The 114334-nt window shown below is 42.5% G+C and overlaps 3 protein-coding genes, 1 long non-coding RNA gene and 2 pseudogenes across 5 annotated transcripts; 5 read left to right on the top strand and 1 right to left on the bottom strand.

The window, feature by feature from the left end:
• Positions 1-810: 810 nt before the first annotated feature.
• LOC113121950 (NACHT, LRR and PYD domains-containing protein 12-like) lies at positions 811-73044 on the top strand. Its single transcript, XM_026292843.1, has 14 exons — positions 811-838; positions 14095-14149; positions 60345-60551; positions 60913-60981; positions 61295-61420; positions 61520-61615; positions 61780-63631; positions 65713-65886; positions 67427-67483; positions 68765-69113; positions 69610-69675; positions 72031-72080; positions 72508-72681; positions 72987-73044. The coding sequence occupies exons 2-14, from the start codon at positions 14104-14106 to the stop codon at positions 73003-73005; spliced, it is 3285 nt and encodes a 1094-aa protein (XP_026148628.1). The 5' UTR covers positions 811-838; positions 14095-14103; the 3' UTR covers positions 73006-73044.
• LOC113121453 (protein NLRC3-like) lies at positions 41271-51973 on the top strand (annotated as a pseudogene).
• LOC113121472 (ribonuclease inhibitor-like) lies at positions 54454-57085 on the top strand. Its single transcript, XM_026291997.1, has 4 exons — positions 54454-54476; positions 54646-54819; positions 55269-55442; positions 55750-57085. The coding sequence occupies exons 1-4, from the start codon at positions 54469-54471 to the stop codon at positions 55802-55804; spliced, it is 411 nt and encodes a 136-aa protein (XP_026147782.1). The 5' UTR covers positions 54454-54468; the 3' UTR covers positions 55805-57085.
• A 7963-nt stretch (positions 73045-81007) lies between the features above and the next one.
• Positions 81008-86223, bottom strand: LOC113121455 (zinc finger protein OZF-like). 2 transcript variants are annotated; one of them, XM_033325769.1, is made up of 3 exons: positions 85876-86223; positions 81785-82742; positions 81008-81700 (listed from the first exon to the last, which is right to left on the bottom strand). In XM_033325769.1, the coding sequence occupies exons 1-3, from the start codon at positions 86197-86199 to the stop codon at positions 81306-81308; spliced, it is 1677 nt and encodes a 558-aa protein (XP_033181660.1). In that variant the 5' UTR covers positions 86200-86223; the 3' UTR covers positions 81008-81305. The 2 variants fall into 2 exon arrangements, with proteins under 2 accessions (XP_033181660.1, XP_026147756.1); XM_026291971.2 differs by having other exon boundaries at positions 81008-81679; positions 81932-82742.
• Positions 86224-96118: 9895 nt separating this feature from the next.
• On the top strand, positions 96119-98382 carry LOC117152784 (uncharacterized). Its single transcript, XR_004463342.1, has 2 exons — positions 96119-97123; positions 97636-98382. It is a non-coding gene; the product is annotated as an uncharacterized LOC117152784 (long non-coding RNA).
• A 4652-nt stretch (positions 98383-103034) lies between these two features.
• LOC113121451 (protein NLRC3-like) lies at positions 103035-113959 on the top strand (annotated as a pseudogene).
• The last annotated feature ends 375 nt before the right edge of the window (positions 113960-114334 follow it).

The raw sequence follows: 114334 nt of genomic DNA, 5'->3' as shown, positions 1-114334 counted from the left end.
CTGTGAGCTGTAAGGTCTTATATAGACAGGTGTGTGCCTTTCCTAATCAAGTCCAATCAGTTTAATTAAACACAGCTGGACTCCAATGAAGGAGCAGAACCATCTCAAGGAGGATCAGAAGAAATGGACAGCATGTGAGATAAATAGGAATGTCACTGCAAAGGGTCTGAATACTTATGACCATGTGATATTTCAGTTTTTCTTTTTTAATAAATTTCTAAAAATTTATTACATTATTAAATTTCTACATTTCTGTTTTTTTCTGTCAAGATGGGGTGCTGAGTGCACATTAATGAGAAATAAAATGAACTTTTTTGATTTTGACAAATGGCTGCAATGACACAAAGAGTGAAAAATTTAAAGGGGTCTGAATACTTTCCGTACCCACTGTAGATATGTAGACCTGAAGAGCTAATATGGTGGTGGGATAGCAGTTGTTATCAGACCATAACATATGGAATAGAATAAAAATAGGTTTCAATACCAATTAAGTTCAATCAAATTTTATTTCTATATGAAAATATATTATATATCCTCAAATCCAATCCTAAAAATCTATATAAAAATAATCTCTAGAAACTTTCCATATTAAGGTCAAGTATTTAGACCATCATAAAAAAACACTTGATCATGCACTTGGTGACAGTGGAAAGGAAAAACTCCCTTTAACGGAAGAAAACCATGTTTCATGTCAATAAAACCATGTTTGTGTTCACAGAGGTCAGTACCACAGACAGAGACCAGAGTGTCCAGGATCCAGCTGTCTGTGTGTGAAGAGGGACTGGTCCAGACCTGATCCTCCAGCCCCCAGTCCTGATCCTGGATCCTGAGACCCACAGTAAGAGACAGTTCCTACAGTAAACTGAGATGAAGATGAGTCTGTGTTGGACTGGGTTTCCGAATGAGTAGAAGTCCTGGGTGGATCCTTATGGACTCAGCAAAGGAAGAAGTTCTCTTCAAGTGTTTGACTTCTCCATGTGTCCACATATCAGCTCTATCTGTATATATCAATCATCAGGGTAGAACATTTGACAGGGCAGAAGTTACTGTTTCCAGCCTGTTGAACTTGGTTTCTCACAGGAAGTGGATCCTTTTCTTTAGCCGACATAAAGTGGTTGTGGAAGCTGTGCTAAGTGAAGTTGCCTGTGTCGATGTCCGTCTGTAACTGTAGCTTCATTGGATTTCACTGGATTTCATTAGGAATGTGTTTATCTGTGTGTATGAGGAGCCCAGAGTCCATATAGCTGGTGCTGGAAACTGACTAATAATCAGGGCTGGATTAACCAGGGGCCCAGAGCTCAGGGGCACTTGGGCCTGTGTCTTTGTATGAGGGGGCTCATGTTGTGTCTCCATCTAGTGGCTGAAAGCATAAACAACACTTGGTCAGGCTGAAACTGACCTGCTGTAGAAAGCTTTAATAAGGACTGGGATAGTCCTCTGATAGTCCAGAGACATGTTCAACAGTGAGACCACCAGGCCTCGGGAGGGACAGTTTCAAATGTTTTTACAATAGTACATACATAGTAACGTCTGAGTCAATGACTAAGTACCAGACGATGTGGGTCTTCTTAGAAATGTTCATTTAAACAGGAACAATGAGTAGAGAACACTAACCAGGGCTACTGTCTGGCTGTAACCCATGCCTGCTTCCTGCTACTTCTCCAGCGTCCGATTACACAAGACCCCCAGCCCAGAACAGACCAGAACGGCCCCCCTCTGCCATGCACAGCCACTTTTACAAGCCTCAGCGGCCAATCACTGTGTGCATCATACATCATGTCGTAGAGACACAGATCAGCACCATCCAGATGGACTGATAACATGTTGACACTCTGACACCTAAACTAAGGCTCATTCCAATATATTTCATATGTCAGGCCCCAACAATTGCAGAGGAACCAGTCAGAACACAGGATGAGGATTCATTTATGTGACCTCAACCCTAGAGGTCGACTGATCGGTCGATTGTTCCAGCCAGTTTTGACCATTTTTACCATCGTCGCCTTCATGTAGCTGAGCATATTAACAGACAGGCGCGTCTGTGGGCAGCCCAATGTTGTTGTTGTTGTGGGACCTGATAACCCCCTTGTGTCAATTAAACGGCCTTTCTGCCAGACCTCAGTGGATGTAGACAAGTGGAGGCTGACTAACTCCTGGAAGAGTGAGCAGAAGAAGGTCTTGGGATGAAGCAGCAGGGATTCAATTCTTCTTTTCAGAGCTGTATATATTTCATTAGTTAGAGAGGAAATAGGACTTTATCTACCATGCACGTAAAAGCAACGTAGAAGAAGGAGGAGACTTTAATGTGACTAAAGATGTGATTTCATTTCCAAACACCATGAGCTTCCTACAGACAGGACTAGAAACAGTATGAATGAATGTGCTTCACAGCCTGAAATGCCTGGACACATGTTCCCACTCAATCAAATGGGCCATTTCAATATTATTACTAGTGTTCTCAATCCATTAAAAATGTACTGACAAATGTCAAATACTAGGATTTACCTGTAAATGTGTTGAAATAAAGAAATACATGACAAACTAGTTGAAGGAAACCGATCCTCCAGTTTTCTTATGTCAACAATCAACATTTCTATTCTAATCCTATTTTAGAAATGAAATGTCTGCAAAGAGACAAGATGAACAGTCTCTACACTCTTGTTGACGCTGTCTCAGCACTGGCATCTTTGCTAACATCTGCAAAAATGTGTTTGGCCTGAAGATGCTACTTCAAACTTGTGGTGCTTCGGTGAAAGGACAGTTCATCACTACAATAAGTGAACACAACTTTGGTTTTATCCAAACTTCCATCTGGAAGCTCTTTAGAACCAAACTTGCTGTTCAGCAGACCAGGCACCGTGTTTTCTGCCATCATATTAAGTAGTGTAGCCTTCATAGAATTAGAATAGAATAGAATCATATTCTTCATATTGACTGACAAGTTTCTCCAGAACCTTGGCCAGGACAGATAGTTTGGAAATGGGACAGTAGTTGTTGAGCACAGTAGGGTCAGCTCCTTTAAAAAGAGGGAGAACAAAGGCTGATTTAAATATGTTTGGAATTTCACAGGTGGAAAGAGACACATTCAAAATATATGTCAAAGGAGAAGCAATGAAATCAGCTGCTATGTGTAAAAAAATAAGGCTCTAATTTATCAGGACCGGCCCATTTAGAAACATCCAAAAGCCTGATGCAGCTCAGAGACAGTAAAAGGAGGAAAACAAAAAGCAGAATTTGCAGAAGGATAAACATCTGGCTCATCATGAGGGGGGTTTAAAGACTCCACCATGGACCCTGAAGCTATGAAGTGCTCATTAAAACGTTGCAACATTTCCTCTTTATTTGTCATTTGCTGTGTGTCCTTCACAATACGAGGCGGAGACTCTGCCTGATCTCATTTTCAGTCCAAGATTGAACAGTTTTCTAGAGTTTTGAGGGATTATTTCAATTCTTTGATGTTTGAAGGAGGAAATGATCAGCCTCAGCTTTTCTGATTGCAACACTACAAGAATTTCACAACTGCCTGAAATGCAGCCAGTCAGACCCCCTTTGGTTTGCCTGGCTTTGGCCCAAGCAGGATCAGGATCATGAAGCACATCTGATCATTGGGAAGAGAAGCAGGGATTTTTAGGAACTTTGCCAATCAGAGTTCTAAAGATCATGTAACAAACCTTGTTCAGAGAAAAGCTTCGTATCATGTTTGATTCCAATTGATGCTTTGGTTTGTGGAGTCTGAGGATTTCTAACTGTTGCAAAGACACAGTGTTGGTTCTAATCAAACATTTAAACAGAGACTTTCTTTTCTTTGTTCTAGGTTGAGCTCGTGACTATTAGGAGATACAAACTTGTTGCTTATCTCCGGCTGCAGCCCCGAGCCCGCTCAGAACACTTTAATTTATATCTGGAGGTGGTTACATGGGTTCCAGGCACCGTCTCACTTTACACAATAGGGGAGAGTTGAAACATAGGTTAACTTCAAAGTTCATACAGAGTTCACATCCATATATTCACATGTCTTGGTGATTTACACAGAAAAACAGGGAACATCCCCACCTGTGGAATGTCTGATTGCACCCCTTGCATAAATCTGTTCTGCAAAATGACAATTCTCATAACACAGTTAGCGATTTACAATGCCCTTATTCTAACATTTCCCTCCTGTTTGTCATTTTCACCATAGTATCAGAGTTTTCCATCTTCCGTGTAGGATTTTCTGGAAACTCGTCATTATGACTAAACAAGATTTGGAGAAGCAAGGCTCTGCGAGGGGTTGGGCGAAAACCTTCTGTAAAGGAAAAATTCCCAACCGGCCCCCAGGCTCCTGGGCGACCACCTCTGGTCCTCTATCAGAGCACAATCAGTTACACATAATCAGTATTTACAGTCACCTCTGTGCTTGCATAACAGACAATACTTAGTGTCCCTAGACACAGAATCAGCCAATGGAGAGCCATAGCTGGGAGTAAGGATCAGATGGTCTCTTCAGCAGCCAAGGGTTTTGATACCGGCTGACTTCCACCTTACTCGGCTCCTAGCGGCTGTAGTATCTTGCAGTGGCTCTGGTGAATCCACGTAGGTCTCTCCTGAATCTTTACTGCAGTAGGAGTGGTCAGGATCACTGTATAGGGCCCCTCCCACTTGGGAGTGGACCAGGTCTTCCTCTTGATGACCTTTATCAGGACTTGGTCACCAGGTTTGACTCTCTGCACCTGTGGAGACAAAACATCTCTTGGCAGATTATTTACACTCATGACTTCTCTGGTTTGCAACATCTTGCTCATCCATTCAGCTAGAGTGGTTTCTCCTTGAGGTTTTTCACACACATTTTCACAAATGGGAAGTGTAAAAGGTCTTCCATAAAGGATTTCAAACGGGGTCAGGCCTCTGTCTGTTGGCGTGACCCTCATATACATTTTTACCAGGGGGAGGCATTCCACCCATGTCCTTCCCGTTTGCTCCATAGTTTTCCTCAGTCTCATCTTTATAGTGCCATTAGTTCTTTCAACCAGGCCTGCACTTTGGGGATGGTATGAACAGTGGTTTTTCAATTCAAACCCCAGATGTTTAGACATCTGCATAACTACTTCATTTACAAAATGTGGACCATTATCACTGTAGACTCGCTGTGGGATTCCATGATCTGGAATTATACTTTTACACAGCGCTTTGGCCACTGTTAGTGCATCAGCACTTTTGCTGGGCACAATCTCAACCCACTTAGAGTATGCATCTATCAAAACAAGACAATACTTGTATGTCTGACATTGTGACAACTCTATGAAATCCATGTGAATAACTTGGAATGGATAGTCCGGATTGGGGAATCTCCCTCTCTTTGGTCTAAGATTTCCCTGTGGGTTATGCTTACAGCAAGTCAAACAGGATTTACAAAAATTTTTTGAGTAGTTATTAAAACCTGGTGCATGAAAATACTTCTCCACTGCATATACCACCCCTCCTGTTGACACATGGCAAGGCCCATGTGTCAAAATAGCTGCTGTATGATAAAGACTTCTGGGCAAGCAAAGTTTGTCTTTAATTTTAAAAAGGTCTTGCTCTATCATGGCTCCTTCTTTGAGCCAGAGTTGCTGTTCAGCCGGTGGAGCTCTTTTCTGCATGTCTGAAAGTACTTCATGATCTATAGGCTGTTTCACTTCTTCCATAAGGTACAGGTTACATTTTCCAAACTGTCCCTGTGCTGCTGCTTTTGCTACAGTATCCGCTCTATTATTTCCTTTGGACACTGAATCTAATCCCTTCGTATGGGCGGCACATTTACAGACAGCAAGTTGTTTTGGTAACATGACAGCTTGTAATAATTCTTTTAAGAGTAGTGCATGTCTAACTGACTGTCCACCAGCTGTCTTCATTCCTCTGCGAGCCCATTGTGCAGCAAAGAAATGAAGAGTTGAAAAAGCATACTGGCTGTCTGTATAAATTGTAACACTCTTCCCCTCTGCTAGCCTGCATGCTTGCGTTAAGGCTATTATTTCTGCAGCCTGTGCTGAGAAATGTGAAGGAAGTTGCCCTGCTGCACAGACATCCTGTAGTGACACTACTGCGAATCCACACATATTTTCTCCTCTGTCGTTTTTAAAACAGGAACCATCTACAAACCACACCTCCCCTTCAGCTAAGGCTACATCCTTCAAATCACTACGGGGTTTACATGTCTCCTCAGTGTTTGTAATACAACAGTGTGGTGTGCCTACTTCAGCTGTGGGCAATAATGTAGATGGATTGAGTGTAGAGCATCTTTTTATAGTCAAATGTGGCTGGGACATTAGGAGCGCCATGACTGACAGATGTCTGGCTGGTGACAAAAATGACATTTTAGTTTCTGTCAGAAGTAAGTCAACTGAGTGTGGGACCAGCAGTGTAAGTGGATGGAAAAGTATTACTTCTGCCGAGGCCTGTATTGCCATTGCAGCTGCACACACAGCTCTGACACAGGCAGGCAAAGCACAAGCCACAGGATCCAGCCTCTTAGAATAATAGGCTACTGGCTTCTGCTTTCCTCCTGACAACTGAGTTAGCACCGAAGTCATGAACTTCCCTTTACAATCTACAGTTTGAACAAAGGGTTTACTATAATCTGGGAGACTCAAGACAGGTGTGGTCACTAACTGTGCTTTTAACTCACAGAAAACCTTCTCACCCTCTGGAGTCCACTTTATTTCCTGCTTCATGGCCATCGGTGTTTCATAAATCAAGTCTAACAGCGGTTGTGTTACTTGAGCATAATTTGGAATCCACTGTCGACAGTAGTTACACAGCCCTAAGAATTGCATCATCTGTTGCTTAGTGATAGGCTTACAGGCTTGTTGAATAGCTGCTTTCCTGGATTCAGTCAGGGCTCTGCCTTCTGGTGTTAATTTATGACCCAGGAATACAACCTCAGCAGCAGCCCACTGCAGCTTTTTTGGAGATGCTTTGTTGCCTGTTCTTTCCAGATGTTTGAACAGTGCTATCGCCGTGTCTTTGTTGTGCTGCTGAGTGTCTGATGTAATTAAAATATCATCCACATAGGTCAAAATTTGGCTATGTGAGGGCACATGGAATGTAGATAAGCAATTTTCCAATTCTGATGCAAATATAGTGGGGCTATCAACATAACCCTGTGGCAACCTGGTGTAGGTGAGTTTCTTTCCCTCAAAGGTGAACCCAAACCATCCCTGTGAGTCTGGATGTACTGGGATAGAGAAAAAAGCATTACTGAGATCCACAACCGTGAACCACTTCATCTCAGGTTTTATATGGTTCAGCAGAGTGTGAGGATCTGGGACACACGGGGCCCTACTTTCAACTGCTTTATTTACTTCCCTTAAATCTTGGATCATCCTCCAACTCCTCCCATCAGCTTTTTTCACTGGGAATATAGGGGTGTTACACTGAGCCTCTGGTGCTCTCACCAGGAACCCTGCATCAAGCATCTCTTGTACCACCGGCCTGATTCCCTGAAGGGCGTCTGGTTTAAGGGGATACTGCTTTATCCTAGGTCTATAATCAGATTTGGCCTTAATAATAACTTCTGGAGCCGTGGTCATTAGGCCTACATCAGTTTTGCTTCGAGACCAGAAACTGTCAGGCACCTCGGCCAAACACGGATCTAACTCCTCCAGAAGTAACACTCATTCTCGGTCATCCTCCCCCATGTGAGCACGGGGAGTGGCCGTTACAACCCAATTTAAGTTCTTGTAAAAACAGCTTCCCACACTATTACTAAACCAGCCTCCTTCTTCTTCATACCACTCACAAATACTCTCAGCTTTATTCAAAAACTGCTCTAACTCCTCCCAATGCATGTCATTCGTCTTAGACACTGACAAGTGAGGATTAGGTGACCATCCCTTCAAGAGGCGCTTAGCTTCTGAAGGAAGACTAACAGAGCAGACTGCCTTTCCTTTCCTATCAGTATAAAGGGTCTTAAGCGTTATTCTCTGTGGCCCTAACTTCTCAAACTTCCGTACATAGTCAAAATCTGGACCTGGGGTGTGCTTATAATAGAGGGTGACATGCATCTGCTCTGGGGAGAGACTTTCTGAGTGTGGTGGTTGATGGACGGAAGAAACCCACTCAGCAAGGCCTGTTTCAGTTGTTGCTGATAGGGGGAAGCGACAGTGTCAGAGGGGTCCAAACCACTGTTTGCTTTAAACACTTCCTCTAGCCGTCCTCTATAGTCCTGCACATCCTCACCTTCTTTCTGTTTACATTGGGCAATAGCTTGGTAATCAGGAGGTTTAACAAATGCATTTTTTACTCTATCTGTCAGTAATGTAACTTGGTTGTCTAAGACTGGATCTCCGGGGGCCAAAACCTCCCCCCCTGGAGTCCGCCCTGTATATCCTCCCCTCACTCCTCCATATCTGTGTCCTAAAGCTTTCCTGCACACTGAGTCAATCTCCTGCCCGTCCAAATTGTAAGTTTGTCTAAGTTGTTGCAGATTTACAATCCATTGACGAACATTAGCAAAGGGGTCCCCTAGCCCTCTTACTGCATCCTCCAGCTCCTTACAAGACCACGGTCTCCTTACCAGGAGAAGGGGCCTGTTATCATTCCCTACTCCAAAATGAGGGTTTGGCACCTCTATGGCTGGAAAGATGCTGGCTGGGTCAGTCAATGGTGGCCAGGGCGGCGGATCAGGACGGGGCCCCATCCTTGACCCATCGCCCTGGAGGTCCCTAAACGGACTTAATTTTAACATGGCCTCTGCCAGTCCTTGAACCTCATCACTTAAAGGACCATACAGATTTCCTGATCTAGTGTGACTAGGACTGATTAGAGCAGGTCCAGCCGTAGGAGGCGGGGCCGCAGCTGTCCTTGCTGCCCCCGTCACAGGTGCGGCAGCCGCAGCCGCTGCAGCAGCCGTAGCAGCCGCAGCCGCTGCTTCTTCTTGTTGAATTAACGCTTGTGGACGCCCTACAAAATCAGCTGGGTCCTCTTGGAGGGCTGCTATGAGGGATTTTTTATCTCTTCTCTTCTGCCTTCTCTTCTCAGCTTGCTCTTGCCACTTTACTGCCTCAATGAGCTGCAATTTAAATTTATCAATCTTCTTAGGTTCTACTATGGCCATTTCTGCTTTTAACTGAGTTACCAATTTATCGCATGCGCAGGTTTCCAATTTTCCAGGAAACTCATACTTTTTCTTCCATTCTCCTAAATATCTCGCTGATCCGGGAGAATAAGTGTTCATAAATTTAGGATCCCCCATTAATTGGGGTTTACTGTTCCCCTTTCCCATAGTTGCAACTTTGGCACAAGCAAACGATCAGTCACAACAGCGCGGGGATCGTCCACTGTATCAAGCTTCTACAGGTACTAATTACCTGCGGATACAGCCGTCCACCACACTCAACTTTTCAATTTTTACTTGTGCCCAACAAAATACACAGTTTTAATAGGTAGTGACACTGCTCTATTCAGCCGACAATAGTCCGTCAACTACCATCAGTCACACGTTCTCATTCACTCACACGTGTTTCAGTATCCCTGATACTTTCTTTTCGTCCCTGACGAATAGCGCTTTTACTTTTCAAGTGTCCCTGACACTACTATGTCCCTGACATAGGTTTCGTCCCTGACGAACTTACAGCTGCTTTCTAGTGTCCCTGACACTGCTATGTCCCTGACATAGGTTTCGTCCCTGACGAACTCTGCAGCTGCTTTCTAGTGTCCCTGACACTGCTATGTCCCTGACATAGGTTTCGTCCCTGACGAACTTACAGCTGCTTTCTAGTGTCCCTGACACTGCTATGTCCCTGACATAGGTTTCGTCCCTGACGAACTCTGCAGCTGCTTTCTAGTGTCCCTGACACTGCTATGTCCCAGACATAGAAGTCAACGCAGCTCACCTATTTCTGCAGATACGTCTCTTGTCCGGCTTCCGTCAAGCAGCAGAAGTGAAGAGGATCTTTTCAGGCGAGTAGACACCGACCTCCCGTCGAATTCACGAGGGTGGGACCGACTGTGCACAGTTTTCCAGCGTCCTCGTCCTCCTCTTCACCGTTGATGCTGTATTGGAAACCGGGCGGAAACACCAATAAATGTTGGTTCTAATCAAACATTTAAACAGAGACTTTCTTTTCTTTGTTCTAGGTTGAGCTCGTGACTATTAGGAGATACAAACTTGTTGCTTATCTCCGGCTGCAGCCCCGAGCCCGCTCAGAACACTTTAATTTATATCTGGAGGTGGTTACATGGGTTCCAGGCACCGTCTCACTTTACACAATAGGGGAGAGTTGAAACATAGGTTAACTTCAAAGTTCATACAGAGTTCACATCCATATATTCACATGTCTTGGTGATTTACACAGAAAAACAGGGAACATCCCCACCTGTGGAATGTCTGATTGCACCCCTTGCATAAATCTGTTCTGCAAAATGACAATTCTCATAACACAGTTAGCGATTTACAATGCCCTTATTCTAACACACAGTGGTCACTAATATCATTTGCAAATATGAAAGGTGGAGAATATTTCTGAGGAACATTAGTTAGAATGAAATCAATTAAAGGTGGTTTTTCAGGAACCTTCACATTCGGTCTAGTAGGTCAGTCCACAATCTGAAACTAATGGAAAGAGTCCAAGTGCTTTGCAATCAGCAGATACAGGATGGAACCGAGTCCAGTTGAAATCTCCCAGGAATATTAACTCCTTATACTTCAGGTCTGATATCAGCTGCTGTTTTCAGCTGAAAGAGTCCAATAAACACGGACAGCTGTTAAATGGAAAGACTGTGAAACCTCAAGACCCAATGCCAGAGACTCAAACTGCTTCCTCCCTGTCTTAGAGAGCAATATGTTCACATAAAACCTGGTCGGTCCAGTAGACACTGTACCCATCAATATGAACAGCATCATCTAATCCAGACTTTGGTAACATCTGCATTTGTTGTCTGCCCATATACGAATCAGATCGATTTGGCCCAGAGAACTGAGGACGTTCAGATAAAGCCCAGGAATCAGCTGCTGTGTTCAGGTTTGGAAGGGTCTCAGGACCTGGATTTGGCTGCACATTCCCAGAAATCAACAACAATAATGCAATAAGCCACCTCCGTTTCCTGGATTTCCTCAGAAGAGGAACCTTTGAATATTGCACTTCTGTTTCTATTAGTCTCCCTGTTGTTCTTCATGTTACTCAGAGTGATGACAAAGGGACTTTAGCTGAATTTCAAACAAGGCTCCGAAGTGATGAGGACATAGAAAATATTGGAGCCACTGTCTCTGAGGACAATGTGATGAAAGCAAGACGCACAAAATCCGCTTCAGCGGGAACAGCTGATTGTGGGCCGGAAGTCCGGACATGGTTTGTTCCAGGTGTGGACCAAAGGGTCCCAGAGCCAGAGCATGCCAACAGTGTGTCATCACTGGAAAAGGAGCAGCCACCGTGATGCGACCTGCAGACGGAGAAAGCAGCGGGATAATGCACGAAAAGTGTCCAACGAGACGCTGAAAGGACCAGGTTTTTCGGGGCAAGCGACGCTGAAATGCGAGAGCATGATGTCCAGAGGAGAGGCCTAATGGTGGATGCTGCTGCAGCTTGAAGCTTCACACATTATCACGGACATCCACAAGTTTCCGAGGTTTGACAGCAGTTTCCGGCTGATGGCACCAGGTGCAATGGAGTTGCCGAGCATAGAGGAGACGCAGAAGGACGTCCGGTTGACGGCAGAGGATACAGTTTGAAAATAGCACTAAGGAATGTGCTCTACATCCCAACATACCCACAGGACATGTTCTCTGTGAAAGCAGCCACCTCGAACGGAGCTGCAGGATCTTCAGAGAAGGACGTTTTGCAACATAGAGGTGGTACCAAACTTCCCAGACACCTACACAACAAACTGGACTATTTCCACACAATAGACCATGAATGTGCTGACCAATGGAAGAAATGTCCTGATTTGCAGACCTGGCATGAGACATTAGATCATTGCAGTTATTCAATTCAATTCAATTCAATTTTATTTGTATAGCGCCAAATCACAATACAAATCATCTCAAGGCACTTTACAAAAACTGAAACTAAAAACCCAACAATTCCCTTATGAGCAAGCACTTGGCGACAGTGGAGAGGAAAAACTCCCTTTAACGGAAGAAAAAACCTCCAGCAGAACCGGGCTCAGTTTGGGCGGCCATCTGCCTCGACCGGTTGGGGTGAGTGGATAGAGCAGAGAGAAAAGAACAGCAACAATAAACAACAAATAGACACTGCAGGTTGGTGGGACCAGTAACTGCACATCAGTGATATACAGCTCCAGGACCAGGGACACCTGCAGAAGGTACAGAGAGAACAGAGAGAGAGGGAGAGAGCACAAACTAGGGGAGAGAGAGAGCACAAGGTTAGTAAGATTCAATGGTGGAATATACATGAGGTGGGAGGAGAGGAAGAGAGGGGAGGGGAAGGGAGGGGAAGGGAGGGGGGGGGGGGGTTAGGGTAGGGGAGCTCAGTGCACCGATGGTCCTCGGGCAGTTTAGGCCGTTAGCAGCATAACTAAGGGATGGTTCAGGGTTGCCTGAGGCCAGCCCTAACTATATGCTTTGTCAAAGAGGAAGGTTTTAAGTCTAGCCTTAAAAGTACAGAGAGTGTCTGCCTCCTGAACCCAGGCTGGGAGCTGGTTCCACAGGAGAGGAGCTTGATAACAAAAGGCTCTGCGTCCCATTCTGCTTTTGGAAACTATGGGAACCTCAAGTAGACCTGCACTCTGAGAGCGAAGTGGTCTATTGGGATAATATGGTACTATGAGGTCTTTAAGGTATGACGGAACTTGATCATGAAGGGATTTGTATGTGAGGAGAAGGATTTTAAATTCTATTCTGTATTTTGCAGGGAGCCAATGAAGAGAAGCTAATATAGGAGAAATATGATCTCTCTTGCTAGTTCCTGTCTGGACTCTGGCTGCGGCATTCTGGATTAACTGGAGGCTTTTTATGGAGATATTGGTACATCCAGATAGTAATGAGTTACAGTAATCTAGCCTTGAGGTAACAAATGCATGGACTAGTTTTTCTGCATCATTTTGAGACAGGATGTTCCTAATTTTGGAAATGTTGCGCAGGTGAAAGAATGCAGTTCTAGAGATTTGTTTTATGTGTGAGTTAAAGGACATGTCCTGGTCAAAAATTACTCCAAGGTTTTTTACAGTAGTGCTGGAGGCCAGGGCTATGCCATCTAGAGTAGCTATAATTTTAGAAAAGTTATTTCTGAGATTTTTTGGCCCAAATATAATGACTTCTGTTTTCTCTGAGTTCAAAAGTAAAAAGTTACTGGTCATCCAGGCCTTTATGTCAGTTAGACAGGCTTGAAGTCTGGTTAACTGGTTTGTTTTTAACAGGTTTAATAGATAGATACAACTGAGAGTTATGAAGATAGAATCAACTGGAGAATGTTGTTGACGGTCTGGAGCTTAAGAGCAGAGGAGAAAAACCTTTCCCACATTGTGAAATCTGCATGCAAGGAAAGTCTCTTCAGACCAGGAATAGGGGCCAGATGCCAGAGCCAAAGTAGCTGTAGAAATGGTGCCAACAGATTTAGCAGGGCCTGTAGACCCAGTGTCCAGAGACGCTCATAGGTCTGCATTATCTTTCATTATTCCAGTGTGATCTTTGTATATTTTTGAAGAAATAAGAGGGACACAGTGACGGCCACAGAGAAAGTCCTTGCTGACATGGCTCCACATGGAAAGGTTCAATGAATTAGGTCTGACAATGGTACAGAGTCCACAGGAAGAGAGTACCAAGAGTTACTAAGTAAAAGAGGTATTAGTATGAGACCTCGGCACCATACTCACCACACCAAATTAGCAAGGCTGAACCAAACTGGAGAACCTTATTTGACAAGGCTAGGTGTGTGCTAATAGAAAGCGGGTCACCAAAAGCCTTGTGGACCTATGCTATCCAAATACCCGCTGTAATGAGAAGCAGATGTTTCAATAATGGCACTAAACAGACAGCTTGCTTCATGTTCACAGTCAGAAAACCCAACATTTCTAGGATGCAGAAGTTCGGAGGAGCATGTTACGTTTCCAGTAAAAACTCCAACAAATGTAGAAACAATAACACAACTAACTGTTGACACTGGTCTCTGATCTCACCAGGGACTCACAATGGGACCAGAGGACATATTAGATATTCTAGAGGATCTGGGAGAAGATGAATTTAAAAAGTTCAAGTGATATCACATTAGTGATGAAAACATTACACTGGTGCTGTTCTAAGAGAAAATCCTGGTCTTGGCTGGTGTTTCATTTGGAGCAGGAAGACATGCAGTGTTGTCCACCTGAGTCTGAACATGTGGCCATTAAAAATGACACTAAACCAAATCCACATGAACGTAACTATGAAAATGACAGACACCTCCCTTTGTCTCTCACCAGGATCCCTCTGGTCTCAGACGTCTGAGGCTCACCCTCCTCAGGACCCTTCAGCAGCTCCTCACACTAAAGGTAAATCTGCTTGTTTTGAATCAGTGGAAGACACAGATCACATCCCTGGACAGATGGATCAGACATGATAAGGCTGTAATTACAGTCACATAGTAAAAAGAAGCTGCATCCGTAGACATGTGCACTAATGCTTTTATGTTCTTCCCCATCTATGTTTGGCTCAGTTGTGGTGGTTCCAGTACCAGAGCCACAGCCCATCACATACTATCAGGAGATCCCCCTACCCTAACCCCCCACCTTTCCCTTCCCCTCCCCTCTCTTCTCTCCTCCCACCTCATGTATATTCCACCATTGAATCTTACTAACCTTGTGCTCTCTCTCTCCCCTAGTTTGTGCTCTCTCCCTCTCTCTCTGTTCTCTCTGTACCTTCTGCAGGTGTCCCTGGTCCTGGAGCTGTATATCACTGATGTGCAGTTACTGGTCCCACCAACCTGCAATGTCTATTTGTTGTTTATTGTTGCTGTTCTTTTCTCTCTGCTCTATCCACTCACCCCAACCGGTCGAGGCAGATGGCCGCCCAAACTGAGCCTGGTTCTGCTGGAGGTTTTTTCTTCCGTTAAAGGGAGTTTTTCCTCTTCACTGTCGCCAAGTGCTTGCTCATAAGGGAATTGTTGGGTTTTTAGTTTCAGTTTTTGTAAAGTGCCTTGAGATGATTTGTATTGTGATTTGGCGCTATACAAATAAAATTGAATTGAATTGAAATTGAATTGAATTGAATTGAATTGAATAGATGCTCCGGTCAAACCTCAAAGACAGGTTCATGTGTGCAACACAAGGATGGACCCGGATTAAGGATAAGCAGCATCTGGATGAGATCTACACTGAACTGTACATCACAGCTGGAGCCTCCATACACATCAGCAAACAGCACGAGGTCAGGCAGACTGAGATGGCAGGGAAGAAAAACCGATACAGAGAAACCAGTGAAACCCAGTGACATGTTCAAACCTCCTCCTGAACAATACAGACCCATAAAAACAGTGCTGACCAATGGGATCGCAGGAATTGGAAAAACATTCCTTGTGCACAAGCTTGTGTTGGACTGGGCTGAAGGACGAACCAATCAGGATGTGCATCTGCTTTTCCCCCTCACCTTCCGTCACCTGAATCCACTGAAGGGAGACCAGTTCAGTCTGGCAGAGCTCCTGCATGAATGTATGTATGAAACTGTTGGGATCAAGGAGGAGGCTCTGAATTACTTCTTTCAAAAGCTGCAGTCATCAGGAAACACCAACTATGACGAGTGAATTCAGGCTCCTGTTTATTTTGGATGGACTGGATGAGACTTGCCTCCAGCTGGACTGTAGTACCAATAAAACTCAGACTTACATTTAAAGCGACAGAGTCCACCTCAGTGGACGAGCTGCTGACAAACCTCATCAGAGGGAAACTGCTTCCCTCTGCTCGCCTCTGGATAACCACCAGACCTGCAGCAGCCAATCAGGTCCACCCAGGTTTTGTCGACATAGTGACAAAGGTCAGAGGGTTCACAGACCAACAGAAGGAGGAGTACTTCAGGAAGAGGTTCACAGATGAGGAGCGGTCCAATAAAGTCATTTCCCTCATCAAGAGCTCACGAAGCCTCCACATCATGTGTCACATCCCGGTCTTCTGCTGGATCACTGCTACAGTTCTGGAGGATCTGTTGGAAACCAGAGAGCTGGAAGAGCTGCCCAAGACCCTGACTGAGATGTACACAGAGTTCCTGTGGTATCAGATCAAACAGAGGGAAGAGAAATACTGTCCAGAAGGCTCGGAAAAGTGTTTTCAGGACATTAAGTCATTAGCAGCTGGAAGAAGGAAACCTGGTCTTCTATAAGAAAGACTTAAAAGAGAGTGGCATTGATGTCAGTGAAGCCTCAGTGTACTCAGGAGTGTTGAGTGTTCACAGAGCTCTTTAAAGAGGAGAGGGGGAGGAAGAATGAAGCCATGATGTTCAGCTTTGTTCATCTGAGTGTTCAGGAGTTTCTGGCTGCAGTCTACACGGTCCACTGTTCCAAAGTTACAACGACAGGAAGACACAGGTACTGGAGAAGTTCCTGGGTGGAAAGTACACTTTTTTAAGATTAAGATTTTAAAAAAAAAAAAAAACAAATTCTGAAAATATTGATTTAACTGATAATAACATGGACATTGATAATTACCCATCTCTGGATGACTTCCTGTTGGGAGCCATGGACAAATCCCTGCAAAGTAAAAGTGGCCACCTGGACCTGTTTGTCCGCTTCCTTCATGGCCTCTGTCTAGTCTTAGGAGCCCTGCTGGCTCAGACAAAGACCAGTCCAGGAACCATCCAGAGAGCCATCAACAACCTGAAGAAAATGAACAGAGATGATATCTCTCCTGACAGAAGCATCAACATCTTCCACTGTCTGATGGAGCTGAACAACCACTCAGTCCATCACGAGATCCAAGAGTTCCTGAAGTCAGAGAACACATCAGTGAAGAGTCTCTCTGAGATCCAGTGCTCAGCTCTGGCTTACATGCTGCAGATGTCAGAGGAGGTTCTGGACCAGTTGGACCGGAAGAAGTACAATACATCAGACCAGGGACGACTGAGACTGATTCCAGCTGTGAGGAACTGCAGAAAGGCTGAGTAAGTCCAGATGTGATCATCACCATAATGTTCCTCTTGTTTATTGTGATAATGACAGCAGCTGGATTTTGTCCCAGATGTTCTTGAGCTGTTCCAGATGGTGTCACTCCAAAAGCTGCAAATGTTCCTGTTGTTTTTTTCTATCTGTCCAGTGAATGAACACAGTTCTTCTTTTTCTTTCCAATGGTTTTTCCATGGGACACATTTTTCTTCTGTTTCTCTTCACACACTGATGTTTTTCTGCCACATGTGAACAAATGTCCAACATTGAAATAAACGGGGACAGGCCTGTTGTGGAAGTTCCAAAGGAAGTCAGTTTTCTCTGCTTCCTGTCCAAGATGAAAGCAGAACAAAGATGAAGCGTGTGCAGTGTGACAGAGTGAGAAGAATTCTTATTTCATGTCCAACCCACTGAGAGAAGATCAGCTGAACCACTGATGTGAAGACACAACAGAACATGTCCCTGTTTGACATCAAGTGATTCAACTCAATATATTGTCTCTGTCATAATAACAGCTTTTCTAATATATGTGTCCTCACAGACTTGTTAAATGTGGACTCACAGAGACCAGCTGTGAAGTCTGTAGTCCAACCCCTCCCATCTGACAGAACTGGACCTGAGTCTGAACAAGCTGCAGGATCCAGCAGTGCAGCAGCTGTGTGGTGGACTGCAGAGTCCAGACTGTATACTGGAGAGGTCAGACCCCATATTTAGGTTGTGTGCTGAGATGAATGTGATGTGAAAGTTGTGCTGACACTAAACTGCAGACATGAGGCTGATATTAGACTGATCCACACTGAGGATCTTCATGGGAAAGGCTGTTTTCCCTCTCAGAGAAATGTGGCTGCACAACATGAGTTTGTATAGATGGAGCCACAGGTGGAGCTGGCAGAGTTTCAGAGCTGAAGTCACTCCGTCTTTATTGAAGCAGCAGCATGTTGGCATTCATATTAATGACAGCTCTTTGTCCCTTTTTGGATGGGACTGCTTTGAACCTGCGTCCTGTTGGCTTCAGCTGTTTGGAGTTTCCACTGTCTAAACTTCTACTTTCTAAACCTTCTTCAGCTCTGAACACATTCTGAAACATTCAACACTTTCAAGCAGGAACTTTGTTTTCTAACGTCACATCTTTGCTTCTTTATTCAGGTTGAGGAGCTGCAGTTTGTCAGAGACCAGCTGTGGTTATCTGGCCTCAGCTCTGAAGTCCAACCACTCCCATCTGAGACACCTGGACCTGAGAAACAATGACCTGCAGGATCCAGATGTGCAGCAGCTGTGGGATCTTGTCCAGAGTCCAGACTGTAGCCTGCAGACTCTGAGGTCAGTTTCAGTTGGATTGGACTAAACCCAGTCAGTATCAAAGCAAAGATCCAGGATTTCCTGTAAAGCTCCAACCTTCTCAGTGAAACTGTGAGTGGAGAACAGGGACAGGCTTCAGGATTGGACAGAAAGACAGAGAGAGAGACAACAGTCAGCCAATCAGATCAGCCAGAAGCTTGTTGTGATCATGTGTTTGAGTTGATGTGAAGACGACTGTTGCTGATGAAGTGAATCTCTGTGACCTCTGGTTTCTGATAGTCTTCATAAAGCTGGACCTGAGTCTGGATCTGAGGCTAAACCTGAAATCTGGGACTAACCTTTAGTTGCTCACCACAACTGTTCTTGCTACAAATCCTGTTCATGTTGTTCTGAGTGTAATGTAAAGATGATAATTTTAACCTTTGACCCTTTTGAGGCTGAGATTAAAACTAGGAGGGGCTAGAAACTAAATTTAGATCAGACCAGATTATTGATGAGATGGGGCTGGGTTTAGGACTAGAGGGGACTAGATTTAGGACCACAGGGAATCAGGGCTCTGAGTTAAAGTTAAACAAAGACAAAAGTGAAATTTTCCTTCTGGGCCCTGAACTAAAGAGAGAAATGATAAGTAGTAAAATGAGAAATCTGAGTCCAGCAGTAAAAACAGGGGTCTCCAGTCTGGGTGTTATTATAGACTGACTGAAGTTTGGTCTCATAGAAAGAAAACCAGTCAAACAGCTTTTTATCATCTTAGAAATGTCAGCAGAGTGTTTCCCTTTTTATCTCAACGTGACACAGAGAAAGTGGAAACAATCAAAGAGTGTGTCTTAGGGAGGAAGACATGACTGTGGAAAATCTCTGTCGCATCTTTCAGGTAAAGAAAAGTCATTTGAAGTAGAGTCCACAACGCAGCTAGTCCTGCTACTGGGTCCTCATTGGCTATCATCAGCCTTAGTTCAGCTGTGAAGTTAATGGAAGTGCTATTCAGTTTTCTACAGGTTTTATTTGATTATTCATTATTATTATTCTATTATTATTTTTTATTGTTTGGAAAAATGGCGTATTGCTCTGGTCGACAAAAACTAATATTGAAATACAAGCCATTTCTTTTTTTCATGGGTCTAAAGGGAATAAATGAAATTTAACAACTGGTTTGATTTCCTTTCTCTATGTAACAAAACAAAATACACAATAACAAAGAGACAAAAACTGAACAAGGGCTGTATTTCAATTTTTTAACATTTGGATTTTCAAACAAAAATCAAATAACCAGTGTTTTTTATTTTTTTAATATCTGCTGTTGGACAGAAAATCCATCCATCCATCCATCCATTTTCTATACCCGCTTTTTCCTGAATCAGGGTTGGACAGAAAATCCAATGACTAAAAGACAGACCATGTAGTCCACCATCCAAATATTAGGAGTATTATATACTGTATGTGTGGCCTAATAAAGTACTTTTAGTGTAAATATAAGATACTTGGATATTTGTACTTTGTCCAAACTCAGTCACATCAATCATCATCTCCACATATGAATTTGATCAAAGCCTACAAATCAATCAGTAACTGGTCCCAATGAAAACAAGAGGTTGGACTTTTCTCAGCTTGGTGTAACTGTTACTGACCGTCCACACGGTGGCGCCACACACAGCACAAACAGCCACTATAATGTTTTCAATGTGCTAATGAAGCTCCAGATGATTTGTGGAATAAAGGCAGGTGATCAAATCCAGATACACAGGCTAGTCTACATTACATTGGCAGTATATGGCAGTTTGCCTTCAAATGTGAAGCTCTGGTCTCCAGTTGTGCAGCAGGTTCACACAAAACCTTTGCTGCTCTGCTGATTTCCAGAAGAATCAATTGTTTCATGAGCTCTTGAGTCTTTCCATGAAACACAACAACTAAGAAAATCAAATTAAAGCTCCTTCTGCTAAAGCAGCTGTAAACCTGGGCCTCATCTGGAGTTACAACAAGCAAAGAGACACAAAGACACACAAAAGATCAAGAATCACGTTTCTCAGATCTTAAAATCCCATGTGACCCTTCTGTTCATATCACATGTAGACTAGTCTTTTTAAGTCCCTCCCCAGTCACATGGATTTTGAATTCTGTTCTGATAAAAGTAAAGTCTAGTCAACCAACATTAGTTTTCTTCTTACCGGTCTCTGTCTGTCTGTCTGTATCTATCTATCTATCCATCTATATCCAGCCATCATCTCATGTTTTTGGGTCTACCAGACTAGTGCCCTAGATAAACCCTACCCCCTTTTTGCTGCTGCCATCTGCCGGCTTAGTTTGGAGCCAGACCCCCTCATCCATCCACGGCGAACCCGGCCAAGCGTACTATCGAGGTGGTGTGTCGTTTCAGACCGCTGAACAGCTCGGAGGTGGCCCGGGGGGACAAGTACATCCCTAAGTTCCAGGGGGAGGACTGTGGACAGATTGCGGTGAGTGTGTGGCTCAGCAGATAAACTTGTTCCTGTTGTCATTCAGTGAATCCTTCCTGAATGCACTGGACCTTCATTATGTTGATGGATTTGATTTGAAATGTAACGTCCTCTGGTATTAAATCCTCCTTGATAGAGTCGCTGAGGTGGCACAGCAAGAGAACCTGCCTGTGAAGAAGATAAAAACAGGGAAATATTACACTCCCATTGATTCAAGTTTCATCTTTGAGTAGTTTATCTTTGAAATCAGAAAATCTGAGTTTAAACATTTATGTATTGGACTGAAATCTGGAATCAAGATGGGATTAATTAGATGAATCTGATTCCAAAGTGTTATGTTAGAAAACCTGAGCTTTTGGTTAGTAATTGTACCAGTCAACAAAACTCAACATCCCACCTGTCTATTTGAATTGCTCAAATGCAGTGGACTAATGAGGGCTGTGGCCATGTGGACGTTCTTGATGGTGTGTGTTGCTGCACATACTGAGTGTTCCAGTCCAGCACGACTCAGGTGCAGTTCTACAATGCTGTGGCTCAGAAGATTGTCAGAGGTGAGTTATCCAACAGAACAGATGCAGCTTCAGTAGCTCACACATTAAAACTTAGGAAGTATAAGCCCAGGCAGTGTTTGAGAATTTGTAGTTTACTTGAGTAGCATTTTTTGGGGAAACTTATTACTTTTACTCCACTACATTTGAAAGATAAATATTATACTTATTATAATCTATATTTTTGTGTTGTAAAAAATCATAGTAATTGTACAATAGTAATATCATTGTTGGACATTTCCAAAAGCTGAAGTGATGACCTCATTTATTAGTTAGAATATGTGTAACTCCATATATTTCTCCATTTGTAAAAACTGAGTAATAGAACAAAGCCTACTGATTGATTCATTGGTGAAATACAATTAGTCGATTGTTGTAATAATCGTTAGATGAATCGATGATCAAAATAATGGTTTGTTGCAGCCCTAGCAGTGGTATCAGGAGGCTTACCAAGATATTGTATGTCCCCCATTGGAAATCAAATATTGTGTTAACATATGTAGGCTATAAGCTAATTGGTTTCTGATGCATCTATAAATACATAGATATACCTGACTATTGACCACCACAGGAAATAGTTGTATCAGCTGTTAAATGGGTCTGGATGGACTGTTTTTAAAGGTGGTATTTAAGTCCTTGTGCCCACGCTGTGTTATATTTAGGTGTCATACAACAGTTGTTCTTAAAATAAGTCAGTGTTATTTCTTACAATATGTCTATTTCTTACAGCAGCCACTTTAGTCAACTTTGTGGAAAGGTTGGTGACATCAACTCCTACACCATGTCCACCTGCAACGGCTCCCACCATCGCTACATCCTCCAAACAGTCAATAATCACAGGCGTTCCCAGAGAGGACACATTAAAAGCTGAGGTCCTGTGGTGTTTGAACATGATGGAGTCCCTACTCTTTTAATTCCAGTGAAGGGACAGGTTAATGAAATGATGTGAACTTTCACCTATGACATCATATTGAGATTCCCAGGTTCAGTGCAGCAAAGTACCAAATGCCAGAGTTTGATTGACAGTCACAGATCTTTATGCAAAGATTTGTATTTGTATGATTTTATGTGCTTCAAAATGATTTCCCAGTCAAAGGAGGTGCTGAAATCTGACTTTGTGGTGACTGTACTTTTGAAAACACACATAGTCTCACCCTCACAAATAAAAATGTCTTTGATTTCAATCTCTTTCTTTTTTCTTTACTTTTAGCTGTGCTGTTTTCTGCAATGTTCTCCGATTGCAAAGACTTTTGCCTGTGGAGTAACAAAGTCCATGTACATTTGTACGCATGGTTTGGCTCCACATTTCAAACATCTGTGTAAAAAACTCTCCTCTGATAAACTCTGTGACCTGTGACCTTTGACTTTTACACAAATGTCTTCACAGAGAGAAGAACAGTGGAATTTCTGTGGAGGAGCACCAGTCCTGTCAGAGCAGCACTGTCCAAAGTAAGACTGTCCATCTGTCTGCTGATGTCCTGGTCTCTGAAAACATAATGTCTTGTTTCATCCTGAGGTTGTTCTCACACAGCATCAACATTTAAGATGATTAGAAACGTCACAAAAACCTTTTCTGTCCTCAGATTCTTTCTCTAGTCTCAGTGTTTCTTGTCTTCCAGTGGACTCTGGTCTGCAGGAGGTTTTAGATCAACATAAGACCAGTCTGAGGACGAGATGTGAACGTGTGACTGAAGGACCTGATCCAACAGGAAGTGGAACCCTCCTCAACAGGATCTACACCATAGGTCACTAACAGGCGGACTGCGGTCCGGATGCGGACCCAGAAGCCGCCCCATACGGACCCGGACCTACAGCCAAAACAGAAGGTTAAGATTTAAAACTTAACGGGGCGCTTCTATTTCCACCGGCGCAGCTTTTGTAGACTTTACGGTAGTGGAAACGCACAGACCAATTGCATGCGAGTTGAGCCATCCCACGTGATACCACTCAGCCAATCAAGTCTGTGCATCCCATGCGGTAAAAATTACGACTCTACAGTGTAAACAGAGCTAGAGGCAAGTTACACATGAAGAGACGGTACAAAGAAAAAGAAAAAAGGTGATACATGTAGAAAACAAAGGGAGAGAAACAGCCGAGTGAGACGGAGAAAGAGAGAACTTAGTTAATGAGAGAACATTATACATATCTACAGCCATACATATATGTTCATTTGTATGTTACATGACAATAAATATTGTCAAAAAGTTTTTGAATTGTACTGAATTCATTTGATTTGACAGTCAGGTATTGATTACATGCAGATGTTGATAAAACTACTAGGCTACTTAAATACATATCACACTAACTAGTTAGACATTATGATCTTCCGGACCTTTGCTTCAAGAAATTTTCTCTAACTGGACCTCTTTAAATTTTAGTTGAATACCCCTGGGCTAGACAGTGTTCAAGGGGCCGTGAACAGGTTCTTGCAAACTGTTAGTAGACTGAGGAGTGGGAGGCAGGACTTTGTGCAGGCTGAATTTGACTGTTGATGTTGTCCGGCAGTAAGTAGAACAATTGATCTCTTTGGTGAGGCAGGAGAGGCTTTGCCCCGTGTCGTGCAGAGATCACTACAAGGTGCCTTGCAACCACCCCCATGAAGTAACTGTTTTTTAGCCAATGGCCCAAACCCTGTAGCAAATGTTGTCTTACAGAGGTTTTGAGGCAGAAATATAGTCTATTCTTCACTAGACCACATGTGTGAGAGAGAGAAGTGTTATAATTAAACATTCCCCATTCAAATGTGTTTAGCCGCCCGCTAAAAACACTGTGACAACCACCTGATCCATCCTAAAAAATTTAAACGGGCAGCAACAAGACCTTAAGTTTAGATGCACAGACCAATTAGGGTCTTTCTGTTTGTTTGCAGAAGTGCTATTTGTTGGCACCTGGACTTTGCTTGGTGTTTTTGTAGACGTTTCACCTCGTCCGTGAGGCATCTCCAGTTTCAACTGACTGGTGCAGACTCCCAGGTGTTCAGCCTCTGTGGAGCCATAAACACCTTGAGGACCGTGGAGGTCACACGTGGGTCAATATCCCACTTGGCCACCCCGTGTGTCGACAGGGTCACACGAGCAAAGGAGACGGGTTCAGCTGGAGACCTCATGTCTCCAGGTGTGCCAATTTCTTTATATGCAAATACTCCAATCTTTTCATTATTTTTCTCCTTTTTAAGAGAGGGTAACTTTATCTTCTATGTGAATCTGCCATGAAGTAAAAACCAAGAAAGCCACACAAACAGTGAAATGTTCAGGTGTTATTTCATTAATACTAGAAATGTTTGACCCCAGAGGTGATATTATATTATGGACTGTGTAATGTTGTAGCTGCAGAGTATTCTTGTATTACATATGTTATTAGGTTTAGGAACTAGAGCTAAGTGAAGGTTTAGAAACTAAAACTAGTACACTAAAACTTTGTGGTTTTGTTCAGGCACTAAAACTTCAGGAGCAGCTGCGTGAACCGCAGGAAAGTTTCAGCATTAGTCTTTTGCCATGGGTAAATGTAAATTTAATGACAATTGGTTACAAAACCCTAATTTTGCACCGTGGTTAAGTAAAGTTAGTAGCAACGTGTTCGAGGTCCGGTGCAGACTGTGCAAAAAAAAAAGTAAAACTCTGAACAATGGGTATGAAAGCTTTGGGGACCCACATGCGGTGTGAATAAGACAAAGCGGCTGCGGAAACCTGTTGGAAAACACCTGGCATTTTATTTTACTCAATAAATCAAACGGTGTGTAAACAGTTTATATCAATAAACAGTGTGTTATGGGAATTGGTTGTATTGTGTGATGTTTTATTTTATTTCTACAAAACTGGTCTTAAATTTCATTCTGCGTGGTATTAAAAAGGTCTTAAAAAGTCTTAAATCTAGCTCTTAGAAACCTGCAGATACCCTGTTTAAGTACTGCAAGTCAGCAGATTAACCTTAAATGCCACAAAGCAAAGTGGTGTCCCAACATTTGTTGGGTACTGAAAACAAACTGTTACTACACCCTGTGAAGGCTAACCTGGACAATACAGCACAACAGGAAGCAGTAGTGTATACTGCTATCATGGTGAGGAAAAGACATTTAACAAAGGCGGTCAGGATAATGACCCTTCCAGGCTGTGTTAGAAAATGATGGTGGAACAACAGCACAGTCTCCAGATTCTCCAGGTGAAGGGTGAATGCAAAGAAAGCTACAAGTGCAGGTCATTTGTGGGAACCTCTGCAACAGCATTGTCTTTCCCTACAGCATAAGATCTATGTTTAGTTTATGAAAGAGTCAAAATGTTGATTGCATTTATACTTAGATTCTGTGATTTTCTATTATTCCTAAAATGTTTATTTGTGTTATGGTCTCATTTACAGCACAATGAGACATTACACTAAACTACGTCCATGTTTATAACAAAGTTTTTTGACTGGTAGTGTAAGTGACTTCCGTGAAGTTGGCCCCCCACCCAACGCAAAATTTCGCAAAAATAGGCTCAATCGTTTGTGCTCCGTTTGTGCTGGTTTGTGCTCTAAAAATTTTCGTTTGTGCGGTTTTGGTTTTGTAGATATAAAAGATTTATTTAAAGGTCATTCTCCGGTCACTCAGCCCCCCCACATGATCCAAATTTACCACAACTAGTCTCAATCGTTTGTGCTGTAAAAATGTTCGTTTGTGCTGCTTCGGTTTTTAAAATATTAGACATTATATTTTAGGTGATGACGTCATCAGCCCCCCTACATGCTCCGAACTCACCCGAAATAGGCTCAATCGTTTGTGCTGGTTTGTGCTGCTCGAAGCTCCGTTTGTGCGGCTTTTTATTTTGCTTTTATTTAGCATTTTATTTTGGGTTGCTCACTTATTCACTTTCTTACCAAACTGTTTAATTTTAGTGATGTTTTAATAGAACAACTCTTTATCAATATTTTTTGTAGTCGTTGTGGTGTTTATTAAAAGCAGCTCAATGTTCATCTGCTGTCAGACTCTTTTTCTGTCACCGTCTTACTTAAACTAGATTTGTGTGAGAGCGCCATCAAGTCGTAGCTTTATGTAACTTCAGCGCTTTTGTTCCCATCTGATTGACCTTATTTACGAGTATCGTCTGATACCCTTCACTCCCACCACGAGGTGGCACTCTTCAAGATGCTGTTGTGAAAATCAAGTTAGTAGAGGAAAAGTTGATAAAATTACAAACTCAAATTTCTGGCCAATGTAAGTACAATGTTTTAACAGTGTCAGTTTAAACCATGGTGACCATAAATTAGCCATGGTTCTTGCTAACCATAGTTTAACCATGGTATTTGTAGGAAAAATGTTGTACAAATGGTAATGAATATGCCAAATAATAAAAGTTATGATACTTGGTTACTACTCTTACAATACCAAAACAAAGATTAATTTTTGTAAGGGTAACTTCAAGAACAACGGTACAGAATTCAAGTGAGCTAAGATTTCCAATGTTTATTGAACAAAAAACACATTGCTAATACTTATATCACTTATATCACAATTAAATGCTTACAGTTGTACATATGAGCTATGTTAGTTTTAGAATATGTTGCACATTTAGGGATCAACATTACTCTATTGTTAGTTATATAAGATATAACATATTATTACTATATTGTCCTTATATTTGGGACAATGCAGTAATACAGGTTTATACTATACATGACATTTTTGGAGTCAGGATTATTTAAGTGAGTAATTATGTTTTGCTTATGCCAGATGCCCAAGAAACCAGCAGTCAACAGGGATTCCATTTTCACAGTCCTGTGTTCATCAAAAGAGGCCATAGTCAAAAATGGCAACATAGCTACTCCTAATCAAAGCATCTGGACAGAGCTTAGTAAGCAACTAGAGAACAAGATCACTGCAAAGGCTCTATACACTTTTGTTAAATTAAACAGACACAACATCTTGACTGCTTTAGGGTTTACTCTTGAAAGTGATAAAAGTGATGAAACAAGTGGCAGTAGTGATGACACTGATTTTAAGCCAGGGTCCCTTTCCCCCAGACCAAAAGATTGCTGGACTTTTGATCTTGAAGTTCCATTTCAGAAATGGATTGAATTTATGCCTGAAACAGTTCAATACAAAAACAAGATCTCTAAAACACAAAAAAGGGAATACACAATTTTGAAGCCTGGCATCTGGACGCATGTGATAAATCATCACATTTGGCAAGAAGTGAAAAGCCCCTGCACATTTGCCTTTAAAAGAGCCAAGGTCTATCCATCAGCCACAGAGAGATACATAGAAATCAGAGGCAAGTGTAAGGAGTGTCATGGCCACATTCACATAAAATGTGACAGAGAGCCTGAAATGAACAGCCCAATGGTGCTAAAGTGTTTCATGAAAATCACAGATGACTCCCTGCACACTGGCTGTTCCAAGTGTCCGATGTCTGGTAACCTGCGTGAGCAGATATCCAAAGAACTGTGTGAGGGTAGACTGGAACCCCATGTATGGAGGGCATCGGAGGCAACAAAGCTGATGGATTTTGGAGATCCTGAGCCAAGCCATCTACCTAATTTGGCCACCCTGCGCAAAGCAAAGCAAGAGAGAAATGCCTTAGAACTAGGTGACAAAGATCCTATTTTATCACTGCAGATGTTAAAATACAGCGCACCCCACAGTGGTAGCATTAAAGACATTGGACTGGACAAGTTTTTCTGTCACTATTGGAGTCAAACACAAATGTATATGTACAAGTCATTATCAAAGACTTCTACTAACCCCACTGTGAGTTTTGATGCAACTGGCTCAGTAGTGAGGAAACTACAGAGACCAAACAGGATGTCTGGCCATGTCTTCTTATATCAGGGCGTTCTGGCAGGTAATGTGAGCTCAAGTGTCCCAGTCGTGCAAATGTTGTCAGAGGGACATGATGTTAATGCAATAACACATTGGCTGACAGAATGGATACGTGCAGGTGCACCAACTCCAAAAGAGGTTGTGTGTGACTTTTCTTTGGCCTTGCTCGGAGCTTTGGTCAAGGCTTTTACTCCTCATCCTGATCTGAAGATTTACATCAATGTGTGTTGTGGCGTCTCACTTGGTAAGTCTGCAAAAGTGCCACCATGTTTTGTCCGGGTTGATGTTGCACACTGCATCAAGATGATCTGCCAGTGGGACTGCTTGAAGAAAAAAACACATCGCATTAAAGATTTCTTTGTGAGATCAATGGCACAGCTTCTTAAGTCACAATCCATGGACGATGCTAAAGAGCTACTACGCAGCATTACTATTGTGGCTCTCAGTGAAGCAGAGGGCAATGACAGCTCTGGAGTCCCCCTCATATCAGAAAGGTGCAAGAAATATCTGAAAGCCCGAATTGCAGAAGAGTGTATCATCATTCCAGATGTAGAGGGTGAGGACCTGGAAAAAGCAGATCAAACGCAGTGGGTGGGTGACCAAACACAGACAGACCTACGGCAGTGGGTGACAGAAATATGTGAAGAAAGCAGGTCACTTGCCGTGGCTAATGGAGATTGTGATAATATGCACTTCCGAGATCATTCCCAATGTTGAAGCCAGTGTTGAAGCAGAGTTCAGAAACATTAAACGTGGTCTTTTCAAGCATGAAAACTTGCCGATTCAGGTGGATCGATTCGTTGCTTGACATTTGTCCTTCATTGAAGGCAACATGCACATTTGTTATACAAAACAAAAAAGTAAAGAGGAGGGTGAAGAAGATGCAGCTGTTGCAACAGTGATTGTCAAAGAAGCCAATCAACTATCAACCATAACTTGCAGTGTAGATGTAAAACCAGAAATGGATGCTTCCTGTTCTGGGAAGTCTGACATTGTCACAAACATCCATCCAACAGAGGAAGACTGTTGAAAACTGGAGAGGCCTAGCTCTTCCACCCAAAAAGAGAAAGAGGAATTCCTATCTCTCTCCTTGTCCTGAATGGCTCCATGCAGATCCATCTGTGAGGGGGGAAAGACTGAAAGTGGAACTATTGAAAAATGGAAATAATAAACAGCCTGTTAAACTCAGGAAATCAAGACTGTCTGTGCTAAACACGTGCATTTGATGCTTTTTGTCAGTGCTTATGTTGTGCTTTCTGTGATAGTGTCACCTTTGCAAATTTTGTTTGTGGTGAGGACTCCAAAAACCTCCTCCAGCTAGTGAAAACCATCAGCACAAAGGGTCTGAATGCACAGGCCTACATACAGAGGGCAGAGCTGCTGAGTGGAATATTCAAACCTGTCCAACTGAAGGCTGGTGCTCTCCAAATCGATACACAGTGCCACATCTCCACTATCATTGAAAAATCAATGACAAAACTTTCATGTGTTTACTTCACAAAGCAGTGCTCCTCACAGTATTGCAGTCTCAGCACACAAACAACAAGGGAAATACTATTTGTTTGTACTTCTGTTGCTGTACTGCAGGCTTCTGGCATTGCTCATCTTCAGACCGCAGTGGAAGAAGGCCTTAACCTCCCGGAGTCCCCCTGCCTCAGGCCAATCCAAAGTCCATCACAGTGTCCCTTTGCATTCAAGACAGACTCTACATCAGGAGAAGAGCTCTGTGCAGGGAAAGTGTCTCACAGTTACAGTCTGGGAGAACTTCTGTGGATTGACACTGATGTGGGAAGTAATTCCATAGAATTTCCATTGAGTGAATTTCCCTCCAATCTAATGCTCCAGGGAGAGAGATTTACTTTAAGGGCAGTCATCGCTTTCAAAGGAGGCTTAACCCAGGCTAGTCTAGGACATTATGTAGCCTACTGCAGGAGGTCTCCATATGTCTGGGAGATGTATGATGACCTGAGAAGTGGAGTGACAGGAGTGTCAGAAAAAAACAAAATCTGCCCACATGCAGTGTTATACAGTATACAAAAGATTGATTGCACTGTTTAAATTTAATCTCACAAGTATTTTGTTGTATGCCACACACCCTTGTTTTCCTACTCCTGTTTGGAGAAGTTGTTTCTGCTCTTCTGGAAGTCAGGCTTGATGGAGTTTGCACTTAAGTGTATTATTCTGTGTGGCAGTTTTGGTTTGAAGACAGACATGGCTTGTCAGTGTTTTTAAGTGTTTAAGTTTTTAAAGGTCCATTATTTGTGTTAATGGATGTTCGATAGTACACTTTAATTCAGTTTCACAAGTAAAATAATTTTGGCTTAATTCATTGAGTCATGAGGTACATTTCTACATACATGCATATAATACACATACAAAGCTTATGTGTGTATAAGCACAGAGATACAGCAAACATATTGTATGACATACTATTATTATTAACATAATGATATACAGTAGCAAGTAAAAACATTTACCTTGGAATTGGTGTTACAGTCCACACTTCTGCAGCCGCTGTGTCTGGTATAAATTGGAAACACACGGTCGATCGGTAACTTAACTAAATTAGGATCCGTTTGGATCTTACCTTGCTCAGCTGTACTAAGAAAAACCAAAGCCGCACAAATGGAGCTTCGAGCAGCACAAACCAGCACAAATGGAGCACAAACGATTGAGCCTATTTCGGGTGAGTTTGGAGCATGTAGGGGGGCTGATGACGTCATCACCTAAAATATAATGTCTAATATTTTAAAAACTGAAGCAGCACAAACGAAAATTTTTACAGCACAAACGATTGAGACTAGTTGTGGTAAATTTGGATCATGTGGGGGGGCTGAGTGACTGGAGAATGACCTTTAAATAAATCTTTTATATCTAAAAAAACCAAAACAGCACAAACGAAAATTTTTACAGCACAAACCAGCACAAGCGGAATAGATTGAACCTATTTTTGCGAAATTTTGCGTTGGGTGGGGGGCCAACTTCACGGAGGTGTGTAAGTGTTTATCCCCACATTAGTAGCAAAGGTCTGTCTGTTATAAAATAAATAGGCCTAGATTTCTCCAGTCTAAGTAGGTTTTAAAAAGCACCCACCTCCTCCCATTCTGCCATCACTGGACATAACGAGCCCCCCCAAGTGTTCGGTTTTATTCTCACCCTGGTGTGGCTCACTTGGATTTCATTTCACTTTTAGTAGATTTGTTTACAGAACACGAATTATCATCCATCCATCACCTACACTGCTATTCCTGTAGAGGATTGTGGGAACCTTGTTGATGTGAGGCGACAGTGCTAACCACTTTCCACTGTGCCAGACAGTTACCCTCTCTTCAAAAGAAATAACAATCAGACACTAAAAGTAGTGACATGTTGACTTTTGAAGTTTTGACATCATTGGAAGTGACGTCCTCACCTCTGAAAATAGTTAGTCTGTTTGCCTGTCCATCACTGTCCATCAGTCTGTTCTGTCTGTCTGTTCATGTTTGTCGCTTGTCTATTCTTCTGTTTATAAGTGTTTTTGTCTGTCTGTCCATACATCCGTGTCCATCTGTCCATCTCTGTCTCTGTCTTTGTCTGTCTTTCTTTGTGTCTCTGTATGTTCATTTGTCTGTCCATCTGTCTTTGTTGTCAGTCTCTCTCTTTTGATTTGTCTGTCGGTCTGTCTTTCTGCCTGTGTCTCTGTCTGTCAGTCTGCCTGTCTGTCCGTCTGTCTTCCATGCTCCAATTCCCAGTAATAAGGTGCACCACTTCTGGGTCCCCATACGTAAAGTACGTCATTTGTAAAACAACAAAAACAATCCCATGGCAGGCTTCCCAGGCTGGCTACAGCCTCCAGCCCGCTCTGTCTCTGAACACCCTCCCTCCTACAGACTACCAGCCCCACGGCAGGCTTCCCAGGCTGGCTACAGCCTCCAGCCCACTCTGTCTCTGAACACCCTCCCTCATACAGACTGTGTAAATTTCACAGACTTAAAGTGATAAGAGCCAGAAGACATAGTTACCCTCTCTGGCAAAGGAGTACTGCTGACATTAACCATGAAAGTAGCTTTTGCCAGAAAAGGAAGTGGCGTACGTTACGTATGGGTACCCTGAAGTGATGGGCCTCAAGTCTGGGTCTCATTAGAGACCTGGAAACATGAGGTCTGCAGCTGGATCCTTCTCTTAACTCGTGTGACTCTGTCAACACATGTGATGGTCGGGTGGAACAGTGACTCATGTGCGACCTCCCTGGCCCTCAGGGTGCTAACAACTCCAAGAGGCTAAACGCCTGGGAGTAAGTACCGGTTGGTCAGAGCTGAAGAAGCCTCTCGGATGAAAGGTGAAACGCCTCAGAGTAGTCCAGGTGCCAACAAATAGCACTTCTGGGAAGACCATGACCTGGATGACTGAATCTCCACTTTCTGAAGTGATGTTTACCACTTTAATTGGACCTTTATGGAATTAAAAGTCTTATCCATGACAGAAAAATGTTTTCCTTGGTGTTTCTGTCATATAGGGAGTGAAGCTTAATTTCACTGTTTGACAACTTCAAAAATGTACCTTCAGCTGACATTAGCATTCATTTATTTTGGTTTGCTGAAGGGTAAACAGTTTCACTTCAACAAAATGTATTGTCATTTAATCTAATACCAGATGTTAAAACCTGTAGGTCCAACCATGTTTCTATGATAAAGAAAATAGAAAGATTGAAGGGGATCTGCATGTCAGACTTCTTAACCTTCACTCAGCCAATTTTATAAGACACTCTAAGGGTTTGGTTGGTTTGTTTAGTGTTGGTGGGATTTTTACATGTAACAATTGTCCTCAGATTATTTTTACCAGTCCAGGCCTGAATCCAACATGCAGTTCAACACTGTGAAAGTGTGGCTGAAGTTCAGGTTTTAGAGCTCGATCCAAATGTGTGTCATAGCATAACACCACAGAGCAAATACCTCAATGTCAAATCTACTGGTTGTCAGAAAAATATATGAAGAATCCTCCTATTAGATCCAGTCTCATGTCTGGCCACTAAGAATGGAACTATAATTTAAGATCATAGTTTTAGGGGGGCAGAAGACACTGAAAGTTCATTAGAGGACAATGAGCGGGCGTCTTGGAAGCAGCACATACTGGAGCTCTGAAAACAGTAAACAGTAAAACAGTAAAAAAGTAAACATAACCATCATTGGAACTAATCACCAAGACTACACTCAAAAATATCATTAATATTGTGGGTTTGGATTATTGATTCAACTTGTCAGTGTAAAGATCATGGTAAAAATGATGGTGCCACCTGTCCTCATTTGTTCTTTTCATTTGTTGTTGCACAAAGTTTTATTAACTCAGAATATTTTAGAATAATACTGTGTTTTGAACTAAGTGGAGCCTTAACAAGGCAACAAAACTGTCACCAAATCAGATTTTCTTTAAATGTAAAAACTGAAATGTTAGAAGAGAAACCGATGAAAGTGTCACAGTATAAGGCTTTTTATCTCATATTGTTTGAAGGATGTTTTGCATTTGAAGCAGCCATTAGACTGAACTTTGACCCTGTGTCACTCTGAGCCACAGCTTTGTTTTGTTCTCAGTGTTTTTCTGGGCCGACCTCAGTGGAGTTTACTCAGAAGTTTAACTCTAGTCAGCAGTTTGTTGGCTGTTGCAAGTTTTAGATCCATTGGATGTGAATTTCTTTCTTTCCAACCAAACCAACAAATCAACTGTTACCAACAAATGAACCAGGACTTATAAAGGCCCCAATAACATTCAGACATGAATCTTTTTTGTCTGATAGATGAATTTAATCCTGGCATCCAAACTTCATTTGGAGAAAAAAATAAAACTTGGTAGTGTCGGTGGTAGAAGAGGAACTTAGAATATTTTATCAAGAAAATGTACTTGTACAGAGGACTGGATCAGTCCTGACCCAACCCCCTCACTGGATCAGTCCTGTCCTGTCCTCTGCTGTAGCACTGTGGTGATGAAGTGTCACCTTGTATTTCTCACAGCTGACAGGATCCACTAGAGGGCAGCAAAGACCAGAATATGACCAGAGTCTGACTGACGTTAACACTGATATTTCCTGTGTGGTACCAAAAGGGCCCGTTCTTATTCATCACATGGCTCCTGCTCCTTCACCTACATTTACTTTATGCACATGATGTTCTAGTTTTTTCCATTTTCTAAACTGTGGATTTAGGAAATGAACAGCACAAATGGTGAACTAGAAAAATGTCTCAGTTGTGTCAATGGAATAGATTTTGATTAAATCTCAGTAAATTGAAGTGTGTAATATTTCCTGTCAATCTAATGATTGTCTTTACTTTAGGAATAATCCACTTTCTCAGACGTCATCAGGAAAAAGTCTGATGCCAAACTAAGATGAAATATCATGGAAACTGGAATAACATCATCAACCAAATCAACAGGTTGGTTCAACAAATTGTTTCCTAACTTCCAAGGATGTTTCCAGAAAAGATTAGTGAGAGTTGCTCTAAGTAGATGAACTGAACACTCAGCTCCCTTATTTTCTAAACTAAATATTGGGATCATTTTTGATCTTCATGTATATTTCACATGTAGTTTATCTCCAAATGTCTGAATCAGCCTGATTTGGTGTCTCAAACTTTCCAGTGATTGTTTCCAGTTGAATTATTCAATACACACATAAACCAGTGCAGTGAAGTGGCTACAATAAAGAATCATTTTAGATTTTTCAGTTTGATCTGACTGGACAAGTTTGCAACAACATAATAATCTTTGACATTTATTCATGTCTCATGTTGTTTCTTTTGATTGGTTGTATTTTGAAATTCCTTCTGTTGAGATGTGATGATAAAACCTTTGGAGTTTTTGATCTTCACTGTACAAATATTTTTCTATTCTTGTGTCTTTTAAACCTTCATATGATCCATTTATTGTCCAAACAAATCAATACAAATGCAAATATTTCCTAGAACTACATTATTTAGTGTTTGTTACAGCTCCAGTGCAGACACCTGGGACTTTAATCTTGTTTCTCTATATTTCAGATCTACTCATTCTAATATGTTAGTCTGAAGATGGAGCATGTCTGCATGTTAAATCTTAACATTTGGAATGAGCTGAAAGTGAACAGAGTCCTAACTCTCCCTGTGATTCAAATGAAACACATGACTCTCTCCAATGAGCCTCTTCCATTATTATTAGCTGTTAGCTACAGGAAATGATGCTGCAGCTTTAATCTCACTTCACAGAAACTCTGTGGAAAATGCTGCAGAAACATGTCATTGATGGTCTCATCTACTTTTCCAGTGGGAGTTAGTGGTTGACCTTCAGTAAATGATCTCTGTTAGCTTCATGACATGAGGTGCACACTGACCTGCCCCCTTTCATGACCTGTTTTTAGACCAGTAGAGTTTAAATCTTGGTAGAACTCAGAGCTGCACAGGTTTTGGCATCTGGCTGTAAATATCCATCCATAAGAAACATATTGTGTGTCAATCAGCTGGGGACACAAACTGACATTGATTTGATTCAGTGTCTTAACGGTGAGATGGTGTTTAAGGCCTCACAGGAAGTCCTAACATTAGTCTAATTAGATCTCTTGAATCCTTTAAAGTCCAGAAACCAGATTGAATCAGTGCTGCCTGGAGGTTTATCCATGTCCACACAAACTCATGGTCCTCCATGAAAACAGACACATGCAACATTTCTTTGGTCTCATTATGCTGACGCTAAGAGAAAGAAAAAAGGATTTCTACATGAGCCTTTGAATCCAATGATCATCCTTCACTGCTGTTTAATGCACAGTGGTCTCTGCATTTGAAGCATCAGCAGCACTACATGTTTTCTGTGAAATATCTGAGAGCTTTTCTTTTCTGGGCTAAATCCTTCTCCAGGTGTTTTTCTGCCTATTGAGAAGTTGTTGACATGTCCCAGCTGATGTTCAGACAACAAACTGATGTTGTGTTAACACTGAGCTACAGGACTGGAATAGGCTGCTGAGGAGGAACCAGCTGTTGGTCACAACAGGTGGATCAGTTGTTTGTCTTTGTTTTCCAGCCAATGCAAATTGTTGACTGACTGAGGGGGAGAAATAAACAGAATTAAAAACAGGAGAGTAGTAACCACATCATGTGATAAGTAACCAAAGCTAATACACCACTTCTATCTTCAGCCGACGTACGACGGCCGACTCTCTCTGTGTCCTTTCAAAGTAAAACGTCCATCTGGCTGTGCACTATATCCAATATTAGTTTGCATTGGTGTATAATGTGAATGCATTGACTTCTGAATATACTGTCTCGTCTCCCTGCATGTGGACTCAAACTGGGAGTGAGGCTGAGGTTGTGTGTGTGATTTTCTGATTTATTGCTGCTCCACTGCAGCTGGATTCAAAACATGTGATGTCTATGTAATATCAGTGGATCAGACCTGCCTGTCTCAGGCCTACATGTGTCTGTTGTGTGTCAGGTGAAGCATAAAACAATATCAAATACAGCTGTGATCTGTGATTATTTCCTGTGGGAAGCTTCAGGAGTTTATGCTCGTGCCCCTCAGACCAGGCTGCCGTCACTGACGTGTTAGTCCAAAGGCTCACTCATCAGTACTAAGGTCCAGCTGGAGTCACAGAGACATGAAGGTGGACCAGAAGGTGTTTTTCAAAGCCCAAGGAACAGCACATTGTCCTCACTGTTCACTCTGAGTTTAGAAAAGAGCAGCCTGCCACGTCTTTATTGTTGTTGTTACTGGACAATATAGAGTCTGAGAAAGATCTTTGTTATGGACAGAAGCTGAAGAGACTGATGACAACAAGCAAATCATAGAAGCTACTTCCTCCTCCTCTAAAGTGTGAGATTAAAGTCCTTGTCACACTTTGAGCTTTGAGTTCTTCTTAGTGAAACAATGAATGAAAAATACATAATGACATCAAACTAAAAACAAACTCAATTTCAAAGATCCAATGAATATTTTGGCAGGATTGACATTTGAATTCAATTTATTTCCAAACAACAAACTACAATAACTCTAACTCTAATTATTACTTCTAAATGAACTATAGAAGACATCTCATATATAGAGAAATGCTGTGCAGTAAAAAATCCAAGCTTTGTCTCTGTAATGTAGTTTTGTAGAAAGTAGCAGTGAATGGGAGAAACCAAATAACCAAGTGTTGTTGTTTGTTTCAGCCACTAGATGGAGACACAACATTGTCATTTGATGTCACTTTCTTCTCACTGGCCTTAGTTTGTGTTTTTTTGGGTCATTTTCATTTATTTCTTGTTGTCTTGCATCTTTTGAAGCCAACAGGAAGTGACAGTGGAAGCCATGCTAAGGTGAGCAGGTAGCACTGCCTTTGTTCATTTCATCTATATTGTATATTCATTCAATTCCCTGGTTTATTTGTGCAGGAGACGACTCATAAGGGTGATGCTACAACTGTCTAAAGGTCATAGGTGGATTAACCAGGGGCCCAGAGCTCAGGGGCCCTTGGGCCTGTGTCTGGGCCTGACAACCACTGTTAATTTTGACAGCAGATTTTAATTTAATTTTAGTCATAGTCTTTTGACTAAAGTGCAATTCTAGTTTTAGTCATATTTTTGTCATCTGCTTTGTTTTAGTTTTAGTCTAGTTTTAGTCGACTAAATCTACAGTCAATTTAGTCGAAAATCTATTGGGTTTAATTTAAGTGTAATTTAGTTAAACTATTGTAATATACAAAATATTCTAAATTAAAATTAAATGAAAAACAAGTTTCATTAAATATATACGGAACATGGCCTTTCCTTAAAAGACCAAAAATTAGATATGCATTGTTTATAACTTGCATATGACATTCTTCATTCTGACCTATAACTGACCCATATATTTTTCTCCCAGCTGTTGCCATTTCATTATAGTTTAAGTCAGACACAAACCCAGTGTAGACTACGATGATGATGTCGTGGACTCGCGCATCCCGCGTCACTAGGTGGATCAGTTACTTTTCAAATGTGCGTCTAAGAAGATTAATTCTGATTGGATCTTTCCTAAAAACGTCCCTCACTCACATTTTCGTCTCGTTTTTATTAGTCAATGAAAATGTCAATATATTTTTGTTTAGTTTTCGTCATCACTTAATTTTTATTTAGTTAACGTCTCGTCTTCGTCAGTGAAAACTTGTCGTTGACCTAAATTATAACGAAAATACTTTGTCAACGAAATGAACACTGCTGACAACAGCACACGAGCAGGTTCCAACACAGGATATGTCATTCATGTTATGGTCTGGGTGTTTCCACAGGCACAATCTAGGAGGAAATACTCGGGGGTCCATAGGGACTTTGGGCAGTTCTGATGGAAACAGGGATTTTCCAGTAAATCACATGGGACGAAGCAGCCTGACTTCAGCCCTTCAGAGTAAAGGACGCAGGGTAAGTTTGACTTATTTTCTATATGATTTCACTGTCCGAGGCTCCAGTTCAGGATCCAGGTGGACGGTAGGAGCTGGATTATGTGTCTGTGGACCCAGGACTCTGTTTAGACCCCGACAGCGTGTTTGGAACAGGATGAGGACGTTGGGCCGCAGCTGGTAAACATGACGCAGGTTTTTCTACCGCGGTGAAAACAGTTTGACTTTGGATCTTCGACAGATCCTCCTCATGTTGTTCTGTAACATTAACTCTCCATGAGAAGCAGCGACTGGAACTGCAGGTTTAGTCGGAGGAGCTTGAGATCCGGAGGCTGATTTTCAGTCTGGACCCGTTTTAGCAGCAGGGGTTAGAGCCAAAAGTGTCCTGTCAGTGGGACGGGGCGCTGTTCTGGTCCGTGGTCTGTGGCCATTGTGGACTAAAAAGTAGGAAAAACCTCTAACAAGTCGGCTTCATTTAGGTTTTCACTGAGCTGGTTACAGACAACATGACGACCACCAAATACAAGAGTCACAGAGTCTGAGTGTGTTTTATCTCTGTGGACTGTGGAGGAAGAAGAGTCCCTATAAAGCTCCCTCAGCACAAAGATTTGAAGGAAAGGAGGAAGTTCAAAATGTGTGTGTGTTTTGATATATATTGGTAACTCTTCTACACTGTCTCTTCCACCCCCACCAAAGTATTTTTATACGTATACGGGCGAGGTGAGGCTTTTATTGTGAAAGAGCTGGTAAACATGACAGGTTGTTCTATCCAGCTGATTATGTCGGGATCGAACCCTAGCTGCTGATAGTGTTGATATGAAAACCAAATATGACCAGTATATGACTAGTTTTAGGTGGAGTACTTTAGAGTAAATAGTCACATTGTGTGTGTTGTTGTGTTGGATTTAATTCATGTTGTCCACTTGTTGGTACCTGGACCCTCAGAGTACCAGCTGCTGGGACCATGTCCTGGCCTTTGTTGTGTAGTGAGTGGGCTTGGGGTCCTGGTTGGACTAGTCTTTCTGCAAATAAGCTAAAAGGATTGGAGTGTAATGTGAGTACTAACTAACAGTATATATCACAGTTTATTTGCTGTGTACTTCAAAGTGTATTGCAAATACACTAAAAAGCAGGCTAGAAGTATATAAGTAGTACCTGTAAGTTCAGTACCCAGTAGAGCTGCAGTACAACATTAAACCCAGATCAGAGCGGGTAGTGTACTCATGTGTGTATAGTGATACTGCTGTAACCACAGAGTCATGTGACTTCCTGTGGCACAGCAGGAAGTGTTCAGTCGGTGAGCTCAGACTCCATGTTGAGAGCAGACAGCAGGAGGAGGAAAAGTGAAGCTGAGGCAGGTGAGTGTTAATCCAACATTATTATGATCTGACTGTTGGAGGCTCACACTCACTTTTCTCTCTGTGGACTGTGGAGGGAAGATCCTGGGTCCACACAAAGCCGCTGAAACTAAAGGAGGAAACAACAGGCTGTGACTTCCTGTGGACACAAAGTCCTGATCCGCTGAAGAATCCACACTAAAGCTGCAGCTGAGCCCAGAACAGAGGCCCAGCTTTAAAGACAGTTGTTGTGCTGCCTGCTCTGAGTCCACTGGACTCTGGCTTCATGTCCGTGTGGCTGGACTTCCTGTTTTGTGATTTTGTTACTGTGTCACTTGAATGGCCTGGTTCAGAAACTTTGAAACTTCCTGTCTGTGAGCATTTGTGGATTCAGAGCTCCATCCATCCATCTTCTATACCCGCTTTTTCCTGAAAGCCAGGGTCACGGGGATCTGCTGGAGCCTATCCCACCTCTCTCTCGGATGAAAGTCAGGGGTACAGGACAGGTCACCAGTCCATCACAGGGCCACATAGAGACACACAAAGACAGACAACCTCACTCCTACGGGCAATTTTAGATTCACCAATCAACCTAACATGCATGTTTTTGGACTGTGGGAGTAAACCCACGCAAGCACGGGGAGAACCTGCAAACTCCACACAGAAAGGCTGGGTTGCGAACCCACGACTGTGAGGCAACAGTGCTAACCACTCAGCCACCATGCTGCCCTCAGAGCTGCATAAACATTCAATTGATCAGTGATTGATGTGAAATCAATAAAACCATGTTTGTGTTTGCAGAGGTCAGTACCACAGACAGAGACCAGAGTGTCCAGGATCCAGCTGTCTGTGTGTGAAGAGGGACTGGTCCAGACCTCTAACCTTCAGTCCTGAACTCAGACCCTGAGACTGTTTGTCAGTGAGTCAGCGACTGTTTCTTCCTTTTTTACATCCACAGTTCGATTGTGATTGCATTGAATATGTGGTTCCAAATACATGTGCATATGTATAGGGGCTCTAAGAACAGAGCCAGAGTCTGAGCCAAACTCCCAGTTTCTTCTGTTTGAAGGGACATATTTCTAGTTAGTTTCAAAAACTGAACCAAAAAGATGCAAAACAACAACAAAGAAATGAACAATGAGCATAAAACGACACCAAATGCCTTGTGATTCAGTCAGTGGGACAGGAAACAAAGAACCACAGCTGTTTTTTCTTCTTTGGACTGAAGTATGACGGAACAGTTTAATTTTCCATCAGTGGATCGACTGATGTTTCTGCTGTGACCTGTAGTTTTCCTGAGTTGAAGTCCCTCCAGCTGCAGCTGGCCTCTGGAGGGACCATTTCCACTGGGAGCGACTCTGAGAACTTCCTGTGATGTTGTTGACGTCCTGTTTGTGTTGCAGAGCGTCCACTCACTGCCACATGTGAAGAAGAGCAAAGTGTGAAGTCAGACTCCATTTTAAAGTCCACAGAGAAGAAGGAGGAGGAAACAGGAAGTGGGAAGCAGGGTGAGTGTTAATATGACACCTGCACATATTGATCCATCTCATTGATGAATGTTGGGACTGAGTCTGGTTTAGACTTGTGTTTCCTGATCTCACAGTCACACTGTGTCTCTGGGATGGTTCCATCAAACTAATGTCCAATCAATAAGAAGCTGCTGCTGTTACAGGGGGACAGCTGACTGGGTTTGTTCCTCTGGTCTCCAGGGTCCCTGGTTTCCCTCTCAAACTGCAGAAGATGAGTCTTTGTGGGGGGGAAGAGGAGGACAGACCAGGGTCTGCAGGATCCAGCTGTCTGTCCATCAAGAGTGACCAGTCCAAACCTCTTCCTCCAGACCTTAGTCAGGAACCTGGACCCTCGGACTCAGGGTAAGATACAGTTTCTAATGGAAACTGAGCTGAAGATGAGTCTGTGGTCTGGAAGACAAAATCCTGATCCACTAACATCAGGTGTCCTTTCCTGTGATTAATTAAAAAAAACAAAACAATGCAGTGCTGTGGTGCAGGAGACCCGTTGGCTTCCCTTTGAGCTGCACTCTATGGTTGAGAGGAGATATCCAACTTTAAATATATATAGAATATATCAAATTTAGGCTGTAGGCAGAAAATTGACTTTTGTGCTGGAGAATCAGATATTTAGTCAGAAAAAACCTGTTTCCTGGAAACATTTCAGGCCGACTGACACTAATCAACATATTTGTGGTTGGAATTTCTAAGAGGCCGTGTCAGTAGTTAGTGTAGTCCCCGACAGAAACAATAGACCGAAGCTCTTCGTCTGCATTTAAATGCAGTCGTCAGAGGGAATTCACACCTTCCAGGTGGAAAACCATCTCCATGGTAACAGTCCCTCCCCTTGCACACCTCTGTTGACTGGTTGGTTTTTTCACTGCAGTTCACAGCGAGTGAGAAAGGACGTGAACATCCAGTCTAGAGCGTCAGCTCCAGCTGCAGAGCTAACGTGGTTAGTTCTTAGTATTATTAAATGTCTCTGCATCACTTTGACTCTACGCAGCCAAAGCAGGTCCACAAAGGATGGAATATGAGACACAGCTCAATACTGTGCAGCACAGTAGTTCACTGAGCCAACCAGTCCCAATGAACACAGCTGCTTTTTGGATGCAAACACATGTGCAGCGTTAATGTTAATGCGTAAGATTGTGGCACCAATGAGGAACAGCCCATTAAAGAAACAGAGCTGTGCTTTATGCTCTGCTCTCTGATCAGGGTTTAGGTTTGGTGTCTCTGTTTGTCGGCCGCTTTTCTGACTGATTATTAAACTCATAAAACCTAACACAGTCTGGGCCAGAACAGGCTCAACCATCTGGCCCTTCTGTCAGTGAACATAGATGGTCTCAGTAGTATTGATTCTGAATTCATCAATGATCAGTTGATGTTGAAGGAAGCCCAGTTTGAATCAGCTTGTGTTATCACAGTCCAACCTGTTTCTAGATTCCCCTCTAGAGCTTTGTTGTATCAGCATTAACACAGTGTCATTCATTGTTTATTGTGCAGGGCTAAGGATTTACTTTGTCTGTGCAGCACCTGCATCTGCTACCATGGAAATACTTTGTGTCTCCATGTGCCACATCAGATTCCTCCCCCTCCTCCAACGATGCAGGCAAAGTTCTGCTCTCAAGTCTAACAACACGACTGAGAGTAGATATTATTTTATTGATGAGCTGAGCTATTGTTCAATTCTAATATCTGATCTTATCTAGCATGTTGATTCTGTGGCCTATTTATTCAGTCGCTCTGTTGGACTCTGCCTGCAGTCTTTAAAAAAAGGTGGAGATGCTCATCATTCGACCATTTCTTACACACACACACACACACACCCCTACTGAGTACAAAACTGTAAATGTGTTCATCTTCCTGAATGTAAATGACCAATATAGTTTCATCACATGCTGACCCCCCTCAAAGTACTTGTTGATGCTGTCAGGTGGCCTATGACCTTACCAGGCCACTTCATAGGTCCGAAGCCCAAGTCAGGCATTAACAGAACCCTTTCCTGGTTTGGGTCAGAGCCTCTATTTATTGTCCACACATGGTGATGCTGGGGAAAACTCTGTGTCAGATCAGTCCAAAGGAGACTAGTGTGAGTTTATTTATCAGGCTGATGTTGGAGAGCTTTGGGTTCTGGTTTCATCCCAGTCCTCAAAGTCTGGTATCAGATCTGCAGAGTTTGATCAGTGAAAGAAGAAAAGAGAATCTATTTGTTTTGTGTTTCCTGCTGTACTGACCAGTTTGATGTCCAAGCTCAGCCTCTCCAGCCTGGATCAACTGGTTCTAGAGAGACCAGGAAAAGCAGTAATCCAGTTTCATGCAAAAGGATATTTAACAGCAGTGACCCTCAGCACCACTAGTGCATGTGAGGATGTTGGTTCGTCTTCCTGCTGTCACTGCCAGTAAAAAGCTTCTGTTCACTAAGAAATAGAGAAGGACAAAAATCACATATTGTGATGTTTCTCCAAAAAATCCCAGATTATTTCCTCCAAAGGTTCAGGCCTGGATCCTCCTAACGTGGTCTCAGTCTGTGTATCTTTATGGAACGTCAGCTAAGTAGTTTCCTTGGCCAACGTCACTCAGCTCAGTACTTGAATATCTGTGGAAGTTAGCTAACGTTAGCTTAGCAATGTCTGGTTATAAAATGACGTCAGGCTGCGTCAGTTAGATCTCCTCTCTGTCTGCCGTCGCTATGGTTACCAGCCGATTGTCAGCATCCTGCTCATCCCAGTGGGTGGTTCTGACTTCAGCTCCATCCTGAGTTCTGTCCTGTTTTCCTCTCAGCGTCTCTGACAGCTGTCAGTCCCAGAGAAAAGCTCAGTCCTTTAGAAACTTTCAAACTTCCTGGCTGTGGAACAGGATCAGCAGTTTGTGGACTCAGAGCTCCAGAGACAGAGAACTGATCAGTGACTGATGGGATATCAATAAAACCATGTTTCTGTTTGCATTTGGCGGTATCCCAGACGAAAACGAGGTTCTCCAGGATCCATCTGTCTGTCTGTGAAGAGTGACCAGTCCAAAGGAGATCCTCCAACCTTCAGTCCTGAACCTGGACCTTCAGACACCAAGTAAGAGCCTGTTTCTAATGTGAACTGAGCTGAAGATGAGTCAGTTCTTAGACAGATTTGAAGGCACCAAGTAGGCACCAGGGACTAGATTCCCCAAACTCTGTGTTTGCAGATTCCTGTCTTTGTGTGAACACAGTGTGTAGTCCAGAGCCTTCGTATAGTCTGCCTGTAGTCAGAAGGAAAAAAATAGTCCCCAGTTTTCATATATTATCACACACACACACACCTACTGAGTGCAAAACTGTAAAAATGTTCAGATTGTTAAAAACGTTTTATCACACACACAAGAAGTGTCAAAAAGTTGCATCTGTACGTTTGTGCATCCACAAACAGGCTAATAGGTTTTGCGACACCTGGTAGCAGAAAGAGGAACTGCACTTTGGATTTTTTCGCCCAGTGCAGGATTAAAACCACAACATTCCTGATGCAAAGCCACAGCCAGGGCACCACAAACATACTGCAGTGTCTCTTGCTGTTCTGCTCTGCAGAGACACTGTGTGTGAACACATTAGGCCTGGGCAAGTTTCTGGTTCGATGCTACACCCAGTTTGAAAAAGTCAGATTAGATGTTTTTCAGATCAAATATTTTTGTTTGTGCAGAAGAGCAGCTGGTGTATGATTCTACAACGTCAGAGCCTCCTACAGGCTACAGATAAAACTTTGTTTAGACTCATTGACAGAAAGTTCTGGCTTTGAATTTCCAACACTGTTCTTCCTGTTTCTACATGGAGTGGAACTAAAAAGGTCAAAACAACTTGAAGATTAAAACCCAAGTACGAAAAGACGCAGACGACACAACTTAAAGAAACTTTGACTAAGCTTCTGAATGACCTCTGCAGACCAAGGGGTGGAAGTCCTGTGTGTGTTTCCTGAGCTGGCTGCCATCGTCTGATTGGTAGAAGCTCTGCAAGTTGTGGCTTCTGATTCAGAACTAAATCTGCTTCAGATTGGTGGGCTCTGGGAAGTCCACACCCTGCTTCTGGAGCTTCTTTGCAGGTTTCTGGTTCCAGCGTGGCTCAGTTTGACATGCACTTTGGGATCAATCCCCATTTCAAACCTTCATGTCAGGGAACATCTAGATTCCCGTGGTCGACCGCCAACAGGAAGTCACTAATTCCTTTGACATATTTAGCTGCATGACGTCGTTCCGTCGCTGGCTGTCTAGGTGGTGTCCAGCAAATGATGTGGGCTTCATAGACAATTGGGCCACTTTCTGGGGAAAACCCGGTCTGATAGCGGGGGACGGTATCCATCCCACTTTGAATGGTGCAGCTCTCATCTCTAGAAATTTGGCAGAGTTTATTAGCCAACCTAAAGCCTGACAATCCAGAGTGGGGACCGGGACGCAGAGACGCATTTACTAATCTCTGTTAGTAAATGATTTGATAACTGATCACCAAATTGACTTACTCTATCTTACTGAAACCAGGTTACAGCAGGATGAATATGTCAGTCTGAATGAATCAACCTCCCTCAGTCATAAAAATTATCATGTTCCTCGAAGCACAGGTTGAGGTGGAGGAGTAGCTGCAATCTTCTACTCAAACTTATTATTAAACTTTCATCCTCAGAACAGTTATAACTCATTTGAGAGCTTCACTCTTAGTGTCTCACATCCAAACTGGAAAACACAAAAACCAGTTCTACTTGTCATTTGGGTACCATCCACCTGTCCCTTACTCAGAGTTTTTAACTGAATTCCCAGACTTCCTGTCTGATTTAGTGCTTAGTTCAGATAAAGTCATTATAGTGGGAGATTTTAACATTCATGTAGATGTTGAAAATAACAGCCTCAGCACTGCATTTAATTCTATATTAGATTCAATTGGTTTCACTCAAAATGTTAATGAACCCACCCACTGTTTTAATCGCACCCTTGATCTTGTACCGACCTATGGCATCGAAATTGAACATCTAATAGTTTTTCCCCAAAATCCTGTTTTGTCAGATCATTCTTTAATAACTTTTGAATTTAAGATGATGGATCATGCAGCGTTTGGAAGAAAATTCCACTACAGCAGATGTTTATCTGACAACACTGTTAATAAATTTAAGAAAATGATTCCATTTTTATTTACATCTATGCCAAGTATAAACATAGTGGAGGGCAGCTGCCTCAATCCCACTCCCTACCAAATTGATCATATTGTTGACAGTGCTGTAGCCTCACTGTGTGAAACGCTTGATACTGTGGCCCCTCTGAAAAAGAAGTTAGTGAGTCAGAGAAGACTAGCCCCATGGTATAATTTACATATTCGTAAGACCTCAGATATGTTTAGACTGCTTCTCTCCCATAGATCTCTCTGAATTTACATCAGTAGTTGCTTCATTGAAATCATCAACGTGTCTCTTAGACCCCATCGCGACTAGACTGCTTAAAGACACCCTGCCATTAATTAACTCATCTTTATTAGACTTGGTAAATTTATCTCTAGTATCAGGCTATGTACCACAGGCCTTTAAGACTGCAGTAATCAAACCCTTACTCAAAAAGCCTAGTCTTGATCCAGGAGTCTTGGCTAATTATGGACCAATATCCAACTTGCCATTTATTTGTAAAATCCTAGAAAAAGCTGTTGCTAAGCAGCTGTCAGACCACTTACACAGGAAAATGTTAAAGTGGGTCCAGTCCTATTTATCGGACAGATTCCTTTTGTTCATGTCCATGATGAACCTTCCACACGAACAAAAGTTAGTTATGGAGTTCCACAAGGCTCTGTGCTAGGACCGATTCTGTTCACCCTGTACATGCTTCCTTTAGGCTATGTCATTAGGAAGCACTCTATTAATTACCACTGCTATGCAGATGACACTCAGTTGTATCTATCTATTAAACCTGTTAACACAAACCAGTTAAGCAGACTTCAAGCGTGTCTAACTGACATAAAGGCCTGGATGACCAGTAACTTTTTACTTTTTAACAGAAGTCATTGTATTTGGGCCAAAAAATCTCAGAAATAACTTTTGTAAAATTATAGCTACTTTAGATAGCATAGCCCTGGCCTCCAGCACTACTGTAAAAAACATTGGAGTTATTTTTGACCAGGACATGTCCTTTAACTCACACATAAAACAAATCTCTAGAACTGCCTTCTTTCACCTGCGCAACATTGCCAAAATTAGGAACATCCTGTCTCAAAATGATGCAGAAAAACTAGTCCATGCATTTGTTACCTCAAGGCTAGATTACTGTAACTCATTACTATCTGGATGTCCCAATATCTCCATAAAAAGCCTCCAATTAATCCAGAATGCCGCAGCCAGAGTTCTGACAGGAACTAGCAAGACAGATCATATTTCTCCTATATTGGCTTCTCTTCATTGGCTCCCTGTAAAATACAGAATAGAATTTAAAATCCTTCTTCTCACATACAAATCCCTTCATAATCAAGCTCCTTCATACCTTAAAGACCTCATAGTACCATATTATCCCAATAGACCACTTCGCTCTCAGCGTGCAGGTCTATTTGTGGTTCCCAGAGTTTCCAAAAGCAGAATGGGAGGCAGAGCCTTTAGTTATCAAGCTTCTCTCCTGGGTTCAGGAGGCAGACACTCTCTGTACTTTTAAGGCTTAGACTTAAAACCTTCCTCTTTGACAAAGCATATAGTTAGGGCTGGCTTCAGGCAACCCTGAACCATCCCTTAGTTATGCTGCTATAGGCCTAGACTGCCCGAGGACCATCGATGCACTGAGCTCCCCTACCCTAACCCCCCTCTCTTCCCCTCCCCTCTCTTCCTCTCCTTCCACCTCACATGTATATTCCACCAGTGAATGTCACTAACCTTGTGCTCTCTCTCTCCCCTAGTTTGTGCTCTCTCCCTCTCTCTCTGTTCTCTCTGTACTTTCTGCAGGTGTCCCTGGTCCTGGAGCTGTATATTGCTGATGTGCAGTTACTGGCCCGACCAACCTGCACTGTCTATTTGTTGTTTATTGTTGCTATTGTTTTCTCTCTGCTCTATCCACTCACCCCAACCGGTCGAGGCAGATGGCCGCCCAAACTGAGCCCGGTTCTGTTGGAGGTTTTCCTCTCCTCTGTCGCCAAGTGCTTGCTTGTAAGGGAATTGTTGGGTTTTTAGTTTTAGTTTTCGTAAAATGCCTTGAGATGATTTGTATTGTAATTTGGCGCTATACAAATAAAATTGAATTGAATTGAATTGATTTGAATTGAATTTCACAGCCCAGTATAAGGAACCTGTTAGATATGAGTGTTCAACAGATGATTTGTTTTAGAAGAGAAACTTCTGATGAAAACACAGAGAATAAATTCTTGTTCACAGCTTGTTAGAAAGAAACAGTCAAATCCACTTCTTTTCTAAACTGTAGTGTCTTAAACACTTAAAGAGACACAGACCAAACAAGTGACACACCATCATTTGAATCGAACATCACACTGTGAGGTGTCAAAGAGAGACAAGAGCCATATGACAAATGGTTTTGGTTTCAGTCCTAAAGGTTGGAGGGAAGTCTCTGTGTTCTGGTAGGTCCTGTATGTAGACAGGAAGAAGAGATGAGGAAGCAGATGTGGCACATCTGTGCTTGGACGCTGAGGTACAATGGTTCTTTCAGTCCTTTGTCAGCAGTTGGACTGGAAGCTGTTGGTAGTGACAGGCTGTGGTATGTTGTTATGGTGTTAATTCATTGGATGTCCAAAAATCCTGTTGGTTTCCCTCTGGTATGGAACAGGAACATGGATATTTTGAAGGTATTGCATCAAAGTTAGTAATCCCAGTGTTCTGAAATCCATAATACACGTAGAAATATCCAATAATAATATGGAAGTAGTCAAACACATCAATACATTGAAAATCCATCAAGCTCCTCCTCCAAGACAGCTACAGCAGTGTCTCCACAGTCTGCATTGAAATAGAGCTCAGTCTGTCTACAGTGGTAGTGACTGAAAACATCCTAGTTGTTCCCAGTCTTATGTTTGCAGTCTCCTGGTGCTGCTGTTGCATCAGGAATGCAGTGGTTGAAACCCTTCCAAAAAACTCCAACATGCAGTTCTCCTTCAGTTTCCTGCTGTTATTGTGCAGCTTTGAAGGGATTGATCCACTTCCAGACCTTGTGTCATTGATGCACTTTGGAAAAGGAAGTTGGTTCTTTTTCACTCGAGTTAGTAAAATGATTCCATCTCCTTTGTTCAGACTGAGGAGTCTCATTGTTTGATGACTTTATTTCTGCTGTCACATGGAAATGTTTCTGTCTTATCACTTTTTCTGTTTCTCACCATATTTCTCTTCTTCTCTCTTCTTTCTTTCCCTCAATGAAGATCTCACTGGATCATCTTGATGTTGAGCTGCAAACCTTTGCAAACTGACAAACTCAGTGTTGAATGTTGATCAGATTCCAAACTTCATTATCAGCCAGTTCAGCTGTGGAGGAAAACTGATTTTAAAGCCAGCTGGGAGACAGCTGGGAGTTTCCAGCTTTTGTCCAGTCAAACAATAAGAAAGTTTCCTCACTCAACATGTCTCCACCTCAACTAATCCCAGTTTGCTTCATGTCCACAGGGACAGGACTAGGACTCAGGTCTCTGAGGAGCAGCGACTGTCCAGCTGTACTTTGTGTCAGGACGTCCTGAAGGATCCAGTCTCTACCAGCTGTGGACAGTGGTTCTGCAGACAGTGCATCACCTCATACTGGGACCAGTCTGGTTCACCAGGAGACTGTCCCTGTCCCCAGTGTGGAAAAAGGCCCAGAACCAGTAGGACTCACTGATTGTTCTACATTTGTGTTGGTCCTTCACAGTCGAGATTCTGTGTCACACAAACGTGTTTAATTGGACCCTTTTTCTTGTCTTCCAGTGGACTCTGGACTGCAGCAGGTTTTAGATCAACATAAGACCAGTCTGAGGACAAGATGTGAACGTGTGACTGAAGGACCTGATCCAATAGGAAGTGGAACCCTCCTCAACAGGATCTACACTGAGCTCTACATCACAGAGGGACTGAGTGAAGACGTTAATACCCAACATGAGGTCAGGCAGCTGGAGACCACTTCCAAGATGGAGACCCTCCATGACACTCCAATCAAGTGCCACGAGATCTTTAAAGCCTCCCCTGACCAGCAGGGACCCATCAGAGTGGTTCTGACCAACGGCGTCGCTGGTGTTGGAAAAACCTTCTCAGTGCAGAAGTTCAGTCTGGAGTGGGCACAGGGCTCAGAAAACCAAAACGTCAGTCTGCTGGTCCTGCTTTCGTTCAGGGAGCTGAACCTGATCAGAGATGAGCAGATCAGTCTTCTCAGGCTGCTCCATGTTTTCTATCCAACATTACAGAAGGTCACAGCAGAGCAGCTGGCTGTCTGTAAAGTTCTGTTCATCTTTGACGGCCTGGATGAAAGCAGACTTTCACTGGATTTCAATAACAGGAAGGTGGTGTCTGATGTCACACAGGAGGCCTCAGTCAACGAGCTGCTGACAAACCTCATCCAGGGGAATCTGCTTCCCTTGGCTCTGGTCTGGATAACTTCCCGACCCACGGCGGCCAATCGGATCCCTCCCACGTGTGTGGACAGGCTGACAGAAGTCCGAGGCTTCACTGACGCCCAGAAGGACGAGTACTTCAGGAGGAGATCCAGGGATGAAGAGCTGTCCAGCAGAATCATCTCACACATCAAGGCATCCAGGAGCCTCCACATCATGTGTCAAATCCCAGTCTTCTGCTGGATCACTGCTACAGTTCTGGAGCACATGTTGACCACAGAGCAGAGAGGAGAGCTGCCCAAGACCCTGACTGACCTGTACTCACACTTTCTGCTGGTTCAGACAAACAGGAAGAAGCATGAGGGACATGAGACGAGTCCACGGCAGCTGACGGAGGCTGACAAGGAAGTTCTTCTGAAGCTGGGGAGGCTGGCGTTTGAACATCTGGAGGAAGGAAACATCATGTTCTACCAAGAAGACCTGGAGCAGTGTGGTCTGGATGTCCCAGAGGCCTCGGTGTACTCAGGAGTCTGTACAGAGATCTTCAAAAGAGAGAGTGTGATCTTCCAGAAATCAGTCTACTACTTTGTTCATCTGAGTGTTCAGGAGTTTCTGGCTGCAGTCTACATGGTCCACTGTTACACCGACAGGAAGACACAGGTACTGGAGAAGTTCTTAGCACAAACCCTAAATGACTTCCTGTTGAGAGTCATGGAGAAATCCCTGAAAAGTAAAAGTGGTCATCTGGACCTGTTTATCCGCTTCCTTCATGGCCTCTTTCTGGAGTCCAACCAGAGAGTCTTTGGAGACCTGCGGCATCAGACAGACCAGACCAGTCCAAAAACAATCCAGAGAGCCATCAACAACCTGAAGGAGATGAACATAGATGATATCTCTCCTGACAGGAGCATCAACATCTTCCACTGTCTGATGGAGCTGAATGACCACTCAGTCCATCAGGAGATCCAAAAGTTTCTTAAGTCAAAGAAGAGATCAGAGAAGAGATTCTCTGAGATCCAGTGCTCAGCTCTGGCCTACATGCTGCAGATGTCAGAGGAGGTTCCAGATGAATTGGACCTGAGTAAGTACAACACATCAGTCCAGGGACGACAGAGACTGATTCCAGCTGTGAGGAACTGCAGAAAGGCTGTGTAAGTCCAGATGTGATCATCACCATAATGTTCCTCTTGTTTATTGTGATAATGACAGCAGCTGGATCTTGTCCCAGATGTTCTTGAGCTGTTCCAAATGGTGTCACTCCAAAAGCTGCAGATGTTCCTGTTGTTTTTTTCTATCTGTCCAGTGAATGAACACAGTTCTTCTTTTTCTTTCCAATGGTTTTTCCATGGGACACATTTTTCTTCTGTTTCTCTTCACACACTGATGTTTCTCTGCCACATGTGAACAAATGTCCAACATTGGAATAAACAGGGACAGGCCTGTTGTGGAAGTTCCAAAGGAACTCAGTTTTCTCTGCTTCCTGTCCAAGATGAAAGCAGAACAAAGATGAAGCGTGTGCAGTGTGACAGAGTGAGAAGAATTCTTATTTCATGTCCAACCCACTGAGAGAAGATCAGCTGAATCACTGATGTGAAGACACAACAGGACATGTCCCTGTTTGACATCAAGTGATTCAACTCAATATGTTGTCTCTGTCATAATAACAGCTTTTCTAATATATGTGTCCTCACAGACTTGTTAAATCTGGACTCTCAGAGACTCACTGTGAAGTCGTGGTCTCAGCTCTGAAGTCCAACCCCTCCCATCTGACAGAATTGAACTTGGGATGGAACAACGACCTGCAGGATTCAGGAGTGCAGCAGCTGTGTGGTGGACTGCAGAGTCCACACTGTAGACTGGAGACTCTGAGGTCAGTTCACTGACTGTTACTATTGTAGATCTTAGATGTTGAATACACAACTAAAGCTCCTGTGAATGTTGGTTGTTCCATTCAGTGTTTTCATTGTTCTTCTATTCTCAGCAGACTAAAAAGTGATTCCTTCAGTTTCACTTCATTTCACTGAGCTTCAATAATGTGTGTTCACTGGGATTTCTCCCAGTTACTGAACTCTTGGTTTCTACACAAACTGTAGAAACTGTCCCGTGGTTTGGGCCCAGTCAGTCCATTTAAAGAGGTTTGGCTAAAAAGGACTCCCATGTCCAGGAGTCAGTTCTGATCTGAGACCAGCTGTTGTTGAGGGTGAAGCCCAGAACCTCCAGTTTTTAGTGGCAGCTGCTAAATGAACAAACATCACCATGAATGAAGGAGCATCAAGTATTAATGTTGACCACCTGTAGCTCTGACCTGAACATCAGCTGAGCAGCAGCAGATGGAAAATATTGATTATTGGTTGATATTGATTGTTGGGCCACAGTGACTTTTACACCTGATTCTCCACGAATGACTTGATCCAAATAACAGAGCTCCTGATTTCCAAAATGGAGATTCATATTGATCTGATTAGAAAAAGTACAGCTGGACTTATTGATCAGCTGATCATTTCTCTAGGGCAGAGTCTCCACTCTGATAAACTACAGAAACCCAGTTCACTTGCATTTGTAGAGACATATGGCAGAACAAACAGTCTTTTGCTGAGTCCACTCAGCAGCTTGGAGAGAGCTCATTAAGCAGCAGACTGAAGTTTGACTGCAGCTGTTCCACAATGAACATTAATAATGTAGAGTTGAGATCATCATCTACTGCTGCTGCTCATTTTAACCAGAGACAGGAAGGAGAAACTGCTCACGTTAGCCCACTGTTGTCTACATTAATCTTTGAACAGAAAAATGATCCGGACAGGAACATTTTTTGATGAGACATTTGTTATATTTGGTGCTTATTGAATCTGACGATTCTGTTAAATTGATTTCTGAACCCAAAACTGACCTGACAGTCAAAACCCATGACCAGTGTGAACATGTACAGGTGTCTGAATGTTGTGCTGCCATTTGGATGATGTCTGTAGAAGGCTGACATTCTGATGATCCACAATAACTGAAGGACAAAGTCCCTCTACTCATTTTAGAGAAAAGCTCATTGATTAGGACACATCTGATTATCAATGATCTGATCTCCATCTTTGGGTCTTTATTCAGGTTGATTCGCTGCAGTTTGTCAGAGACCAGCTGTGGTTATCTGGTCTCAGCTCTGAAATTCAACCCCTCCCATCTGAGATACCTGGACCTGAGTGAGAACAACCTGCAGGATCCAGGAGTGCAGCAGCTGTGTGGTGGACTGCAGAGTCCAGACTGTAGACTGGAGACTCTGAGGTCAGTTCACTGACTGTTTGTTCCTATTGCAGGTCTTTAGTGTTGAATTATTGTTTGAACTCAGTGTTTGCACAGACATAACTTCTATTGAAGTTGATTTTCTTTTCCTGTCTTTGGATTTTTCTGAGGCTAAATTCAGTCTTTAGTCCCAAATGACTGAGTCTCACAGAAAGTTGGTCTCATTGTGTCTAAAGAGTCACATGTGTCAGTAGAAAATCCTCTGAACTAATAACCTCAAACAGCTTTTTTAAATGTCCTCAAAGGCTCCTCCTGCCATGATCCAAAAGTCCAACTGGTCTTCCCAGTGTTGGTCCATCCAAGTCCACATACACACATAGAGAAGTACTGAGGTCAGCAGGAGGTTATGACCCAGTGTGGACATGAACAGGTGTCTAATTGTTGTGCTGCCATTTGGATGATGTCTGTAGAAGGCTGACATTCTGATGATCCACAATAATAGAAGGCCAAAGTCCCTCTACTCATTTTAGAGAAAAGCTCATTGATTAGGACACATCTGATTAACAATGATCTGATCTCCTTATTTTTTCTTCATTCAGGTTGAGGAGATGCAGTTTGTCAGAGACCAGCTGTGTTTATCTGGCCTCAGCTCTGAAGTCCAACTTCTCCCATCTGAGAGAACTGGACCTGAGAGAAAACAACCTGCAGGATCCAGGAGTGCATCAACTGTGTGGTGGACTGCAGAATACAGACTGTAGGCTGGAGGCTCTGAGGTCAGACCCCATGTTTAGGTTGTGTGCTGAGATGAATGTGATGTGAAAGTTGTGCTGACACTAAACTGCAGACATGAGGCTGATATTAGACTGATCCACACTGAGGATCTTCATGGGAAAGGCTGTTTTCCCTCTCAGAGAAATGTGGCTGCACAACATGAGTTTGTATAGATGGAGCCACAGGTGGAGCTGGTAGAGTTTCAGAGCTGAAGTCACTCCGTCTTTATTGAAGCAGCAGCATGTTGGCATTCATATTAATGACAGCTCTTTGTCCCTTTTTGGATGGGACTGCTTTGAACCTGCATCCTGTTGGCTTCAGCTGTTTGGACTTTCCACTTTCTAAACTTCTACTTTCTAAACCTTCTTCAGCTCTGAACACATTCTGAAACATTCAACACTTTGAAGAGGAACTTTGGTTTCTAACGTCACATCTTTGCTTCTTTATTCAGTTTTGACAACTGCAGTTTGACAAAGACCAGCTGTGGTTATCTGGCCTCAGCTCTGAAGTCCAACCCCTCCCATCTGAGACGCCTGGAGCTGTGTGACAACAACCTCCAGTATCCAGATATGCAGCAGCTGTGTGATCTTGTGGAGAGTCCAGACTGTAGACTGGAGATTCTGAGGTCAGAGGGCTGGAGTCAGTCCATGGTGCTTTCACCATTATTGGTCTAAAACCAGTCAGTATCAAAGCAACGATCCAGGATTTCCTGTAAATCTCCAACCTTCTCAGTGAAGCTGTGAGAGGAGAACAGGGACAGGCTTCAGGATTGGACAGAAAGACAGAGAGAGAGACAACAGTCAGCCAATCAGATCAGCCAGAAGCTTGTTGTGATCATGTGTTTGAGTTGATGTGAAGACGACTGTTGCTGATGAAGTGAGTCTCTGTGACCTCTGGTTTCTGACCTCTGCTCTCTCTGCTTCCCTTTACAGAGTGATGCCATATGTTTCAACCTGGGACTGGAGCCGGTTGATAGACTGGAACTAAACCTGGACGGGTTTTCCTTAAATTTGCATGTGGTCACTTTGCTGTTGGACTTGATCCTCAACAGATGGACTTCCTCCCATCCCAATTAGCCAAACTTTTACTTTCCACTGTTTCTAATTATTCTGAAACTTGCATATCCAGAGGTATTAGAGTCTCGGGGTCAGAGCGGGGTCATGAACTGTAGAGAAAGTGTAAACTTGTGTTGAATCATTAAATGCTTTTTGAGTTTATTCAGTTTAATTGTAATCAAGTGTCATTCAAAGCAATAACATAAGAGAACAAATACACTGAGGTCCATTAACATACAATTGTGTTTTTTGTTGCGTGAACTTCATCCTCTGGCAGAGTCACATTAAGTCTGAGAAGGTTCTAATGGACTTAAAAAGACCTTTCATTTAAGTGCAGTCCAAAGGAACCTGTAGGATGTAATCCACATGTTTTAGCTCTTAAACGTTCCACTTCTAACTTCATCAACTTCAAAGTTTGAAGGTGATCAGTGGCCTTAGTTTTTTAAGGCCTACCCTGACTTTTCAACATGTGAAACAAACAGAGGCCTGGTGCTGAGGGAGAATTGATGGGGGGCCCAGTGTTAGGGTCAGGTCCACATACGCTGTCCACAGTTAGCCTTTATAGGGAGGCCACTCAGACTGGATGGTTCCGGTCTGGTTCTCCCTCCACCTCCCTCACTGACACCAGCACAGATATAAATATGCATTAAATGCAGTATAAATACAGTTATTCATTAAAACTGTTATATTATAAAATGTTGTGAATCCCAGTCCTGACCTGACCCCCCCCTCACTGGCTCAGTCCTTACCTGACGCTCCCTCACTGGCTCAGTCCTGACCTGAGCCCCCCCCTCCCTCACTGGATCAGTCCTGACGTGATGCCCTCACTGGATCAGCCCTGTCCTGACCCCCCTCACTGGATCAGTCCTGTCCTGTCCTCTGCTGTAGCACTGTGGTGATGAAGTGTCACCTTGTATTTCTCACAGCTGACAGGATCCACTAGAGGGCAGCAAAGACCAGAATATGACCAGAGTCTGACTGATGTGAACACTAATATCCTGCTGATATTTCCTGTGTGGTACCAAAAGGGCCCGTTCTTATTCATCACATGGCTCCTGCTCCTTCACCTACATTGACTTTATGCACATGATGTTCTAGTTTTTTCCATTTTCCAAACTGTGGATTTGAGAAATGAACAGCCCAAATGGTGAACTAGAAAAATGTCTCAGTTGTGTCAATGGAATAGATTTTGATTAAATCTCAGTAAATTGAAGTGTGTAATATTTCCTGTCAATCTAATGATTGTCTTTACTTTAGGAATAATCCACTTTCTCAGACGTCATCAGGAAAAAGTCTGATGCCAAACTAAGATGAAATATCATGGAAACTGTAATAACATCATCAACAAAATCAACAGGTTGGTTCAACAAATTGTTTCCTAACTTCCAAGGATGTTTCCAGAAAAGATTAGTGAGAGTTGCTCTAAGTAGATGAACTGAACACTCAGCTCCTTTATTTTCTAAACTAAATATTGGGATCATTTTTGATCTTCATGTATATTTCACATGTAGTTTATCTCCAAATGTCTGAATTTTCTTTATGGTTTCACTGTCCGAGGCTCCAGTTCAGGGTCCAGGTGTGGGCCCAGGACTCTATTTAGACCCGGACAGCAGGTTTGGAACCGGATGAGGACGTTGGGCCGCAGCTGGTAAACATGACGCAGGTTTTTCTACCGCGGTGAAAACAGTTTGACAGTTTGACTTTGGATCTTCGACAGATCCTCCTCATGTTGTTCTGTAACATTAACTCTCCATGAGAAGCAGCGACTTGAACTGCAGGTTTAGTCGGAGGAGCTTGAGATCCGGAGGCTGGTTTTCAGTCTGGACCCGTTTTAGCAGCAGGGGTTAGAGCCAAATGTGTCCTGTCAGTGGAACGGACCGTTACAGAGACCGACTGTAGGGGGCGCTGGTCTGGTCCGTGGTCTGAGGGGCAGCAGTTTTTATATATTGTAACGACTGTGGGTTCTTCTTGGAGCTACACTAAGCTATCCGGTCACTGGCCCCGAGCTATACGGCTAGCAGGGAGCTAGCAGCTATCGCCAAACTCTTTTCGAAAGCCGAGAGAGAGAGAGAGCGCTCGTGTCCGATACACCGCACGAACCCGTGTGTCTCTGACAGCTGGAGCAAGTGCTTCGACAAACCATCAGGAGACAGTGATTTATTAGACCCAGCTGATTTGATTAGAAAACGAACAAGTAAAATACGTTGTAACACGTGCATGCGCTGTCACCGAGCACCTTTTCCCCACACGTCACTCTTAAGTCACGGTGACAGCTACATTTCCATAACCCAACATGAACATAACCCAGTTCCCAAAACATAACCCAACCTAACACAGTAACATTGAACATGGCAGAATATAAACACAGTGTTAACCGACAACTAACATTTAACAACACCCATAATGCACGTGCCGTCAACTGCGACTGCCGGGTCATTACAATATTGAGGATTTTTGCTCAGTAGTTTCTGTGAAAGGTGAAAGTCCCAGTCGTGTTGAAGAGCTGTCGTCCTGTTTCCTGTGAGTTTCTGGAGACGACAGCTCTGGGACCTTTCTGGGAAAAGAAACAAAAAGTATATCCAGCCTGTACCTTAGTTTGACTGACGGAAACTTGGCTCATATTGACCTGATCAGGAATCAGTAAGCGAATAAGCCAATACACAGAATCAATACTGGTCCTGGTCTCAATTCCCATCCCTACTTATACACAACATTTAGGTATTTGTCTTGTAGTATTATGTGGAGTACTTTAGAGTAAATAGTCACATTGTGTGTGTTGCTGTGTTGGATTTAATTCATGTTGTCCACTTCTTGGTACCTGGATCCTCAGAGTACCAGCTGCTGGGACCATGTCCTTGACTTTGTTGTGTAGTGGGCTTGGGGTCCTGATTGGACTGGTCTTTCTGCAAATAAGCTAAACGGATTGGAGTGTAATGTGAGTACTAACTCACAGTATATATCACAGTTTTTTTTTGCTGTGTTACTTCAAAGCATACTGCAAATACACTAAAAAGCAGGCTAGAAGTATATAAGTAGTACCTGTAAGTTCAGTACCCAGTAGAGCTGCAGTACAACATTAAACCCAGATCAGCGCGGGTAGTGTACTCATGTGTGTATAGTGGTACTGCTGTAACCACAGAGTCATGTGACTTCCTGTGGAGCAGCAGGAAGTGTTCAGTCGGTGAGCTCAGACTCCATGTTGAGAGCAGATAGCAGGAGGAGGAAAAGTGAAGCTGAGGCAGCTGAGTGTTAATCCAACATTATTATGATCTGACTGTTGGAGGCTCACACTCACTTTTCTCTCTGTGGACTGTGGAGGGAAGAACCTGGGTCCACACAAAGCCGCTGAAACTAAAGGAGGAAACAACAGGCCGTGACTTCCTGTGGACACAAAGTCCTGATCCGCTGAAGAATCCACATTAAAGCTGCAGCTGAGCCCAGAACAGAGGCCCAGCTTTAGAGACAGTTGTTGTGCTGCCTGCTCTGAGTCCACTGGACTCTGCCTTCATGTCCGTGTGGCTGGACTTCCTGTTTGCTCAGCCTGGTCTGCGTCTCTTCGACTGACTGTTTCAGAAACTTCAAACTGATCAGTGATTGACGTGAAATTAATAAAACCATGTTTGTGTTTGCAGAGTCCAGTACCACAGACAGAGACCAGAGTGTCCAGGATCCAGCTGTCTGTGTGTGAAGAGGGACTGGTTCAGACCTGATCCTGTGAACTTCAGTCCTGAACCTGGATCCTGAGACCCAGAGTAAGAGACAGTTGCTACTGTAAACTGAGCTGAAGATGAGTCCGTGTTGGACTGGTGTTCAGAATGAGTAGAAGTAGGAGTCCTGGGTGGATCCTTACTGAGCACAGGAAGAAAATATTTCTTCAAATATTTCACAGTTTGGAACGTCTTTAGTTTGGTTTCTCACAATAACACAAAGCTCATCTAACATCAAACTTAAGCTGTGAGGTAAAGAAAACCTGTTCCAGAAACACACAGCAGTGTTTTTCTCATGGACCTGTTCTGTGTAGTTTCCCTAAAGAGAACTAACAGGTGGACAGTAGCAGTGAGTGGAACAGACACTGCAGTCCTGCCCACACACTCCAGCCTGTGGATACACTAAATAAAGTGTGAAGTCAAATGTTAACAAGCAAAATATGGTTTTTGACTTGAAGTCAAACTTATTCCAAACATTTCATTTTTAAAATTTGTAATAATTATGTATCTTTGATTCATTTTTTGTTTGTGAACTCAGTGTTGATTTTAGTGTCTCACTCCATCTGTTCACACTCGGTTTAAATTGGACTTCAGGGCAGCTGGAGTTTGTCTCCAGAAACATCTGGAATTCATCTGGATTTTCGTTATTTCATCATTGTCAGAACAGACTCCAACAGAAAAAAAACTCCAACAGAAGTAGAAACAATAACACAACTAACTGTTGACCAGTGGACATATTAGATATTCTAGAGGATCTGAGAGAAGATGAATTTAAAAAGTTCAAGTGGTTCCTGGAGCAGGAAGGCATCAAAAGGAGCCAGCTGGAGGGGGCAAGAAGACCTGACACTGTGAGTCTGATGGTGCAGAGATATGGACTTGATGGAGCTGCGGAGGTGACCAAGAAGGTGTTAGAGAAGATTCCCAGGAACGACCTGGTGCAGAGTCTGTCAGACATCAGCTCAGGACCAGAAGGTCAGGAAGAGGAAAGGACAGTGTTGTTTTTTTTGACAGAATTCAGGTTTTACCAGTTAGACTTTAATCATGTCCAACAACCAGACTGTGGACTTGTTGAAATTCACTGAATTGGAATTTGCTTGAAAGTTCAGAAGGTTCATGTTGTGATTTAAGATGATATCACATTAGTGATGAAAACATTACACTGGTGCTGTTCTAAGAGAAAATCCTGGTCTTGGCTGGTGTTTCATTTGGAGCAGGAAGACATGCAGTATTGTCCACCTGAGTCTGAACATGTGGCCATTAGAAATGACACTAAACCAAATCCACATGAACATAACTATGAAAATAACAGACACCCCCGTTTGTCTCTCACCAGGACCCCTCTGGTCTCAGATGTCTGAGGCTCACCCTCCTCAGGACCCTTCAGCAGCTCCTCACACTAAAGGTAAATCTGCTTGTTTTGAATCAGTGGAAGACACAGATCACATCCCTGGACAGATGGATCAGACTTGATAAGGCTGTAAATACAGTCACATAGTAAAAAGAAGCTGCATCTGTAGACATGTGCACTAATGCTTTTATGTTCTTCCCCATCTAAGTTGTTCTATTCCTTCTAAATCCATACTGCTGTTCACATAGTAATTTATATTTTCCATAAACTCATCTAGGTGTTTTATAAAGACTTTTTCCAATATTTTAGAAAATTGGGTTGTCAGTGTCTTGTGTCACATTTTACCAAGCTTTATTTTATTTTTCAGCTGCAGCTCAGAGGGAAGCACCAAACATCACAGTCACTGCTCAGGATGGAAGTGTCAGCATGGCATCTCAGTTTACCGGTGCTCATGTGAGCGGTGATGTAAACATCACTGTAAACAACACACCTGGTAAATATTGACCTGAATTTATGAAGCTCCTTCTGTTTATTTGTGTGAATGCATTAATCAGTCTGAGTTTCTCAAGAGATGTTTCTGTTCCTGTTTCAGGTCAGGTTCCTGCCAGGACACATGAGGCTGATGTTGTTGCTCAGACGTCTGAGGCTCACCCTCCTCAGGACCCTTCAGCAGCTCCTCACACTAAAGGTAAATCTGCTTGTTTTGAATCAGTGGAAGACACAGATCACATCCCTGGACAGATGGATCAGACATGATAAGGCTGTAATTACAGTCACATAGTGAAAAGAAGTTGCATCTGTAGACATGTGCACTAATGCTTTTATGTTCTTCCCCATCTATGTTTGGTTCAGTTGTGGAGGTTCCAGTACCAGAGCCACAGTCCATCACACACTATCAGGAGATGCTCCAGTCAAACCTCAAAGATAGGTTCATGTGTGCAACACAAGGATGGACACAGAATAAGGATAAGCAGCGTCTGGATGAGATCTACACTGGACTGTACATCACAGCTGGAGCCTCCATACACATCAGCAAACAGCACGAGGTCAGGCAGGTTGAGATGGCAGGGAAGAAAACCAATACAGAGAAACCAGTGAAACCCAGTGACATGTTCAAACCTCCTCCTGAACAATACAGACCCATAAAAACAGTGCTGACCAATGGGATCGCAGGAATTGGAAAAACATTCCTTGTGCACAAGTTTGTGTTGGACTGGGCTGAAGGACGAACCAATCAGGATGTGCATCTGCTTTTCCCCCTCACCTTCCGTCACCTGAATCCACTGAAGGGAGACCAGTTCAGTCTGGCAGAGCTCCTGCATGAATGTATTAAGGAAACTGTTGGAATCAAGAAGGAGGCTCTGAATTACTTCTTTCAAAAGCTGCAGTCATCAGGAAACACCAACTATGACAAGAGTGAATTCAAGGTCCTGTTTATTTTGGATGGACTGGATGAGAGTCGCCTCCAGCTGGACTGTAGTACCAATAAAACTCGGAGACTTAAATTTAAAGTGACAGAGTCCACCTCAGTGGACGAGCTGCTGACAAACCTCATCAGGGGGAAACTGCTTCCCTCTGCTCGCCTCTGGATAACCACCAGACCTGCAGCAGCCAATCAGGTCCACCCAGATTTTGTGGACATAGTGACAGAGGTCAGAGGGTTCACAGACCAACAGAAGGAGGAGTACTTCAGGAAGAGGTTCACAGATGAGGAGCGGTCCAATAAAGTCATTTCCCACATCAAGAGCTCACGAAGCCTCCACATCATGTGTCACATCCCGGTCTTCTGCTGGATCACTGCTACAGTTCTGGAGGATCTGTTGGAAACCAGAGAGCTGGAAGAGCTGCCCAAGACCCTGACTGAGATGTACACAGAGTTCCTGTGGTATCAGATCAAACAGAGGGAAGAGAAATACTGTCCAGAAGGCTCAGAAAAGTGTTTTCAGGACATTAAGTCATTAGCAAAACTGGCTTTTCAGCAGTTGGAAGAAGGAAACCTGGTCTTTTATGAGAAAGACTTAAAAGAGAGTGGCATTGATGTCAGTGAAGCTTCAGTGTACTCAGGAGTGTTCACAGAGATCTTTAAAGAGGAGAGGGGGAGGAAGAATGAAGCCATGATGTTCAGCTTTGTTCATCTGAGTGTTCAGGAGTTTCTGGCTGCAGTCTACATGGTCCACTGTTACACCGACACGAAGACACAGGTACTGGAGAAGTTCGTGGGGGTGAAGAACAGATGTTCATCTCTGGATCACTTCCTGTTGGGAGCCATGGAAAAATCCATGGAAAGTAAAAGTGGCCACCTGGACCTGTTTGTCCGCTTCCTTCATGGCCTCTGTCTGGAGTCCAACCAGAGAGTCTTAGGAGGCCTGCTGGGTCAGACAAAGACCAGTCCAGGAACCATCCAGAGAGCCATCAACAACCTGAAGGAGATGAACAGATATGGTATCTCTCCTGACAGAAGCATCAACATCTTCCACTGTCTGAAGGAGCTGAACGACCACTCAGTCCATCAGGAGATCCAAGAGTTCCTGAAGTCAGGGAACAGATCAGAGAAGGAACTCTCTGAGATCCAGTGCTCAGCTCTGGCCTACATGCTGCAGATGTCAGAGGAGGTTCTGGATGAGTTGGACCTGAAGAAGTACAACACATCAGACCAGGGACGACTGAGACTGATTCCAGCTGTGAGGAACTGCAGAAAGGCTAAGTAAGTCCAGATGTGCCCAAGTGAAAAAAATCTATTTTTGTATATTTCTAAAAGTATATTGAGTATACTTTTGAAATACTTTGAAATACTTGAAGTTGTGTTAAAATGAAACCAGTGAAGTTGCTGGAAGCTGCACTATAAATCTGCTTTAGTACATGAAAAACATATTTTACACGTATCATTGGGTACTTTTGCTGCCCAAAATACTACACTACTGTTAAAATATACATGAAACATTTGAAGTTGACTTGTTGCAAATGTCAAAAATCTATAGTGACATTAAACTGACAGTGTATTACTAATAGACTTTGAGCCAAAGTAAATGTACTTGAAATATACTCTGAACTCATTTGAACTATGTATGAAATACAATAGAATGAGGTTTGAAGTGTGAAAAAAGTATGCAAAGTATATTTTTCAAAGTATTTGAGTATTTGTTGTGAAAATGAGCCACTGACTTTGTGTTAAATTGCAACCAAGTTGAACATATTGCATTAAAAGACACAATGATATTGGATTGATATTCCTAGTAAATATAAGTCCACTATAAGCATCATTGTATGTTTAATAAATACACCAACAATGCCCTCTGAATGGATTCTCCAAACACTGAGTCTGAAATGTATATACTTTACTTAGATTCCAATCAAATGATGTTGGACTAAAAGCACTACTTCCTGTTAGCATGTTCTCAAATGCTCTTACTTTGAAAAGCCCAGTGCACTTTGAAGACGTTCTAAAATGATTGAAAATAATCTGAACTCCTACACAAAGTCCAAAACACGTCAGTCCAACAAATATTGATTTGAACTCTAACACTATTAAATCCAGCCATTTAAGGGCTTTGGAACAAAACAAGTCATTCAAGGTAACAACAATAACAATAAACAGGAACAACAGTTTGTGTTTTCTATTAGTGAGGTCAAAGTATTATTTGGCTGCACCACTATGGGACTAAAATGGATTTTAGTGATATTCAGGATTCTGCATAGTTCTCAGAAGAATTCTGTCCAAACATCCAAAATACATGAAGTAAACATGTAGTATGAAAGATTATTTTGAAGAGAAACTTTGTACGCAGGAATTAGACCACTTCCAAGAGTCCACTTTACCACAGCCAGGAACACATACATTGTGTACTTTAAATAAGTATACTGAAATAGAGCTCAAGTTAAATGGAGGCATAGTATTATATTTGGAAGAGAATGACACAATTTGAAGTAAAAACACAAACCATGAACAGACTTTTGGAAAATATCACTAAATATACTTTAAAATCTGTTGAAAGTAAAGTGCACTTTGAAGAAATCTGCTAAATGACTAATGAAGTAATGAGATCATTTCAATATACTTTGCAAACATTTACTTTGAATCTGCTTTTTTTGTCTCAGTAACTCTTTGACTAATCTTGTACTTTGGAGACTCACCAAAAATGTACTTTTACTACGTTTAAACACAAGCACAAATACACTTGGTAAAATGTGTGAACACACTTTATCTGCTAAAAGTAGAATTGAAGTCTGAAACAATAGATTGATTTTTCACTTGGGTGATCATCACCATAATGTTGCTCTTGTTTATTGTGAGAATGACAGCAGCTGGATTTTGTCCCAGATGTTCTTGAGCTGTTCCAAATGGTGTCAGTCCAAAAGCTGCATATGTTCCTGTTGTTTTTTTCTATCTGTCCAGTGAATGAACACAGTTCTTCTTTTTCTTTCCAATGGTTTTTCCATGGGACACATTTTTCTTCTGTTTCTCTTCACACACTGATGTTTTTCTGCCACATGTGGACAAATGTCCAACGTTGGAATAAACAGGGACAGGCCTGTTGTGGAAGTTCCAAAGGAACTCAGTTTTCTCTGCTTCCTGTCCAAGATGAAAGCAGAACAAAGATGAAGCGTGTGCAGTGTGACAGAGAGTGAGAAGAATTCTTATTTCATGTCCAACCCACTGAGAGAAGATCAGCTGAACCACTGATGTGAAGACACAACAGGACATGTCCCTGTTTGACATCAAGTGATTCAACTCAATATATTGTCTCTGTCATAATAACAGCTTTTCTAATATATGTGTCCTCACAGTCTTTCTGGCTGTGGACTCTCAGTGACTCACTGTGAAGTTGTGGCCTCAGCTCTGAAGTCCAACCCCTCCCATCTGACAGAACTGGACCTGAGCTGGAACAACCTGCAGTATCCAGCAGTACCGCAGCTGTGTGGTGGACTGCGGAGTCCACACTGTAGACTGGAGACTCTGAGGTCAGTTGACTGACTGTTACTATTGTAGATCTTAGATGTTGAATCCACAACTAAATCTCCTGTGAATGTTGGTTGTTCCATTCAGTGTTTTCATTGTTCTTCTATTCTCAGCAGACTAAGAATGATTCCTTCAGTTTCACTTCATTTCACTGAGCTGTCTTCAATAATGTGTGTTCACTCATATTGAATATTCATATTAATAATGATGTGTTTCTTTCTATAGAAGCTTTGAAGAACAGAGTGTCCCAAAAATGTCATCTGTCAGGAAGTTGTTCTGAATCCTTTGTGTTTCTAAACAAACTGTGGAAACAGTCCAAAGCTGAAACTGTTTCAACTGAAACTGTCCAGTGTTTGTCCAAGTTTGGATCCCAACAATATGTCAATATTGGACCAGACTAATATCTGACATCCTCCTGAGAGCCAGAAGGAAAAAGGTTGGAATATTTCCATTTTGGAATAGAAGTGAAGACTTTGGGACGTGAGAAACAAAGTCCTATTTCTTTTTGGGGAAGAACACGTCCCTGTAGTGGACATTGGGTCTTGCTTTGTCCCAAAAACCACACAATAAGCATCAGTTTGCTGACGATAATGTTGGATTTTCTCACTTGATGAAACTCAGAGAAAACATATGACAGTCAGTTGTCAACAATCTATGAATGGGATTCCAAAGCTTCTGTTTAGTGGCCAATGACACAGTGGGGATCAGTCCCAACACAAGGACATGATCTGGTCTGTGCATTGGGACTGGACCATTAGAAAGCAGTTCTCAGCCTGTTGTCATTGCCAAGGCCTCAAATCCTGATGCTGTGTGAAGAAGCTTTGAGTAGTTTTTGTTCCTGAACTGAAGCCAGCAGCTTTTGGTCCTGACACTGTCCACCCAGTTTGTTCCCTAATCCAAATCTCATTGTGAAGAACAAATCCACAGTGTCTCTATAAAGTTGATCCCATAGAAATGAAAGCACATGTGCTCACAGAGACACACAGATGAAATCATGTGTCCAGGTGGTTGAGCTGTGTTTAGTGTCTGAGCTGCTGCTGCTGCTGCTTTACCTCTGTCCTGTGCTGAGGCTGCAGCCAATAAAGCCAGAGAAGAAGATGCAGAGAGGGAAGAGACAGGAGACAGGAGAGCCTGTGGGAGCTTCCTTGGCTCAGATAGAATAAGGAGGAACAATTCAATGCATTGTTTTGCTGCACTTTGGAACTGGGTCAACAAACTTTAAGCAGGAAACTTTAAAGCTGCACAGTGACAGTATGAGCCATCAACTAGATTGATTCTGCTGTTGGCTGGAAAGCAGCTTCTCTTCCCATGTGCTGACAATAATATCATGATATAGTCAGACTATTATTACTATTATTCTGACTGTTCTCATATTATTCTTCTCATTATTATCATTCTACATTTCCCTTCAGGGATTAATCAAGTTGATCTCATCTCATTATTCTAATGAAAAGAAGAAGAATTGTCATCATCATCATCACCATCCTCATTGTCATCAACATCAGTGTCACATTGGATCTCCTTCTTTGCTTCTTTATTCAGGTTGTTGGGCTGCAGGTTGTCAGACCTCAGTTGTGCTTGTCTGGCCTCAGCTCTGAAGTCCAACCCCTCCCATCTGAGACACCTGGACCTGAGCTGGAACAACAACCTGCAGGATTCAGATATGCCTGCAGAGTCCAGACTGTAGACTGGAGACTCTGAGGTCAGTTCACTGACTGATTCTTCCTATTGTAGCTCTTTAATGTTGAATTATTGTTTGAACTCAGTGTTTGCACAGACATAACTAGAGGTTATGGCTATAACCCCGGTTCTCTGACTAGCAGTTCTCTTTCAAAGCATTCGTTTTGTGTCTCAAATATGGGAGATATACCAAGTCCCAGACTGCCAGATGCCTGTGAGAAAGACAACTGTCCTTAGTGGTGCATCACATGGTGGGGGCTGTACTCTGTGAAGTCCCCACACCAAGGACAGAATGTGCTAGGGTTGGAGCTGTAACATCCAATTTATAAAACCGTGCAAAGGTGTGGGGCAAAGCCCAACATACAGCAGCACACAGTTCCTGAACAGACATTCCTTTAAAAAGAGCCCAGGAGGCCGCTAGACCCCTGGTGGAGTGAGCCCATAGACTAGGGGGAGGCTGAAGACCTTTCCTAATGTAAGCTAGAGCTACAGCGTCAACAATCCAGTAGGAAAGACGCTGTTTTGAGACAGGCTTCCCCACATGTGGCTTTTCCCAGGACACAAACAACTGATCACTTCACCTGAATCCCTGAGTCCTGTCCATATAGATCCATAGGGCACAGACTGGACACATAGAATGCAGACGCCGGTGCTCCTCTGAGGAGAAAGGCGGTGGATGGAAAGCCACCAAATCTTTTGGAGAGCATGACCCTACAACCTTTGGGACGAAACCTGGGTTAGGTCGCATGCTGACCCTTATATCTCCTGGAGAGAATTGGAAACACTCCTGATGCACAGACAACACATAAATTTCACTCACACGCTTGGCTGAAACCAGAGCCAGTAGCAGGGCTGTCTTTAAAGCACCTTTAGTTCCACCTGACCCAAGGGTTCAAAAGGTGGACATGAAAGAGCCTCTAATACAGTGGGAAGTTCCCAAAGTGGTGTTAGTGGCCTAGATACTGGCAACTTATGATGTCCACCCTTCATGAATTGGCACACTAGAGGATGTTGGGCTACTGTCTTCCCAGCAAACCCAACATGGCAGGCAGAAATAGCCGCCAGGTACACCTTAATGGTTGAGAAGGATTTTCCTCTCTCAATCAGATTCTGCAGAAATGATAGGACAATTGCCACAGAACATTGAAAAGGAATGGCCTGTGATTCCGAGCACCAGCTCTCAAACACCTGCCACTTAAGCCCGTACAATGTCCTAGTTGAAGAGGCTCTAGCACATTGCATAGTTTCAGTTACGCTGCTAGGGAGTCCCACCGTATCCAGGTTGAACCGCTCAAGGGCCAAGCCCACAGATCTAGTCTTCCTGGGTGGGGGTGAAACACTTCCCCCCGCTCCTAGGATAAAAGGTCCCTGCATAATGGCAGTCACCAAGAAGGGCCCACCAGCAGCTGAAATATCTGTGCCACCCAGTGTTTCCCTGGCCAATATGGTGCCACTAGGATCATGGGTTGACCCTTCTCCTCATTCTGGCCAGAGTTGGAGGGATGAGAGCTATGGGGGGAAATGCATAGAGGAGGGTAAACAGCCACTTGTGAGCCAGTGCATAAACCCCCAGTGGGGCCCTCTGGTCATGCAGGGAGAAGAACGGGGGACACTGGGCATTCTCCATTGACGCATAGACGTCCACTTTCGCCTGTCCGAACTGCTGCCAAATTTGCTCCACCACCCCTGGATGGAGCTTCCAGTCTGCATAGAGTGGGTTTCCCCTGGACAGCAGGTCCACCCCATAGTTCAATACACCTGGCACATGAGTAGCTCTCAGTGACTTGAAATGTACACTGATGCAGACTATCAGTCTGTGTGCTAGTGTGTGTAAACTTGGGGATCTCAGCCCCCCTTGTCTGTTGATATAGGCCACCACAGTGGAGATGTCCGTTCTCACTAAAATGTGATGTCCTTGCATCCAGGGAAGGAAATGTCTCAGAGCTAGGTGGACAGCCATCAGCTCCAGACAGTTTATGTGGATGTGGCTCATGTGATGGCCCCACCTCCCATTCACTGTCCTCCCTTCATGTGTGGCACCCCAGCCTACAAGGGAGGCATCTGTGGAGATCACTTTCCTGGTTGAGATGGAACCCATGGAGTCGTCCTGGGTCAGAAACCATGGCACCCTCCATTGATGCACAGCTAGTGAGCAGTCTGCCGAAACTCTCAACCGGTAGTGACCCTCGCGGAGGGGATCCAGACCCAGGGAGGCCAGCCAGCGCTGGGTGCCCCTCATGTACAGGCAACCCAGTGGTATTACTACCACCGAAGATGCCATCAAGCCCAACAGCCTTTGGCACTGTCTGAGTGTGACCATGTTGCCCCTATGAAACAATGCCAGGTTGGCATGCATGGTCTCTACTTTTTCCGATGACAGGAAAGCTGTGGCTTGGTGGGAGTCCAACGTTAGCCCTATGAAGGTTATGCGCTGAGTAGGTGACACACTCTTTTCTATATTCAGCTGGAAACCCAGCCTCACCAGATGTTTTATGAGAACATTTGTGAGACAGGCCACTTCTTCGCAGGTAGGGGCCGCGACTAGCCAGTCATCAATGTACGTGGCCACTCAAATACCCCTCTCCCTGGGCGGGGTTACTGCCGCCTCGGTGCATTTCACAAATACCCTCAGGCTCAAAGACAGACCAAAAGGCAGCACCATGAACTCGTATGCTGCCCCCTTGGAAAGCGAACTGAAGATATTTCCAGTATGGGGGATACACCAGAATGTGGAAATGGGCATCCTTCAGATCTATTGAAGTGAACCAGGCGCCTGCTCGAACAAATCGTAGCAGAGAGGCATGAGTCAGCATCCTGAAACTGTATTTCCTTAGATGGTGCACAGAGGACACTGGGGTCCAGAATGGCAAACCCCCCCCCCCCCCCCCCCCCTTTTTTTTTTGGAACCAGGAAATACCTCGAGTATAAACTGCTGTCAGTCTGCTCAGGAGGAACCACTATTTTTGTCTCAAAGAAGAAATTTCTTCCAAGAGAATGCTTTAGCGCCGATAGCACAGTTGTCTTCAGGATTCTGTGAGAAGCAAGAAGAGGTTTTTGAATGACTACTGATGCTCAGCCTATTATATAGGGGGAGGGTCCCCGCCCCTCCTGACATAGTCGTCACTAGTGCCAGCCCCCAAGCTTCTGATGCGGTCACGCTGGAGGCGTTCCCATAGTGAGACACGAAACGAATGATATGAAAGAGAACTTCTATTGAAGTTGATTTTCTTTTCCTGTCTTTGGATTTTTCTGAGGCTAAATTCAGTCTTTAGTCCCAAATGACTGAGTCTCACAGAAAGTTGGTCTCATTGTGTCTAAAGAGTCACACGTGTCAGCAGAAAATCCTCTGAACTAATATTTGTTGGAAATGGATCCAGTTTCTTTGATACAGTAGAAATATTTCTTTGATCATTGATATTGATGGTTGAGAACACACACAGACAGGTGTGTTTCCATCACTTCAGAGGACATTCCATTGGCTTCCATTGATTTCCTGGAGACAAAGCCAAACCAGAATCACTACTTGGTGAACCCTAAGCGCAACCTGAACCTCAACTTCCAGACAGCTTCTTCCACACAGAAATCCAAACAAGTCCTGGACTAGATTATTGGCCCCTCTTTAGATGTTGCCATTGGATTTGGAGCAGGTGGTTGACCTTGGACTCACCTGTTGGGAATCCCAGTTAGTGCAGCCTAATAATCACTCATTCAGTCATTTGAAATGGACAAAGTCCTGTGAGGACACTCTGGTCCCAACATGTAAGAAACAGTAGATCAGTTGACAGACAAAGCATTACCTTGATCCATGTTGCTATTGGACCTTGATCTGTTGTCCAGTGGCCTCGGGCTCCACAGAACCCGACTCTATGGAAACTTTAGTGCCAAAGAGGAACAGTGTGTCAGTTGTGTGGAAACATTTTTTGCTTTAAAGAAAGAAGATGCTGCGTGGCGTCAAAACCTGCCTTGCTACTGTTGCTTCCTCATGGGACAAGACTAGCAAGGCTAAAAGACCGAGCACCACTGTGTCAAATGAACCAATCCCATCCAACATGACCAAATGTTGGAAAGTTTAACTCCATATGAATCGAATTTAAAACATCACATGGAAATTCCTGTTTCTCACAATGACTTTGAATTAAAGTCAGAGATTTTTCATCTTTTTGCACTTTCTTCTTCATGTTAATGTGACATCAATTCACACCTCAGCTAATTTCATCATAACAGCCTGAATGGACCAGTTTCTATTGACACTTGTGTTGTATTTATAATATTGTGTTGTTCTATTCATTGTTCATGTTTGTTCAATAAGAAAAAAAAAAGTTGATCTTTCTTCTTTATTCAGGTTGAGGAATTGCAGTTTGTCAGAGACCAGCTGTGGTTATCTGGTCTCAGCTCTGAAGTCCAACCCCTCCCATCTGAGACACCTGGACCTGAGCTACAACAACCTTCAGGATCCAGGAGTGCAGCAGCTGTGTGGTGGACTGCAGAGTCCAGACTGTAGACTGGAGACTCTGAGGTCAGACCCCATGTTTAGGTTGTGTGCTGAGATGAATGTGATGTGAAAGTTGTGCTGACACTTAACTGCAGACATGAGGCTGATATTAGACTGATCCACACTGAGGATCTTCATGGGAAAGGCTGTTTTCCCTCTCAGAGAAATGTGGCTGCACAACATGTTTGTATAGATGGAGCCACAGGTGGAGCTGGCAGAGTTTCAGAGCTGAAGTCACTCCGTCTTTATTGAAGCAGCAGCATGTTGGCATTCATATTAATGACAGCTCTTTGTCGCTTTTTGGATGGGACTGCTTTGAACCTGCATCCTGTTGGCTTCAGCTGTTTGGAGTTTCCACTTTCTAAACTTCTACTTTCTAAACCTTCTTCAGCTCTGAACACATTCTGAAACATTCAACACTTTCAAGCAAGAACTTTGCTTCTTTATTCAGGTTGGAAAGCTGCAGCTTGTCAGGGACCACCTGTGGTTATCTGGTCTCAGCTCTGAAGTCCAACCCCTCCCATCTGAGAGAACTGGACTTAAGAGGAAACAACCTGCAGGATCCAGATGTGCAGCAGCTGTGTGATCTTGTCCATAGTAAAGACTGTAGACCGGAGACTCTGAGGTCAGTAGAGGGCTGGAGTCAGTCCATGGTGCTTTCAGCAGGATTGGACTAAACCCAGTCAGTATCAAAGCAAACATCCAGGATTTCCTGTAAAGCTCCAACCTTCTCAGTGAAGCTGTGAGAGGAGAACAGGGACAGGCTTCAGGACAGAAAGACAGAGAGAGAGACAACCGTCAGCCAATCAGATCCGCCAGAAGCTTGTTGTGATCATGTGTTTGAGTTGATGTGAAGACGAGTGTTGCTGATGAAGTGAGTCTCTGTGACCTCTGGTTTCTGACCTCTGCTCTCTCTGCTTCTCTCTGCAGCTGGAAGTGGTCTCTATGAAGCTGGACCTGGACCTGAGTCTGGACCTGGACCTGAGTCGGAACAACCTGCAGGATCCAGGAGTGCAGCAGCTGTGTAATCTTGTCCAGAGTCCAGACTGTAAAACTGGAGACTCTGGGGTCAGTTCACTGACTGTTTGTTACTATTGTAGATCTTTAGTGTTGAATTATTGTTTGAACTCAGTGTTTGCACAGACATAACTTCTGTTGAAGTTGATTTTCTTTTCCTGTCTTTGGATTTTTCTGAGGCTAAATTCAGTCTTTAGTCCCAAATGACTGAGTCTCACAGAAAGTTGGTCTCATTGTGTCTAAAGAGTCACATGTGTCAGCAGAAAATCCTCTGAACTAATATTTGTTGGAAATGGATCCAGTTTCTTTGATGCAGTAGAAATATTTCTTTGATCATTGATATTGATGGTTGAGAACACACACAGACAGGTGTGTTTCCATCACTTCAGAGGACATTCCATTAACTTCAGATTCCTCCACAGACTCCTGGGGAATTCAATGATGCACTTATGAACACACATTTATCTATTTTGCATGGTTGAACTTCCTCACTGAGTCCACAGGATTTAATTTCGTCTTTTCACTCTACATGTCCTATGTCAGATGTGGATTATTAAATATCAGGTCTCTTTCATCTAAATCTCTGTTAGTAAATGATTTGATAACTGATCACCAAATTGACTTACTCTGTCTTACTGAAACCTGGATACAGCAGGATGAATATGTCAGTCTGAATGAATCAACCCCTCTAAAGTCATAAAAATTATCATGTTCCTCGAAGCACAGGTCGAGGTGGAGGAGTAGCTGCAATCTTCCACTCAAACTTATTATTAAACTTTCATTCTCAGAACAGTTATAACTCATTTGAGAGCCTCGCTCTTAGTCTCTCACAAAACACAAAAACCAGTTCTACTTGTCATTGTGTACCGTCCACCTGTCCCTTACTCAGAGTTTTTATCTGAATTTCCAGACTTCCTGTCTGATTTAGTGATTAGTTCAGATAAAGTCATTATAGTGGGAGATTTTAACGTTCATGTAGATGTTGAAAATAACAGTCTCAGCACTGCATTTAATTCAATATTAGATTAAATTGGTTTCACTCAAAATGTTAATAAACCCACCTACTGTTTCAATCATACCCTTGATCTTGTTCTGACCTATGGCATCGAAATGGAACATCTAATAGTTTTTCCCCAAAATCCTGTTTTGTCAGATCATTCTTTAATAACTTTGAATTTAAGATGATGGATCATGCAGCGTTTGGAAGAAAATTCCACTACAGCAGATGTTTATCTGAGTATGCTGTTAATGAATTTAAGAAAATGATTCCATCTTTATTTACATCTATGCCAAGTATCAACACAGTGGAGGGCAGCTGCTTCAATCCTACTCCCTACCAAATTGATCATATTGTTGACAGTGCTGTAACCTCACTGCGTGGAAACGCTTGATACTGTGGCCCCTCTGAAAAAGAAGTTAGTGAATCAGAGGAGATTAGCCCCATGGTATAATTTACATATTCGTACCTTAAAGCAGGCATCACAAAGGCTGGAAAGGAAGTGGTGTTCCACAAATTTAGAGGAATTTTTTATCTAGCCTGGAAAAACAGTCTACTAACATATAAAAAAGCTCTCCGTAAAGCCAGAACTGCATACTCTTCATCACTAATAGAGGAATATAAGAACAATCCCAGGTTTCTTTTCAGCACTGTAGCCAGGCAAAAGTCACAGCTCTGTTGAGCCCAGTGTTCCCTTAGCTCTCAGCAGTGATGACTTAGAGTTTCTTAACAAATAAAATCACAACTATTAGAGATAAAATCCTGCAGATGCTTCCTATACCTGCAATAAATTAATCTTCTACTATAGTAGCTCTTGAATCATCTGTAGGACCTCAGTTCATAGATCTCTCTGAATTTACATCAGTAGTTGCTTCATCTAAATCATCAACGTGTCTCTTAGACCCCATCCCAACTAGACTGCTTAAAGACACCCTGCCCTTAATGAACTCATCTTTATTAGACTTGGTAAATTTATCTCTAGTATCAGGCTACGTACCACAGGCCTTTATGACTGCAGTAATCAAATCTTTCTCAAAAAGCCCTTCTTGATCCAGGAGTCTTGGCTAATTATAGACCAATATCCAACCTGCCATTTATTTCTAAAATCCTAGAAAAAGCTGTTGCTGAGCAGCTATCAGACCACTTACACAGGAATGAACTATTTGAAGATTTTCAATCAGGATTTAGAGCACATCATAGTACAGAAACAGCACTGTTAAAAGTTACCAACGATCTTCTCTTAGCCTCAGATAGTGGACTTGTTTCTATACTTGTCCTCCTAGACCTTAGTGCTGCATTCGACACCATTGACCACAACATCATTTTACAAAGACTGGAGCATGTGACTAGTATCAGAGGAACAGCGTTAAAATGATTCCAATCCTATTTATCGGACAGATTCCAGTTTGTTCATGTCCATGATGAACCTTCCACCGAACAAAAGTTAGTTATGGAGTTCCACAAGGCTCTGTGCTAGGACCGATTCTGTTCACCCTGTACATGCTTCCTTTAGGCTATGTCATTTGGAAGCACTCTTATTAATTACCACAGCTATGGAGATGACACTCAGTTGTATCTATCTATTAAACCTGTTAACACAAACCAGTTAACCAGACTTCAAGCATGTCTAACTGACATAAAGGCCTGGATGACCAGTAACTTTCTACTTTTAAGTTCAGAGAAAACAGAAGTTATTGTATTTGGGCCTAAAAACCTCAGAAATAACTTTTCTAAAATTATAGCTACTTTAGATAGCATAGCCCTGGCCTCCAGCACTACTGTGAAAAACCTTGGAGTTATTTTTGACCAGGACATGTCCTTTAACTCACACATAAAACAAATCTCTAGAACTGCATTCTTTCACCTGCACAACATTGCCAAAATTAGGAACATCCTGTCTCAAAATGATGCAGAAAAACTAGTGCATGCATTTGTTACCTCAAGGCTAGATTACTGTAACTCCTTACTATCTGGATATCCCAGTATCTCCATAAAAAGCCTCCAGTTAATCCAGAATGCTGCAGCCAGAGTCCTGACAGGAACTAGCAAGAGAGATCATATTTCTCCTATATTGGCTTCTCTTCATTGGCTCCCTGTAAAATACAGAATAGAATTTAAAATTCTTCTCCTCACATACAAATCCCTTCATGATCACGCTCCTTCATACCTTAAAGATCTCATAGTACCATATTATCCAAATAGACCACTTCGCTCTCAAAAGCAGAATGAGAGGCAGAGCCTTTAGCTATCAAGCTCCTCTCCTGTGGAACCAGCTCTCAGCCTGGGTTCAGGAGGCAGACACTCTCTGTACTTTTAAGGCAAGGCAAGGCAAATTTATGCAATTCAAAGTGCTTTACAAGACATATAATTACTTTAAAAGCATGGAAAAGAGCATCTAAAAACAAAGACATTTAACATAAAATACATTTAAATCAAATAAAGTAAATTAAAATAAGATGTAAAAGCACATTAAGAAAACAAGGATGAACAATTATTTGAAGGCAGCAGTAAACAACAGTGTTTTCAGTCCTGATTTGAATGAGCTGACAGTTTGAGCAGACCTCAGGTGTTCAGGAAGTTTGTTCCACAAGTGAGGAGCATAGTAACTGAATGCTGCTTCACTTTGTTTGGTTCTGGTTCTGGGAACACACAGTAGACCTGTCGCAGATGACCTGAGGGGTCTGGAAACCTCATAGGGAACTAATACATCTTGAATATATTTTGGTCCACAACCATTTAGTGCTTTATAAACTAGCAATAAGATTTTAAAATCTATCCTTTGACTAACGGGAAGCCAGTGTAGTGATCTAAGAACTGGTGTGATATAGTCCAGTTTCCTGGAGTTTGTAAGGACTCTGGCAGCAGCATTCTGGATTAGCTACAGCTGCCTGATTGACTTTTTCTTAAGACCTGTAAACAAGCCATTACAATAATCTAACCTACTGAAGATAAATGCATGAACAAGTTTTTCTGCATCTTGTTTAGACAGAAAACCTTTTATTCTAGCAAGGTTTTTCAGGTGGTAATAGGAAGATTTAGTGATGGATTTTATGTGGTTGTTAAAATTAAGATCTGAGTCAATGATTACACCAAGGTTTCTGGCTTGATTTGTAGCTTTCAATGACATGGAGTCAAGGTGAGCAATGACTTTTGACCTTTCATTTTTGGGACCAAAAACAATCACTTCGGTCTTGTCTGTATTGAGCTGGAGAAAATTCTGGCACATCCATTCTTTGACTGCATTAATACACTCACATAATGAAATTAGAGGACTATAATCATGAGATGATACTGATATATAAAGTTGAGTGTCATCTGCATAGGTATGGTAGTCAATGTTGTAGTATTCCATAATCTGAGCAAGGGGCAGCATGTAGATATTGAATAAGAGGTCCAAGAATAGACCCTTGAGGAACCCCACATTTAATTTTTGTTCGCTCAGACTCGTAATTACCAAGTAAGACAAAATAGTCTCTATCTTGTAAGTAAGATTTTAGCCAATTTAACACAATTTAACAATTTAACTCCCACCCACGTTTCTGTCTCTCAAGCAGCACATCATGATCAACTGTGTCAAATGCAGCACTGAGATCCAGTAGTACTAAAACAGAGGTTTTGGATTCATTATTCAAATGTAAATGTTATGAATCCCCTTTTGGGACTTCCTGCCGGGGACCTTTATACTGAAAGGACTTAATCGATCCCCGGCAGTTTTATGTTCGTCACTAATAGTTTTCACCTGTTCCCAATTATCTGTTGTCCCAGCTGCTAGAAGTTCTCCTTGTGTTCTTTTGTTCGCCGCAGAAGCATTAACTCGTGTTAACCCGTGTAACCAGTGTTGATGTGTGTGGACGATTGCTGAGAGCTATTAAGTGTTTTGTTAATATGCCTTGTGTGGCAGAGTACGCCGCTTCGCCGGCAACTGTAAGTTAACCGTGACGTCCGGTAGTATTTATGTTTTTCCCGAGCCCCGGGACATCCAGGGCAATAAATCAACTTTTCTGTCCTGCATTTGGGTCCTGTCACTCTTTCCTCCTGCCAGCACTCCAACACATAACAGTAAATAATTTTAAATTTTAATAAGTGCAGTCTCTGTGCTGTGGTGTGCGCGAAATCCAGACTGAAGTGCATTAAAAAGATTGTTTTGCACCATAAAATTGTGAATTTGTTGAAAAACTACTTTTTCAATTATTTTTCCCAAAAATGGAAGATTTGATATTGGCCTGTAGTTACTTACTCCTGAAGCATCTAGATTAGGCTTTTTAAGAAGAGGTTTTATAACAGCAGTTTTTAAGGTCTGGGGAAACTGCCCTGACTGAAGAGAACTATTGACAATCTGCAATACATCTGGAGCTAAGCTGTTAAAAACATTTTTAAAAAAATTTGTTGGTAAAATATCAAGGCAGCATGATGTAGATTTTAATTGTAGAAGCGTTTCTGCCAGAGCTCTGTGATCAAGGAGATCAAAATGTTCTAGATTCGCTGGAGAACAAGGAGGCACAGGTGATATTGTCATGTTCCTAGGACTGCAGCTAGAGATAGTTTGTCTTATCTTCGAAATTTTGTCTGTGAAAAAAGCTGCAAAATCATTGCATGACTTTTTGGGCAGCAGTTCAGAAGGAAGAGAGGGTGCTGGGTTTGTGAGTCTGTCTACAACAGAAAACAATGTGCGGGCATTATTGCTGTTTCTATTGATAACCTCAGAAAAATGATTGCCTTGCATTTTTTAATTTTTGGTTATAGTGTTGAAGACTCTCTTTGTACAAGTCGAAATGAACCTGGAGTTTGGTTTTTCGCCACCTGCGTTCTGCTTGTCTGCATATTCTTTTCTGAATTTTAACCACTGTGGCTTTTCTCCAAGGTGACTTTGACTTTTTTCTTGCTGACAATACCTTGGTCCTAATTGGGGCAATGGAATCAATAACAGTCATAACTTTGGAGCTGAAACTGCTTACAAGCTCATCAACAGGGGCTGATGGCATGGTTGGTGATGGTGCAAAAACCTGAATAAATAATGCACAGCTCTTCTCTTCTACTACCTCTGTTTCGCCTGTGTGCAAAACAGCAGGGGTGGTTGTTTAAAAAAAAACACAGTAATGATCAGAAAGAGCAACATTGGTCACCACCACCTCAGAAATATTAAGACCTTTAGAAATTATTAGATCCAGTATGTGTCCTTTGATGTGTGTTGGATCTGTTACATGCTGAGAAAGCCCAAAGTTGTCCAGGATGTTCAAGAGTTCTTTTGCACTTGCATCATTGAGATTATCAACATGAATGTTAAAGTCACCCACTAAAACAATACAATCAAAATCAATGCATACAATAGATAGTAATTTAGCAAACTCGTCAAAAAAATGTGCATTGTACTTTGGGGGTCTATAAATAGTAACAAATGTTGCTCAACAGGAGGATTTGGTATGAAGAGCAACATATTCAAAGGAGTCAAACTTTCCATATGATATGTTTTTGCATTTGAGGTTATCACTAAATAAAATAGCAACTCCACCTCCTTTCTTATGTATTCTTGTTTCACTCATGAAACTGAAATTTGGAGGGGTTGATTCAATAAGAACTGCAGCATTATTATCTTGTCCTAACCATGTTTCGGTTAAAAACATAAAATCAAGCTTGTGCTTAATAATAAAATCATTGATTAAAAATGATTTGCCTACCAAAGACCTGACATTTAAAAGAGCTAAATTTAGTGTGTTAAAAACATTGTTTTCCCCATGTTCTGGGACATACTGTGGTTGGCAAGGGATACATAAATTTGCAGAATGCATTGGGTAAATCTTGTTTTTCTGTAGATTTACCAAACTTTTTCTGTTACCTTTCAAAACTGGGATTGAAACAGCTATTTGCATATTGGGCCCCTGCTTTTCCTGGAGAGAGCCATGACTAACAGTATTGCAGCCTGGACCCAGCACATATCAGTTAGAGCTTCCTGTGCTGTTATCTACGGTGGCCGACAAGGGCAAACGCGCTGCAAAACAAAAACGCTGCAAAAGAGAAACGCTGCAAAAGAGAAACGCTGCAAAACAGAAACGCTGCAAAAGAGAAACGCTGCAAAAGAGAAACGCTGCAAAACAAAAACGCTGCAAAAGAGAAACGCTGCAAAACAAAAACGCTGCAAAAGAGAAACGCTGCAAAACAAAAACGCTGCAAAAGAGAAACGCTGCAAAAGAGAAACGCTGCAAAACAGAAACGCTGCAAAAGTGAAACGCTGCAAAACAGAAACGCTGCAAAACAGAAACGCTGCAAAAGAGAAACGCTGCAAACTCTCAGCCAATACTTGTCTCATAAAAATAAGAAATATATGGCTTGAAATGTTTTTATTTTAAATGAAACAATTCGAAAGTCGAAAACAAATCACCACTTTTTACGTTTTCACCTTTTACGTGAAGTACGTTTTCTTCTGTCTCACCACATTAACTATTGTGATCCCGCCTCGTACTGAGCACACTGTTCATATGGAAATAATCTGAGGTGAGCCAGGTAATTCTGTACATGCCCCTGAGAAATTACATAAAACGCCAAACTTCATCATAGAATTTTCTCACTGTTTCTGTGTTTGGATGATGGCAGGCTATGTGGGTGAAGAAGTACTTCATATGTTCCAGACAGCGATGAAGAGTTTACTTTGTCCTCAGAGTACAAAAATGACTTAAATGACGAACATTTGGATCCACATTGTACTGTACTGTATTGTATTGTATTGTATTGTATTGTATTGCAGTAATTCACATTCCTGACTCAGGCTCATTATGCTGATGTCTCAGGTAAATGACATGACTATTCATGGTCAGACACACTTTCCTGCATATTTCTTTTCTAAACAAAAAGTGTCTTACAAAATTTAAATCAATGTATTGTTTTCAGTGAATGAGTGAACATCACTCACATCATGTTGAAGCAAACACTTTACACTACAAGATGTATTTATTAAAAGTCTTGCAGAATCAATGTTCTGTTTTATGGTCTTATTTCAGTGACTTAAAAATTTCAGTTTTTCACTAACCATGCATAAACACTGTTTGCTCAAAAACACAATCACATATTATTGTTGCCCAGTTTCTGCTGATTAGAGTGTTATCACACTTTAGCCAGTAACATGTTTAAAAGCAACTGAAAAAAGCACAAATGTCAGGGCATGTCAAAACTTGTCCAGGGCCCCAAAACACGCTCAGACCTCAGACGGTGAAGCTATTTGATAGAGACCTTAACCACAGTGGTCAGTTTTGACATTTCTTCTTGGTGTGAATGCGCTGATGGGCTGTTAGAGCACTTGAGCAAAGAAAACATTTTCCACATTGCTCACACCAGTACGGTTTCTCTCCAGAGTGCATACGCTGATGTGCTTTGAGGGTGCCTAACTGTGAGAAGGCTTTTCCACACTGGTCACAGCTATAGGGCTTCTCTCCAGAGTGAATACGCTGATGTGCTTTGAGGGAGCCTAACCATGAGAAGGCTTTTCCACACTGGTCACAGCTATAGGGCTTCTCTGAAGAGTGAATACGCTTATGTGTTTTCAGATTGTTTAATTGTGTGAAGGCTTTTCCACATTGGTCACAGCTGTACGGCTTCTCTCCAGAGTGAATACGCTGATGTGTTTTGAGGTGGCCTGACTCTGTGAAGGCTTTTCCACACTGGTCACAGCTATAGGGCTTCTCTGAAGTGTGAATACGCTGATGTGCTTTCAGGGTATTTAAACGTGAGAAGGCATTTCCACACTGGTCACAGCTATAGGGCTTCTCTCCAGAGTGAATACTCTGATGTGTTTTCAGGGTGTCTAACCGTGAGAAGGCTTTTCCACACTGGTCACAGCTATAGGGCTTCTCTGCAGAGTGAATATGCTGATGTGTTTTCAGGGTATTTAAACGTGTGAAGGCTTTTCCACACTGGTCACAGCTATAGGGCTTCTCTCCAGAGTGAATACGCTGATGTGTTTTGAGGTGGTCTGACTGTGAGAAGGCTTTTCCACACTGGTCACAGCTATAGGGCTTCTCTGAAGTGTGAATACGCTGATGTTTTTTCAGGGTATTTAAACATGTGAAGGCTTTTCCACATTGGTCACAGCTATAGGGCTTCTCTCCAGAGTGAATACGCTGATGTGTTTTCAGGTGACCTAAGTGGGAGAAGGCTTTTCCACACTGGTCACAGTTATATGGCTTCTCTCCTGAGTGAATACGCTGATGTGTTTTGAGGTGGTCTGACCGTGAGAAGGCTTTTCCACACTGGTCACAGCTATAGGGCTTCTCTGAAGTGTGAATACGCTGATGTTTTTTCAGGGTATTTAAACATGTGAAGGCTTTTCCACATTGGTCACAGCTATAGGGCTTCTCTCCAGAGTGAATACGCTGATGTGTTTTCAGGTGACCTAAGTGGGAGAAGGCTTTTTTACACTGGTCACAGCTATAGGGCTTCTCTCCAGAGTGAATACGCTGATGTGTTTTGAGGGGGCCTGACTCTGTGAAGGCTTTTCCACACTGGTCACAGCTATAGGGCTTCTCTGCAGAGTGAATATGCTGATGTGTTTTCAGGTGACCTAAGTGGGAGAAGGCTTTTTCACACTGGTCACAGTTGTAGGTTTTCTTTCCAGTGTGAACATGCTGATTAATCTCTAAACTCTCCAATGTTGTGAAGGTCTTGTTGACTCCCGTTCTTCTTTTCTATTTGTAAAAAAGAAGAAAAAAGCAAAATGGAGAAAAGGTATGAAATTACATGATAGAAAAATCCAAAACCATAATTGATATTGACATTCACAACATGTCTATGAAACATGATCATGTAAACTGTGTTTCCTTGGAGTTCTATTTCATTCCAAAGTTGTAAAGTTGTGTTGTGTCTCATCCACACATTTTGTCATTTTTTAAAATTATTTTTCTTAAAACGTGTGCTTGCCTCACCTCAATAGCTTTTCTTAGTATCAACATTTAACTTTTTATATAGTTTCATTTCTAAACAGTGGACACAACTCTCTGAAGTACAGCACCATATTTAAAGCACTAGCTTAACCCTCTGGGGTCGACGCACGCGCCGGCGCGTTTTGACGCATCTTTTTCTGATAAGGCCGAAACAAACTTAAATTACTCCGTCAATTCTGATCGTACAGATAAAAGAAGTATATCATTCAAATCTGTAAAGGGTCTAGTTAGTTTTAGTGGTATACCATCATAATAACAACAAAACGTTGTACTTTTTTTAAATAAAGCAAGCCGACAGGGTGCGCTCTCGGACTTTTCTGTCTCTGCCATTTCTCTTCACAGACGCGTAAATAAAACAACCAGAATCTCAGCGAATACTTGGCTCATAAAAATAAGAATTATATGGCTAGAAAGCTTGAAATGTTTTCTTTTGAGTGAAACAATTCAAGTCAAAAACAAATCATCACTTTTGATTTTATCCGTATGAACGTAAGGAGAAGTCCGTTTTTTCCTGTCTCACTTCATTACAGGTAATGCGACCCCGCCTTGTACTCTGTTCACTGTTCACATGTAAATAATCTCAGGTGAACCAGGTAAATATGTGCACGCCCCCGAGAAATGACATAAAACGTCAAACTCTCAGCTACAGCTAGTGTGAACAAGATGACATTCACATCAAACATTCACACAAACATAAAGGCTGGATCTTAGACACTTCCAGACTTGAACTAAAATTAGAAAGAACAGATGATGCACCGACTATTGACTCTGGCCTCTTTATGAAGCCTTTTCTATCGATTAAGTCCTGAACGCTGAGCTGTTGATCACTGCCAACAGAGGACTGGACCTCCTTGTTACTGCGGTTAAGCCAGCTGCAGTTCTGAAAAGCCACGACTGAAATTTGTGGGTGCGCATATTACTATGATTACGGTAATTTGAGGAATAACATAGAACGCGCTTTCAAAGAACTTTTCATTTTTCTCAGAATTGAGATAAGTTTATGAGATAATTGTCATGTTTCAGTTTTTTTTTTTCAAATTTGCCCTCAAATGGTTCATTTATAGGTCTTTTTGACAGGTGTTTGTTTATTTGAGTAATGAATTTCTGTATTTTTCAGAGGGCTAGAAAAACCGCATTTCTCATCAACAGAAAAAAAACAATTGCCAGTTGTTATAGGGGACATCCCATACTATATACAGTGCATGCCTCATATGAAAACCTTTTACTGCAGCCTTTTGGAGAAATGTTCCATTATCCTACTTCAGTGTCTGTCGCTCCCAATTGTACTGTATAATTATAATAATAAAATTGTAAAACAAAACATACTAGAACTACTAACTAAAGGTCACATAACGAAAGCACAAAACATTGTTTTACAACATATCAAGTCAAAGTACATTTTCCTAGTGTAGTACTGAGGATGACAGTGCCAGTCATCCTCACCAAAAATGGCATTTGCAGGTATGTTAACACAGGTGGGATGATACCATCCATTACACAATGAGCACTGCACCATGATTTCTTTGTTGTGTGCAGGACTACACACTGACAGGAGTTTGCCTAAAATTGGCTTTGCTTGGTTGAGGCTCTGAAACACCTGGTGAATTCTGCCCTCATCCGTCCCTCACGGAACAGACAATTCTCAGGCCTAAGGTTGCAGCATAGAGGATGTGCAAATGCAACTGCAAACAAGCCACAGTTGCTGCTATTGCTTTGCTGCTGAGCACTAGGAAAAATGACCACGAATAGGTCTTCCTTTGGCCTTAACATCCCCAATAAGGCTTGTGTGGCACTGGTGTCCAACACTGTTGAGAGGCTGTTGTGAGGGAAATTTACACCTTGACAGACAAATGTCTGCTACCTCCTTGTGTTAATTCAACAAAGACTTTTGACACGGCTTTGTATTCATTAGGAAGCAGACGAAAAGTCATAGAGACGCTAATTATATTATGAATGCCATCCGGAGGCAGATGATTCGCTGTGGCGACCCCTGAAGGGAGCAGCCGAAAGGAAAAGAAGAAGAAGAAGATGCCATCCTGCCAGCACGACTTACATGTGAGTGACTTATGTGTAAATTAATACTATTCAACTGATATTAAAGCTGATCATTTTCTGTGTTTGCGGTCAATCGGTATTGACCCGTTCTGCAGACCGTATGCTCCGTTGTGACTCTGTTGCTTTGTCTATTAAATTTTCCATCCTTTAACCTGAGATTTGCCTCCAAGTGCTTTTTGCCACGACAGCTATCATGAATGCAAACCTTATTACTACCAGCAAAGATGTTGCTTGCTGTCACCCAATGGTTTCCCCCAGTGTGTAACATTCGAATGAGTGGCTTGTTAGGAGTACCCACAATTCCTCCTTTAATACCCTAGATAAAAGTTTGGACTGAAATCCATCAGTTTCTGTGTATTCATTTGCAATAACGTGAGAAGCAAAATCAATCTCATCACTGCTGAGCCAATAATCAGGGTGCAGAGTAGAACTAATGGCACTGCCTTTGGGGGCTTGCTGTTTTCTATAAAGTCTACTTGAAGGCAGTTTTTCAGTTGGTCTCTTACCATACCAGCATGGACTAAGGTTCATCTCTTTGCATTTTAGGTGTGTGTAGGTGTGTGTGTCTTTGCATTTGAAGTGTTACCTAATAAGAAGTAATCATTTATTTCTTCTACTTATGAGAACTGGGGTCTTTATTTATACTCTTTAGAAAGAGGAAATACTTTATTTTGTCTGTCTGTCCTGCTGTAAACTCATCTGAAAACAATGATTTGAAAGATAAACTTTAAAGTAAAATATAGAAAACCATTACTCAAATAAACAAACACCTGTCAAACTGGCTTGATCTCAGTTTTCTATCTATTAAGTCCTGAACACTGACCTGCTGATCGCTGGGACCAGAGGACGAGTCGGGCTCGTTGGTCGGGTGGTCTGGGTCGATGAATTCTTGATCTGTGTGCTCTTGATCCTTTATTCCGCTCTTGTATTCGTCCAGTTCGGCACAATCCGGATCCTGATCCTCCTCTTTAGATGCGCCTTTGTTGTGGTCCTGGTCGATAAAACCCGGGTTCTGAGTCTCCTCTTTAATTTCATGTTTGTAGTAGTCCTGGTAGACGAAACCTGGGTCCTGGTTCTCCTCTTTAATCTCGGTTTTGTAGTAGTTATCGCTGTTTCCATGCTCTGGTTCTGTTTTTGTCGCCGCCATTTTGAGACGCGAACGTCACCAGAAGCTGAGCCCCGCCCCCTTAGTAACCGTCGCTAAGTGTCAGTGCAGCATGTCTGGACCCTCACACATATGAAGACCACTTGACCACTTCATGAGATTCAGCACTTTTCCTTTATACCATCCTGTAACAAGGGGAAATAATCAGTGGATCAGAAAAAGCGACAGCTTCTCCCTCTCAGAGTCGCAGGGAGAGCCAAATAGTGCAATAATAATATTACAATATTATATTAACAATATTACATTACCTTGTGTATTAGTACAAGTGTTTAAACACTAAAACATACTATAATGAAATAACTGCAAATCATATTATTTGCGTAAATAAATCAATATTCCTGTACGTCACATCACCCAATATGGTTAGTAACTTACCACATATTAGCCGCACAACATGCGTCACACACAGCATGAATCGCAGGATTTTCCCCCGTAACACTCTACGTACAATACACATTCACTGTCACTAAATCCCTTTTCTTCCATAACCCAGAACTAATTAAACGACATACCTGTAACAATGGGAAATAATCAGTGGATCAGCAAGCGACAGCTTCTCCCTCTCTGGCACACAACATACAATGCTAATTAGTTAGCATCACAATGTACATCATTCAAATCAAATAACACATCAGAATACACACTTCAATCATAATCGAGTGCCAATAGAAAGTAATCACATTTATCCAGCGACAAATATGTATTTTAAGCAAGGAACACCGTCATACCAGAGTCATTCGCAGGGAGAGCCAAATAGTGCGTACGGTCATCAGCCTCGTAGCAAGCATACTGAGGCTATCGCATGTCGCACATGGTGAAACCCCGGATACGCTCTGAAGTTCATCAACCAATTCTATTATGAATCGTAAAACTCATAACATAAACCGTGTATATGGAAAACAATATAGAAAAGAAAAAGACTAAATTAAATCAGTGAGTTATTCATATCGGTTACATCAGCAGCGTGTGACTGGGCCTCGATGGGAGTGTTATCAGTGTTTGAGTCACTGTCACAATATCGTGGTGTGGAAATCAATGATGTGTGACAATAGTAAAGTTTGTGGACATTATTTACATTTGTAGACGTGTGATATATATGCAAGAAGGTGTTTATGTTCACATTGGAGTGTGAACTGAATATTTCATTTGGAAACAAAGTGTATTTATGGAAGTGAGAGCTCCACTCTGTGATGATGCTTGTGTGACTGTGGCTATATAGTGTTTTCAGACTTAAACTATGAGGACCACCATGTCCATGGTGTCACTCAAAGCAAACACTGAGGGTTGATGTGATGTGTTTCACTTCCTTCTAGATCCAACACAGATTAGTTGGTGAAGGATTAAACAAATAATAAATCAGATGTTTAAAGGCTGTAAATAAGTCACTGTGTGGGCTGTTAGACTGACATTTACATCATATGTCCCTCAGCATGTCTATAATGTCTGCACCAAATTTTACTCTGACACAAAGCAGTGAGTCCACAGAGCACAGCTGCAACCAACCCCCATCAGGAGGCTCTAGAGCTCTTCACAGCCACTGGATGCTGATAGATCCTTCAGACACAGATGGGCTGAACTGAAAAGGAGAGTGCATAAGAGAGGACCCCAGACCTTGGATGATCTGGAAAGACTGTGCAAAGAGGAATGGTTAAAGATCCCTCTCTCTGTATTCTCCAACCTTGTGAGATGTTATAGGAGGAGATTAAGTGCTGTCTTGTTGGCAAAAGGGGGGTTGTACGAAGTATTAAGATCAATAATAATAATCAATAATTGTGGCACACATGATTTCATATAAAGTCAATTATTTGTTAATGTTATTTTTGTTTTTTGCTGAATAATTGTACTTCAGTTAAAGGTTGGATTTTTCTCATTTTTCTGAATTTTGGTTCTATTTTTAAAAAGAAAATGAATTTCTTAGAAGCTTAAAATCCTTAATCCAATCTTAATCACGGGTGCCAATAATTGTGGAGGGCACTGTAGGAGTGAGTGTGACTGTGTTCATCTCTACTGTGTTTGTTGGTTCCCTCTCATTCAAATGAGACATGATGTCAGCAGTAACCTAACCTAACTGGAACACACACAGCAACAGTTTTCTCAGTCCTCAAAGTCCACTATGGGTCACGTTAATATAGCGTGTTTATAAATAACAGATCATTCATGAAAGGCTTCAAACCTGCATGGGGCGATCCCAATGGATTCCAAGCCCATCACCTTAACCACTCAGCCAGAACAACTTGCTCATGTACTGAATTTGATTTATTTAAAACAAAAAACAATGTGTTGTTTCTAAGTATTTAACTATTTAATTTTAAAAAGTAATGTTTAATTTCAGCCCTCTGATGGTCTGGTGACCTGTCCAGGGTGTAGTCCTGCCTTTCACCCAAAGAGAACTGATCCCAGTTACCCTAATTAGGAATAAGCAGGTATAGATAATGAATATTTAGTGTCCAGAAACTGGGCGACTCCTGAGAAACCACTTTAGACATGAGACCAGCATGTTAAAGAAGTGCAGCTCTGAAAAGGAGTTGACAAACATGAATCTTCTTTATGAAACAGGAGCATGTAGGGAGGAGACAAGAAGGGGATCTAAACAGGAACAGTGTGGTCTAAGGTGCCACACTCAAGGTTTTCTTCCTTCCTATGAGCAGGGTATTCTGGTCTCCAGGTGAAGGCGTGGGTTCAAATCCCACTCCTGACAGGTGTTTTCATGTATTTCATATATTGATTTCTACCCTGTACTTTGATAACATTCAATGTCTCTTTGTAAAGTCATTTTCTACTTGAAGATGTACATGTAACAGTAACAACAGTGAATCAGCTGCAAAGATATTCTGCATTAACCTGATAGTCAATTGGCAGAACATAGGTGGATCCAAGTGTAGCACATTTATAGTTAAATGTGTGTTATACACAGCCTGGCTAGCTCAGTCAGTAGAGCATGATATTCTTAATCTCAGGGTTAGGGTTAGGTTTGAGCCCCACTTTGGGTGGTGGTGATTCTACAGGAGAGCTCCATGTGTTGAGAAGAGGTGATGTGACTTCAGGGGGGTAATAGGAGAAGGAGTTTCAGTGTCATTAAATAAACATAGATGAGTGACTGTATCATAAATGACTACAGAATTGCTTCCAAATTCAAACACAGACTAAGTGGAATTTCCACACATAGAACATTATGTCTTCATTATGTAACACAATCTAATTGTGTTAAACAGCTGTACAGCTTTATGTCCCACACTGACATGACATTTGTCACAACATGCTGATTTTCCAAAGTCCACTGGTGCATTTGTGTGTTACCAGAAATATCACAGACACTATGTTGTCAAAAACATGCATCCATAATCAAACTAGGCAGTTGGAAGTCAAGCTTTTGTACCAGATGTTATGTTATTTTATTCAGCCTGGAAACAGACCAGCACCACAGCAAAATAAGTGTCATGATCTGTATCAGAGGTAAAGCTGGACAGAGTGATATGAAGTGTAAAGATCAAATCCTGTTAACAATGAGGTGTCCTTTAGGAATTAATGTCTGTCATTAACATGTTTACATTCTCACTTGAGTGAAACCTCAGAAATAACTTTTCTAAAATTATAGCTACTCTAGATGGCATAGCCCTGGCCTCCAGCACTACTGTAAAAAACCTTGGAGTTATTTTTGACCAGGACATGTCCTTTAACTCACACATAAAACAAATCTCTAGAACTGCATTCTTTCACTTGTGCAACATTGCCAAAATTAGGAACATCCTGTCTCAAAATGATGCAGAAAAACTAGTCCTAGTAACATTTGTTTCCTCAAGGCTAGATACTGTAACTCATTACTATCTGGATGTCCCAATATCGCCATAAAAAGCCTCCAGTTAATCCAGAATGCCGCAGCCAGAGTCCTGACAGGAACTAGCAAGAGAGATCATATTTCTCCTATATTGGCTTCTCTTCATTGGCTCCCTGTAAAATATAGAATAGAATTTAAAATCCTTCTTCTCACATACAAATCCCTTCATGATCAAGTTTCTTCATACCTTAAAGACCTCATAGTACCATATTATCCCAATAGACCACTTCAATCCCAGAGTGCAGGTCTACTTGTGGTTCCCAGGGTTTCCAAAAGTAGAATGGGAGGCAGAACCTTCAGTTATCAAGCTCCCCTCCTGTGGAACCAGCTCCCAGTCTGAGTTCAGGAGGCAGACACTCTCTGTACTTTTAAGGCTAGACTTAAAACCTTCCTCTTTGACAAAGCATATAGTTAGGGCTGGCTTCAGGTAACCCTGAACCATCCCTTAGTTATGCTGCTATAGGCCTAGACTGCCCGAGGACCATTGGTGCACTGAGCTCCCCTGTTCTCTCTGTACCTTCTGCAGGTGTCCCTGGTCCTGGAGCTGTATATCGCTGATGTGCAGTTACTGGTCCCACCAACCTGCAGTGTCTATTTGTTGTTTATTATTGCTGTTCTTTTCTCTCTGCTCTATCCACTCACCCCAACCGGTCGAGGCAGATGGCCGCCCAAACTGAGCCCGGTTCTGCTGGAGGTTTTTTTCTTCCGTTAAAGGGAGTTTTTCCTCACCACTGTCGCCAAGTGCTAAGGGATTTGTTGGGTTTTTAGTTTTAGTTTTTGTAAAGTGCCATGAGATGATTTGTATTGTGATTTGGCGCTATACAAATAAAATTGAATTGAATTGAATTGATTTGATCTTCATCTTTGCTTCTTTATTCAGGTTGGAGGGCTGCAGTTTGTCAGAGACCAACTGTGGTTATCTGGTCTCAGCTCTGAAGTCCAACCCCTCCTACCTGAGTGAACTGGACCTGAGTCACAACAACCTGCAGGATCCAGATGTGCAGCAGCTGTGTGATCTTGTCCAGAGTCCAGACTGTAGACTGGAGACTCTGAGGTCAGTAGAGGGCTGGAGTCAGTCCATGGTGCTTTCAGCAGGACTGGACTAAACCCACTCAGTATCAAAGCAAAGATCCAGGATTTCCTGTAAATCTCCAACCTTCTCAGTGAAGCTGTGAGAGGAGAACAGGGACAGGCTTCAGGATTGGACAGAAAGACAGAGAGAGAGACAACAGTCAGCCAATCAGATCAGCCAGAAGCTTGTTGTGATCATGTGTTTGAGTTGATGTGAAGACGACTGTTGCTGATGAAGTGAGTCTCTGTGACCTCTGGTTTCTGACCTCTGCTCTCTCTGCTTCTCTCTGCAGCTGGAAGTGGTGATGGTCTTTATAAAGCTGGACCCGGACCTGAGTCTGGACTTGGATCTACATCAAAACCTGGACTTTGGTCTCCTCCAGTTGTTGTTGCTTACTTGTATTAACTGTATCAGCTGGTTATTGGTTATTAACCAGTTTTTTTCTACAGGACAAAAACAGAGAAACAGTCAGCAAAAGTCTTCAAAGTGCATCTGGTGTCATGAAGGAAGTACCAAGTGTGAAACAAGGTTGGTTATAGAAGGTTTCCATCTGTCCAGGTATTAAAGCCATGTGTTCCAGGCTGGAACTGATACCAGATCTGAGGCTGGATCTGGATCTAAACCTGGACTTGTTTCTTTTCCCTCCTGTTGTCCACCTGCTATTAATTCTGTCCATGGGTTGTTCTCAGTGTAATTCTAAGATATTTTCTGCCTGTTTCATTAAATCTGCATGTGGTCACTTTGCTGTTGGACTTGATCCTCAACAGATGGACTTCCTCCCATCCCAAGGAGCCAAACTTTTCCTTCCCACTGTTTCTAATTATTCTGAAACTTGCATATGCAGAGGTAGCAGAGGCTCGGGGTCAGAGCGGGGTCATGAACTGCAGAGAAAGTGAAAACTTGTGTTGAATCATTTAATGCTTCAGTGTTTTGTGTTGGACGTGTCGTTATGAGAGAATCAGTGTTTCACTTCATCTGTGAGCATCTACAGTGTTTTGGCTCATCAGAGAAAAAACATCTTTATCATTTGATCATGTTAATGAATCAAATCTGTGGAGAATCACTTTAATCCGGGTTTGGACTAGAAATCTGATCCAGTCCTAGTTTGAGGTCAGAACCAGTTTTAGAGAAAAAAAAACAGACCAGATTCATTTTTTCCTTTGTTTGTTTCAGTTGTCTCTCTGCAGCTGGAAGTGATGGTCTTTATAAATCTGGACCTGGACCTGAGTCTGGACCTGAAATCTGGGACTAACCTTTAGTTGCTCACCACAACTGTTGTTGCTACAAATCCTGTTCATGTTGTTCTGAGTGTAATGTAAAGATGATGATTTTAACCTTTGACCCTTTTGAGGCTGAGATTAAAACTAGGAGGGGCTAGAAACTAAATTTAGATCAGACCAGATTATTGATGAGATGGGGCTGGGTTTAGGACTAGAGGGGACTAGATTCAGGACCACAGGGAATCAGAGCTCTGAGTCAAACAATGAGTTAAAGTTAAACAAAGACCAAAGTGAAATTTTCCTTCTGGGCCCTGAACTAAAGAGAGAAATGATAAGTAGTAAAATGAGAAATCTGAGTCCAGCAGTAAAAACAGGGGTCTCCAGTCTGGGTGTTATTATAGACTGATTGAAGTTTGGTCTCATAGAAAGAAAACCAGTCAAACAGCTTTTTATCATCTTAGAAATGTCAGCAGAGTGTTTCCCTTTTTATCTCAACATGACACAGAAAAAGTGGAACCAATCAAAGAGTGTGTCTTAGGGAGGAAGACATGACTGTGGAAAAACTCTGTCGCATCTTTCAGGTAAAGAAAAGTCATTTGAAGTAGAGTCCACAACGCAGCTAGTCCTGCTACTGGGTCCTCATTGGCTCTCATCAGCCTTAGTTCAGCTGTGAAGTTAATGGAAGTGCTGTTCAGTTTTCTACAGGTTTTATTTGATTATTCATTATTATTATTCTATTATTATTTTTGATTGTTTGGAAAAATGGCGTATTGCTCTGGTCAACAAAAACTAATATTGAAATACAAGCCGTTTCTTTTTTTCATGGGTCTAAAGGGGATCAATGAAATTTAACAGCTGCTTTGATTTCCTTTCTCTATGTAACAAAACAAAATCCACAATAACAAAGAGACAAAAACGGAACAAGGGCTGGATTTCAATTTTTTTAACTTTGGGATTTTCAAACAAAAATCAAATAACCAGTGTTTTTTATTTTTTTAATATCTGCTGTTGGACAGAAAATCCAAAGACTAAAAGATTCACGGTCCGTGAACTTTTTGGTATTTGAAGTTTGGTTTTATAAACAGAAACAAAAAACGAAAATGAAATCGTTTTTTGATTCTGTGATGAAAATGTCAGACACCTTTTTAAAGTTAGACTTGATTTTCTTTCCTCATTTATACTTTAAATAAAGAAAGTTCTACAGCGCTGAAACGGAAAAACAGCTGTATTTCCTGTCTCTAAAACCGGAAGTATCTCTTCTTCTGTCATTTGTGGCGATCTTCTTGGCGCTACTACTCTCACCTGGATGCTGCTACTACGAATCGTTATTGAATCACGATTACGCAAGAAACCGGAAGTTGTTTCAGAGAGGCGCGTGTTACTCGGCGTCTCACCTGCAGGCTCCTGTAGTTAACACCGGTCCGATTGGTAGTGGAAGGTCAAGGCTTTAGAGGTTTACTCAGACATCATTTTAGAAATGGAGAAATAAGGCTTGTCATCGGAAGTTGTCTCTGAACACCTGTCACGGGAATGTGGAGAAGCGAGAGGGTTTTCACAAGAACTATCAGGAAAGTTTGAGCTGAAAACGCCCCAGGTTGTTCTCGTCTGTCTGACACACACTTGGAATTAGAGGTGGCAAAAGTTGTAAACGAGGTAAGACACCTCTGACTGTCTGAGACACCCTTCATTCATTCATTCATTCATTCTTTCTTACTTAGTTAATGATATTAGCACAGTGTCTTCACATTCCACATGTGGTTTTGAGAGCTACTGTTTAGTATTTAATGATTCACTTCCTGGTGGGGCCAACATGTGGCTGCAAAATGATGAAGGGGTCTCTGTCCACAAAAGGCCTACATGCTGCAGAAGGACCAATTGGGTCCATTTTAAAGGAGGTGCATCAGCCTTATCATGGAGCAAGATGCCAAATAAGTGATGTTGCTCATCTTTCTTTACACACAGTATGTTTCATCAAATGTGTTGAATTCATGTGTCATGCCTGTAATAGTCAGTGGTACAAAAACTGCTCATAAACTGTAAGGAAACATGCCAATAGGCTACACTGTAGAAATACTGCACTAAAAGTAAATGTGATCAAGAAAATGCAACACATGCAAGTATCAGAAGTATATGCTTCTTGAAACTGATAACTGATCATTCAGTACAGTAGAGATTATCAGCAGTATTTGATTGGAAGTGTAGCTTGTTTCAAGCTCTATAAACTGGACATTCATAATATATAAAATGAAGAGAAATCTAAAAGTCCAAATTATGTGAGATGTTCAGACTGGTAGTTCACTTTTTTTTTTTTTTTTAGAATGAATCTTGTTATTTTTAAGGGAGCTCTGAACCTTAACCCCAGACCATACCATGCTGAATATATGGGCCATAAGCTTCACCTCGACCAGAATGAAAAACCTGTAATGTTTGGAGTGACCCATGTTTTAGCCATCGATGGGTTCAGCACAAAGAGTGAGAGTCCTTCCACAATGCCAACGAAAAACAACTTGTCCATCTATGGAGACGTTTTCAGGTCACACTAACAGTATCTCAGACAAAATTTTGTCATTTTGATTTGTCAATTTTTAGATGAATTTGAATTTTAGCTAAAATAAATGTAAAATAATTAAAAAGACACATTATGACAAATCAACATGATCAAACCCTGTCATTTAAAATGTACATTGATGTAAAACAGAGAAAAGTTGTTCTGGTGTGTTCCTGGAAATTAGTTAATATTTGGTTTGCTATTTCAGTTCAATATACTCTATACCTTTAGTGTATTTAATAAAATGGAGAGGGAAAAACATTCCATGGCCGTCATATAACAAAAACATTTATTGCACAGTAAACATAGGGGGAAAAGTGTTGCACAACTCTTGGATTTTAAACATATCCTTCTAAACTGCCTGCTGTGGAAAGTGACACTGCATCTCATTTTCTACATCCTTAGCAGTAATGTTTGTTCTTCAACTACCAAATAAGTTCACCACAACATTAAAACCACCAGGTGGGTCTAATGTTGTGACTCTGACCACTCTGTGGCTACACTGCCCTATACAGAGCAAACTGCCAAGCACTCTGGCTGTGATCGAAAGGCTTTAGAACCTACAGTGCATTGTGTCTTGCTGCATATGGGACTGTGTAGCGTCACACCAGTCAGAGCCACATGACACCTGTTGGATTTTAATGCTATGGTCGATCATGTGCATTTAAAAGTATAACAAACAATTAACAAAAAGTGCACCACTGTTGGCCAGAAATGAAAATGACATTTTGCACAACTTCAAATAATTTTCCTCCTCTAGGCCTGCAGCGATCACCTATGTACAGTGGCCGACAAGGGCAAACGCGCTGCAACGGCCAAAACACCTGCAAAAGATAGAACGCAACGGAAGTGCGCCGGACCGATAGGGGGACCCCGAACTGAGGGGTGCTATGAACAAAGAACTTTTACAGAGGCGAGAGAGACACATGTAGTGACATAAGTCACGTCTCATTTCGGAGGCTGCGTAATGACGCAGCTTATAGTGTTGAATTGCAACAGAATGAGCGTCCTCTGATGATTGTTCTCATGTGCTAATATGTTCTAACAATGTTCTGTTACATTTATTCACTTGATCAAAGTGTCATACAACGTTGGGAGACATGGGGGGGGGTTGCAGGGTGGGAGATCTGAAGGTGCGTTTTCCATTTATTATTGTTTAAACACTTGGCCGTCATGTTTTACAACACTGTACTTTTATAATACTGTAAAACATGACGCCCCCCCCATGTCTCCCAACCCATGCACCCACCCACCACCAAACAACTACTTATTTACAACTATTCATGTTCCTCTAGAATGTCTGTTGAACATGTGAAATGTGCTGTAGGAACTGAAAAATGTTCTGATGTCCAATTACAGGAGTGAGAACAGTAAAAAAAGAACCATAGTTCATTGGGGGCGGGGGCACGTGGTTATGAGCCATGTGATCAAACTGCGCCTCTTTGACATTGTGGATTAAAAACCTCCTCCTCATTGTCGTTAGTCTAAATGAAAACACTGCCAAATACAGAAGCTCGTCAGACCCAGGGTGGACATTTGACTGGGGCATGTGGCCGGAAAAGGAACTAGCTAGGCCCGTGTCCTTAAAGTTACATAAAGCAAAACAACACTGTACTTTTATAATACTGTAAAACATGACGGCCAAAATTAAGGGCCTGTTTGTGGAAATTAGATAATTTGACAGGAATGTTTGGGATCTCAAAATCACATTTAAGCAGAAAATCAATCCCTCCAACCTTATTAAACAAACTACTGGGAATGTGGGACCATATTGATTGAGGCTGGGACATACAACCTTTAAGCCATTTGGCTCTAAGAGCTGCAATACAAGATTCAAAACCTGTGGCTTCTAAACGGTCCGTGCATGAAGTGCAATTCATTATTCATATGTGAAACAGACTTTGTTTAATGCCTTTTTACGCTGTAGTTTCTTGGAGTAACTTGGTGTCACTCAAACGGTTGTCACGTGTTCTCAATATCCAAGTCCAACCTTAGACAATGAAATAAGGATAGAGGAAGTCAGGGGGCGGGGCCAGTCACTGGGACTTTCACAGTAAAAGCCCTGATGATTTTATGACAACAGTCTAACTCCTGGACTCTTCCACCAGCAGCTGGTCTCGGGACACACACGGAGACTTTTAATGAACCAGAACCCAAACATTTTCAATCCTCGGACGGACACGGACAGTGTGAGTCTACACGGTGCTGACACACACCGAGCCCGTGTTAAGGTACGTTAGCCAGTTAGCTGTTAGCTTTATCCTGCCTGTTTAGCTGCTCATCAGTGGAGGAAAAATACTCGGGACACTTAAAGTAATAATATCACAGTGTAGAAATACTCTGCTACAAGTTAGAGTCCTTCATTAAAATGTTACTTGAGGAAAAGTACAAATGTTCATGTTTTGAAGCTGTTACTTTTTGTACTTAAGTACAAAGTAAATGTTACTTTCCACCACTGCGGCTCATTATCATCAGGACTTTTGTAAATACTTGAGTCTTTGACTTGAGTTGATCCCACACACAGTCTGTTTCAGTCAGCCCAGACTTCAGCTGCCATGAGGCCTGTGTTCATCTAAAACTGTTCTGCTGTCTTTTAATTTATTAAAGCTACAGGCACTGAACAGTTTTAATGGCTGCACCGTACTGACACAGGTTTTTATGTTGCACTGATGCCATGTGTATAATGTTAGGTGGTTGTTTGTTTTTCTGACACATTTTGCTGTTTGACCTCTACTTTTCTCAGGTCATGGGTTCCAGTGCCTGCAGCCCTTCAACGTGCATGTACCACCGGTGTTGAGAGTCCAGCTTTGTCAGCAGTGAAGGTCACGTACCCCAAGACAAGACTGCAGATGGTATTTGAGCGACAGTGTGAGGATGAGATGAAACACAGCTAGAGCTGATCAGGGGGCAGCACCAGGTCCATCAAGCTGCTTTCACTGAACTTATTGAGTCCTGGATTTTAACAAGTCCATTACATGACCCGAAGTTCTGGTGAGGTACTGCTCCTGGCAGAGGGTGTTTGATAAGAGGACTCTTCAAAATCCACATACAGCAACATAGAGGATGCATAGACAGAGAGGAAGAGCACCTGAAGAGGAGACAGCCTGTTGGCAAAGCACTACACTGAGGCAGCATCCACACAGTCACCTGTGGGCCCACCTGGCCACATAAGTGTACTGTTAAATGTAAAGTTGGTGTTTGTACAAGGATGAAGTAGTCCACTAAAAACATCAGTTCCAGTTTGCAGTTCACCATTTTCTTCAAGGACACCTGAAGTTGCACACCAAGTCAGGTTTCTTTGGTTTGGTTTACAGTGTCGGCTGATGAGTCCAGTGCACCAAAATGTGCTTGTGTACAGAACTTCAGGCTAACTTTAGGCAAAGCTTTAGGCTACCCGTTCTGTTGGTAAGTGTAGCACGTATGTATACCCAGTCCTGTTCTGTTTATCAGAAGTTAGTGAGCCAATAATAAAAACACAGCAAAGAGTGAAGTGTTGACTTTTTTTTCCTGTTTTAATGCAAAAACTTAATTCTCATCTACAGTCAGTTACAGTACAGAGTTTTTATGGGCCTGTCTTACATCACGATAAGAACAGTGGGAGAAACTGAACTGCTTTTGAAATTCCAAATTGGTCCCATTACCTTCAAGTGTCAAGTCCCAGAGCAGAAAAGTGATAATATTTATAAATTATTTCAACACAAAATGTGAATGGAGGCTTGTGCATGTTGTATGCTTCAAGCATTTTAGGTACCAGACTGGACCAACCATTCCCTCAAACACCTTCAACTTGGTAGGCAAACATTTTCACCACCAGTCTTTATAAATTTTCAAACCATGTTCCCAATGACTCATGGGACTTTGCAAGCCTATGACTGCTATAATGTGTGTTCTCATACAGTAAAGTTATGCACTAAGTGAGCATTAGGGCTACAGGTTCCCTGAACAATATTGGTAACTGTCTTTAAGGGAAACAGGCAAAATACCTGTTTAATAGGCCTCTTACCTAGTTGTTTAATCTACTACTTACCATTCTGCCTTTCAGTCTGTCTTACTTTAAACCTCAGACTAAAGTCTTAACAGTCTTTCTACAGAACCATCATATTGAGAGAGTCTGGCCAGAGGTGTGTTTTCCTTTGTTTGTGTGCTTTCTTAAAGTTTGGTCATTTCAAAGCAATTTCTACTGTAAAGGTTTTTATTTGCACATATTAGGCGAACAACCGGCTCAATTATCCTATAAAAAGATGCCTGATCGGTCTGACAGATCAGGAGGCCATACATGTGGAGGACCCGACAGTCAAGTTCTGCATACACTATATCTTTTTCTCATGCCTTTGTTTCAACCATATAAATTCCACACATATAACTGGTACAACCTTTATTTAGGTAACCTTTATTATACAGCTGTAATGTTCATTTGTAAAGAGTTGAACTCATTTAACTCTAAACTTTGCCAATAGACTTGCCAAATCGTACCAGAAAGTTGCATTCAGTTTTCCTTTGGGGACTGTACAATTATTGAAAAGGAATACCTAACATATTGGCACAGGAAGGCTGTCTGCACAAGACTGATGAAAACCTACTGCCCAGAGCATCTCTAGCAGCTAACCTGTATGAGGCGGAGAGACAGTCATCCACTGATATTGTGTTGCATGTTTATTGTTGGACTCATTTCTGTTGTTCAGCTTAAGGATCTCCTGCTAATTGGAATAAGTACTGGGACAATGAGCCATGAGCTGAACTCAGTGAGGTCACGTGGGCCTCAAATCCAGATGTGTCATGTTTGAGTCCATGTTGATGAAATGTGTTTGTGAGCCAGTAAGCCAGCCCTGATTGGTCAGCAGGGGCGGAGCCACAGGGATCAGGTGACCCAGGTACCTGAGAACAGGCGTTCAGACTCCATTTAGAGACGACAGAGCAGAAGGAGGAGACGTGGCTGAGGCAGGTGAGTGTTGATCCAATGTTGTTCTCTTCCTGTCACAGAGTCTGAGTGTTAGCACTTTGGTTCAGGTTAAGGCCAGAGTTAGACTGAGGTCAGGCTGAGGGACCAGGGAAGGTTTTACCAGGGACCTCACATCTGTGTGTGTTTAATGTGACTGGGACTGACCTGAACAGTCAGTGTTTCCCTCTCAGAAACTTCCCTCTAAACCACGTCCCAGGGGTCAAAGGTCCATCAGGTTCCAAAGGTCTGGTACTTTATGATCTAAAGGCTTTTACCAGGCAGGTGGATTTAGAAAAACCTGATCAGATGAAGTGAACTCCTTTTAAAAACAGATGTAAAACCCTTTAATTTAAAGACACAAAAACAGATGTTTGTGTTTTTACTCTGATTCAGTTCTGTTCCAGTTTTTTGTGAGGACCAGTACTATGGCAGAGAGGACCTTAGGGTTGATCCTCACTTTGTCAGAGCCACTTGGGGTGTCAGCACTTTGTGTTAGGTTAGGGTAAGTGACAAGTGAAAGCTGCGAGTGAACAAAACATTTATGGGTGTGTGTTTTATGAGGGTCCTGACAGAAAGAGCTGAACAAACATATGAGCCTTCCTTCTAAACCACGTCCCAGGGGTCAAAGGTCCATCAGGTTCCAAAGGTCTGGTACTTTACGATCTAAAGGCTTTTACCAGGCAGGTGGATTTAGAAAAACCTGAGCAGGTGAAGTGAACTCTGTTTAAAGACCAGTGTAAAATGTTTGGTGGTCTAAATGCTGCTTTAAATAATTCTTCCCAGAAATAGAAATAGAAATGTCCTGATAGTGTTTTGTTATTCTAGCTCTCTAAAGCACAAGTGCAGCTGTTACTGTCCATAACAACATAAATGTCTCTCTGCTGAAACCTACATACGAAGACTTTTTATGGTAGGTCCTTCAGTGTCCTCATGGTTACCACGGCAACAGCCAAACCATTTTATTTGCATAACTGACTGATAGTCACTGTCTCTGCTTCAGTCTCTGCTCTGTGAAAAACTCTTCATGTAAAATCCACGGGGTTCAGAGAGCCAGTTACTAAACAATGGACATGGAGTCACATATTTCCACAAACTCCAGTTCAACAGAAACTTTTTGGTTCTGAAGCCTCTTTTCTCAAAATGTTTTTCCTCAACACAGTTTGATTTGAATATTTGGCTCAGTAACTTTACAAACCAACAGCTGTGTTTTCTGATGAGCTGACAAGTTCTTCTTATGTCTAAAGAAGTCAAACTAGAAACAGAGATTGTTGTTGACTGTCAGAATCAGCTTTATTGGCCAAGTGTGTGTAAACAAACTCACTGAGCTCTATATTTACAGGAATGAACATAAAGACAATATGTGGCCTATTGGATTTAACTATAAAGGGACAGATGTGCAAATATGCACACAGGGACTATTGTACAGTGGTTATTCCTCCACCCTATGACCTTAGAGTTCATCAGTGACAGCCTGGGGAAGAAACCGTCTCTGTGCTGGGTGGTCTTGGTGTACAGTGCTCTGTAGGGCCCACCAGAGGGAGGAGTCTGAGCAGTTTGAGTCCAAGGGGTGAGGGGTCTGCAGAGATGGGAAGATCAGCCCTGATGATCCTCTCTGCAGACCACATTGTCTGCTGCTGGCTGTTGGTTTGGTTTGTACACAAAGAGATTTGAAGCATAGGAGGAAATTAAAAATGTGTGTGTTTTGAAATATAGTGGTGACTCTTCTGACTGTGAAGTAGTTACTATAGTTGTTTCCATTGTAAACACTTGTGTTTATAATGGGTATGTTTTTCTTTTTTATATGTATGTTTTATAGTTTACCAGAGGGATCATGACTCAGAAAGTGAAACCCTGAAAACTGATCCTGATGCCGTCAGTCCCACATCCACTATCAGACCTTACTTCTGCTTAAGTCTACAAAACAGCCACAAAACACCAGTTTCTACCAAATCTGGGCTATTTCAGAAACTTCCTGCTGACAGTTGCAGATCCATCTCAGCCAGCTCAGTGTAAAACCCATTGTCCAGTGTGTATTCAGGGAAATACTGGCCCCATCAGGGCCCTGGATTCAGGTCCACACATGTTCCACATACATGTGGTTCCACATACAGTCATACTGTCAGCAGCTCTTTAACAAACAAGCACAATCACAATCGAACTGTAAAAAAGGAAAAAACAGTCGCTGACTCACTGACAAACAGTCTCAGGGTCTGAGTTCAGGACTGAAGGTCACAGGATCAGGTCTGGACCAGTCCCTCTACAGCTGGATCCTGGACACTCTTGGCTCTGTCTGTGTACAGGTACTATTTATATACTTCTAGCCTGCTTTTTAAAGATGCAAAACAACAACAAAGAAATGAGCAATGAGCATAAAACGACACCAAATGCCTTGTGATTCAGTCAGTGGGACAGGAAACAAAGAACCACAGCTGTTTTTTCTTCTTTGGACTGAAATATGATGGAACAGTTTCATTTGCCATCAGTGGATCGACTGATGTTTCTGCTGTGATCTGTAGTTTTCCTGAGTTGAAGTCCCTCCAGCTGCAGCTCCAGATGTTCTGGCTCCATCTAGTGGCTGAAACAAACAACAACACTTGGTCAGGCTGAAACTCTGAGCTCAGACATTTTCCACCTGACAGAGCTGAGAGGAGATCTGGCCACGATTCAAATCATCAGGACTCAGTGAATTTCCAACCAAATATGTCCTGATGACACAGGAGACTTTTCAGACCAAAGTCTTTCATATGTTCTGAAGGAAACACTGATGTTCCTGTAGGATCATGTTTAAGATCAACTGAAAGCAGCTGCTGAAAATTGTTCAGGGAGCTGCTGACAGACACACAGAAGGGAGCGACATTTCAAAATAAGAGTCTGCTCCAGATCACTGACACTTATTGGACAATTACTTTAATGAGGACTGGGATAGTCCTCTGATAGTCCAGAGACATGTTCAACACTGAGACCACCAGGCCTCTGGAGGGACCATTTCCACTGGGAGAGACTCTGAGAACTTCCTGTGATGTTGTTGACTTCCTGTTTGTGTTGCAGAGCGTCCACTCACTGCCACATGTGAAGAAGAGCAAAGTGTGAAGTCAGACTACATTTTAAAGTCCACAGAGAAGAAGGAGGAGGAAACAGGAAGTGGGAAGCAGGGTGAGTGTTAATATGACACCTGCACATATTGATCCATGTCATTGATGAATGTTGGGATTGAGTCTGGTTTAGACTTGTGTTTCCTGACGTCACAGTCACACTGTGTCTCTGGGATGGTTCCATCAAACTAATGTCCAATCAAAAAGAAGCTGCTGCCGTTACAGGGGGACAGCTGACTGGGTTTGTTCCTCTGGTCTCCAGGGTCCCTGGCTCCCCTCTCAGACCACAGAAAATGAGTCTTTGTGGGGGGGAAGAGGAGGACAGACCAGGGTCTCCAGGATCCAGCTGTCTGTCCATGAAGAGTGACTGGTCCAAAGATCGTCCACCAAACTTAAGTCTGGAACCTGGACCCTCAGACTCAGGGTAAGAGACAGTTTCTAGTGTAAACTGAGCTGAAGATGAGTCCATGGTCCAAATGTCTCATTCAGTCCATGGACATGTGGAGTGGACACAGTTCACTACTCAACATGTATGGACATTTACATCCAGCACATTAACTGTTTGTGTTTGCAGAGGGTGGTACCCCAGGCAGAGACCAGGATCTCCAGGATCCAGCTGTCTGTCCATGAAGAGTGACTGGTCCAAAGATCGTCCTCCAAACTTAAGTCTGGATCCTGGATCCTCAGACTCAGGGTAAGAGACAGTTTCTAGTGTAAACTGAGCTGAAGATGAGTCTGTGGTCTGGAAGACAAAATCCTGATCCACTAACATCAGGTGTCCTTTCCTGTGATTCATTAAACAAACCAAAACAATGCAGTGCTGTGGTGCTGGAGACCCGTTGGCTTCCCTTTGAGCTGCACTCTATGGTTGAGAGGAGATATCCAACTTTAAATATATATAGAATATATCAAATTTAGGCTGTGGGCAGAAAACGGACTTTTGTGCTGGAGGATCAGATATTTAGTCCGAAAAAACATGTTTCCTGGAAACATTTCAGGCCGACTGACACTAATCAACATATTTGTGGTTGGAGTTTCTAAGAGGCCGTGTCAGTAGTTAGTGTAGTCCCCGACAGAAACAACAAACCGAAGCTCTTCATCTGCATTTAAATGCAGTCGTCAGAAGGAATTCACAGCTTCCAGGTGGAAAACCATCTCCATGGTAACAGTCCCTCCCCTTGCACACCTCTGTTGACTGGTTGGTTTTTTCACTGCAGTTCACAGCGAGTGAGAAAGGACGTGAACATCCAGTCTAGAGCGTCAGCTCCAGCTGCAGAGCTAACGTGGTTAGTTATTAGTATTATTAAATGTCTCTGCATTACTTTGACTCTACGCAGCCAAAGCAGGTCCACAAAGGATGGAATATGAGACACAGCTCAATACTGTGCAGCACAGTAGTTCACTGAGCCAACCAGTCCCAATGAACACAGCTGCTTTTTGGATGCAAACACATGTGCAGCGTTAATGTTAATGTGTAAGATTGTGGCACCAATGAGGAACAGCCCATTAAAGAAACAGAGCTGTGCTTTATGCTCTGCTCTGTGATCATGGTTTAGGTTTGGTGTCTCTGTTTGTCGGCCGCTTTTCTGACTGATTATTAAAGTCATAAAGCCTAACACAGTCTGGGCCAGAACAGACTCGACCATCTGGCCCTTCTGTCAGTGAACATAGATGGTCTCAGTAGTATTGATTCTGAATTGATCAATGATCAGTTGATGTTGAAGGAAGCCCAGTTTGAATCAGCCTGTGTTATCACAGTCCAACCTGTTTCTAGATTCCCCTCTAGAGCTTTGTTGTATCAGCATTAACACAGTGTCATTCATTGTTTATTGTGCAGGGCTAAGGATTTACTTTGTCTGTGCAGTACCTGCATCTGCTACCATGGAAATACTTTGTGTCTCCATGTGCCACATCAGATTCCTCCCCCTCCTCCAACGATGCAGGCAAAGTTCTGCTTTCAAGTCTAACAACACGACTGAGAGTAGATATTATTTTATTGATGAGCTGAGCTATTGTTCAATTCTAATATCTGATCTTATCTAGCATGTTGATTCTGTGGCCTATTTATTCAGTCGCTCTGTTGGACTCTGCCTGCAGTCTTTAAAAAAAGGTGGAGATGCTCATCATTCGACCATTTCTTACACACACACACACACACCCCTACTGAGTACAAAACTGTAAATGTGTTCATCTTCCTGAATGTAAATGACCAATATAGTTTCATCACATGCTGACCCCCCTCAAAGTACTTGTTGATGCTGTCAGGTGGCCTATGACCTTACCAGGCCACTTCATAGGTCCGAAGCCCAAGTCAGGCATTAACAGAACCCTTTCCTGGTTTGGGTCAGAGCCTCCATTTATTGTCCACACATGGTGATGCTGGGGAAAACTCTGTGTCAGATCAGTCCAAAGGAGACTAGTGTGAGTTTATTTATCAGGCTGATGTTGGAGAGCTTTGGGTTCTGGTTTCATCCCAGTCCTCAAAGTCTGGTATCAGATCTGCAGAGTTTGATCAGTGAAAGAAGAAAAGAGAATCTATTTGTTTTGTGTTTCCTGCTGTACTGACCAGTTTGATGTCCAAGCTCAGCCTCTCCAGCCTGGATCAACTGGTTCTAGAGAGACCAGGAAAAGCAGGAATCCAGTTTCATACAAAAGGATATTTAACAGCAGTGACCCTCAGCACCACTAGTGCATGTGAGGATGTTGGTTCGTCTTCCTGCTGTCACTGCCAGTAAAAAGCTTCTGTTCACTGAGTAATAGAGAAGGACAAAAATCACATATTGTGATGTTTCTCCAAAAAATCCCAGATTATTTCCTCCAAAGGTTCAGGCCTGGATCCTCCTAACGTGGTCTCAGTCTGTGTATCTTTATGGAACGTCAGCTAAGTAGTTTCCTTGGCCAACGTCACTCAGCTCAGTACTTGAATATCTGTGGAAGTTAGCTAACGTTAGCTTAGCAATGTCTGGTTATAAAATGACGTCAGGCTGCGTCAGTTAGATCTCCTCTCTGTCTGCCGTTGCTATGGTTACCAGCCGATTGTCAGCATCCTGCTCATCCCAGTGGGTGGTTCTGACTTCAGCTCCATCCTGAGTTCTGTCCTGTTTTCCTCTCAGCGTCTCTGACAGCTGTCAGTCCCAGAGAAAAGCTCAGTCCTTTAGAAACTTTCAAACTTCCTGGCTGTGGAACAGGATCAGCAGTTTGTGGACTCAGAGCTCCAGAGACAGAGAACTGATCAGTGACTGATGGGATATCAATAAAACCATGTTTCTGTTTGCATTTGGCGGTATCCCAGACGAAAACGAGGTTCTCCAGGATCCATCTGTCTGTCTGTGAAGAGTGACCAGTCCAAAGGAGATCCTCCAACCTTCAGTCCTGAACCTGGACCTTCAGACACCAAGTAAGAGCCTGTTTCTAATGTGAACTGAGCTGAAGATGAGTCAGTTCTTATACAGATTTGAAGGCACCAAGTAGGCACCAGGGACCAGATTCCCCAAACTCTGTGTTTGCAGATTCCTGTCTTTGTGTGAACACAGTGTGTAGTCCAGAGCCTTCGTATAGTCTGCCTGTAGTCAGAAGGAAAAAAATAGTCCCCAGTTTTCATATATTATCACACACACACACACCTACTGAGTGCAAAACTGTAAAAATGTTCAGATTGTTAAAAACGTTTTATCACACACACAAGAAGTGTCAAAAAGTTGCATTTGTACGTTTGTGCATCCACAAACAGGCTAATAGGTTTTGCGACACCTGGTGGCAGAAAGAGGAACTGCACTTTGGATTTTTTCGCCCAGTGCAGGATTAAAACCACAACATTCCTGATGCAAAGCCACAGCCAGGGCACCACAAACATACTGCAGTGTCTCTTGCTGTTCTGCTCTGCAGAGACACTGTGTGTGAACACATTAGGCCTGGGCAAGTTTCTGGTTCGATGCTACACCCAGTTTGAAAAAGTCAGATTAGATGTTTTTCAGATCAAATATTTTTGTTTGTGCAGAAGAGCAGCTGGTGTATGATTCTACAACGTCAGAGCCTCCTACAGGCTACAGATAAAACTTTGTTTAGACTCATTGACAGAAAGTTCTGGCTTTGAATTTCCAACACTGTTCTTCCTGTTTCTACATGGAGTGGAACTAAAAAGGTCAAAACAACTTGAAGATTAAAACCCAAGTACGAAAAGACGCAGACGACACAACTTAAAGAAACTTTGACTAAGCTTCTGAATGACCTCTGCAGACCAAGGGGTGGAAGTCCTGTGTGTGTTTCCTGAGCTGGCTGCCATCGTCTGATTGGTAGAAGCTCTGCAAGTTGTGGCTTCTGATTCAGAACTAAATCTGCTTCAGATTGGTGGGCTCTGGGAAGTCCACACCCTGCTTCTGGAGCTTCTTTGCAGGTTTCTGGTTCCAGCGTGGCTCAGTTTGACATGCACTTTGGGATCAATCCCCATTTCAAACCTTCATGTCAGGGAACATCTAGATTCCCGTGGTCGACCGCCAACAGGAAGTCACTAATTCCTTTGACATATTTAGCTGCATGACGTCGTTCCGTCGCTGGCTGTCTAGGTGGTGTCCAGCAAGCGATGTGGGCTTCATAGACAATTGGGCCACTTTCTGGGGAAAACCCGGTCTGATAGCGGGGGACGGTATCCATCCCACTTTGAATGGTGCAGCTCTCATCTCTAGAAATTTGGCCGAGTTTATTAGCCAACCTAAAGCCTGACAATCCAGAGTGGGGACCGGGACGCAGAGACGCATTTACTAATCTCTGTTAGTAAATGATTTGATAACTGATCACCAAATTGACTTACTCTGTCTTACTGAAACCAGGTTACAGCAGGATGAATATGTCAGTCTGAATGAATCAACCTCCCTCAGTCATAAAAATTATCATGTTCCTCGAAGCACAGGTTGAGGTGGAGGAGTAGCTGCAATCTTCCACTCAAACTTATTATTAAACTTTCATCCTCAGAACAGTTATAACTCATTTGAGAGCCTCACTCTTAGTGTCTCACATCCAAACTGGAAAACACAAAAACCAGTTCTACTTGTCATTTGGGTACCATCCACCTGTCCCTTACTCAGAGTTTTTAACTGAATTCCCAGACTTCCTGTCTGATTTAGTGCTTAGTTCAGATAAAGTCATTATAGTGGGAGATTTTAATATTAATGTAGATGTTGAAAATAACAGCCTCAGCATTGCATTTAATTCTATATTAGATTCAATTGGTTTCACTCAAAATGTTAATAAACCCACCCACTGTTTTAATCGCACCCTTGATCTTGTACCGACCTATGGCATCGAAATTGAACATCTAATAGTTTTTCCCCAAAATCCTGTTTTGTCAGATCATTCTTTAATAACTTTTGAATTTAAGATGATGGATCATGCAGCGTTTGGAAGAAAATTCCACTAAAGCAGATGTTTATCTGACAACACTGTTAATAAATTTAAGAAAATGATTCCATTTTTATTTACATCTATGCCAAGTATAAACATAGTGGAGGGCAGCTGCCTCAATCCCACTCCCTACCAAATTGATCATATTGTTGACAGTGCTGTAGCCTCACTGTGTGAAACGCTTGATACTGTAGCCCCTCTGAAAAAGAAGTTAGTGAGTCAGAGAAGACTAGCCCCATGGTATAATTTACATATTCGTAAGACCTCAGTTATGTTTAGACTGCTTCTCTCCCATAGATCTCTCTGAATTTCCATCAGTAGTTGCTTCATTGAAATCATCAACATGTCTCTTAGACCCCATTGCGACTAGACTGCTTAAAGACACCCTGCCATTAATTAACTCATCTTTATTAGACTTGGTAAATTTATCTCTAGTATCAGGCTACGCACCACAGGCCTTTAAGACTGCAGTAATCAAACCCTTACTCAAAAAACCTAGTCTTGATCCAGGAGTCTTGGCTAATTATGGACCAATATCCAACTTGCCATTTATTTGTAAAATCCTAGAAAAAGCTGTTGCTAAGCAGCTGTCAGACCACTTACACAGGAAAATGTTAAAATGGGTCCAGTCCTATTTATCGGACAGATTCCTTTTGTTCATGTCCATGATGAACCTTCCACACGAACAAAAGTTAGTTATGGAGTTCCACAAGGCTCTGTGCTAGGACCGATTCTGTTCACCCTGTACATGCTTCCTTTAGGCTATGTCATTAGGAAGCACTCTATTAATTACCACTGCTATGCAGATGACACTCAGTTGTATCTATCTATTAAACCTGTTAACACAAACCAGTTAAGCAGACTTCAAGCGTGTCTAACTGACACAAAGGCCTGGATGACCAGTAACTTTTTACTTTTTAACAGAAGTCATTGTATTTGGGCCAAAAAATCTCAGAAATAACTTTTGTAAAATTATAGCTACTTTAGATAGCATAGCCCTGGCCTCCAGCACTACTGTAAAAAACATTGGAGTTATTTTTGACCAGGACATGTCCTTTAACTCACACATAAAACAAATCTCTAGAACTGCCTTCTTTCACCTGCGCAACATTGCCAAAATTAGGAACATCCTGTCTCAAAATGATGCAGAAAAACTAGTCCATGCATTTGTTACCTCAAGGCTAGATTACTGTAACTCATTACTATCTGGATGTCCCAATATCTCCATAAAAAGCCTCCAATTAATCCAGAATGCCGCAGCCAGAGTTCTGACAGGAACTAGCAAGACAGATCATATTTCTCCTATATTGGCTTCTCTTCATTGGCTCCCTGTAAAATACAGAATAGAATTTAAAATCCTTCTTCTCACATACAAATCCCTTCATAATCAAGCTCCTTCATACCTTAAAGACCTCATAGTACCATATTATCCCAATAGACCACTTCGCTCTCAGCGTGCAGGTCTACTTGTGGTTCCCAGAGTTTCCAAAAGCAGAATGGGAGGCAGAGCCTTTAGTTATCAAGCTTCTCTCCTGGGTTCAGGAGGCAGACACTCTCTGTACTTTTAAGGCTTAGACTTAAAACCTTCCTCTTTGACAAAGCATATAGTTAGGGCTGGCTTCAGGCAACCCTGAACCATCCCTTAGTTATGCTGCTATAGGCCTAGACTGCCCGAGGACCATCGATGCACTGAGCTCCCCTACCCTAACCCCCCTCTCTTCCCCTCCCCTCTCTTCCTCTCCTTCCACCTCACATGTATATTCCACCAGTGAATGTCACTAACCTTGTGCTCTCTCTCTCCCCTAGTTTGTGCTCTCTCCCTCTCTCTCTGTTCTCTCTGTACTTTCTGCAGGTGTCCCTGGTCCTGGAGCTGTATATTGCTGATGTGCAGTTACTGGCCCGACCAACCTGCACTGTCTATTTGTTGTTTATTGTTGCTATTGTTTTCTCTCTGCTCTATCCACTCACCCCAACTGGTTGAGGCAGATGGCCGCCCAAACTGAGCCCGGTTCTGTTGGAGGTTTTCCTCTCCACTGTCGCCAAGTGCTTGCTCGTAAGGGAATTGTTGGGTTTTTAGTTTTAGTTTTCGTAAAATGCCTTGAGATGATTTGTATTGTAATTTGGCGCTATACAAATAAAATTGAATTGAATTGAATTGAATTTAATTTAATTTCACAGCCCAGTATAAGGAACCTGTTAGATATGAGTGTTCAACAGATGATTTGTTTTAGAAGAGAAACTTCTGATGAAAACACAGAGAATAAATTCTTGTTCACAGCTTGTTAGAAAGAAACAGTCAAATCCACTTCTTTTCTAAACTGTAGTGTCTTAAACACTTAAAGAGACACAGACCAAACAAGTGACACACCATCATTTGAATCGAACATCACACTGTGAGGTGTCAAAGAGAGACAAGAGCCATATGACAAATGGTTTTGGTTTCAGTCCTAAAGGTTGGAGGGAAGTCTCTGTGTTCTGGTAGGTCCTGTATGTAGACAGGAAGAAGAGATGAGGAAGCAGATGTGGCACATCTGTGCTTGGACGCTGAGGTTCAATGGTTCTTTCAGTCCTTTGTCAGCAGTTGGACTGGAAGCTGTTGGTAGTGACAGGCTGTGGTATGTTGTTATGGTGTTAATTCATTGGATGTCCAAAAATCCTGTTGGTTTCCCTCTGGTATGGAACAGGAACATGGATATTTTGAAGGTATTGCATCAAAGTTAGTAATCCCAGTGTTCTGAAATCCATAATACATGTAGAAAGATCCAATGATAATATGGAAGTAGTCAAACACATCAATACATTGAAAATCCATCAAGCTCCTCCTCCAAGACAGCTACAGCAGTGTCTCCACAGTCTGCACTGAAATAGAGCTCAGCCTGTCTACAGTGGTAGTGACTGAAAACATCCTAGTTGTTCCCAGTCTTATGTTTGCAGTCTCCTGGTGCTGCTGTTGCATCAGGAATGCAGTGGTTGAAACCCTTCCAAAAAACTCCAACATGCAGTTCTCCTTCAGTTTCCTGCTGTTATTGTGCAGCTTTGAAGGGATTGATCCACTTCCAGACCTTGTGTCATTGATGCACTTTGGAAAAGGAAGTTGGTTCTTTTTCACTCGAGTTAGTAAAATGATTCCATCTCCTTTGTTCAGACTGAGGAGTCTCATTGTTTGATGACTTTATTTCTGCTGTCACATGGAAATGTTTCTGTCTTATCACTTTTTCTGTTTCTCACCACATTTCTCTTCTTCTCCCTTCTTTCTTTCCCTCAATTCAATTCTTTCCCTCAGTTCAGCTGTGGAGGAAAACTGATTTAAAGCCATCTGGGAGACAGCTGGGAGTTTCCAGCTTCTGTCCAGTCAAACAATAAGAAAGTTTCCTCACTCAACATGTCTCCACCTCAACTAATCCCAGTTTGTTTCATGTCCACAGGGACAGGACTAGGACTCAGGTCTCTGAGGAGCAGCGACTGTCCAGCTGTGCTTTGTGTCAGGACGTCCTGAAGGATCCAGTCTCTACCAGCTGTGGACAGTGGTTCTGCAGACAGTGCATCACCTCATACTGGGACCAGTCTGGTTCACCAGGAGACTGTCCCTGTCCCCAGTGTGGAAAAAGACCCAGAACCAGTAACTGATTGTTCTACATTTGTGTTGGTCTTTCACAGTCGAGATTCTGTGTCACACAAACGTCTGTTTGATTGGACCCTTTTTCTTGTCTTCCAGTGCACCCTTGTCTGCAGGAGGTTTTAGATCAACATAAGACCAGTCTGAGGACAAGATGTGAACGTGTGACTGAAGGACCTGATCCAACAGGAAGTGGAACCCTCCTCAACAGGATCTACACTAAGCTCTACATCACAGAGGGACTGAGTGAAGAGGTTAATACCCAACATGAGGTCTGGCAGCTGGAGACCACTTCCAAGATAATGAAGATAAAAAACGAAGATAAGGAGGAGAAAGACAAGATCCACCATGACACCCCAATTAAATGTCATGACATCTTTAAAATCTTACCTAAGAAAGAAAAACAGGCAGACAAGCAAGGTTCGTATGACAAAGATAGACCCATCAGAGTGGTTCTGACTAACGGCGTCGCTGGTGTTGGAAAAACCTTCTCAGTGCAGAAGTTCAGTCTGGAGTGGGCACAGGGCTCAGAAAACCAAAACGTCAGTCTGCTGGTCCTGCTTTCGTTCAGGGAGCTGAACCTGATCAAAGATGAGCAGATCAGTCTTCTCAGGCTGCTCCATGTTTTCTATCCAACATTACAGAAGGTCACAGCAGAGCAGCTGGCTGTCTGTAAAGTTCTGTTCATCTTTGACGGCCTGGATGAAAGCAGACTTTCACTGGATTTCAATAACAGGAAGGTGGTGTCTGATGTCACACAGGAGGCCTCAGTCAACGAGCTGCTGACAAACCTCATCCAGGGGAATCTGCTTCCCTTGGCTCTGGTCTGGATAACTTCCCGACCCGCGGCGGCCAATCGGATCCCTCCCACGTGTGTGGACAGGCTGACAGAAGTCCGAGGCTTCACTGACGCCCAGAAGGACGAGTACTTCAGGAGGAGATCCAGGGATGAAGAGCTGTCCAGCAGAATCATCTCACACATCAAGGCATCCAGGAGCCTCCACATCATGTGTCAAATCCCAGTCTTCTGCTGGATCACTGCTACAGTTCTGGAGCACATGTTGACCACAGAGCAGAGAGGAGAGCTGCCCAAGACCCTGACTGACCTGTACTCACACTTTCTGCTGGTTCAGACAAACAGGAAGAAGCATGAGGGACATGAGACGAGTCCACGGCAGCTGACGGAGGCTGACAAGGAAGTTCTTCTGAAGCTGGGGAGGCTGGCGTTTGAACATCTGGAGGAAGGAAACATCATGTTCTACCAAGAAGACCTGGAGCAGTGTGGTCTGGATGTCCCAGAGGCCTTGGTGTACTCAGGAGTCTGTACAGAGATCTTCAAAAGAGAGAGTGTGATCTTCCAGAAATCAGTCTACTACTTTGTTCATCTGAGTGTTCAGGAGTTTCTGGCTGCAGTCTACATGGTCCACTGTTACACCGACAGGAAGACACAGGTACTGGAGAAGTTCTTAGCACAAACCCTAAATGACTTCCTGTTGAGAGTCATGGAGAAATCCCAGAAAAGTAAAAGTGGTCATCTGGACCTGTTTGTCCGCTTCCTTCATGGCCTCTTTCTGGAGTCCAACCAGAGAGTCTTTGGAGACCTGCGGCATCAGACAGACCAGACCAGTCCAGAAACAATCCAGAGAGCCATCAACAACCTGAAGGAGATGAACATAGATGATATCTCTCCTGACAGGAGCATCAACATCTTCCACTGTCTGATGGAGCTGAACGACCACTCAGTCCATCAGGAGATCCAAAAGTTTCTTAAGTCAAAGAAGAGATCAGAGAAGAGATTCTCTGAGATCCAGTGCTCAGCTCTGGCCTACATGCTGCAGATGTCAGAGGAGGTTCCAGATGAATTGGACCTGAGTAAGTACAACACATCAGTCCAGGGACGACAGAGACTGATTCCAGCTGTGAGGAACTGCAGAAAGGCTGTGTAAGTCCAGATGTGATCATCACCATAATGTTCCTCTTGTTTATTGTGAGAATGACAGCAGCTGGATTTTGTCCCAGATGTTCTTGAGCTGTTCCAAATGGTGTCACGCCAAAAGCTGCATATGTTCCTGTTGTTTTTTTCTATCTGTCCAGTGAATGAACACAGTTCTTCTTTTTCTTTCCAATGGTTTTTCCATGGGACACATTTTTCTTCTGTTTCTCTTCACACACTGATGTTTTTCTGCCACATGTGAACAAATGTCCAACATTGGAATAAACAGAGACAGGCCTGTTGTGGAAGTTCCAAAGGAACTCAGTTTTCTCTGCTTCCTGTCCAAAATGAAAGCAGAACAAAGATGAAGCGTGTGCAGTGTGACAGAGAGTGAGAAGAATTCTTATTTCATGTCCAACCCACTGAGAGAAGATCAGCTGAATCACTGATGTGAAGACACAACAG

This window comes from Mastacembelus armatus, chromosome 20 (genome assembly GCF_900324485.2).
Source record: "Mastacembelus armatus chromosome 20, fMasArm1.2, whole genome shotgun sequence".
In the NCBI taxonomy this organism is placed as follows: domain Eukaryota; kingdom Metazoa; phylum Chordata; class Actinopteri; order Synbranchiformes; family Mastacembelidae; genus Mastacembelus; species Mastacembelus armatus.
The sequence above is the reverse complement of the archived record's forward strand: the minus strand, read 5'-3'. Positions and strand labels throughout refer to the sequence as shown.

What these genes read in the sequence shown, in the direction of transcription:
- LOC113121455 (XM_033325769.1), bottom strand. Translation starts at nt 86,199, where the DNA reads ATGGCGGCGACAAAAACAGAACCAGAGCATGGAAACAGCGATAACTAC. An exon ending in CTGGTCCCAGCGATCAGCAG is followed by an intron (nt 82,743 to 85,875) that starts GTCAGTGTTCAG and finishes TTTTACAAATAG; the next exon opens with AAAAGAAGAACGGGAGTCAA. An exon ending in GTGTGGAAATGCCTTCTCAC is followed by an intron (nt 81,701 to 81,784) that starts GTTTAAATACCC and finishes AAGCCTTCACAG; the next exon opens with AGTCAGGCCACCTCAAAACA.
- LOC113121472 (XM_026291997.1), top strand. An exon ending in TGTAGGCTGGAGGCTCTGAG is followed by an intron (nt 54,820 to 55,268) that starts GTCAGACCCCAT and finishes TTCTTTATTCAG; the next exon opens with TTTTGACAACTGCAGTTTGA. An exon ending in TGTAGACTGGAGATTCTGAG is followed by an intron (nt 55,443 to 55,749) that starts GTCAGAGGGCTG and finishes TTCCCTTTACAG; the next exon opens with AGTGATGCCATATGTTTCAA.
- LOC113121950 (XM_026292843.1), top strand. Translation starts at nt 14,104, where the DNA reads ATGGGACCAGAGGACATATTAGATATTCTAGAGGATCTGGGAGAAG. An exon ending in AGGAACTGCAGAAAGGCTAA is followed by an intron (nt 63,632 to 65,712) that starts GTAAGTCCAGAT and finishes GTGTCCTCACAG; the next exon opens with TCTTTCTGGCTGTGGACTCT. An exon ending in TGTCTGGCCTCAGCTCTGAA is followed by an intron (nt 67,484 to 68,764) that starts GTCCAACCCCTC and finishes CTGCCACTTAAG; the next exon opens with CCCGTACAATGTCCTAGTTG.